Raw genomic sequence first — 119,933 nt, 5'->3', positions numbered from 1 at the left:
GAACGTGCGATATTTTATGTACCCCGCAATGCGTCATGATTTGGTGAAAATATATATAGTTATTTACCAATGAAATTACGCATAGGTAATATGTCCAGTCCTCTCGCTATTAATTCAATCGTTTTTGCAAAATCCAAAAATTTCAAAATATGGTTTAGTTTCTCTCTCTGACCAAAAGCATCCTTTAGCATATTCCTTTATAAGATTTTGGTTTTGTTTTCTGACAACATAAAAAAAGAAGATATGGTATAATTTCCAATGAGACAACTCTCAACAAGAGACAAACATGCCACAGAAATTAACAACTATACCGTCACCGTACGGTCTTCAACAATGAGCAATGCCCATACCGCATAGTCAACTATAAAAACTGTGATTTTAAAAGTATTTAGGAGCCTGCCAATTTTATTCAATTGTAATCATTGACCATAATAAAAGTTTAATTTTATGAATAAATGTGAAATTCTAAAAAGTGATTAAAACGTGAATAGCAGGATGTAAAGGAATATTGTTATGAAATAACAGCCAACCAAACAAAACAAAACAAAAAAAACCAACATCTAGAGGTCAACATATGCTATAAATTAATACATGAATTAATGCGCGAGTGTGTACAGTACATGTAACCTGTATGTCAAGTTTTAAATTGCCGTGCTCAGTCTTTAATTTTAAAAGCCGTAAAAATTATCAACAGTCCGTAATCACTTTTCTTGGAATGTTTCTCACTTAGACCACAAACAAAGAGATGTATTTATGATTCACATGATTTTATTTCCGAAAACAATATTACCAATTTTTAGTTAGCTCTTTACAAGCAATATTCATACATCTGAAAAATGTCGCCGGTAATTTGCAACGATTACGTCAAAAAAGTCTGCCAGCGACGTCGTGCACTTTAGCGCTAACGTTGAGGTTACAAAGGGGGGACGCAATTTTTAGGATAAATCGCGTTTATCATAGAATCCAGCACGGTGACATATATTTTTTATTTTAGATTTGGAGAAAGCATAACAAAATGCAGTTCATGCAGAAAAATAATAAAAATGACATTTTCAGAAACACTTTATTTCTATACTTTTTGGATTAAAAAAATCCCACTTTGAGCATCTGGTTCGCAATGTCAAGCAAAGCTTGAAAATTTGTATAGACATTCGTGTAGGGATTTATTTTTTTCCTTATTGTCACTTATCACAGCTTCAAATTGAACCCGATCTTAATAATTTACAACAAAAATTATTTGCTCCAAAAATTTTATAACGTTGTTTAACTTTTTGGCAAAATTGCACAAATCCCCAATTTTCAGCCTCAATTTTCTCGAAAACGAGCACGGTGACCTATGTTTTATTTTGTGTTTTATTTTATAACTCGCCAAGGCCTACAACATATTTAAAAATTAAGAAAATGACATTTTATCGAGAAACTGTATCGGATGCCCTTAAAGTTAAAAACTTAAAAAAATTAAATTGGACACTTAACTATTCTGGTCCAATATCCAAAATCTAAATACATGGTTAGATTCAGCATATCATAGAACCACAAGAATTCAATTTTAGATGAAATCAAATAATGTTCAATTTTAGACCCTTTAGACCTCAATGTGGACCAATTTGATAACCGGGCCCAAATATTAAAAATCTAAATACATGGTTAGATTCGGCATATTGAAGAACCCCATATATTAAATTTTTGTTGAAATCAAACAAAACAAAAAAGTTAAATTTTGGACACCGATTTGGACAAACTTGAAAACTGGGCCAATAATCAAAAATCTAAGTACATGATTAGATTCAGCATATTAAAGAACCCCAAGAATTCAATTTTTGTTAAAATCAAACTAATTTAATTTTGGACCCTTTGGACCTTAATGTAGACCAATTTGAAAACAGGAACAAAAATTAAGAATCTAAATATACGGTTAGATTTGGCATATCAAAGAACCCCAATAATTCATTTTTTGATGAAATCAAACAAAGTGTAATTTTGGACCCTTTTAGCCCCAATTCCTAAACTCCCAAAATCAATCCCAACCTTCCTTTTGTGGTCATAAACCTTGTGTTAAAATTTCATAGATTTCTATTTACTTATACTAAAGTTATTGTGCAAAAAACAAGAAAAATGCTTATTTGGGACCTTTTTTGGCCCCTAATTCCTAAACTGTTGGGACCAAAACTCCCAAAATCAATCCCAACCTTCCTTTTGTGGTCATAAACCTTATGTTAAAATTTCATAGATTTCTGTTTACTTATACTAAAGTAATTGTGCGAAAACCAAGAAAAATGCTTTTTGGGGCCCTTTTTGGTCCCTAATTCCTAAACTGTTGGGACCAAAACTCCCCAAATCAATCCCAACCTTCCTTTTATGATCATAAACCTTGTGTTGAAATTTCATAGATTTTTATTTACTTATACTAAAGTTATAGTGCGAATACCAAATGTCTTCGGATGACGACGACACCAACGTCATACCAATATACGACCAAAAATTTTTCAATTTTTGCGGTTGTATAAAAAGTAATGAGACCACACTGTCCCTTCAAACATCTTTAAAATAACTTACAAGGCTTTAATGTTGCCCATAAACAGCTCTGATAGAATGATTTTGGCGTACTAAATTATAATCCTGGTACCTTTGATAACTACTTGAACCAAAACAGCCATACTTTATGTAAAATTAAAACAATACACATTATAAACGAAAGAAGTAACAATGAAGCAATTATAAGGAAAAAATCTATAAATAGGAATCTTATTAATGGAGATTCATTTAGTTATCTTTAGGTAACCTAATTGAGCACATTTTATGTGATGTGTCAACTACATCTTATTGGAAAGAGAACTTTTCCTCATAGTGAAGGCCTGTTGATAACACAACATGCACTAAATGTAGCTTGCAGATCTACTGAGATTATCAATAGTCATCAATAGTAGAAAAATGTTATGGCTCTGCACAAGAATACCGCAAAGAGGTTTTGTGGAAGAAAAAAATAGTGCAAGATCTTTTCTCAATATAATGGGTTATTTCCATTTCATTCTATCAATGGAAACATTTTCTATATTTTAATTTTCATTAAATGAAAACTACAAAATAACAGAAGAGACATATATACTATATGTATCTGATAACATATTTCATATGGAGGGAAAAAAGGTGGAGGGGCACTTTATTTCAATAAAAGGCTGTTTTCCCATCATTTCAGCTAACAATACTTTTTATCAATTAAATTTTATTTTTTATACACTATTCACACCAATAGTCATTTATAACTTTTATGCAGTTTATAGAATCTACAACTACAAAAGTAATCTAGAAATGCCAAATGTCAAATTATAAAGTTCATTTGAGTAAATATGCCTTTTTAATAATTGACTCTAGTATAATTACCAGTTAAACAAAGAGTATAATGCTTTGGTCAGCAACTCTTATATCAGAAGAAAAGACCTTATATCAGCTGAGGATCCAGGATTTTGAAGAAAATGAATGGATAATGTGTCCATCCCCTCCCTTGCATATAATATTATAACAGGACAAAAGTCCACAACAGTACAAGGGAAACCTCCCAAATTCGACCTTGATCTGGGTTTCATAACATTTGGTTTAGGAAAACTAAATAAGAGAACAGAAACCAATTTTGGGACATACATATTGACATGGGTAAACCTTAATGCCAAGGGGTACCAAGCCAAACATTAGGCTTTGGACTTGTATACAGTCCATGCATAAAACCATTTATTGACATGCTCCTAAATGATGTTTTATCTTTTAGGTCATATTATTCTAATCATAATCTAAAACCAGTTTATAACAAGTTTAAAAATACATAGCGTTTAGGTTCACTTCGGTTGTCAGAAATTTTTATTAGATTTTTTCATAAATTGAGAAAGGAAATGGGGAATGTGTCAAAGAGTCAACAACCCAACCGAAGAGCAGAAAACAGCCAAAGGACACCAATGGGTCTTGAACACAGCAATAAAATCCTGCACTGAAGTGGGTTCCAGCTGGCCCTAAACATACATGTGAACTAGTTCAGTGAAAGTGGACGTCATACTGAACTCCTAAACCATGTAAATGGACTAGAATTATAAATCATACAAGACTTACAAAGAACCGAGGCTCCAGACCTTAAACATGTGCAAAAAATGGTGGGGTATAAACTATATTGTTTATTTGTCTTAATTTCCAATATACATACAACAGATAGATCTGAACTATTATAGTTCAATGCATTACAACATTCATGGTCCAGGTGTAGCATTTATATGTCAACAGACTTTTGGATTTGTATTTTATCACAATATAATTTGATTGTCCTTAATACTTTAGCCATGGTACACAAAATGCATCAAAATATATCAACTCTTGTTACATGAACTGAGTTTTCAATTTTTAAGGTTAGATGGCTATTTTTTAGCTATTGCTCCAAATATCATGGCATTAAAGAATAATAATTTGAGCAATATCATGGTTATTCATGAAGCCATATTTAATATGGTTAAAATAGCTCTAAAAGTATCATGTCAATAACAATAAACAAAAAAAACAATATAAAATTTCTATATCATATACAACAAACTTAATATAATTATATTTTCTTAGAAAATCAATAACAAATGAGACTGAACTTGATGAGTTATTCAAATATTTACATCAACTTAAAATATAATCTAATTTTTTTCAAACAAATGTTTATATAATTTAACTATATACAAAAAAAAAATAATCAATTCATGATAGCAAATTATACAGTAATGTTACTTGTACATTTTTTTGTATAAAATGTCATGTCAAAAACAAACAAAAAAACATTACAACTGACAACAAATTTGCCGTCTTCAAAACCATCCTGCCCAATGTAAACTATATACGTTTCATATAATTGTTCACAAAATAAAAAAATTCATAAACTTTTGATAAAAAATATGTACAGCATTTCAGATTGTCTTTTATATACACAAATTGAAAGAACCCCAACTGATTTAATATTTGATAGAAAAAACTTGAATAATAATCAATGAAAGTATAAAATGAGGTCAAGGAAGAATAAAGCATGTGCAGCTTACCATCATTGCAAGCATGATTTAATTGTATTCTTGATGTCTTAGTTCTACACCTTTTGTCTCAGGCGAGACAAAAAATCCCATAGGTTGCAACCATTTGCTTACATACATGTTATATTTTAATAGTGCTATTGATAACAGATAGTTAATGGGAGAGAGGAAAGGCTATCTCATGTACCATTAAACAAGATGTTTTAATACCAGCTCTTTTTATAACAAAATGTACAATTTAAATAAAAAAACAAACAAACAAAAAAAGGCCAATACATATATCTATACAAAATTTGTACATTATTATGAAAGGCTTTTTATGTAATAAATATAATACTTAACTGCAATTTGCAAAATTTCAATTAAAGCCATTTTTATATGACGATCCAACATGATGATTTACTAAAACAGTCAGACAAATTCAAATACCTGTCACTTTGTTTGATTTTTTTTTTAGCTCAGATTAAATAAACTTTTGGTTCTATAGCACCTTTTGTAATATTATTCAGAACTATAAATCTACCAATACAGGATTTACAAATGTCCTGTCTACAATGCTCTTAGATGTAACAGTAGATAATCTTGTACATATAAATTTTCACCAAATAAAGAAAAAGGTTTACACTTCTTCCCAACTATAGAATGTATAGGACTTATAATAAGTCTTACACACTTGTAAACCCTTTCTAATAATCCTTTTTAACATGTCTTTTCAGTCATATTTTTTCACTTTTGAATTCCCATTGATTTAATTCATGAATTTCGCTCAGCAATAATGCAAAGTATTTTTTAATGACATATTTGAACACAAAGATGCATTTTTCAAAAAAGATAAAAATACAGCTTACATTTTATTAACTTCTTTATATTAATATTAGAGTTTGTCATATCATTCATGTACAGCACTGTCTAATTTCCTACCAAAAGAACAAAGAAAACTTTCACATTTCCTGCATTGCAAATGTCTATTATTAAAAAAATGATTCAGAGTTCTTTTAGACGTCCAAAGGAATAAATTGATTCAGCTCACATCTTAGATTTATATACAATAATTTATACAACAATTTCTGATTTCCTATCAAAATTTAACGTATTGGTGTATATTAACAAAAATAATTAACATTTAATACTGAAAATCACATATGGAAGGATTCAAATTATATACTTTTATAAAAAAACTCCACAATTATTGCTAAAAGATGAGTGTAAGGTACATGCTTATGAATCTAAAATGGATCTAACCAACTAAATGAATAGTGTTGTAGTAATGAAGTAAAAAGATCAGATACACTTTTAAAAGACTTGATAGAATTCTAAAAGTGATTGCATCTTACCAATATATACAAATTTAGGTATGTACATTTGAATGGAATTTTCTTTTCTAATTTTTTTAAGGAATGAAGTTTCAATACCAATTACACTTTTACAGGACTTTACAAAAACAGATAAATGTTTACCCGTGAATATTACTATCTTAACATCTGACCTTTCTCTACCCAATAACTGGAAATATAGGTAGTAATTGATTGTTCTTTCTCTACAAAAATATGAAATTAATACTGTTATGTTTTCATAGCATTATGTTGAATATATCCATTGTCTAATTTTCTTTCCTCATGAAGTAAACTATTTGACTCACTAAATGAATCGTCTGACGGTGGTAATATATGTCCAGATTGATTATTTTCTGAATCAAAACTAATTTGATTGTCACCACCAAGGCCCATATTGAGAAAGTTTTGTTCCGTGATGTATGCGGGATCACTTGAATTCTCATTTCTATCGGTGTAATTTGAACCTGACACAGAGGATGATAAATTGTCATCATCAGTTACATTTCCATTATTAAAGTCTCCTCCCATGAAATAATCTCCAGAACTGTAACCTCTATTCATCAATTCATTCAAACTGTCTGCTAAAGTTCCTCTAGGATCTTGCTGGACTGGATCCTTGTTCTGATTCCTCATATCCATGTCTCTTAGGTAATTACCATTGTTTGATTCTTGGCTGGGTCCCCTGTTTGAATTCCAAGCACCTGGATTCATTATCTCTTCTTCTTTAAGGTAGCCATTACCATGTGACTCTTCTTGACCGTCTTTCAGATAAGCATCATTAAATTGACTTCCACTATCTAGTCTCATCATTGGCTCATCAAGTAGCTTTGGGTTTTCCATGGAATCAAGTCGACGGTATTCCCCTTTTGGGCCTCCAAAATTATGCTGTCTGGGTAATAACAATCCTTGATTATTCATGGCATCTTCAGATAGATCACCATTGCTTATCATACTTATGTTAGAGTTCTCATCCTTAGCTTCAATCAATGGTGATAATACATTATGTGCTTTACCATTCTCTTTAGAATCCATACGATGATAAGTTCCAATCAAACCATGGAATTCTACTTCTGGGACTCCAATGTTGTCAGTAGCCTGGAGTGACTCTGCGTCAATATATGTCGGATTCGTAATTGGTTGTCCATCATTTCCTGAACTTTGAAGTTCTTGTTGATCAACATATGAAAACGGATTACTTGAAGATGCAGAATCTAACAAACCTTTTTCTGTACCACTGGAATCTATTTCAGAGTCAACATGCCGAGTCCTAATATAACTATCTACATTTTCATCTTCTGAAAACAAAAATATTTTTTTTCTTTTGAAAAAATTATTCCAAATTTGTTACAGTACATAATAATTTATAGCGTTGTAAATTTTAATTTCTTATCTTTTTTCATTAAACAATAAAATTCATACTGATAAGTTTCGCCTGCTTTACTGATCGTGATTGAATTTATGGTAAACGCCTTTGAGAAAATTATTATACAATAAATCAGGAATGTGTCCCCCTGCTTGCATATCATATAAAGTTATAAAGGGATATAACTGCAGAATGGCAACAGTGACACCACCCAAATTTGAACTTGATCTGATTTTTGTGGTAATAGGCATTGTGGATAAGTTTCATAACATTTGGTTGAGGCAAACTAGTTAGAAAATGGAAACGAAAAATTTAGCAATTTTTATGTTTATAAAGAGGCATAACTAAAGAATGGTAAAAGTGACACCACCCAATTTCAAACATGATCTGTATTATGTAGTAATAAGCATTGTGTATTAGTTTAATACTATTTGGTTATTACAAACTAAAGTTAGAGAATGGAAACGAAAAATTCAGCAACTTTCAAATGGTGAAGGGACATAACTCTTGAATTGTTATAGTGACACCACCAAAATTCATACTTGATCTGTGTTTTGTGGTAATAAGCATTGTGTATAAGTTTCATAATATTTGATTGTTTTATACATTTTGAAAATAAATAGAGAGTATATGAAATGATAATTACCCATTATTTTATCTTTTGAATATAAAACTTCAACAGATTTACTTCTCTCATTCACATCCATATACCCATCTTCATCTGTTTTTCCATCAAATAACATCTTCTCATCTGAACTAGATCTGTATGAAGAAAGAGTGTTATTGGATATCTTCTGTGAAGACTGGGATTGTCGGTCACAACTGTTATAATGGTGATTAACATTTGGATAAGAGGCACGGATGGCAGGAGCAGCAATGATGTTTTGTGGGAAGGCTTCCTGTCTAAATGCGTGATCATGTATTGTACCACTGTCTAACGCCATTTTAGAATAATCTGGGTCTTGTGGGAAACTTTTCTTTTGATTGTGCTTGTTCTTGTCCTCTCTACTCTCTTCTGCTACAGGAAAAAGATCAGGTTTGCCGTCTATTTCGGGAGACTGCAGAGCATCAGATGTCAAACTAAATCTACCGCTGTCTTTACTTACTTGTGAAGAATATGGTATAATCTACAATAAAAAAATGTTTCATTAATCTAATCTGCATGAAAAAGATATGACCTACAATCAAACTATAACAGTAGCCTGTTGTTCAATGTAGTTGAACCCTTCCCCCCCCCCCCTTTATATTGAAGTCTTGTAAAAATCTGTGTTTACTTTTTAAAATATATAAGAGAGACTCCCATGTGTTCCAAATATACTTTACTAAAAAAAAAAAAATTATCAATAAAAAAATGTGCTTATCAAATAATAATATCTTGTACCTTGTTATCTTTCAACAGTCTAGAAGTTGAGCTCTGGTCCCCTGATGAGCTTGACAATGAAGTATTGGAAGCTGGGTCAGTCTGTAAGAGAACATAATATCCATGATTACAACGTTCACATCAATTACTCATTTTTACAACAGAATGGCTACAGTGTGTAGGCAAATGTTATATATTCAGTTAGCTTAATTGTTAGCTGAACCGTGAAGACATTCTTAAAGCCTCCACTAGACTAGTTCAACATATAACCAATCTATCTGTCTGTAGGACGAGACTTCTACAAAAGCAGGGTAGTATATACCTAACCTAATAATGACTTCAGGGTTCAGCTAACAAGCATGCTAACCAAAGATTCTACCTGTGGTCCTGTACCTACACACTAAATGCATTTTGCTGTAAACAAAAGACAATTATTTAAGTAAGAATGGGTCTTCAACCCGCTAGATAAAATTATTGGTCCAGTTTTATACATAAATTAACAATTTCTTAAGCAGAAATAAAGAAATATGTATCATTTCATCTTATGGTAACAGTTTTTTTCAAAGGGTTTTCTGTAATGGTTAACAAATAAAAATCCAAATACACTTGAGTTCTCCAAAATAAAATGTTTTAAATAAAAAAATATATTTATTTTTTACATAACAAAGAAAACATATTTTGGCGTTGTATCTTTAAATGAATTTTTTTTCTATTTCAAAAATTTTCATATTTCATATTTTGATTTCTATATGTCTATTCGACTAATGATGTGTATGTAAACAATCATTACAAATTATAAGAATTGTGCACAACCAATAACTGGGAAACAAGTTGAGTGAGCAATTTATCTTATATATTTTTGGAACAGCAGGAATTGGTGAATACCTACCATATTTGCTCCAGTTAGTTTTATTTTTGGAGTGATGATTTCCAATGGCCGTTTCATTTCCCTGATACCATAACATGTTCGCCTACACAAAAGAAATTCATAATCATTTAATGTCAAATAAACTAACCCTGTACGGTGAAATTTCAACTGACTAAATTGTTTTTCTGATTAAGAGTAAATCTTATAATGACAGAAATTGTGATATATTTTGCATTATAGAAGCTGTATTTCTTTTTAAATCTAAACAAGAATGTATCCATAGTACACAGATGCCCCACTCACAATATCATTTTCTATATTCATTGGACAGTGAAATTGGGTAAAAAATGTGGCATTAAAATTAGAAAGATCATATCATAGGGAACATTGAAAACATGTGTACTTCAACTTCATCAAAAACTGAATTGACCAAAAACTTTAACCAAAAACTTTAACTTAAAGTGGAACTGACAGACAGACGTGCAGACCAGAAAACTTAATGGTCATAAATGGGGCATAAAAGTCTGCTGCCCATATTTTCTTAGCCTAGTACAAGCTTTTTTCTTTATAAACACTGAAAAGCAATCATATTTACATACATGTATATTGAATCTAATTGGATAATAATGGTATTTTTGCATGCTTTTTAATTTTTTATATTAATAACGGTATGTTTTTGGTCAAGTTATTGTGTCTTTGACACATTCCCTATTTCCCTCAATTTTATCTAACACACCAACTCTTTGATTCACTCAATAATAGTTAGGTTTACCAATATCTGAATGTATAATGCTGAGGGCAATATTCAAATGGATGAGAGCAGGAATTAAATATGTAGTACCGATGTTAAAAAATAATACAATATATACCTATAAATAAAAACTGCTCCAGCAATGGCAAACATAAATAAGAAAGTTCCCCCAACTGCTATGCCGGTAATTTGTGAAGTTGCTAAATCTAAAAATAAATATAACAGTGATTAGGAATCATCAATAAAGACAAATATATCTGTACACCATAAGGATTAATAATGCAAGGTTTGGTTCAGTTAGTTTGAGAGAAGAAGATTTAGGGGAAAAATTGAAAGACCAACAAAGACGGACACCAAGTAATCGCAAAAAGTAGTCATGGCTTTTGAAAAATGAGACTAATGAATGCAATTTCTGAAAATGCTGCATTCAAACAGTGAATTCAAAATATAAAATGCAATTATCAACTAATGTTAGATTCTCTTGTGATTTTAAAACTCACAGGAAAGTCAATGATTTGCAGCAACTGTGAACAAATACAGAAAAGGTGACTCAGTGATATTCCAACGGACTTTTAGCATCATGGTCCTATTGCTTGAATGTGATGTTATTGATACAATTTTGAGTCTCTTTTTCAATAATCTAATCACCTGCAAATTTTCCAAAACAAATATATATACATATACATGTAACAATTTGAATAGCATGATCAGACAGGGACTATAAACTTCAACTAAATACTTTATCCAAATTGAAACTAAAAACCTTTGTAAGCCATATATAAAATAATATCATAAATACCTGAAAAAACAACAGCTGTAGTTTTGAATCAATGACCTTATACATTGGATAAGGAAGCAAGAGTTATAGCAAAGCGAAAAGTTAGTTCCCTTAATATTACAACTTTTTGCAATTGAATGCATGCAAACTTACCTGTCTATTTAAATGTGAGTTAATGTATAAAAGAAACTTCTGGTCATTGCAAGTCAAGCAGGTCAAATGAAATATGAAATGTGATGAACTCATAAATGTGATGTACAGGAATATACGAAACAGTTCTAATATATGAAACAAACATGATTATGATTGTGAAATAAATGAATAATATATAATCTAGGACATCCCCTCAAAGGTGACTTGTGAATAGAAGTATAGCCACTTGGTATTCTTCTGATCAGCAATAAAACCCTAGATTTTTAATTTGTTCTCGTCATGAACATACATGATATATTTTCAACTGGACCTTTGGCAAGCAACAATAAACATTCTTACAGATTTTCTTATGGATGCAATGTGATAATTTCTATAAAAACAAATGGTATTTCATATACCCTGTTATCGAGGATTCACTAACCACCCAGCTTTCTCCCACCACTTTATGTAGGTGAGACAAAATTTGATGACATACTGGTATTCGTCATTATCCTGTTGACATTCTATTTTATGAAACTTTTCAAAGAAATAAGGGGGATAAGTAACAACTACTGGTTCCTGGTTTCATATACCAGCTTATTTTATACTGACTTTGAAAATAACTATTTACTTTAAATAGCTGTAACAAATTAACCTAATATATCAAACTCAATACCTAGAATCTATTTTCATGAACATTTCAATCAAAGTGTTTAATATGTATTATACTGGACCAGGAATTATTGCTCATGTACACACCTACAGAGAATATCTCCACACATAAAAACTTCTTTTTGGAGAAGACGTTACTAAGTTGAAAAACTTGTGTCTAATCCATTTGTCTCTTTTTGAAACAATAAAATATGTTTAAACTAAAACATAAAAACTAGAATATTTACTATTATTTGTAGGCTGTATATACACCATATCACTGTAATCACTAACTCTTCCATCTCCAGTTATATGCTGAACTCTGACACCATAAGAAGTTCCTGCCTTTAGATTTGGTAATACCAGCTTAGATGGTTCACTTGTTGAAATATCCTTTTCTTTATGAAGATCTATGACATCAAAATATGTAGAAACAATTAAGTCATATATTATTGTACAAATATTTTGCTGCTGTTGGCTTTAATTTACAAATCATAAATGCCATAGATTATATAGTAAAACATAAGCATGAACAACTACTGTCTATAAACCCTACCCTATATATTGGTTGTTTTATTATGTATGTATATTGTGTATGAATTATTTTTATTGCAATCAATATGTGACACTTTAATAAACAAATTATTTATTTATTTATAAAGGATTTTTGTTAAAGTTGTCATATTCCTATTATTTTTTGTCAGAAGGCAAATCTCTAGGTTGTCCAAAAAACTTTAAAAAATTTTGCAATAACTTCTCTTGTCTTTAAATCAAAACTTCAAAGATCACTTTGAATGGGCATTTCTCAATCGTAAAATCAAGACCTTTCCAAAACAACACAAAAATACATGCAAAATAACTGACTTGCAACCCTTATTTTACTTTGAAAAGAATTATTGCGTAGCTTTTACATCAACGACAACGACGACAACGTAATACATGTACCAATATATGACTACACAAATCTTTTGAAGTTGTATTAAATTTTTAAAGAAGTTTGTCTATTATAAAGTTCTTTTTCATATAAGGCCATCACAGTATGGAAACCTACCTGCACAATCCTTGGTATGGCTTGCAGTACACCAAGTGACTCTGTAATAGGCAATGTAAGGGGAATCCCCACACTTTGGATCTGACCAATCAACTGTTATTCCGTTTTCAGGATATGCCAGTACATCAACTTGAGTTGGAGGAGATGGAGCTGAAATAACAATCCAATTAGCTATTAATATTACTATAGTGTTATTAACTGGCTGTTTCTGTATTGGCACTGGTATAGATTCAAGGTTTGCTGTATTGGCCTCGAGACCCTTAGAGTCGAGGGCCAATACAGCTGACCAAGAATCTATACCAGTGCCAATACAGAAACAGTCAGTTCATTACACTTTTATTAAATAACCCAACTTTTTCAATACAGACTTGTTCTGAATGCTGTATTACATACATCAAATGTGAATATAGGGCCAATATTTCCAATACGGACTGGGAATGATGTGATTATAGGGCCAATATTTCCAATACAGACTGGCAATGAATCCTGAATTACATGCACAATATATGTTTGCATGTAATTCAGGATTCATTGCCAGTCCGTATTTGGAAATATTGGACCGGGCCAAAAAGCAATATAGATCAAGTGATTTATATGACCAGGACGACGTCACCAGTATGACACATGCCGTTTTGGTAGTATTAGGGCTGTTTTAATTGTAGTATTTAATAATTCGATTTATGGTTCATTTTAAATTAACCATTTTGTATCATCATTTTTTAATTTTAAATGTCCTCAACATTTACTGGTACTTGGATAATGAAGAGAAAGCATTGTAAAGATAAAACTATCAAATATATTTTTTGGAAAATGATTTTGTTGTATAGTCCCTACAAATAAGTATAAATTTTGTTGAAGTTAGAAATTTTGGATAGCATCACATTTGACTTGAAAAAAAACCCAGTATTTTTTCAATGTCATTTAACTGATTGCAGCAATGATCTATTTCCTTTATGTAATATATGTTTATATTGTTCAATTCATAAGTGAGATTACAATCAAACTATAACCATGGTAATAGTTGTTTCAGTTTTATGTTTTCTGTATTCATTAATTGTTACAGAATTATTCGTTTCCTCTTGGGCCAAATAAAAATATAATTGTGGTGCCAGTTACACTTCCTACTTAACTAAATGAATGAGAGAATGAAATTCATTGTTTCATGGTACTCAATTAATTTGTCCCAGTTGTTTCTTTATATCAAATGATATATTTTTAACAAAGTTTAGCTACTTTAGTTTTTCTCTTTCGTGATTATTTTTTCTGTCTACTTTGCCATTTGTGCATCTGTAGTTATTATTGTAAAAATATTTAACTCAAAATCAAAATGTTTAATATACGCTCTCAATTAACTTGCAGTACCGGAAATGAAAGAAAGTTATTTTCAAAAGTTGTAAAAATATTCGACCTTATCACTTTTTTAAAGAGACAAATTGTTTGGATCTTTGAATTCAGATTATGCAAACGTAGATTTCGAATAGTTTGTTTGAGAACATTTTCTCCATGCCGAAATTTTCGATTGGACCACATGGTATTATTCATGTCAAAGGTGTCAGCTTGGGGTATTCGTATCCATTCAGTTATCATCCATAGGGCAATTAACACCTATTAAATCACTCTAAAGTTCCCCTATTGTCTGACTTGAAAGGATTACAATTACAGGTGATTCAATTTTTAAGATCACAAGCGGTAATTAGATGAAAGTTCAGAATTGAGGACATGGTTTTCTGATATAGACAAGAAAATTAGCATCCGCAAAATAATTATAGCATTGCAGAAATTATTTCAGCATCACGGGAAAAAAATATAGCGTAATGGTGCCGCGACGCTAAAACAGCCTAGGGAGAACAAAGGCCTTCTTTAAAATGAAAAGGGGTGTGTAAAATGTATGTTTTTATGTAATTGTTGTCCTTTATAACACAATCAAGGAGAAATTGAAAATGCACATTTCTGTGTCCTAAACATTCACTTGAACAATGTGGAGGAACATTGTAAATTTTTCTAGGATTTAATTTACAATAAAATCATAGCTTAACATACCTATACTTTTTAAGTAGTAACAATCTTCCCAGGTAAATCCTGAACTTTCTACATCCATGTCTGATGATACACCAAATCTGTATTTCTTATCAAACTGTATGTGTTCAATTGTTAGTGAAGAAGAATTAACTGGAACCCTAATCCATTCAATATCAGTCTGAAATATATGATAAACAATCATACCACATCTCCATATCTTTATAAAACTTAATGCAGAATGTTATGTTTGTTTTAAACATGGTAAATTATGAAAAATACAGTAAACAAGAGGCTGTCACAACGACAGCAAACCGGATTTATTAATATTTATTTGTGTCCTGGCAATATCACAAGAACCATTACTGATGAATGGTGAAAGTGAAAATCGTCAATATCAAATTTGACCTCCATTTTGTCATCAGTATCAACATCTTAAAATTTGAAAAGCTTAGATTGAATGGTTCATGAGTAAATGCAACAACGTGAATGGAAACGCCATTTCACAATCTTTCAAGAACCATAACTCCTGAACGGTAAAAGTCAAAATCGTCATTATTGAACTTGACCTCTAATTTGCCATCAGTAACAACATATAAAAATTTCAAAAGCTTTGGTTGAATGGTTCATGAGAAAATGCACGGACACGACTGGAAACACCATTTTTCAATCTTTCAAGAACCATAACTCCTGAACGGTAAAAGTCAAAATCGTCATTATTGAACTTGACCTCTATTTTGTCATCAGTAACAACATATTAAAATTTGGGAAGCTTTGGTAAAACAGTTCATGCATAAATGCACGAACACGACTGGAAACACCATTTTTCAATCTTTCAAGAACCATAACTCCTGAACAGTAAAAGTCAAAATCGTCATTATTAAACTTGACCTCCATTTTGTCATCAGTAACAACATATTAAAATTTGGGAAGCTTAGGTAGAACAGTTCATGCGTAAATGCACGGACACGACTGGAAACTCCATTTTTCAATCTTTCAAGAACCATAACTCCTGAACGGTAAAAGTCAAAATCGCCATTATTGGACTTGATCTCCATTTTGTCATCAGTAACAACATATTAAAATTTGGAAAGCTTAGGTAGAACAGTTCATGCGTAAATGCAGGGACACGACTGGAAACTCCATTTTTCAATCTTTCAAGAACCATAACTCCTGAACGGTAAAAGTCAAAATCGCCATTATTGAACTTGACCTTCATTTAGTTGTCAGTAACAACATATTAAAATTTTAAAAGCTTTGGTTGAACGGTTCATGAGTTAATGCACGGACAACATTTGATTCCCGCCCGCCCGCCTGACCGACCGCCCGCCCGACCGCTGTACATCCCCAAATCAATAACCGACATTTTTGTCACAAAAATCCGGTTAAAAATTATACCTTCATTCAAGAGAAATTAATACTTAGAATCATCAAGTTCAAAGAAGTTAATTTTTATTTATTTGCAACCTTAAAGTTAAAAAGTTTTAAGCAATAAAAAAGCTATATGTCTTGTCTGTAGTAGTGAAGTAAATAAAAACATGTAGTTTATAAATAACGAGTACAGGACCCTCCACTCAATGGTGCACCCTTAATAAACCTAAAAAGTTGTGGTACAGCATTAAACTTAATTTGTCTACTTAAATCACACTTTCAACATGGACATTTGCATAAAAAGGATCTTACAATGTTTTAAGGTTTATTTAAATCCAAAGAACCATGTAAGAAAAGAAATAATACCAAAAATGGCAAATAAACTAGATCAACATTATTTATTCTAAAGACAGTCCTAAAACTGTTTCTCAGGTTCAACAATGAAAGAAATTTTAATGAAAATTTGATAATACAGGTATGCAGTTGCTGTAAAATCTAAAATTGATTGATTGATTGATTGATGTTTGACACCACTTTCAACACTAATGTGCTATTCCATGCCGGTCAGATTTTATTAACACAGGAAGCCAAAGTCCCTAGCAAAAACGATGCATCTTAGGTAGGAAAACCGACAAACCTAGTCAATAAGAGTCAAGTGCACCCAAAGGAGCAGGGTTAGAACTCACGACCTCAGTGTTGACTGGCTAATGATTAAAGAAGTTGAACTATGTAAAAGCATAAAAATATAGGATATATACCAATACACATAATTAACAGCGCCTGGTGATGTTTTATAGCCTGACCGGTTTCGGTCCGAAAAGGACCTTCATCAGATTCTGCCTCTGATGAAGGTCCTTTTCGGACCGAAACCGGTCAGGCTATAAAACATCACCAGGCGCTGTTAATTATGTGTATTGGTATATATCCTATATTTTTATGCTTTTACATTTTTCTCACTGATACACATAGTTAATATGGCTTCTACTAACGAAAGCTCCATTTGGAGCTAATGTGTTTAGAGACTACTTATGTCAGTACACCTTTCCTATATTGCCTAAAGAAGTTGAACTACTTAGACCATCTACCCTTCGAAACCCCATAAAATCTTTAAAATCATACCCATAAATTATAAAGAATAAATATAAAAACTTACTGTACATTCTGTATTATATTGACAGTAGTATACAGTGTGGTATTTAATTCTCTCATCCTCTCTTGGTGTCCAACTGACACTTACAGTTGTATCGGTAGAAGTATTCTGGGCCTCCACTATAATTCTACTTGGAGATAACAGGCCTGAAATACAAAATTATTTTATCCAAAATGAACAAATAACTATGTACCGTATACTTTTAAAAAACTACTATTTTTTTTCCTTCACTACCGTAATCCATTTTAGCTTTGGTAAAAAAAATAATTGGTATGTCTTGAACAAGAGATATATTCTCTATTATATTATATCATATTGGTTTTATGCCCTTCACAAACAAATGAACTTGTGTAAATCTTAATAAACAGCTGTGCCATGAGTGAATGACATCCCTGTGGGGTATTCATAGAATAAACTTCTCAATGTCACATCACCAATAAGAAAATCAAAGGGAGCTTACGTCAATAGATATAAACAATTCATCATAGTTTCGTGAAAACTACTGAAAGCTTTTTGAGTTATTGTCCCATATTTTACTAAATAAAACCCCATAACTCAGAAACGTTAAATCTAAAATTTATAAAAAAGGAAAAGAGCTAATTTCAATAAATATAAACAATTCACTATAGTTTGATGCAAATTGGTTAAATAATTATAGAGTTAATGTCCAACATGTTGACGACAGACTAAGGACAACGATATACCATAATACGTCCCATAAACGGGCGTATAAAAATGATTTTATTACCTGTATGATGATACAAGAGGGGCCTAAGTGTTTTTCATGTGTCTATCCATTCATCATCTGCATGTCTAGTATCAAGTTTAAGTTTGAGTGCAAGATAGATGAAACATATGGAGGTTTTAGTCAAATACCCCTTTATCTTATTTTATTGCCTGTTTTGTGATGTTCATTTTATAAAATTCAAATTTCAGATCACGCCTCTCCTAGGGTATATCCCAATAAGGGGATAGTTGGCAGGTCTGATCTGGAAGGGTTATATATGAGAATTATATATCAGTTATTAATGAATCTATATATATAAAAAAAAAAATTTCAGATTAAGTGCATACATCTGTTACAAATGGTGAATTCTTGAATTTTTCAGCAGAAACAATTATACTTACTATTTGCTTCAGGTATTGTTATCTCTGATCCTTCAACTGAGTATCCTTCTTCATTCCATGAGAACACTGATACAATCACTCCACGACTACAAGGTAGAGACACTGATGTATATGTTCGTCTGTGAACATGGTAATTATAGTTCGATGTTGTCCAATCAAAAACTTTTACTTTATATCCTAACATCTGACCATTCTGGTATGTTTCTGGCAAATCCTGAAACAAGAACATTAGAAAATTACCGGGGTCACTGTATGACCAAATATTTAACAGATGAAATGAAATATAGAATACAAATCCTTAGAAGAAAAAAAATTGATGTGGAAACTATATACATATAAATTTTTATTCAATTTTTTCATTATTTCTATTTAGCATATACCATTTTTCTTTGGAACTTTTTATCCTGTGGATTCATTTGTTTTTGTGGGTATCAATTTTTAGCCTCTAGATTTTTTTTTATAGTATCATGATCATAATTTTATTTCTGTCTTTTCTTGACATTATACAATGCACCAGAAAACTTGCAACATATAAATAAACAATTATTCACAAAATCTGTAGGTTTTAAAACTAATTGATACAGCCAAGAATAAAAATATTATTGTGTTTAATTTTATTATGGCTTGGTACTTGCTTTTTGTAAACAAATGCATGTTAAAATTTTCATTTAACAATACAATATATGCACTTGACAAAGAGGTCAAATTTGAAGTGACATACTTTTTTTAAATTGCTGAATATGGCATTAAAACAAGGAAATGTGATACCTTTAAGTACTTTTTATGCCTAAAAAATAGATACATTCTACTTCCATATGATTTTTGTTTTCCGTGCAACTAAATCAACTCTTTTATAGATATTTGTCATTTCTGCAAAAATCAATGTAACTTAAAAGTAGGTAAAACATGTATTTGTGAAAGTGCAGGGTTAATTTGAAAATATTCTTTTCATGAAAACATGCAAGTATGACCATATATTGTTAAGCTGTAACCGTTTCGAGTAAAAATTCAATATCAACCGACAAGTTTATCTTTATGATATCACAAACACATAATAACTGACAGTTCTGCAAAATAAACTGTTATCACAGAGATATGTCTCACCCTTTTGTCATTGTGATAATACTTTAACATGTGAGCTATGCAAATATTCAAAGTCACTGAACACTGACTGTAGGTAGATGACATAACAATCTCCATGTAAATGAAATGTGCCAATGCTAATACTACTGCAGACCAAATACCACTGACCTATTATAAGTTGTTCCCTTTTAACATACCTAAACACAAACATTAACTTGTAAACTTTGTAAAAGTTTCAATTCAATGAATCATGGGGAGGGGGTGGGGCTATATAATCTCCATGGAAACGATACTTGCAAATGCAAATATAGTTGCATACCAAATATCATTGACTTAAAATTATCAGTTCATCTTTAGCTGATCTAATCACAAACTAATACATGACCTCATACATGTAAACTAAGCAAAAATTTCAAAGTCAATAGACCATGGCTGAGGAGAGCAGGGTCAAATATTCTCGATGGAAATGAGATGTGCTGATGCTTATACAATTGAATACCAATTAAAATTGGCTTACCACTAATGGTTCTATTTCAACTGACCTAATCATACACTAATACATGTAAACCATGCAATATTTTAAAAGTCAATAGACCATGACTAAGGGGGTACAGACTTATAATCTTGGCCACTTGTATTTGATTTATTTGTATTTTTATCGATCTGATAAGTTAAGAATTTTTCAACTGATTTTTATAGTTCTTTCTTATGTTGTACTGTTACACCACTGTCCCACTGTACCATAAATTCTTTTTTATATCCATGGAAATGAGATATGCCTGCATACCAAATATCATTAACCTACCACTAGTGGTTCCCCATATCCCATGTAATTATCCCGAATAACCTATATTATTGTCCTTAGCTTCGCCTATATCACCCTGCTCAGTCGCTCTGTAATACTTGTATCAAGGCTTCGAAACAAGATAAGGCATTATCAGCGACGTCACTATGTCAGATGAGAAGTTATCAGAGACATCACAATGGGTGAGGAGTTATTATCAAGCTTGCTTTTGACAAGGAAAACTGTCTTATGGAGTGGGAAAAGATCCTTAATAGAACAATAAACAGATAATTGGGTTTTCTTTGTAAAGATATTGTAAAATATCAGCGGCTCGACATATTGTGAAGCTTTTTTACTTGTTCGCAGAGCTCACTCGCCAAAAAGGTTCATATTGTGGCTCGTTGCTAATATTTTCTGAAACAAATGTGTAGAAAATCTGATAATCTATACATATAGGGTGTAAACACTCTTTCTTATTAAATGTATGACATAAGAAAGGTAGGATAATCCTATTTTAGAGATTTAAGCACCTACCTTCCAATACAAAGTCACATTACGATTGTCATTCCTACAGCCCTCAACTGACAAAACATAACTTCCAGGAAAAACTTCTGGTGGTCTGTCAGGGACTATATAAGAAAAAAATATTTTTATTACAGCTAATTTTTTTAACAAAATAGATAAAATAAAATAAAATAAATGGGGAATGTGTACATAGGGACACAGATGATGCCCCAGCTAGCATATGAAAATATAAAGGAACATAACTCAAGAACTGTAAAATTTTAACTTAACTTGAGTTTTGTGGTAATAAGCACTATAAATACATTTCCTAACATATAGTTGAGACAAATGTAAGTAAGAGAAGGGAACACAAAAAATTCATCATTTTTTTCATTTGCAAAGGGGCATAACCCTAGAAAGAAAAATGATGCCTCCAAAATTCATACTTGATCTGTGTCTTGTGGTAATAGGCATTGAGAATAAGTTTCATAACATTTGATTGAAACAAACTAAGGTAAAGAAAAAGAAATGAAAAATTCCACAATTTTTCCTTTGTAAAGGGGCATAACTTTTGAACTGTAAAAGTGACGCTACCAAATTTCAATCACTCTCTGTGTTTTGTGGTAATGAGCATTGTCTATAATTTTCATAACATTTGGTTGAAGCAAACTAAAGTTAGAGAACGGAAAAGGATAAAGGGTAAAAGTGATGCCACCAAAATTCAAACTCAATTTGTGTTTTGTGGTAATGAGTGGTGTGTATAAGTTTCATATCATTTGGTTGAGACTAAAGTTAGAGAACTGAAACAAAATATTCAACAATTTATCCATTTGTAAAGGGGCATAACTCAAGTATGGTACAAGTGATGCCACCAAAATTCTAACTTGACCTGTGATTTGCGGTACCCCAGTAATAAGCATTGTGTATTAGTTTCATAACATTTGGTTCATAGAAAGGAAACCAGTTTTGTACAGACAGACCAGGGTAAAACTTAATGCCCCCTCCGCTGCAGCAGAGGGGGCATAAAAATAAATAAAATGCTTTGCGAGCGCAGCACAGCCTGATACTACCGTAGAGGTCAAACCCTGAACATTTGGTGCAAGTTAGGAAACAATATTAAAGCTCGATACTGTCTGAATTTGGATTGTGATTAAATTTTTTACATAATGTAGGTACTGTGTAATTGTAGATTTCTGGATATTAAGAAGAGTATTTGTATAAAAAAATCTTACCGTCTGTCTCTGTTGTGGTGATGTTGTTCACAGGTTCACTAGGATATCCCATATGCTCTCCTGGACGTGTCACTATTGATATTTGATATTCTGTATTTGGCTTCAGATTACAAACTGTTGTGTTAAATTCTCTTGATACTATTTTCTGCTTTTAAAAACATGATATTTTCATTACAAATTTAACTTGCACATTATTCTATCAATTCTAACTTGTAGTCAGTGAATTAATTCATAGAATGCTTAATTTACAAATTCTTCATGAAATTGGAACAGACATGTCAGGAAGGGTTTAGATTGAGTGAGGAATGGAAACAAATACTATTATTAATACTTTTTAACAAACTTTCTTATTTATACTGATGCAAAACTAAAGGCTCTAAAAAGCCTGAATCAATCACCTAGGCTTATTGAAATCTTCCACAATTAACATTGTGGACTAGATGTGATTGTCGTTGGTTAATGTGGTTCATAAGGGTTTTTCGTTTCTTATTTTTTATATAGATTAGTCTGTTGGTTTTCCTGTTTGAATGGTTTAACACTAGTCATTTTTGGGCTCTTTATAGCTTGCTGTTCTATGTGAGCCAAGGCTCCATGTTGAGAACTGTACTTTGACCCATAATGGTTTACTGTTACAAATTGTGAATTGGATGGAGAGTTGTCTCATTGGCAATCAAACCAAATATAATATCTTATTAAACAGCAATAACTCCAATAAATATTGAATTTGAATATAAAAATTTGCGAATTTGTTTTAACAAAAACTACAGTAAGTGTTTCCCTAAACTAATTTGTTAAATTACCTGAAAAAAAGGTATGCATATTTTCATAACATGCACAACTACAGTGAAAAATGTGATAAATGTCAAACCCATGCTTTTGAGTTTCAATACTCACAAGTTTGTTTCTATCAAATTTAAACATTTCTGAACAAAAACTAAGTTTTTTCCAAAATTTTATCCTTTTTCCCAAATCCATAATATGTATATCTGTGTTGAAGACCAATCGGTGGCCTTGGGCTGTTTTATACTCTTAGGTCGGGTTGTTGTGTCTCGGACACATTTCATGTCCCCATTCTCTTTTATATGTCATATTTACCTCATTATCATTCCACTTTGATTTAATATAGATGATGAATATCTTCACCCTATGTTTTCTGTTGTGTAGCCACTTTAATGAGACACATCTACTTGTAATGGATGAAATCTCAATCATATCAACTGGACTTGGTTTCACTAAAATAAAATATATATAATACTTAGTATAACAACTTTTCATGAAGCAAATGTGTGAGATTTGAACAAAACTATAAAGATTAAAGAGAAAAAAGAAAAAAAAAGGAATATGCCGCCAAATAAGCATGAAAATGAGCGAGATTTGGCAGCCCTGTATCACTACTTGTGAAAATCATTTCAATGCTGTAAATTCATGCAAGATGCAGGTTATGCATTTCAATGAAAGTTAGTCTGGTATACGGGACACCATTTCCAACCTTTTAAACCAAGTCTATTTTTGTTGTTGCTTCTTCCATGCATACAATATCAGAACTTACAGTAAGAATTCTATGACACAACAATGTGTGGGTCTTATACCCTGTGCTATTATGTCCATAGTACACAGATTTCACACTATCATTGTCTATGTTCAATAGACCGTAAAATTTTAATTTGGCATTAAATTTCAAAAGATCTTATCATAGGGAGCATGTTTACTATGTTTCAAGTTGCTTTGACTTCAATTTCTTCAACTTCTTAAAAAAACTCACCTTGACAAAAAAAATTTAACCTGAAGCTGGACAGATGGGATGACAGACAAACAAACAAACAAACAAACGGATGAACAGACACACACACTAGAAAACATAATGCCCCTCTACTATCGTAGGTGGGACATAAAAATGGGACTGAAGGGTAAAGATTGCATTAATTTATCAGTGGGAAGTAAAATTATATATTGCATTGTATAAAGTATTGGTTGTAGTTGATTCAACTATAATTCTGGACAAAGGAACATAACTCCAATTTTTAAAGATGTCTTTAATAATGACATCATTTATATTTTCAAAATAGATATTAGATTCCTGCACCTTGCAAAAGTTATGTAATTTTCTTAACAAGTGTAACATTATTTTGTGACTTGAATATCTGAGCAGAAATTATTAATTTTTTGGAAAAGTTCATGAATAGGAGGTGAAGAATGTTATGATCAATGCACTATATGTTGTGTATCAAAAAGGTATCTTGGAAAATTTAGATATAGAGTCTGACAGTACCATTCATGCAATTTTTACTTAAATTTTTTTTAGAAGTTTTGATAGCATTATTTCAAAATAATTAATCTCACATGTTTGTCTATTTCAGCAATTTCAATAGACATGTTGAAAAAAAAACTTTTTTTTAAACAATTTATTGGTCTGATAATTTCTCAAATATGTTTTATTTATTATTCTTAAAGTTTAAAATAGATTATACAGTGTATTACAATACAAATTTATCAACATATATAACTTATACTTTACATTAAAATGCCAGATTTTGATTTACTAATTCGAGGAAGATCAAATTTTACTCAATCCCATGGCTTAGTTGGAGACAATTTTTTGAATGTCACCCTCTTCTAAAGATCAATCATTGAATTTACATCAACAATTTTAAAGACAATGCTCAAAATCTACAATTTGGCCTCAGAACATTTTCATAGTGTGTCAAAATAAAAGATACATCTTGCTTTAAAGTTGTTGTTTATCAAAAAACTGTAAAGTTATTATGTACATGGACTCAAAGTTCCCAATCTAAAATTTAAAAGATAATAATGGCAGAACATTCGGTATAATGAATTAAATAACACATAGCTGAGAGGGTGATAGAGCAGATTGTTACCTCTTGAGAAAAACATTGTCAACCTTGGCTTTGCTCTATCACCCTCTCATCAATGTGTTATTTATATAATGTCACACAATTGTTTTTAAGAATTTCATATTAAAGTTCTTAATAATAAATGAAGCTGTTTTCCCCCTTGGACACACTTATGTTGTACTGCTACACCACTGTCTCAGGATAAGTGGAGGTTTTGGTGGAAGCAAAATTTTTTAACTTTTCCACATCCTGCATGTGACTGCCCCAAAGAGGGGCAAAAGATACCAGAGGGACGGTCAGCTCAGTGATTTTTGTATGTTGCTGTATATCATATTTGTTTTTCATTTATTGTTTTGTACATACAATAGACCATCGTTGTTGTTTGAATTTTTTTAATTGGTTATTTCAGGGCTTATTTTAACTTTCTTTGCTGTATTGGCTTTGCTCATTGTTGGAGGTCCTACGGTGACCTATACTTGTAAACTACTTTGTAATTTCATTGGTTTCCGGTGGAGTTTAATTGTTTTTTGGCAATCAAACCACATCTTAATTCTTATATACTGTGGATTCATTATTATTTGTTGGATACCAATTTCGTGGGTTTCGTGGGAACAGGTAAACCACAAATTAAAATGTTCAACAAATAACATATTTTAAATAGGGTATGTGTACAGAGATTGGCAAAACCACAAAATCAAATATCAACGAATAAGCAAGTTTTCAGCAATCCACGAAAAATAAATGAATCCACAGTATAAGCATTACTATATACCCCAACCTATTTCAAAGTTCTTAATTCTAAAATCATAAATCCACACAAAAGAGAGATTATTTGGTAATATGTTGTAAAGACAGAATCTCAGTCATAAAGCAGGAAAAGAATCATGAACATTGGTACAAAAATTTGGTTCCTTCTACAATAAATAGACATTTATGGTCATAGCTTCAAATAGTTTTGTACAAGTATTAAATCTGTTTTAAAATTAGTTGCTCCTGGTATCATGGCTAGCAATGCTGCATGTTCCATTATCTGATGGGTAATTTTTAGTTTTGTATTAAAAACAAAGACTGAAGTGAAAAAAACAATTACACATACTTATGACAACAATGAAAAGAAAAAAGAAATCTTGCTTTTTGTCAGGAAAAAAGCTTCATAATTTATAATGATATTAGCAAATTGTTTTTACTACAGAAAGATAAAGATTAGTAGCATTTATTTATATAATATTTGTCAGTAATCAGACAAATGATGACATTTTACCCGATGTAGCTTGTTTAACAGTTATCCAATCTGTCGCCGCAAATACATCACGCATCGTGTTTGTTACATTAACAATAAAGTACAAAGTAGATCTATCAAACGAAATGCCATCTCCTTGAGTTAATGTACAATTCAGTAAATTCATATTAGGACACCATCCGGCATAAGCACTGTAAGATAAAATATATACCCATGAGGATATGTTTTAAAGTAGTTTTAAAGTATGTATAGTTGATTTTCTTTCTAAACCAGTACATATACATGTATTCATAAAATCAATAAAAAAATATATTGTTTGTTACATTATAAAAAGTTGGTAACAGCGAATGTTTTTGAGGTCCAAGAACATAATTTTAAGAAGACTAATCAAAATAAAGAATTTCCATTAACTTTATATTCTTTACAGTTGATTTAGAATTAGTACTACGAAAGCAACAAATTCCTATTATGGCTTATATGCAATTTAATTGCATGAACTGTATGTCCAACTGATAGGAGAAGCAATATTAAGTATTGGTTTTCAGCGATATTAATAGAAAAATTTTCTACTGTTGAACACAATTGCAGCTTTGATAAACCCAATTAGATAATTAGTCTTCAAGCAATAAATATCCTGCCATTAATAACAATATTCCTTACCACTATATTGACCTTAATTTGAAAAATATGTAAAGTTTTCCCGGAACCCAGTGTCTCGCCAACTTTTGCAGTTCTTCACAGCTCAACATAAATGAGGATTTTTTAAAAATATTTTTGAACATTGCAGTTGCTATTGACAGCATATTGGATCACTATGTCTTGCATTTGTAATAAAACCATTAAAATTTGCCTTCATTAACCTTTTATGGTCAAGTTAAAACAGCTACTTAAGAGAAATTTATATATAACAAGCTATTATTTGAACTTGGAATTATTTTTAATTATGGAATTTGCATAATTTCTTGTGTTTTTGAAAGTTTTGATAAATTCCATGTTTATTTGGTATCTTAATGTTTTGAGCAGTGCATAACACTTTCCACACAATGTATTTTGTATAGATAGTGTTGTGCGTGGCACAGTGCATTCTATTGAAAATATACTATCTTATTTGTAATAGAAAGTGTTGTGTGCGGCACAGAGCATTATTATAGAGAATAAACATGGAATTCATTAAAAATTTCAAGCTCAAACCAGATGCTCCGCAGGGCGTAGCTTTATACGACCGCAGAGGTTGAACCCTGAACGGTTGGGGCAAGTATGGACACAACATTCAAGCTGGATTCAGCTCTAAATTTGGATTGTGATTAAATAGTTGACACAGCATAGGTTTCTGACACAGAATGAATGTGTTCTAATGAACTTAAAATTTTTGTTTTCTCTTAGAGCAATTCACTATGCTGTTGAATATTAATCCTCTCAAAAAAATGTTTGAAGAAATTTTCTTTTTTATTTATGAAATTTCAAATGAGAAAAATTGAACCCAATTTTTTTAATCACATCCCCCTTTCCCTTATTCCAAAACTAATCTCAATTAAAATTTCTAATGGAGTTTGCAACAATAACTACTCATTTAAATACATCATACAATATTAAGATGTAAAAAAACTGCTTGTTATCACTGAATGGTAAAGATTATTTTAATTTATCAGTTGGTAGTAAAAAGTGAATATACATTGTATATTGTATATAACAAAGATTTAAGTTGATTCTGGACAAAGAAAGATAACTCCAATTAAAAAAAATTCTTGCTATTGCACAATATTTTGCAATTAGATATTTCTTGCTTACTATTCTGGACAAAGAAAGATAACTCTAATTAAAAAAAAAATTCCTATTTCACAATATTGTGCAATTAGATATTTCTTGCCATTGCGCAATACTGTGCAATTGAAAAGACTTGCTATTGCACAATACTTAATATAATAATTTTGGACCCCGATTTGGACCAACTTGAAAACTGGGCCAATAATCAAGAATCTAAGTACATTTTTAGATTCAGCATATCAAAGAACCTAACTGATTCATTTTTTGTCAACTAAGTTTAGTTTTGGACCCTTTGGACCTTAATGCAGACCAATTTGAAAACGGGACCAAAAGTTAAGAATCTACATACACAGTCATGACAGTTAGATTCGGCATATCAAAGAACCCCAATTATTCAATTTGGATGAAATCAAACAAAGTTTAATTTTGGACCCTTTGGGCCCCTTATTCTGTTGGGACCAAAACTCCCAAAATCAATACCAACCTTCCTTTTATGGTCATAAACCTTGTGTTTAAATTTCATAGATTTCTATTTACTTATACTAACGTTATGGTGCGAAAACCAAGAAAAATGCTTATTTGGGTCCCTTTTTGGCCCCTAATTCCTAAACTGTTGGGACCTAAACTCCCAAAATCAATACCAACCTTCCTTTTGTAGTCATTAACATTGTGTTTGAATTTCATTGATTTCTATTAACTTAAACTAAAGTTATAGTGCGAAAACCAAGAAAATGCTTATTTGGGCCCTTTTTGGCCCCTAATTCCTAAAATGTTGGGACCAAAACTCCCAAAATCAATACCAACCTTCCTTTTGTGGTCATAAACCTTGTGTTAAAATTTCATAGATTTCCATTCACTTTTACTAAAGTTAGAGTGCGAAAACTAAAAGTATTCGGACGACGACGACGACGACGACGCCAACGTGATAGCAATATACAACGAAAATTTTTTCAAATTTTGCGGTCGTATAAAAATTATGCAAATTCCATAATTAATAATAATTCCAAGTTCAAATAATAGCTTGTTATATGACCAAACTTTATTGTTGAGTACTGTATCTAAGAAATGAACTTGAGACATTAAAGACATTAGGAATCAATGAAGCATAAATGATAGGATTTGTTATACTCTCTCTGGAATGCATAAAGTTATATAATTGTATGTCACTATCTGAAAAATCAACTCAAATACAAAAAATATTATATTGATGTAAATAGAATGAATTATGTAAGTCGGATACTACTTTTGAATAAACACTTAAATACCCTCCTCAAAATATCTTAACTCATCTATATGACATAATGTAACCGCATCATTGAAATTTGAACATCAACATTTTACTGTAATTATATGTGAACATGTCAGTGTGACTAGGAAGCATATATACTACTCAAGATGCAACCTTGCACTAGTGATATGATTGTCATTCAACTAGCAAAAAATAGGTTCATATTCTAAAAAATTCCTACTTTCCTTAATCATGAATTTGTTTGGGTGTATTGTCTTCATTTAACTAATAATCACTTAAAATAACATATGTGTATATTTATATATCCTCGATAAACGGTTGTTTCAATGTATGTAGGCTTACACATATGAAATTTGAGGTCTTCTCTTCACATGTTTGTTGGACTAAAGTTGACTGTTACAGAATATGTGGTTATTTGATACATGTATATCTCTTGTACTTAACATAATCCTATCATGCTTGCTACCTCTTTCATTAATAATCATGACTTATCATTGCCAGGAGCATCACAATATAGGAGCAGCTATAGACAAGCAAAAATTGCTTTCCATTTCGGAGTACTTAAATTTACCCTTTTTTGTAGTTGGGACTTTTAGCACAATCTTAAAGTTTTAGTACACTAATTTGTGGACAGTTCTTTTTTAAGTTCTGGTTTTGTCTCATTTTCTTTTAGAAATGCTATTTAATAACCCTGTTGAAATCTTTTAACTAATCATATTGTATACTGTAAACTCAGAAATTATGCGATGGTTGTAATGTTGCAAAATGCAACAGGATTAAACCAACAATTTCAACTCCCATTTTTAATTTTTGAAATTTTTGTAGAAACTAAACATGATTTTTCCCAATATGGCAACAAATAAAATTGCATTTTAGTCTAAAATGTCGCCAACATTGCAATAATAAATGCATACAATAGCTTCTGAATTAACAGTATTATACATTGCATATAAGTATTTATTAAATCTTCAATGCAAATCCCCTAAACTTCACATATATACATATACATATACAAATAAACAAACACAAAACACAGAAAGCTGTAAACTAAAAAGTTTACTGTAGCAGCTAGCTATGCAAATATTTAATTTCATGCAGACAGAATACATTAAGATACCATCTAATTCTAGCATGAACTTCAATAAATGAAAAAGGGTTTGATACTTTCGGCATCAACACCACTTCATCAATTTATATTTTTTCGTGCCACTTTATGTGTTGCAAATTTTGGCAATGCAAAAGGACAAATGATAGCAATTAGCATATTAAACAAAGGACACATTATAGACAAGAATAGAATTCATAACAAAATTCTGTTAAAATTCTGTTTTGGAGATGGTGACTTGTTTGTAGACCTAACTTTACTGAACATTCTTGCTGATTACAATTATCTCCATCTATAATATAAATTGGCCTAGTACATCCAGACAAAAAAAAATGTAAACATTTTACAAAATTTACAAAAAATTGTGAAAATTGACTTTTAAGGGCAATTACTATAGAAGGGGTCAATTGACAATTTTTATCATGTATGAATTATTTGTAGAGCTTACTTTGCTAGACAATTTGGCTGTTTACAATTTATCTCTATTCTATTATGATATTCAAAATGATAACCAAAACCTGCAAAGTTTCCTAAAAAATTACCAATTCAGGGGCAGCAAGTCAAATATTGCATTTAACCCCCATGTTCTATTTTTTAGCCTTTGTGGCTATCTTTGTTGATGGACTTGTCACCAGATACATTTTAAAACAAGATACCATTAGGATGATTTAGACAAAGTTTGGTCTAATTTGGGCCAGTAGTTTCATAGAAGATTTTTGTAAATTACAAAAATTTACAAAAAAAAAATGAAAAATTGTCTTTAAATGGCAACAACTCTTTATAGGGTCAATTGACATTTGGCCAAATAGTTTCAGAGAAGAAGATTTTTGTGAAAATTAACAGACAACAAAAGATACTGATGCCAAGTGATGAGAAAAAGCTCATTTAGACCTTTTGGACTGGGTGTGCTTAAAAGGGGATGATACATGATGAAATACTAAACTGGCTTTTTAATGGCACAATTTTTGAAGCTGTCTAAATGTTGAAATATAAGTAAAGCATCAGGGATTAATCAGATTTTAAATAAATAGCTTAAATTACTCCACCTCTCCAGAATTGATCATATGTGTACCTTATTTTGAATGTGTTTGTGAGGTGGTGAATACTATTGTTTATGTGTATGTAGTAATACTAACAATACTACTATCTATAAATTAAGATGAAACCCATTCTGGAATATTTTAAAACATAACCATATGAACTAAAAAACTGTTATCACAGAGATATGTCTTACTTTTTTTATAATCTAATAATGCAAATGTTGAAATTAAAATAGCACCACTTTAACATCATGTATGTTTTGCAAACATTCAAGGTCAATGAACCATGTCTGAAGGTACATGGCTAAACAATCTCCATGGAAATAAGATGTACAACTGCATACCAAACACCATTGACTTATCATAAGTAGTTCCCTTTATACAAACCTAAACACAATCTAATACATGTAAACTAAGCAAAATTCCAAAGTCAATAAACCATAACTGAGGGGGTGGGGTCAAATAATCTCCATGGTAATGAGATGTGCCAACGCTAATACAACTGCATATAAAATATCATTGAACTACCACGAGTGTTCCCCATAAACCTACCTAATCACAAACAAATACATGAAAACTAAACAAAAGTTTTAAAGTCCAATAGACCATGACTGAGGGAGCAGGGCTAAATAGTCTCCATGGAAATGAGATATGCCTATGCTTATACAACTACATACTGTAAATTTAGAAATTATTGCGATTTTGTCATTTTGGACTAAAATGCTTTTTTATTTTAGGCAATATTGAGAAAATCCTGTTTAATTCATTTAAAAAAAATTCAAAATGTGAGTTTAAATTATTGCAATTATAACTCTGCTGCATTTTTGGCAGTAATAAAAACATCGCAAAAATTTTTGAATTTACAGTACCAATTATCATTAACTTACCACTCCCCATCAACTGACTAATCACAAACTAATACATGAAGACCAAGCAAAAATTTCATAGTCAATAGACCATGATTGAGGGGGCAGGGCCAAATAATCTCCATGGTAATAAGATGTGCCAAAACTAATACAACTGCATACCAAATATCCTTGACTTACCACTAGTGGTACCTTATCACAAACTAATAAAATTGAGAATGGAAATGGGGAATGTGCCAAAGAGACAACAACCCGACCATAGAGCAGACAACAGCAGAAGGTCACCAACAGGTCTTCAATGCAACGAGAAATTCTCGCAGCCAGAGGCGTCCACATTGTTAACGCCGATGTCGCTGTCATCATCTTCATAGACCCCAGAAACAGCATACCTATGTCTAGCTTATTGACTCCATTAGAATGCAAAAGATGCTGTCATGATGTCACTGATTGTCATTACAAATTACCTATACTTTTCAAAAAGAAGTTATTTACAATTTACCTGTCTATTTGTTTGATTTGAAATTTGTCCTCGTGTTACTCAAATTTTGTGTCTGAGTGTAACTAAAGAATAATTTTAAATTGACAAACAGAAAATGAAGGTCAAATGCAAGAGACCAAAATAAAAACAAAAACAATGCAACGTGTATAGACGTAACCAAACAAACATGAACAGTGCAACTAAAACTGCGAAACTAGTAAACTAAGCGTCAAAAACAATCACAAGCACATTCTCTTTCATCACCACATGTATTAAGAGATTAAAAGCTATAGAAAATAAACCAAAACCATAATATTAAAAGATGAACCAATCTCCATAAAATATTCATTTTCATGAAAATTGGAACATTCTAATCTTACTTTTTTTTTTAGGACAATTAAAGATTTACACAACACATGTTTTTTGACACTTACTTTTCCTTGTCTGATCTGAAACAAAATGTAACCTTGGTAACAAAAAATAATCTTGATGTATCATACAAGTATGTAAGCCAAAATTCATCTATTTTCGCAGCATATGTTTCCTTGAGCAATCCCTTAAATCTTGACTAGTGGATCAATAAAATAAACCCCAGAAAGATGGAGAAAACCTCCAAATACACTACTGCAATAAACATGTATAAGCAGTTACAATAGAATCTTCAAGAATTTAGAAATTGAGGTTAAAAAACAAAATATTTGAGCCAGATCAAGTTTAAAAAAAAAAAGAAAAACAATTAAAGGCATAACCCAAATGTATTTTTTTTCTTTCTAATTTATCTATGGATACCCTTTCCCTAAAAATAAACCAAATTGTGGTGTGTGTGAGTAAAATTTAAATTGGTGTCCTATCGCATTTTTTGTTACCATGCCACAATATGAAAATCAACAAAATCATGCAAACAAATGAAATTTAACAATGACTTCAGAATTACCCTTAAAAATGTCCTTGTCTTTGTTGCCATTAAATTTCCTTTTGATCACTATTTGACTTTTATGCTTTGTGTTTGTCACCCAAATTTCAATTTTGAATTTGTTTTTCAGCAATAAAGCAAAACTGATATATCCTATTGGCCATATACATGTGGTTAAAGTTGGTCTTTGTGGACAAGCTGTATATGAGCTACTGATTGTTTTCCTGTAAATTTAATTAACATTGAATCATATAATGGATACACCACATCCTCCTATATTGAGGATATTATCATTTATTCACTTATTTTCAATGTAATATATCTTAATGTGCTCAGAAACAGACCCATACATTCAGTTCAATGTTGTATTCATTTTCTAGTAAAATCAGTTAAGGCCTCTTCATATCCAGGGGTGGATCCAGCTATTTTAAAAAGGGGGGTTCCCAACCCAGGATAAAGGGGGGTTCCAGCTATATGTTCCCATTCAAATGCATTGATCAGCCAAAAAAAGGGGGGGTTCCAATCCCAAGAACCCCGCTGGATCCACCAATGATATCAAATGTAGCCAAAAATCAAAATGCAAATTTCAACAAAAAAGCATAACAAGCCAGTCCAAGTTTGTTAGACCTTGAAGACTACACTTTACAAGAAATAAGATAAGATTGCATAATGAAAACCTATAAATTCAGTGTCAAACTAAAAAATCTATGTAAATTATATTTATGGAGTCTAGAAGGAAATCCTTATTGTTCAAGGGAAAAAATACAGGTAATTTATAGATAAAAAAATGTAATTTCAATTCATTTACATGATGAAGTAACAGAAAATGACCATTTTCATTGCTAATGTTTCCAAATCCAAATCAACATATACTATACATTTAGATATACAGTTCACTTTTTGGCAAACCCTATCTTGTTTAATTTCTTCAAAATATCAAACTTGATATAAGCAAATAAATTTCAGCTGTATTTATACAATAGGTGCAGTTTATAAAAAAAATATCACATTTCATAAAGTAACATGTTATTTCAGAACTTTAAGATTGTTTGGGTGTCAGAATACAAAATTTTCATACATGCAAAGTTTGATGCGACACCCAACTACTTTGATCAAATTGATCACAATTGCTGTTGGAAAGATTTCAATAATTGTGTATATAATTTCAGATCCTAGTTACTATTCTATTGAAGAAACAAAACTTCATTATTGCTATTGAATGAGTTTACACAACTGCAGGTCTTTAGAAAGATAATCTTTTGTCAGAAGATAAAATGAGATTTAACACGTCTATCAATGTCAGTTAGTCACTAAATTTGCATGACAAATATTCTAAATTATGATTTAATGATTATATGAAATCCGGTTCACTGTTTCAAATTTCATGTTTACATTTTATTAAACAGAATTAACAATTGAAAAAAGAAGCACCTAAATGAAGTTAACTGTTGTACCCGGAAGTTCCTTATAAAACAACAATGGAACCAATAAAGGGTAATGAAACTTGTAATTAGATCTATGTCTCCCAAGATTTACCTCTAAATCATAGTTTTGGGGGTATTTCTGTATTCAAACATAAGATTCTATGTTCGGAAGACCTTTAAAAATTAATAAGGTTTTAGATGAAAAAAAAATATTTCACTTAAGATGAATGAGTTAATAGTTGACCCAGAAATATACTTTTATTTCTTACTATAAAGCTTTTAATCTAGCTTCTAAAAATGGTGAATATTTTAGTGGTAACTAGAGAAGTGTAAACAATTAGCAATTTACAAATATTTGTGGAGAGTATAATATCATAAAACTGTGATAAAGCTGTGACAAAAAAAACAATTATGTAAATAAACCTAAATTAATGACAGGATCGAATAGGATGGACAATGTCAATGAAATTCATCCTGAACAAAGTTAGACAATGCACTCATCCTTAGCAACAAGGTCATCACAAATATGACTACACAAATGACTGTATTAACTGTTGACCCAATTGTTATTTCTCAATCTAAAGCATTCTGGGTAATAATTGTTGAACACCATAACATTGTAAACAATTGACAGTCAATGTACAGTGACACATCATCAAACAATGAAAATGTCTATAAATTATTTTCAAACAAGAATGTGTCCACAGTACACGGATGCCCCACTCGCACTATCATTTTCTATGTTTAAAGGACTGTGAAATTGGAATAAATTCTCTAATTTGGCATTAAAATTAGAATGATCTTATCAAAGGGAACATGTATACTAAGTTTCAAGTTGATTGGACTTCTACTTTATCAAAAACTACCTTGACCAAAAACTTTAACCTGAAATTTGCACTATCATTTTCTATGTTCAGTGAACCGTAAAATTGGGGTCAAAACTCTAATTTGGCATTTAAATTAGAAAGATCATATCATAGGGCACATGTATACTAAGTTTCAAGTTGATTGGACTTCAACTTCATCAAAAACTACCTTGACCAAAAACTTTAACCTGAAGCCAAAAACTTTAACCTGAAATTTGCACTATAATTTTCTATGTTCAGTGAACCGTAAAATTGGGGTCAAAACTCTAATTTGGCATTTAAATTAGAAAGATCATATCATAGGGCACATGTATACTAAGTTTCAAGTTGATTGGACTTCAACTTCATCAAAAACTACCTTGACCAAAAACTTTAACCTGAAGCCAAAAACTTTAACCTGAAATTTGCACTATCATTTTCTATGTTCAGTGAACCGTAAAATTGGGGTCAAAACTCTAATTTGGCATTTAAATTAGAAAGATCATATCATAGGGCACATGTATACTAAGTTTCAAGTTGATTGGACTTCAACTTCATCAAAAACTACCTTGACCAAAAACTTTAACCTGAAGCCAAAAACTTTAACCTGAAATTTGCACTATCATTTTCTATGTTCAGTGAACCGTAAAATTGGGGTCAAAACTCTAATTTGGCATTTAAATTAGAAAGATCATATCATAGGGCACATGTATACTAAGTTTCAAGTTGATTGGACTTCAACTTCATCATAAACTACCTCGACCAAAAACTTTAACCTGACATGGGACAGACGGACGAACGGACGAACGAACAGACGAACGAACAGACGGACGAACGGACGCACAGACCAGAAAACATAATGCCCCTACTACTATCGTAGACGGGGCATAAAAAATATTCTACTGGCAATGCTTTAACCCTCTTGCTGCCGAGATTTTTTATGGCTTTGTCGTGCCAAAAGCATCTTGATGTTTCATATCTGTGACTTTGCAAATCTTGTGCCACTCTGTAGAATAGCAATTTCCCGCCGTCCATAATTTTTCCCGTGTCAAGATAACCGTAATTATGAAAAGCGATGTAAAAGAAATTCTATGAAAATCATTGCTATAAGAATGTTATAAATGATGTTCTTAATACAACATCATTTAAACAACTACAACTTTTAACCTTGAAATGTAGTATTTTTTATCTTGCATGTCTTAAAAAAAAGAAAATATTATGATACTCATTGCTTCTAACTTTATAAGCGCTCTTGTTTTATCGTTGTCAAGTGAAATGAATAACTTATGCTAACCACCTCTAAAATTCTAAAATATATTATCCTTTTTTATCCGATTAGCTTAGTAAACCTTGTTATAATTATAGATTATGGTTGATCATCTCAACGAGATTGATTTTCTCGCTTGAACCAGGACGGCGAAACCGAGAAAGGCAATCGAGTTGAGATGACCAATGATAATCTATTTATCGCTATTTTACCTTTGACGATGTTGTCAATTTCATGTCAATTTCATTAGCAAGCCACGTGCCTGCTTAGTTTCTGGCGATAATTTTTAATCTAAAGCGAGTATAATGATATGAAAAATTATCACAAAAAAAGATCAAAGGAAAAATGCACAAAATAGCGATAATTGAAAAATATTGTAAACAAATTATGAAATAATTATATAATCAAAACAACGGCACCTATTGAAAATACAAATAGAAACATTGATTTTACAAACAAGAATAAAAGAAAACTCTGAGCAGCCGATTCTATGAACTTCATCTTGTAGTAAAGTATCAAACGTGTCATTAAAGTTTTCATTCAAAAACTTGTTTCGATAGGTGAGGAAAGAATTTGTGTAAACGTTTTTATCTGAATTCATTTTGTTTATTTTTCTATCATGATTATTTTTATTCTGTTGACAACTGATTGCTCAAAATTGTAGAGAAATGCTTGAAAATACACTTTTAAAAAACAAAAGAAAAAGGAGAGAAAAAAAATCTTTAAAGTTATTGTCTATAGTCTACAAGTGAACCTGAATCAATAATAGTTCCTTTGCATTTTCTATGACGAAGTACAAATTGTGTAAATTGGCCTACACGAAATTTCTTTTCAAATAGGTTGGTTAAAAAATTGTTTTCTTTTCAACGTCCAGTGACAAGTATTTCATGCAATATTAAGAACGTTTGAAATTAAATGTACAATAAATCTGCTGCTCAATGTGTCTACAAAGTAAAAGATCTGTTATGAATGACTGAAAATTGAGATTACCACTAGGAAAGGCTGATATGTACGATAGGAAGAGAAATCATTTGGTCACCTAGTAATTTAACATCCCCATATTCGAATGGAAATAAACATTTCAAAATTTTTATTAGGGCTTCAATGATGAAACAGATATAAAATTTTTGAAATATCGTGTTGCAATGCAAGTTTATAATCTGGCAACATTTATGTACCTTTACAAAAAAAAATCTTAGCATAGAATTCAATTGTTGTATTTGAGCCCTAAAGAAATTTTCCAGTTCTCGTAGATAAAGCATATATTGTGAATATCAATATTTCGCAAAATCAAGTAATAGCAATTTAACGGTTACTTTTTATGATTATTTATTTATAGGAATTCGATTATTATTTGAGATATTTGGATTGAAAATTGTATGAAAAAAAATTTAACAAATTTCTCGAAAGTTTGCAACATTTTACATTAATAAGATGAACTACATAATTAGTATACACATTAAATAAGTTGATATTATAGTATTAACAAGCTTATGATCATGTTTCATTTTATTTACATCTGTTCTAAGTATACAAAACATGCATTTTAATCAGTTTGCTTAATTCCCGCCAAAATCGTCCTTTTGGCGCCGTCTTTTGACGTTGTCAGTGTCCCTGAGTATTGTGACATTACAATGGACCTTTGACGTTTTACACAATCAACAAGATTTGTGTGTGGAAGCCATAAATATCCCTTTGGCAGCAAGAGGGTTAAGTTAAAAAAAAAAATTCAGTTCCATGTTTCACAAAATCAACTACCATTGATTGTAAGTTATGGACAATTCAGTATACTTACAAACTTGTAATAATTTTTGTGAAATCGACTCCAGACTTTCATATAGTTTGTTATATAACAATATTTATTTATTTATTGCCTTAGATAAATGAATTGTAGCCAAATGAAAAAAAATAATCTAGTTTGAACTTGTAATATACATACATTCGCAATGTTGTGTTGATATAATGCAAGTCACGATAGTTCACACCCAAGTCCCAGCTACATTCCATTTTCTCATCCCAGTCATAAATTATACAACTGAAATTTTTAACAGGTTGAGGAAAATCTACAAATAAAATAAACACAATTATATGCAAAATCAAATCACCTTTTTATTCATAGTTAACTAAAACTAAAATATAATACATTACAAACTGATGAAACTAAATAAAAATTTAAAAAAAAAAAAAAAATTATTGGTTGCAAAACTTACCTTACATTATCTTTAATTCTAATGCAATTAGTTTGGTATGATACTTTTCATTTGGTTGTGGGCAAATCTTTTGAAATGCTAGATTCAATGTTCTACCAGTCCGTAAATAAGTTAAGCTAGAATTTTGAATTATGAATTTTTATTGATATGTAATTTCTCAGAAATTAATACAAACAAGAATGTGTCCAAAGTACACGGATGCCCCACTCGCACTATCCTTTTCCATGTTCCATGGACCGTGAAATTGGGTAATTATCTAATTTGGCATTAAAATTAGAAAGATCATATCATAAGCAACAAGTGTACTAAGTTTCAAGTTGATTGGACTTCAGCTTCATCAAAAACTACCTTGACCAAAAACTTTAACCTGAAACTCCCACTTTCATTTTCTATGTTCAGTGGACCGTGAAATTGGGGTCAAAAGTCTAATTTGGCTTAAAAATTAGAAAGATCATCTCATAAGCAACAAGTGTACTAAGTTTCAAGTTGATTGGACTTCAGCTTCATCAAAAACTACCTTGACCAAAAACTTTAACCTGGACGGACGGACGGATGGACGGACGGACGGACGGACGAACCACAGACCAGAAAACATAATGCCCCTCTACTATCGTAGGTGGGGCATAAAAAGTAACATTTTGTGCCTAAAATATTTGTATTTTAACCATTCAGAAGTGTATGAAAAGTATGAATATGTGTATTATTCTTTTACATTGGAGATATAACAATGATGTCACATTGTTTATTTTTTTACATTGGAGGTATAACAATGATGTCACATTGTTTATTTGTCAAAGATGATGTAACAATTACACACAAATTTTAATTTATGGAATTTTAAAGCCAAAATATTTACTAAAATGGAATTTATTTTAACATGAGACATTAGAATGGAGACAGCTGTAATGGAAGGACAAATTTAGTTTAACATACAATAGAGTTATTTCCTAATTTGCTTTTTAATGACATACATAATTTGAGTTCAGGAAATTAGAACTATTTTCATAGTTTAAGAGTTACCATTGTCCTGATTGCGACAAACCATGACAGTTTTAGTATATTTTGTAAAATTGATATGTTTTCCTTGTTTTGTATCAAATTTTAAGTCATCAATATGGGCATACAAAATAACAAATTCATCTTTATGCAATTATGCATATACCTATAAAAAAAAGACTGTTCACTGAATATTGAGTATTAAGAAAATCTATCTCCATTCATTATTTGTTCATTACAGCATAAGGGAACTTTGTGATAAAGGGTGTACTGTTTGTCCACGTTGGAATACCTTACACTTCATGATATTATCTGCATTACAAACAAATATTAAAAAGCAGAAACATCATGGTTTACTGAGCCTCACAAATGATTAAAAATAATGTTGTAACATTTATTAAAAAAAATTGTTTAAATATCACACCAATATAAATGTATTATTTAGGTCTGTTAAGTAGCTTTAGCTTTGATGCAGTTAAAATTTATAAATCAATCCAAGATGTTATTCAGTTACACCCATTTCCATTTTTCAGAGTTACATACCCTGTCAGGGGCAGATAACTGAACTTTCCCTGAAAGACATTTATAATCTGATATTTAGATAAAAGCGTTGTTGATGAAGTTCATAAGTGTTTCTTGTTTCACATTCTTTTATAAAGATTAGAACGTTGGTTTTCCCGTTTGAAAGGTTTTACACTAGCAATTTGTTGGGCCCATTTATAGCTTTCTGTACTGTGTGAGCCAAGGCTCTGTGTTGAAGACTGTACCTCGACCTATAATGGTTTACTTTTATAAATTGTGACTTGGATGGAGAGTTGTGTCATTGGCACTCATACCACATCTTCCTATATCTAATTACTAATTACTAGTAAAATTAAATACAGTCCATTTAAAAATTTAAAAGTAAGTTCTGTTATATTTCCATGTTTAAAATTATTTATTTATCAAAACTTTTATTTTGCAATGTAAAAAAGAATGTTGTCTTCCCCTAACTCTGCCTGGTCTGTTTTGCTCTCCTTGTCAATTTATTTTCTCATTAGACTAAAAAGAGAAGGACTTTCTTTTAAGACAATTATCAATGATTCTGATTGGCTGATAATTTCTTTTGAAAAGTTTCATTTGTCATAGCTTATATCACAAGATAGATAAACATATAATGTCAAACAAAAGATTTCTTACAGTGGTTTAAGAAAAGATTAAACAGCATAAATATGCCTTGTCTAAACTTTGACCAAAGTAAAATATACAGCATTTAAAAGTGTTTTTTGCCTTCCAACAAGTCAATATCTTCTTTGTGTTTTGGGAAACCCAACATTCAATTCTCAATGGCCTTTATTATAATGAAAGCATTAAAAGTAGAATAGGAAATATATCTGATAATATTCAGGAAGCTAATTTACAATAATTTATTTTTGTATGAGTTGAAAAGGTGTTTTCATTACTGTTCAGGTAAAATATCTGGATTGCATGACAATCTTGTGTCATCAATAGTTTGCATGTTGTGTAGACAATTATATTATTCGTTTGTGCGTTTCTATGTGATGAATGTTCTTGCATGTGTTTTTTCTGTATTGTCACATAGCGTTGTCATTTTAGAGATATTTTTTAACATTGTCATAAAGCGGGAGGTTTGGTTAGCAATTAAACCAGGTTTAACCCACCATTTTTTTTAAATGTCCGGTATCCATCAGGAATATGGCAGTTGTAATCAAACAGTTTGTTTCTATGTATGTTGGCGTATGTTTCGTCGCACCTTAGTGTTCCTGATATTCCTTTGTTTTCCTCTTAACGTTGTTGTATGTGTTTCCCTCAGTGTTAGTTTGTAACCCCGATTTGTATTCTATCAACTGATTTATGACTTGAACACCTGTATACTATTGTTGCCTTTATTTAGTATTTAATTCTTGTATATATAATTTATATATACTATTGTTGTCTTTAATATCGTTCCTATACTAGAAAAAAGTATGAAACTTATAGAAAACAATAGTAGATCAAAAATATTAACTGGTACACATTACATAATTTTCAATTGTTAAACAATCAAGTTTTCAAACAACAAATCAATTAAATTTCAATTATCAATATTATGATTATAGATTTGAAGTACTGCCTCTTCAAAATTAAGTAATTAGTACTTGTACTAGAAAACATGTTATATTGTCCTTTCTAACTTAAATCCACAAGTATATTTTCTGTTTACGCATGCATTTAGTTACATGATTATTTTAACACGGATAATCATAAAAAAATGAAAATACAAGTCTTTGTTATTTGGTCTAAAGTGGAATTAAATATTTGTCTCATTAGCAATCATACCACATCTTATTGCCATAAGGACATTATAAGCAGAAATAGAATTTGTATTATTATAATTCTAGGTCCTGAACCATTGATAAACTGATTCAACCCATTTTTTTCAAATGAAATTAAAATGTTGAAGGGAAAAGAAGACATGTTTTATCTTTGTAGTTGATAAAGATCATGAGTGAGTGAACTAATATGTTGCAAGTCTTTGAGAACACAAGTGAACTCAACGTACCAGACTTCCATTAATTGGACCAAATAGCCAATATTAGGTTTTAGCAGACCTATGTATTAGTTTGTCTATATTTCTTCTATGGTTTTACATTAAAAAAAAACACTGTGGCTTTGTTCTTTGTCATTTGTTTAAGATGTAATGGGTCTCATAAGTGTCCAAGCTTTTTAAAGCTGGCATTTGTGTATCTTTTGTTCATCACACAGTCTGTACAATTTGGAAATTAGTATGGCGTTCATTATCACTGAACTAGTATATATTTGTTTAGGGGCCAGTTGAAGGACGCCTCCGGGTGCGGGAATTTCTTGCTACATTGAAGACCTGTTGGTGACCTTCTGCTATTGTTTTTTTCTATGGTCGGGTTGTTGTCTCTTTGGCACATTCCCCATTTCCATTCTCAATTTTATTGTAGAGAAAGAAGTGTCAGAATAAGAATAATGTGTCCAGAAAGGGTGACAATAAATATTTGATAAAAATTTCAAGCTAGCACTTTTTTATTTAACCTTTAATGTTAGTTCGTACACAAAAAAAAAGTGCATGTACCCACGGCTCTATAAACATTATTTTTAAGATTATACATGTAATAAGTCCGCTAGACCTTAATCACCCATCAATTATCATAACAACAATGCATTAACATTCCTGCTAAACATACTCCCACTTGTAATTCAAAACATATTGAATAATGCAAAGTATCAGCAAGCAGGAAGAAAGTGTCTGACAAAATAACAAAATGCCAGTCACACCTTACAATTCATCATTGTGAAGCAGCTGACGAAGTATGAAGTGTCTCTTTTCAGAAGTGCTTAAGAAAAATATGAAAATAATTAACAAGTTCATTTAATATAAATTGAAACAAGAATGTGTACATAGTACATGGATGTCCCACTCTCACTATCATTTTCTATGATCAGTGGACCAAGAAATTGGAGTCAAAACTCTAATTTGGCATTACAATAAGAAAGATCATATCATAGGGAGCATGTGAACTAGGTTTCAAGTTGATTGGACTTCAACTTCAGCACAAACTACCTACACCAAAAACTTTAACCTGAAGCAAGACAGACAGACAAAAGAAAGAATGAATACACAGACGAATGAACCAACATACAGACTGAAAATCTTTATGTTCCTAGGTGGCCGTGTGGGGCATCAAAATTCAAAGTAGTGATAAAATGGTAGAAGGTGTTCAACAGATCCTAAGATAGATCACACATTACAACTTATTATTGCCAATCTGCTCACCAAATTTTGTTTACATGAAGTCACTCTGCTGAGTAGTACATGTACTGGAGAAAAGTGTGACAGAAATATTTGTTAGATGATCAGATTGACAGACAAGGTAAATGCAATTTAGCCCCAACTTAAGAATTGGGGTTTAAAAAGGCTAACTTTTGTTTTCTAGACAAAAGACATATATGTTTGAATAGTTCATAAGTCTTATTTAGTTCAGGCCATTGCAAGACCAGTCTGTGTTAGATTTTGTATATTTGTATGTATCCCCTTCTCCAACAAATTATCAAACATTAAAAAATAAAACAACACCTACATTCAACAGTAAAGGTGTAATTTATTTTTGTCTAAAATAATTTAGTGGATGAAGAGGAGAAGTGGATTGGAGTTCATTCAAAATGTGTGGGAATCCCCCTAGTTGATGATTAAAAAACAGTTTCTGCAGTGGACTACACTTAGTGCATTACATGTTTTAAAACAAGTTAATCCTGTTATATGTTAAAAAAAAATCAAAAGACAAACCTATAAGACAAAACTATTTGTTCCCTCTTTTTCATACAAATATAGCAACCAGTTTATAGAGGAGTTCTTATGGCGGTACATACCAGGGTATATGGTTAATCTATAGAGTTTTCTTTTTACAAGTCCTAACATTGTGCATATGTATGCCTTGTTGGACTCCCCCCCCCCCCCCCCCCAAGTCTAAAAATAATTCCTGGATTTGCATCCAATACTCACATTCAGCTCGTACTGTTGTGGTATCCACTACAGCAACATTGTCCCAGACATTCTCTGTAAAATTAGGATTCCTCAGGTAACACATATAAGGACTATCAAATGTTGTTGTCAGCAATCTACTCAACCTTAGTGAAGTACTGTTTAGGATAGTTGTTTCTGTATCTGGAACATCAATGTCCCTTCCATACGAAAACCATAATTTGGATGAGTTGTCTCCATTTTCAACAGTGTGTGAATCCAATGTACATGTTATATTTAAGTATTCACCAACAAACAAATATGGGTCACTTTGGTCCATTTCTACAATTAAATAAAATGAAGGTAATTAAGGATCTGTTTTGAACAGGAAACCACAACAATTCTGCTAAAGAGAAAATAATAGTTTCCGATTTCGATTTTGGGATATGTTTTAGATCATGTAGATTAGATCTTTGATAAATCATCAAGTTAACACATTCTGCTTGTATTGCGGGTAAAAACATGAAGGGGAAAGTGTCCATGTCCATGGGACAATGATGATGTCCTCACTTACATATATTATAAAAGGACATACCTAAAGAATAGTTAAAGGGAAACTACTAAAATGCTGTGTTGTGAAACTTACCTGCTTACTTTGTTACATAGATCGATATCCCTTATCTCCAAACCTATTTCAAAACTAGGAGTTTTTTATAAATATGGCCATTTCTATTAAATCATAATGACATCACGACCTTAGTTTTGCGCTAAAGTTTCCAAATAGACTTAACTATATGTAATTAATCAAAGTGATGGAAATCACTTATTGAAACATGGGAAGAGCAGTTTGAATAATTTCAAAAATCATATTTAGCAAGATTTACCGGTAGATAGGGTGTGGAAAAAAAGAACATTAATAAAGCTGCATGTTTTACATTTTACATTTTATCTTTAGAAACAAAACAAAATTCTTCATATAAAGTTTATCAATTATCCTGGTAAGACATAGGACCAACAGATAGACTTGAAGCTAAGATCTTATTATTGTGTCAAAATAATAGTTTAAAAAGGTTGGTGTAGGGCATTTTTTAAGTTGAAACATAGGTATACTATTTTCTCCTCTGAGAATTGTTTATTGATTTTGAAAACAATAAATATGATTATATGACATTGAAGATTAAAAGTTGTGAGTGTATTTTAATCAATTTATAATTTAAATATGTTTTTCAACAAAGGACATTGAAAATGTACTTGTTCAACTTATACAAATCAAAAAACTTATTTTATTGAAATTTTGATTCTTTCTTAATTGAACAAATATATTCACTTCTTATATTCAAATGATTAAAATTGTTGCCAGACATTTGATGTGAAATTAAAATTAAAGTCATAAGAAACGAGTGACCGGTGAAAAATAATGCTCTTCCAATTCTTGAACCAATGCATACAAACATTATAAACTTAGTCTTCTGTTCAAGAATTTTTCATTTTTTTCGCATAAATTTCGTATAATCGTCAATTTTTTTTTCAATCGGTCAGTGTTGTTGTGAAAATATGGCAGGTAATTAAAGTCTGTGTTTTGAAGCCGAAGTTTAACGATTGTCACCTGTTTGTCAACAATTAACAAAAAATCAACAAAAAAGCATGGAAATTGAGCACATGTTTAACATGTAAATTCAGACAATAGTTAATTTTAAGGACATCCATGCGTATTGTGATCACCGGATTTTTACGAGATGGGTCACACTGAGGTCACTTTGCATATGGAAAATATGTCAGGGGAATTGCTTCCTGGAAGGAAGCAATTAAAATAAAGTAAACTTCTTCTAAATATGAATAAATTAAAGAATTTTCTTCAGAAAAAAGTTTATGTACATAAGTTTTATAATGAAAACTATCCATTGCACGTTAAAGACACCCATGTAGATTTCGAAAAAGAGTAGGCTAATGTCGCTACAAGGCAGCACTCACACCCGCAAAGTGGAAAGGGATTAATATAAGTTGCAAAACTTGTTTCCCGATCCACTATAAATAAATATGTTTAAACTATCCATTGAGTTATAAAAAAACATATGCATTATTTTTTTTAATTTGAGGTTTCTTATGACTTTAAAATAAAAAGTTTGTTCTAACATGTCTAATTAAAATGAATTAAGAGTTCTAAAATTTTATTAACTGTTTCAAGCCTATCACTGATAAAAAAAAAAAAAAGGAACTAATTTAAATTGTTGATTAATTACAATGATTATTGCAGATTTATCAAGTAATTTATAGGCCTTACTTGAAAACCTTTTATATCATTGTATATATTTATATTTATATTCAGATTTCATTTTTTTTTTTAAAGATCTTGTTAATTCTCAATTAACCATTTATTATATGGATCTATATTTTGTAGATTTAGTAACTAACCTGTGCTTAGCTTCTTGTTGCTTCAATCTTTCCATAATCAATTTTGAAAGTATTGAATTATTCAATTTCAGGGGGCAAATAAGGGTCCTTGGTACTGCTTATTTAAATTTACACAAAAAACACAACATTTGCTATTTCAAAGTTTTTAAATAAATCGGTTTTGTGAAATTTAACTTACCTCCGCAATTGCAGCATCCCCAGCATGCAAAACTGGCCTGTACAAAACCATACAAAAACATACACAGCAAGATAACATACTTCATTACAAGTCCTGAAACAGATATTTCTCATTGCTATCAGAGGTAAATTGAGGTTGTCTAATCTGTTTTAAGACAAAGCAAAAATGTAAGTAAAATCTACCATAAAGTCCTGAAATTATTTCAGGTTAATTTTAAGCTTTAGGTGGTATTTATGATTTTTGAGATGATTCTTATGGATGAAGAATTATTGAACTGTCAATGAATATTATCAAATAAAAATGATGTACAAAAATGTTTGCAGCTATCAAACTTTACAATGATATATAGGTGTTAAGTATGTATAATCAGTCAGCTTTCCAAAAATTATGAAAGTTTCAATCCTTAGTAACTTTAGTCCACCACTGATTACAGAAGTTGACATCAATCCCATGCATATGTCCTATATAACTAAATAATGAATCTTGAAATATGAAAGTGTTATTTTTTTTTATTTTTGAGTCAACTGTTACTTATTCGATTTTCAATTGTATGATTTATTCGATGCATTAGGCATTATTCAGCCCCTATGTTGACTTTCACTTCTGTCATCAGTTATGGACTTGACAAAACTAAAGCTACAAAGGTTGGATATCTAATAAACTTCCAAGTACATGTAGTTCATTAAAATTGACCACTGAGGCTGCGAGTTTAAACAGGGCTTCAGCTTCAGCAAGGTGTGTTTGACTTCAACAATCTTAATTAATTTTACAAGTACAAAGTTATTGGTTGACAAATAATGATAATATGATATTATATTTCTGGATAATTATAATAACTGACAGAAAAATCTCCCTTTAAACCAAACAATTATATCTTATTGGCTTAGGTCTACTCTATTAATCTGTATGTTTGTTTGATTACACACCATAGTCATGCAAATTCAAAGGTATTAATTTTTCAACAGTCGTTTGAATTTTAGTGATGAATAAACAAAAAAATTAATTATATATATATCTAGCGACTTTTTTTCTATTTTTTTTTGTTTATTTATCACTAATATTCAAACGACTGTGATTTTTCTAATCAGAAATCAATTTTTCTGAATGAATGACTGAGTTATGAAAGACATTGCAAGTATCATGTGAAAATAGTTATTAGTTTTTTCAAAATGATTCATCTTCTTATTAGGAATTTATACTAGAAAAAAAAGAATAGATGGCAAGAAAATTCTATAACTTTTTATTAAAACGATAGAAACAAAGAACACATGTTTTTTAACAAGTCAAAATAAGTTAAAATAGTACGCAACATTTTCTAATAAATATTGTTCCATAATATTATGTTTAAGTGGGTCAATATTCACAAAGCGATATATGACAAAAAATATATTATTTCATTTGATATGCATACTTGTAAATAACTTGGACAAGTTGTGTGGACTTACCTTATTTTCGTTTAAAAAATATCACTTTATATTTAATTATAGATAACTTTGGTCAATCTCCATGTTAAATTTACAACTGTTATTGTGAAATACAAAAACATTAAAGCATGCCATTTAGTTCAAACGTGGTATTACACTTCCTCAACTCACAAAAATTAAGGTAAACATTTCGGTTTCGCGGAAATGGCCGGAAATAACATGATAATAAAAGTCAAACCTACCTGGAGAATGTTCCGTGTTTTGCTTATTTAATTTTTAATATTTGTAGTGCTGTTTGTTTTTCACACACTGTTGATTCGTGTACCTTTGACTTATAAGTTGTATTGCTTCTTGATATCCTCAAATTTATCTAAGGCTTTTTATGATATTAATACAAACGCTAAATAAAAATTACCCTTTTTAATCTAATATGATTTAATATACACTTTGCACTGAGATTATGATTATACTGATCTATACTGAACATTCAATTCACTGAAATAAATCCGTTTATTTATGATAAAATCAAGAAGACTTAGCTCATTTTTATCTGTATTGTAAATGCTTTTTTTTTTAATTCAACGTGAAAAGCGATGACATTTATGGTAAACTGGGTCAGATCTTGGAGAGAGCTAGAGAGTGAAAGAGAGAGAGAGAGCGCGCACCTGAGAGCGAGAGAGAGAGAGAGAGAGAGAGAGAGAGTGAGTGTAAGCATGCATGAGAGCCGGATAAACTTGGAGAGAGAATGAGAGCGAGAGACTTTAAGAGGGAGCATGAGGGCGAGAGACTTGGAGAGAGAGAAAGAGAGAGTGATGGTTGTTGACGATTCAAACAAAGAAAGTACTTACGAATAGAGATTATTGACCTCGTTTCTCGACTAACAAAGCAACAGTGACGATGTTGTCTCTTTCATTCCATATCATTAGGAAACGCTATATTTAAAATACACTTTTAATATTATCCCAGTCTTTCCTGTTTCCGTTGTATTGTTATTGTTTAATGAGTGCTGATACTCATATAAATGTTATCTGATGAGAACAAATTCACTTTTGAAATATAAATAAGGAAATTATTGTAGCTGATTATAATTGATATATCAAATTTAAATAACACAAAAATAAACAACGGTGTCTTTTGCATAAAACGATAAGAAAAACCTCAAACATTATTTATGTCTAGAAATTCAATGACAAAGTGTTTACGTAGGCTGCGTATCTAACCTTTTTTTTAATTTCATATAATAACAGAGGATGGCAAGTTATTTCTCGTATTAATAGAAATGAATGTAAATATTTCAAAAGATGATTATAGTCACGATTAGAGTGCCGGACTATTTCAAATAAAACATAATTACATGCATTGTCTTCATTAAAGGTCTACCAATGTAAATATTCGCCTACTCCATTAGATCTCAGAAAAAAAATTTTTTTTTTTTTTTATAAATACGGTCAGATGTGTCACGGAACGGAAAACAATTCATGACTTAGACTAGGGCAAATTAATATATCCAATGGTAAATAATCTAATAAATTAGGCAAAATAGAAAGAAAAAAAACCAGATTTACCAAGGCTTTTCTACCTCAGGGATAGACTACATTTTTGTAATAGCTGTATTTGGCAAAACTTTTGAGGAAGTTTGGTCCTAAATGCTCTTCAACTTCGTTCTTTATTTAGCCTTTTTAACATTTTTTTATTCGAGCGTAACTGATGGGTCTTTTCAGGAACTTCTATACTTAGTATAGAAAATCCCTGGTCTTTTGTAGACGAAACGCGCGTCTAGCGCATATATTAAATTTCAATAATAATAATAAGTTTATTTGCTATAGTCCTATATATATCTTACCAAAAAATTGGCCAATCACAATTATTGATTAGCAGGTTGAAACTTTATTTTAAAACACTTGACCCATAGAATGGAAAAAAAGTAGTACTTTCAGTGTTAACATTTGTCAAAAATTGATGTCCGTCGTCTTTTTTCCCGCCGTTGTTTTTCTATCTTTGCATTTCACTGAGTCGACTCTATGAAACTAACGAGACCTTGACCTAGTACTATATCAACTGCTCTGAAACGAAGAGGCCAATTATTTTGAGAGTGATGAAACCAATTAAGATGCCTTACATATAATTTTCATTTGTTTTGACAGAGTGGCACATAAGTTCCATGCAATTGACCCCTATGCAAAATAACATTTCCCGATTCTTTCGTCTTAAAACGAAATGGGTGATTTTTACTACACTATAAAGTCACAATTGATCTGTGGAAATTCAGGGGCGGATCCAGCCATTTGAATTAGGGGGTTCCCAACCCAGGACAAAGGAAGGGGGAGGGGTCCAACTACATGTCCCCATTAAAATGCATTGATCGTCCAAAAAATGGGGTTCCCCTCCCCCTGGATCCGCGCCTGAAATCTATCCTTTTACAAATTATATCATTTCATCTAATTAGGCAAAATTATAAAAGTGAGCAAGGGGTCGTTGTTGGTTTTAAAATTGAGTCGAATTTTCAAATACGTAATGTTATTCTCAACGATCGTTATAGTGTCTTGTTACGTTCGTGTTATTTTTTCAAGTGAATTGATCACAGGTGCTTGTGTATATGATATATATTTTTTTATTTTTTTTTTGTTATTGATTAAAATATTCAATTTTCTATATTTATACTATAAGATAAGATAAGATAAGATATTTTATTTTCCAATTATAGGCCCCAAAGGGCATAAACATTACAACATCAATAATTTTTTCATAATACAATACAAACAATGAGATAAAAAAAAAAAAAAAGTTAAACGAGAACTATTTAAGTTCTTAAAGAATACGTAGATAAAGAATCTATAGTATGTTTTTTTTTTTAATACTAATGCATTTTATTGCAAGTGTGGTTGATATAGATAACAAACAAGCAGCCCAAAAAGAAAAAAAGAAAAATAGATATCCACATATGTATAGTACACAAAAAGTTGGATCAATTAAATATATAATAATTAGCCAAAAAGAAAGTAGAAATTAAACATGTCCATGACTCATCCTGTGTCAGCAGCAAATAGGAAAGCATTATGGTTTCCTAAAGGCAGCTGACACCAGGGGGCGATACCTTATGGGCCATAGGCATGTAAAATGTGTGTAAATGTCTCTTTCCTACCTGTATCAAAAGCAAACAAGGAAGCATCATAGGTAACTTGAATGCAGTTGATACCAGGGGACGATGCCTCAAGGATATAAGAGAACATTTGAATAAATAATATATCTCAACAATTATTTTTTTTTTTTAATCGGCTAGTATGTTTGTGATATTCAGATGAATATAATTTTCTATGTCCAATCAAATGTATATACACACATAGATTTCCTTTAACTAATCTTCACTAAGGAAGATGTTTGTATATAAAATTACATATTATTTTAAGTAACTCAACATTTTCTACACTAAATAACCAGATAATTTTGCTTTGACTGTTCATATGATTAAAATAAGAATTATATTGTGCAATACTAGCTAACATACAATTTCTATCATCCTCAAATTTGTTACAATCAAATAGAAAATGAGCCTCATCTTCGACAGTATTGGAAGATAAAATTGAGAAAGGAAATGGTGAATATGTCAAAGCGACAACCACCCGACCATAGAGCAAACAACAGCCGAAGGCAACCAATGGGTCTTCAATGTAGCGAGAATTCCCGCACCCGTAGGTGTCCTTCAGCTGGCCCCTAAAATATGCATAATAGTACAGTGATAATGGACGTCATACTAAACTCCGAATTATACACAAGAAACTAAAATTTAAAATCATACAAGACTAACAAAGGCCAGAGGCTCCTGACTTGGGACAGGCGCAAAATTGCGGCGGGGTTAAACATGTTTATGAGATCTCAACCCTCCCCCTATACCTCTAGCCAATGTAGAAAAGTAAAAGAATAACAATACGCACATTAAAATTCAGTTCAAGAGAAGTCCGAGTCTGATGTCAAAAGATGTAACAAAAGAAAATAAATAAAATGACAATAATACATAAATAACAACAGACTACTAGCAGTTAACTGACATGCCAGCTCCAGACCTCAATTAAACTGATTGAAAGATTATGTCTTCATCATATGAATATCAGGTACAATCCCTCCCGTTAGGGGTTTAGTATCATACTATCATAAAATATATGAGAAGAACATAACCCATGTCATGCCAACAACTGTTTTTTTTAGAAGTAAATGTGTTTAGTTCCGATGCAAAGACCCTATCAGTGAATCAATGTTAAAGCCAAAATATGCAATCTTTAATGACCTGACAACAGTATCGTAACTATATCCCCTTTTAATAAGTCTATTTAAAGGTTTTGTTAGTTTCTGAGGAGAATACTGACATTTTTGTGCTTTATAAAGAATATTTCCATAAAATTTTGGATGTGAAATACCTGAACGTATAAGATGTCTGCATGTTGAGTTATATTTACGAATTATTTCCTTATACCGGTGATAAAATTTAGTAAATGTTTTGACCAGTTTGTGATATCGAAAACCCTGGTGTAATAATTTTTCAGTAATACATAAATTTCTCTCGCTAAAATCTAATACATTGTTACATACACGAGCGAATCGTACAAGTTGAGATATATAAACACCATAAGATGGTGACAAGGGAACGTCACCATCTAAAAATGGATAATTAACAATAGGAAATGAAAAATCATCTCTTTTATCATAAATTTTTGTATTAAGCTTCCCGTTTATGATATAGATATCAAGATCGAGGAAAGGGCAGTGGTCATTGTTATCATTAGCTTTATTTAAAGTAAGTTCTACAGGATAAATTTCTTTAGTATACATACTGAAGTCGTCATTATTTAGAGCCAATATATCATCCAAATATCTAAAAGTATTGTTAAATTTTTGTATCAAATGTTGTTTTGATGGGTCTTTGCTAATTTTAGTCATAAATTGTAACTCATAACAATACAAAAACAGGTCCGCAATAAGTGGTGCACAGTTAGTCCCCATTGGAATTCCAATAACTTGACGATATACGGAATCTCCAAAGCGAACAAAAATGTTATCAAGTAAAAATTCAAGTGCATAAATAGTATCAAAGCATGTCCAATTGACATAGTTCTTTTGTTTATTGCTACTAAAAAATGATCTAAAAGAGTTTGAACATATGTACTCGCATTCCGACTTTTTAAATGCCCAGTTAATTAGGGATGTGAATTTTTTCTTAATAAGAATATGAGGCAAAGTGGTATATAGGGTAGAAAAATCAAAACTTTGAACAGATTCAAAATCACCAATATATGCATGCAATTTATCAAGTACTTCCAACGAGTTTTTGACACTCCAAAAGTAATTAATTCCACTATTTTCAAAGGCCTTATTTGAACAATTTATTATCAGGTTTTTTATTGTACCAAGTGTACTAGTAAGTAAAACAGACAATTTAGTAGTTGAACAATGGCTGGAAGATGAAATAAATCTATATTTGTAAGGTTTTTTGTGCAGCTTCGGAAGCCAGTACATAGTTGGGACTTTCATTGTGTTTGGTTCTGCTTGTAAAGAAGTAGCTAAAAGTTTATGTTTGTTACAGATGTCGTTTTCTGAAAATGAAGTCAGTTGGAATGTTGGTGAATTCGTGATTTCCTTTTGCAGAACCTCTATATAAAATTTACGTCAAACAATAATGATATTATTAGCAGCTTTATCAGCCGGGACAAAAACAAATTCCTTGGCTAGTTCTGTTAGTTTATTTTTGATACGCGAAATAGGGTTTTTATAGTTTTTGTTGAGGGTAAAATGTTCTTTAAAATGTTGTATTCGAATATCAACTATCTTCATTACTGAATTAATAAAAGAGTCCAAAGATTTTTTGTCAGCTTTTTCCCGTTTTACCCATTTCAAACAGTAGGCGCGGAGTGAGTCGTTGATGATATTACGACACTCATTCCAGTTAATAGTTGACGGGGGACGATATTTAGGTCCTTTACTGAGGAATGATTTTAACTCTCGGTCGCGAACGATGTTAAGGTCTCCTGTTATAACATGGGAAATTGGTCCATAGGTGTATTCTGAATTACTGCAATTACACGACATAGGTGTATTTTCAGTGATATTTACATCTTTACACAATTGGCTATAATTAAACACATATTTTCGGGTAGATTTCTTGTAAATATAACAAATGAGAGGGAGTTCAGTATTATCAAAATATCCAGGAATTTGGTCTTTAACAGAATGGTCGTTAAAAATACCGGCAATATTTACAAAATCAAAACCTTTATTGACATACTTTATTTTAATAAAATGTTTTTTATGATCTTCAGGTCGATCAATTTTTGGAAACAGTTTAGAATAACAATATGCCATTATAATTTGGACAATTTCATACTTAGGACTGTAATATGAAATTGTGTTGCAATCCTCTAAAATTTTATTTAATTTATTTATAGGTAAAGAACAAAGCTTGGTTAACAGATAATGTCTGCCGTTGTTTTTTGAAATGGAAATTAGGTCCGAAATATTTGTATGGTTGGTCCGAAATTTTCTTTGATTGCGATTTTTTCTGCGTCCATGAGAACGATTTTTACGAACAGTTTTAGAAACTATATCCAAAATGTTAACAGAATCGGTTCTTGATATATTGCCAATTCCCATGATATTATCATTAAGACCGAGAGGGTAGACTGTCTGTAATTTTTTAATCCAATTTAATTCATTTATTTTTCGTGATCGTACAAACTTGGAATGAGATTCACCAGGCTGCTTATTTACTACTTCTAAAGGTTGAACTGTTAAATATTTAATAGGATGACTGTGCTTCTTAAGATGTTGATAAATGATACTTTTGAATTTATTGGGTCTTTTAAAACGATACAGGTGTTCTTGCGTGCGTTTAGATAAATATCGCCCAGTTTCACCTACGTACTGAATACCGCATCCCGGTTTGTTTCATGTGAGTAAATAAATAATACTGTTTGTTTTTCAAGTAATATCAGTTTCAAAATTTAGAGAAAATGTGCGACCATTAAATGTGGACCTTACTGTATTGTTGGTGGAAAGACGGGGACACGTAAGTCATTTTTTGGCATGACACTTATCGATAGAAGGGTAACCACGATTTTTATTGTTAAAAACGTTAGCTATAGTAGTATTTTTAGATAAGCGATTCTGAAGATTGAGACGTGTAGATACCCTTTGAACGAGTTTAGTATTTAATATTTTTCCATTTCTAAGCTTCATATTTGTTTTTTGGTATGTAGATTTATTACAAAGGAGCAAAGACTGGCGTCCAGAATATGAACCATCACACAGTAGATTAAATTGTGTAAAAATGATAAAACTGTTCGGCTCAAGACGTCAAATGCTTATTGTCATAAGTTACCCGACAAATTTAAAAAAGAAAGGGTATATCAAGGTAGCGACTGACGTCTGACTAAATAGATGAATGGGGCTGAATATTAAAATACTACTTTTTGATAGATATTCCTAAAGTAATGAACATAGAGAAGTTCTCGCTCGGACACACACTCCATAATCTAGTATAATATAAGAGCATAAACCTTAAGCACGGGGAGGCACTCTACTGTCTCCACACGGCACTAAAGACAAACTCTGTAAAAAATAAAATTGAGAAAGGAAATGGTGAATATGTCAAAGCGACAACCACCCGACCATAGAGCAAACAACAGCCGAAGGCAACCAATGGGTCTTCAATGTAGCGAGAATTCCCGCACCCGTAGGTGTCCTTCAGCTGGCCCCTAAAATATGCATAATAGTACAGTGATAATGGACGTCATACTAAACTCCGAATTATACACAAGAAACTAAAATTTAAAATCATACAAGACTAACAAAGGCCAGAGGCTCCTGACTTGGGACAGGCGCAAAATTGCGGCGGGGTTAAACATGTTTATGAGATCTCAACCCTCCCCCTATACCTCTAGCCAATGTAGAAAAGTAAAAGAATAACAATACGCACATTAAAATTCAGTTCAAGAGAAGTCCGAGTCTGATGTCAAAAGATGTAACAAAAGAAAATAAATAAAATGACAATAATACATAAATAACAACAGACTACTAGCAGTTAACTGACATGCCAGCTCCAGACCTCAATTAAACTGATTGAAAGATTATGTCTTCATCATATGAATATCAGGTACAATCCCTCCCGTTAGGGGTTTAGTATCATACTATCATAAAATATATGAGAAGAACATAACCCATGTCATGCCAACAACTGTTTTTTTTAGAAGTAAATGTGTTTAGTTCCGATGCAAAGACCCTATCAGTGAATCAATGTTAAAGCCAAAATATGCAATCTTTAATGACCTGACAACAGTATCGTAACTATATCCCCTTTTAATAAGTCTATTTAAAGGTTTTGTTAGTTTCTGAGGAGAATACTGACATTTTTGTGCTTTATAAAGAATATTTCCATAAAATTTTGGATGTGAAATACCTGAACGTATAAGATGTCTGCATGTTGAGTTATATTTACGAATTATTTCCTTATACCGGTGATAAAATTTAGTAAATGTTTTGACCAGTTTGTGATATCGAAAACCCTGGTGTAATAATTTTTCAGTAATACATAAATTTCTCTCGCTAAAATCTAATACATTGTTACATACACGAGCGAATCGTACAAGTTGAGATATATAAACACCATAAGATGGTGACAAGGGAACGTCACCATCTAAAAATGGATAATTAACAATAGGAAATGAAAAATCATCTCTTTTATCATAAATTTTTGTATTAAGCTTCCCGTTTATGATATAGATATCAAGATCGAGGAAAGGGCAGTGGTCATTGTTATCATTAGCTTTATTTAAAGTAAGTTCTACAGGATAAATTTCTTTAGTATACATACTGAAGTCGTCATTATTTAGAGCCAATATATCATCCAAATATCTAAAAGTATTGTTAAATTTTTGTATCAAATGTTGTTTTGATGGGTCTTTGCTAATTTTAGTCATAAATTGTAACTCATAACAATACAAAAACAGGTCCGCAATAAGTGGTGCACAGTTAGTCCCCATTGGAATTCCAATAACTTGACGATATACGGAATCTCCAAAGCGAACAAAAATGTTATCAAGAACATTTATTACATATTCTGTTAATTCGGGGAATACCCTGATATCTACCTAATTCTATTTGTAATCTATGAGAAGATACACGTAATTTAGTAAAACTTCTTCTAAGTTCAAAATTCTTGATCAATGTTAGATATTTTTCAAAACCAAAATTTGTTTTATATAAAAGGTAGGTTTTCAGTTTACTGTCTGAAAATTTATCTATTTGTTTTTTCCAACAGCTAATAAACAATATTGATAGCTTGGTTTGTATATATTTCTTAAATTTGTATAAGGATTCACAAAATGGAGCATTTATGGCATTTGTATAGTCAATACCAAGTATTTTAAAAATAACATTTATTGAACCATACCATGATGTTATATTCATGTGATGTAGTGTCTTTGATTGTGTATATGCTTCTTTTAATAGAGGAAAATTATTACCTAAATTCTCTAATCTATACCAGTACAATAACATTCCTTTTATAATATTAAAATATATTGGAAATCTTCCAAGTTCAGATAACACTGCAGCATTTGTTGTTTTCTTGTGTACCCCAAGTATAAATTTACAAAATTTTATATGAAGTTTCTCACAGGGTAAACCTGAATACAATTTTTCAAAAGATATATCTTCCTTCTTACATTTAGAGGAAAGAGAATTAAACATCCCCCATATTTCGCTACCATATAATAAAATAGGTTTTACAGTGTGGTCAAAAACATGAATACTTGTTTTTACATCAGGATTAAGTGATAAAAGATCTTTCCTTAATTTGAAATGAGCTTTCAGGGATTTTTTGTATAGTTCATTTTGAGCATAACTGAATGAACCAGATGAGCTTAAATATAAACCTAGGTATTTGTATTTTGAAACACATTCCAGATTTATATTCTGAAATGTGAATATCTGTTTTACATGTCTGCCTGCCTTGTTGAAAATCAGCACCTTTGTCTTATTAGTATTCACATTGAGACACCAATCTTTGCAAAATTTATCAAGCATTCCCAGCTTTTCTCGTAGTCCTTCAGCTGATGTAGATAATAAAACAATATCATCAGCATACATTAAACAATGTAGATCTTTGTCATTGACATTAACTGGGTCTCTAGTATCTGACAAATATCTGGGCAAATCATTTATGAATATCTTGAATAAATTCGGACTGAGGTTGTCACCTTGTTTGACTCCAATATCTAATGGGAAAAAATCATTATCTATCACTACTGCTCATTTCTCACTTAGTTTTGAGTGATTTTAACGACTCAGAGACAAACCCCAATTTTACTATCCATACAACTCGGAGACAAACCCCAATTTTACTATCCATACGACTCAGAGACAAATCTACATTTTAGCTATCCATATTAACCCCAATTTTACTTTCCATAGTGACACTAATTTTAATATCCATAGTAACCCCAATTTTACTATCCAAAGTAACCCCATTTTTACTATTCATAGTAACCCCAATTTTACTAATATATACAAGACAGAGAGACGATGAACATATCCCTAGAACTTATTTATTTGAACATGTGAAATCAATCCATTATAGTACCCATACAGACCAGGCGGATACCCAGTTGAAATAGAACAAAAGTACGAAGCTCTTTGTTAGATAAGGCGATGAATGCTTACTGTAATGTTTACTATAGAAACATTTTTTTTAAAGTTAATAGAAACAAATAAAACGACAATTTTCTTCTCAATTACAAGGTGTTTTATTTTGAAAACACCATTTGCAAAAGCTTTTAATTTATCTATTACATAGTAATGCAGAACAATTAGATATCAAGTCGACGACATGGGTATCTATCAAGTTGGATGTAGAAAATGTATAACCTCCGATTTTTTTTTACCACGGACGGAGAACATATCAATCTATTAGTTCAGTAATTTTCGCATCTTCGCTAGCCAAGGGTAACGATTCACTCCCGCTCTCTCCATTGTGGAGAGAGCGGGAGTGGATCGTAACCCTTGGCTAGCGAAGATGATTAAACTGACGTCGATTAGAGAACAATAAAAAAAAACGTTGATTGGAGAGACATAAAATTGGCCGTCGATTTGGAGTGTTATTTTATTGCGACGTCGATAAGGGACTGGATTTATTGTAATTTGGATATATGTTTTAATATGTTATAAATCAAATATGAGAATTTGAATGAAATCGGTGAACATGAATTTGACAGCTAGCTAGTGCCCCTTTAACTTTTATTTAATGTAAAATGTAACAAAAAAGGACAACTTTGGAAATAAGGTGTATGACTTTCATTGACAATCCTATTAGGTTAGGTATCAACATTTTTTTTTTTAATTTTATGATTTTTTTATATGAAAAAGAAGATGTGGTATGATTGCCAATGAGATAACTCTCCACAAGAGACCAAATGACACAGAAATTAACAACTATAGGTCAATGTACGGCCTTCAATAATGAAAAAAGCCCATACCACATAGTAAGCTATAAAAGGCCCCGGTTCATATGTCTGCTATCGTTTTTATATACTTTGGTAATGGTTGCTGGTGATACTTAATCAAATTATTAAAAATCAATGTATCTGGCCTCTACTTATCTTTTATTTTCTTACCCTGTTGGTGCTATTTATAATTTGGATTTGATTTCACTTGAAAAATTAAGAGCCTATTTTGTAAATCAAAAATTCAAAATCTTTTTTCAATTAAAATCCGCATGTGTTTATCTTATGTAACAAAAAGTTTAGTATCTATACTATTAAACGAGAAAACCTCATTTTGTGTGTCGCTTCTCTTCCTTCCACAATAAATCAATCATCATGTCTGTGTCCTATAGGTAATATGCATAGTCGCATTTGTCATTCATTCTTACGATAATTCAGATTGAGTTATTTTGGGAGAAAAACGACATAAAAGGAGTCCGGATATGATTCCATCATCGGACTGAATTTTTGTCATAGATAAAACTTCCGGTTTGAAACATGCACAAATACAACCAATCGTATGATAGATAACAAAAATGAAAAATAAATAAGCCAATCAGAGCGTTCTCCATATCATGGTGTTTAGATCGCAAGGCCCACAACTATTATACCTCCTTATAGAGGACAATTATTTTTCGCGTTTATCTACATGTAAACTACGATTATACTACTTTAATATATAGAGACTCTCTGTATTCTGTCAGGGACTTTCTATGTTAGTATAGAAAGTCCTGATTCTGTCTACTGTTTTCTTTGAAATGTTTACTATTTAAGGGGTCATACCACTTGCATAAATAAGTAAAACATGCTCAACTTCATCTAAAACTACCTCGACCAAAAACTTTAACCTGAAGCGGGACAGACGGACGGACGGACGACCGAACGAACGAACGCACGGATGCACAGACTAGAAAACACAATGTCCATAAATGGGGCATACAAATTTATTGTTGAAAGGGAAAATAGTGATTTAGCAAAAATGAAAGTAAGGTAGAGATTAGAGGAAGGCAGGACCTTTTTGGGGGCGTCGGGATCGGGTGTTTTTTAGCTCCTGATTTTGTTCACAAGCTCTATATGCCCGCGATTTCGCGGGTGTGTTCTAGTGTCTTTAAAATGATAAAAATGTCCAAGAAACCGAAATGTATCTATTACTTGTAGCTGTTGCAAATTGTTTATAACATAGACGATCGAGTAGATGATGGTATGAATAATTAAAAAGACAAAGAACCACCCCTTCCTCAAACTAAAAGACAAACAAAGAAAAGAAAAAAAACAGAACCTGAATAGGATTATAATACAAAGATCGACAACCACTCACCAAATTTTTGAAATCGTACATGAACATTTTACAATATGTGACGCCGGGTGAAAACTAGTTATTTTTAACGACCGTTTTTTGAGAAGAAAAAAACATAAAAAATCCATATTAACTAGAGATTATTTGTAATGTCTTGGTGTAAATCATATATTAAATACTTCATTAATATATAACATCATACTATGATGTTATTATAAATGAAGTATGATACAGAGTGTAGAAATATTCGATTAGTGTACATGATTTGCCAACTGAAATAAGAGTAAATGAAACTTGCATATTACCATATTTGGATCCTAATTAAATGCTCCGCAGGGCACAGCTTGATACGACCGCAGAGGTCGAACTCTGAACAGTTGGGGCAAGTATGGACACAACATTCAAGCTTGATACAGCTCTGAATTTGGATTGTGATTGAATATTTTACACATCATAAGTTTCTGACACAGAATGAACGTGGTCTAATTGTACTTAAAAAAATCAAAATTAACTATTATAGTCCAATATCAAAAATCTAAATACACGGTTAGATTCAGCATATCAAAGAATTCCAAGAATTCAAACAAAGTTTAATTTTGGACCTTTTTGACCTCAATGGGGGACCGATTTGACAACAGGGCCCACAAATTCAAAATCTAAATAGTACATGGTTAGATTTAGCATATAAAAAAACATATATTCATTTTTCTTTTGAAATCAAACAAAAAAGTTTAATTTTGGACCCAAATTTAGACCAACTTGAAAACTGGGCCCATAATCAAAAATATAAACACAAGTTTAGATTTAGCATATCAAAGAACCTCAATAATTAAATTTTTGATAAAATCAAACAAATTGGACTCTTTGGACCTCATGTGGACCAATTTAAAAACAAATACACAGTTAGATTCAGCATTTTAAAGAACACCAAGAAATTGGTTAAGAAATAAGCTATTTATACAAAGTATTAGAAAAAAAATGTGTTTGGCCCCTTTTTTACCTATAATTCCTTAACAGTTTGGACCATAACCCCAAACATTAATCCCAACATTTCTTTTTTGGTATGTAACCTTGTGGTACAATTTCAGAAAGATCCATACACTTGCACAAGTCTGGAAACCACATAAATGCTTATTTGGACCCCTTTTTAGGCCACTAATTCTTAAACTGTTGGGACCATAACCCCTAAAATCAATACCAACCTTTCTTTTGTGTTTAAATTTCATAGAGATCCATTCACTTAACCTAAAGTTATTATCCGGAAACCAAGTGTCTTCGGGCGACGCTGACGACGACGACGACGACAACGTGATACCGATATACGAACGCAAAATATTTTTGCGGTCGTATACAATAAGTGTTAGGCAATATTAGTTCATAACAACAGTTTGTTGAATTCAATCTAAAGCAGTCACTTCATTGGCAAATTTCGTGTGACCTACCGAATTCGACTATTTACCAGATTTGTAATAACATAAGCAACACGACGGGTGCCATGTGTGGAGCAGGATATGCTTACCCTTCCAGAGCACCTGAGATCACCCCAAGTTTTTGGTAGGGTTCGTGTTGCTTAGTCTTTAGTTTTCTATGTTGTGTTTTGTGTACTTTTTTTGTATGTTTGTCTTTTTCTTTTTTAGCCATGATAGCATTGTTAGTTTATTTTTGATCTATGAGTTTGATTGTTCCTTTTGTGTCTTTCGCCCCTCCTTTACTTCTTGTCAGATTTGTTCTAATTGCTTTAATTTCAGAGATATAAACCAAAAACTTCAGTTTACCCCTATGTTTTATTTTTAGCCATGACGGCCACGTTGGCAGACAGGCGCGGTCGTCGGACACATTTTTTTTAACTACTGTAGTATATACTACGGTACCCAATGATGATTGTGGCCAAATATGGTCAAATTTGGCACGGTAGTTTAAGAGGCAAGATTTTTGTAAACGTTAACGGACGACGACGGACGACGGTCGCCAACTGATGAGAAAAGCTCACTTGGCCCTTTAGACAAGGTGAGCTAAAATAAAAAGAAGATTAAACAATAATAAAATATAACATTATCATCTATATTAAAGGAGATGTTGAATGAATGCCAATAAGACAGCTATCCAACGTAGTCCAAATGACTTAGATTAAAATAAGTATAGGTCACCGTATGGCCTTCAACAATAAGCAAAGATCATACCGTATACTTAGCTTTCCTTTTACACCCTGACATGACAAAACTTGAACTTGAACAAACAAACAAACAAACAAAACCAACATAATCTATGACAAAACAATAAACGAAACATCTATTTTCGCCGAAGAAAGGATATATAATCATCGCAAAAGACAGAGTGCACTTTATCATTAATTTTGGTATGAAAATGCCATGAAAGCTCATGGGTCAAGGTACATAGTAAAAGTACTGTCGTACAGTTTGCTCTTATGACTGAAGGACTGATGACGAGACGATGATGGCTGCTAAACGTCCATTGGCATATTAAAATGCATCTTCATGACGATGTTTATGTCATATGCATATTTGCCCTGCTTTGTGGCGTATTACTTCTTTCATGCTATAAACGCAGTTTCTGAACGACAAGCTGATCCGGATATTTAACGTGCTAGCTCACAAGGTATTAATCCACAGGAAGACATAACACCTTACCTGGACTCATTAATCTGGCTCCGAGCCAACCAGTCTGCTCTTCAATTGACTCCTTAATTTCAATTCTAAAGTCTTTGGTTTGACCCAGTCGGCTTCGAACCTACGACCTCCCGAACTCGAGGCGAACACGCTACCACGAAACCACCGAGGCGGTTCAAAGTCGCATGATTTGTGCATAGGTTTCTTGACGATGAAATAAATTATACTAACACGATCAATAATCCCCCCTCACATAAAAGATGTCGGAGTGTTGTTGCAATTGTTGTTTTATATGAATTGATTTTATAATTGTATACAAAAAGATCTTTTGCATCGTTTCTACCAAAACTATATCACAAAAATACATTAAAAAAGTGACACAAATCTTAAAATATAAGACTTGTACTTATAATTCAAGTATATATGTATATACGTTTCCATAGCATACATAATTTACAGATTTCCGTCTGCCGGAAACAAGTCAATATTGATGTTTCTCAAACAGTCCAGTGAAAAACAAACCTACAGGAGAAATACTTTCACGAGAATAGAAAAACAATAAATGTAAAACTAAAAAAAATATACAATATCATTATGAAATATAAAAGGAAATGAAATAGTATATGCGACTGTCATACAAGTGAGAGATTCAGCTCGCTATAGCATCATCGAGTCAAGTTTAGATTAATCCACCATGTTCTACATAATTGCTTAAAAACTCAATTTCGAATAATTACATTAGATGCATGGTTCATTATGAAAGTCCCAACGTTATTGTGACTGACTTACAGCAATCTCTCATCCTTCTGAAATTAAGATTCATTACACAATGTAACATTCATGATGACACGAGGTTCCACAATAAAGTGCACTTGTAGGCAAATTAAAGAAAATTTTGATAGAAATCGTGAATTCATGATCATAGCTAAATTATGTAATTATTATAAGTATTGAGTGTTTCTTTTTTTAATTTCATAGGGTTGTAAAAACTTTGACCGTGCGGCACATTTTTAGAATGAAGCGGCGAACGAAATGTACTTCGGCAACGTTTTTACACCCCAATAAATTTACAAAAAAAAGCATTCAATCAGTCTGAAATAAAATTGGACTCCCATTAAATAGGAGAGTAGAATATACTGGGGTGCTAATGCACAACTTATAGAGAATAACAGACACAAGTTTGAAACCTCTACCATCCATACACCCTTGTATGTTTTGTATATATATATAATTATATAGATCTATGCCACGTTTTTTGTCACTTAAGGGACTTGTCATTTTTTATCTGGGAGGGGGGGGGGGGCTGGTAAAAATACAGGGGGGGGGGGTCAAGTTTTTTCTGTATGTGAAAAAGGGGGTTCAAATTTTTTATAAATCCAAAGTGTGTGGGGGGATCAATATTTTTTACACATGGAAATATTAAAGTATTATTACTATGACACATTCCCCATTTCCATTCTCAATTTCATTTCACATACTCAGTCAAGAGACAAAATATCAACGGAAGAACACCATAACAATCAAATCGAAATATATTTTTAACACCATTCATATACAATTAAGTAAGACATCACAATACTTTGGTGATGTAGGAAGCTGCATATGTGCTTCATAATCCCAATAATTCAGTCGTTATACATGTATTTCACTCACTCACTTTGATCACTAAATTAAAAAGCATTACTGCCAAATTTTGTTTTAATCAGCTTATAGTTTGAGATAAATTAAGTAGAAATTAAAACGAAATCTACAGTGATTTGTGCAAAATTTTGTCCAAAAATACAAATCACGCTATATCATGAAAAAATATAGTGTAAAGTAATAAATTCTGCAATAAATGATTAAATATTCATCTAATCTGCATACAATCAGTTGAATATTAATACAAAAGATGATTCTGAGATGATGAAAACAATAAATGCATCTTTTTGTTTTCAAAACAAGATCCCTTTGGGTCCATTTATACCTCTAACTCCCTCAACATTTGTATTTTTTAGGCTAGTAAATCAAAATTTTGAGGTTACTATCATACATAATATTCATATTGTTCAAGCTGAAAGCATGAACTATTCATATAACATTAAGTGACCCAATTGAGCTTTCAATATGGTCTTACATGTGTACATAAAATTTAAGATTAAGCAGTGTTCAAGAGAGGAACATATAACATTCAAAATAACCAACCCCAGCTCCCAGGTAAAAAAATGATAAGTCCCATACAGAATCTGAATACGGATAATTTACGAAATCGGCTTCTGGCAAGACATCATAGTTTCCAAACGAAAATAAAAGTCATCAACTAATTACTATTAATGAATTTAGACATTTATTAACTCCTGTACCTGGCTGGTGTTTTTGTAAGATCTGTTTTCATTGTACAGTGTTAGTTAAAATCGATACCAGATCATATCATAGTACTACCAGGAGGTTGAAACTACCTTTATATTTCAAGGAAACATTTCCGGATAATGACCGGTTTCAATCCAGTGGTTATAATAAATTTCCCACGTCAACATCTCACATGATTTAGATGAGCTCCATTTTGATCATCATCTCGGCAATATTTTGTGAAGCTGGATGACATTGGCTGGTAGTTGACTAACATCAGATAGCCAATGGCGTTAAAGAAAGTGAAAGGAACCCTTGAAAGGGTGTTAGACAAAAATTTGCAGGATTTGGTTCGAGGAATCCGCAATCATAAAGAAAATGAGGTGGGCCGGGAAATAAATCAATATCAATTTGATGCTTGAAATCAAAGTTTGTTTACACATAAGGGGCGTTTTTAACTGCATATAATACTGAACGTTAATAATGTCGATGTTTAGCTAAATAAAATTACCAAGATTTGTTTTCTGTTACTATCCCATAAGCTTTATCGGTGTTTATGGCTCAATATTTCACAACTAGGCACAGTTGATACCCAAGTACTGTTGTGTCTGTTACTGTTTAGTCTTCCTTGCTCAACTTCCAAAGAATATTCAGTAATTTATGTATAAAATTACCTTTCTGTAGAATCATTGTTTACTGTTCAATTGAACTGATACCAAAAGCACAGGAATGCACATACAAAAATGTGAGGGATATACATTTATGTCAATGAGATGTAGCAATCAAAGGATAATAATACAGAGAAAAAAACTCAGAAACAAAGTCTAAATGTAAAATCCATTCACCTGCTGGTATGAGGAAAGTGCTACTGAACAATATGCCAAAGGATAACAATAACAATGGAATTTGTATGCTTGCTTTATTTGTCATGCTTGTGACCTGCAAATCCATGTATGTGTTGTATATATATTATTATGTTATTTAAAGATTTCTCCCATTCCAACACAAGTTCTTGCAACAGGAAGTTTTTCATGGCCATACATGTACATGAATTAAACACACAAACCATCCTGCCATTTGAGCGCCTTTCAGGATAAAATTAAGCTATTATTTGACACCACAAGTGGCTTATTATCTCCCTTATTTCATGAATATAGTACAATGATATCATATGTAATTTTGGAATCAGTCAGTGTAAGATAAGCTTTCATCTGATGCAGTCTGAGACCAGAATTATTCATTTACAAGATGAAACTATTTTTTCCCCCAATTCTCTCATCAAAATTAAATTCCAGATACATGTAGTGGAATTTGGCCAGTATTTATTTCTACTGTTATAGTCTTTTTCATATATATATATATATATATGTAAATATATCTATATAAATTTTTGTACATTTTGTTGTATGTGCATGTGAGTGCTACATTTACGTTTCAATACAAGAAATTGTGGATTCATTAACTAATCTGGTAATTCATAGGTGAACCAAGAATGTTCTATACTGTTGGATCTAACTTTGACAAAAACACAAAAATCAAATATTTAAAAATATTCAATTGTTTCATAATCCATATACATGTAAAATAGCATCCACAATATTAGATAATTCAAAGAGCCCTAAAACATTGATTTTTTTGTTTTATAATTTCAGGCAAAGTACATAGCTGAGTGCATTGATGAAATTAAACAGGAATTGAAACAAGAAAATATTGCTGTCAAGGCAAATGCTGTCAGCAAGCTATCATATGTAAGATACATGGCACGGATGAACATATATGTAGTGGGACATTTTGTCATCATTAATCCACTTATCTGTAATCCTTATTCCTTTGGGCTAGCTTTCAGACTCCATCTATAACTTCACCCTACTGTCAAAGATTGCATAGATGCTTAATTGGTTTAGATGCTACCAACAGTTAAAGCGATCATGGCCACTGTTAACGTTCTCCCCAGGCCATTTTAGCGTCGCAGCACCGAAAACTACGCATTAACAGACTATTTGTTAGATAACTTTGTTAAAAATAGATATCATTTTGATAAAAAGAAACAACTGTGACTAATTCATTGAGTACCATGAACCAATATATTTCATAGACATGATAAAGAAATAGTTTTTGAATTTAAATTTATTGCTATTTGAAGGATACTTTCTCTTCCCTTTTTTTCTTTTGATAAGAACCAGTTTTTTCTTAGATATTTAGTGTAATTGTATCTATACAGGTTGCACTATAATAACCCAATCATTCATTTAGTTGGGTAGGTAGGGTAACTTGAACCGCACATATATTTTTATTTGGCTCAAGAGTTGAAAAATAATTGAGTAACTATAAATGAATATAGAAAACATAAACTGAAAATACTGTCATCATGGTTATAGTTTAATTGTATTCTCAGTAAAGATATCAACAATATAAACACACAGAATAGGATGGAATAGAATATTTTATTCACCAAATGAGAGCCTATAGCATACAAACAATATAATGCATTTTGTAATAAACAATAACATATATAACATAAAGGAAATAGAGAATCACCACGATGCAATAGATGACATTGAAAAAAATACAGTTTTTTTTTTTTTACGTCAAATGTTATGCTATCCAAAATTTCTGGGGAGAACACTGATGGCCAGAAAATACTTTTTTCGATTTGTCCTTTTTTCTTATTTATTGTAGGACAATATATATACACACTGTACAAGAGATTAATATTTGGATTTATAAATGAGAGAGTCACTGATTACATTTATTTGGAAAACAGTAATTTTAACTGTTGGTAACTTTATTACAGCCATTGTAATTGTTAGTAATAAAACCTTTCTCTCTGCCATGGCCATTTACATTTATGATCTTTTCATTATTTGGTTATAACGAAAGGTAACAATTCATTTTTCAACAGAGCAAAACTTTGTTTCAACAAAAATATTAAAATTGGTTTGCAAAAATTACCAATTTTCTTAATTTATGATAAATGTTCATTTCTGAATTCTTAGTGATGTTTTAATAGAAAACTAATAGTTGAACTTGTTTTAATTACAGCTACAAATGATTGGTTATGACATCAGCTGGGGAGCGTTTAACATCATAGAAGTGATGAGTTCTGGCAAATTTACTTTTAAGGTAACTAGAGGCTTAGTTATGCTTTTAACAATTTTAAGTAATAAAAAAAACTAGATTCTTTCTTAAAACACAAAAGATGGCCTCTGAATGAGTGGTCTCATTTGTTCAGAATCTGTTATCACTGAGATTGTTAGTTTATATCCAATTCATTACTGGTGTGTTTGACATCAATATTCATTAACTTTTAGGACACCTGTTTTCCATCTGAAAGTCTTGGATCTCTATTCCTCCACCAATAAAAAGTGGCTGCCACAATATAGCCAAGATTGCTTAGTGTTGTTAAACACTAATCAATTGATCAAAAACAAACCATTAATCTCTTGCATATACATTTCAAACACTGAGAAAATGATGCTCACCATTTACTGCTTATTTCAGTGGGTCTTACTCACCATTTACTGCTTATATCAATGGGTCATACTCACCATTCACTGCTTTTATCAATGGGTCATACTCACCATTCACTGCTTATATCAATGGATCATACTCACCATTTACTGCTTATATCAATGGGTCGTACTTCACCATTTACTGCTTATATCAATGGGTCGTACTTCACCATTTACTGCTTATATCAATGGGTTGTACTCACCATTTACTGCTTATATCAATGGGTCATACTCACCATTCACTGCTTATATCAATGGGTCATACTCACCATTTACTGCTTATATCAATGGGTCATGCTCACCATTTACTGCTTATATCAATGGATCATACTCACCATTTACTGCTTATATCAATGGGTCGTACTTCACCATTTACTGCTTATATCAATGGATCATACTCACCATTTACTGCTTATATCAATGGTTCGTACTTCACCATTTACTGCTTATATCAATGGGTCATACTCACCATTTACTGCTTATATCAATGGGTCATGCTCACCATTTACTGCTTATATCAATGGATCATACTCACCATTTACTGCTTATATCAATGGGTCGTACTTCACCATTTACTGCTTATATCAATGGGTCGTACTCACCATTTACTGCTTATATCAATGGGTCGTACTCACCATTTACTGCTTATATCAATGGGTTGTACTCACCATTTACTGCTTATATCAATGGGTCATACTCACCATTCACTGCTTATATCAATGGGTCATACTCACCATTTACTGCTTATATCAATGGGTCATTCTCACCATTCACTTCGTATTTCAATGGGTCATACTCACCATTCACTTCATATGCTCACCATTTACTGCTTATATCAATGGGTCATACTCACCATTCACTTCATATTTCAATGGGTCATACTTACATTCTATCAATCTTTTATTATATATAAAAAAAATGTTTGAATTTTTATTACAGAGAATTGGTTACTTATCAGCATCACAAAGTTTTCATGATGGTACAGACGTTCTCATGCTGACAACTAATATGATTAGGAAGGTGTGTATTAAAACAGATTAGCTAATCATGTACATGTAGTGATATATTGTTGTATAATAAAAACAGCTTAAAGTCATCCAAAATTTGATAATTTTTTCATATAAAAAATGGTTTATAAGAAATGGTTACTGTGGTTTCGTTATTATTTGAAGGATACCAATTTTTCGTGGGTACAGGTGAATCACAAATTTAAATGTTCAACGAATGAAAACATTTATATAGGCTTTTTTTAATGCATACTTAACAAAACCACAAAATCAAATATCCAAGGAAATGCAAATTTTCCTCAATCCACAAAAAATAGTACACACGAAAATAAATGAATCTACAGTATTGAAATGGCCAGTGCAGCAATAATTATATATAAATGTATGTATGTCTTCATTACAGGACCTTAATAGTCAGAATATGTATGATGCAGGAGTAGCCCTTTCTGGTCTGTCATGTTTTGTCACACAGGACCTAGCCAGGGATCTTGCAAATGATATCATGACATTGGTAAGTCTGTAAATAATTAGACAAACAAGACAAATTAAAATTCTTGGTTCATTTTCACCTAAATTGGATATTTAAATGTTCCATCTCTTGCAATTTCCGTTCCTGAATTATTCCTATTCTGTGTGGGTCACATTTATGATTCAGCATGCTTGGAATATGATTTATTACTATTGACTTTTTCTCAATCTTTCTAATCATTTCTAACAATGGGGTATGGGCTTTGCTCATTGATGAAGACCCTTCAATGACCTATAGCTGTTAACTTCTATGTCATTTGGTCTCTGGTTGAGAGTTGTCTCATTGGTAATCACATCTTTTTTTTTTTTTTTTTTTTTTTTTTTTTTTTTTTTTTTTTATCTAATAACACTTTTTAAGTTGGAACATCTAAAGATGATATTTGGTCAGAGTAACACCTTTGGGATGTTACAGAACAACAGAGTTTCTACCTTAACATTTTGGATTTTGGATAAATCTTGTCATGCATTTTTACAAAATATATATTTTGAGTAATGGAATATGAAGATTTTCTTCTTCTTTCTAGATGACATCAACTAGACCTTACTTGAGGAAGAAGTCTGTATTAATCATGTATAAAGTGTTCCTACAGTTTCCAGAAGCCCTCAGACCAGCATTTCCAAGACTGAAAGAAAAGTTGGAGGATCCGGATCCAGGTACTGATTAGTTCCAAAAATATTTAGACAAACATATATTGTGTTTTATCAGAGAAAAGATGCAATGTAATAGGAGAAAAAAGCGGTAGAAAACTTTAGGTTAATTTTTGCTTTACTCAATTATACATACTGTAAACTTTTTTTATTTCATAATAGTACATATTTGAACATACACAATGTTGTTTTATGGTTCATTTGTTTATGAGTAGTATATGGATACACAATGAGACAGCAACCCAACAATACATAAGAAATAAGGAAAGACATCATTATGCCAATTTATATAAGTTATCGTGCATCACATTGATAGCTAAATGTACAGTGTAGTTGTAAGCTCACTTAAAATTTCTTTTTGTCAAAACTCTGGATATGAGATTTTTGCACCATCATTTGTTATTTGTGAGGAGAGAGTCATTGGTGGCCTTGAGATTTTTTCTACTCTAAATCAGGTTGTGAGGAGAGAATCATTGGTGGCCTTGAGATTTTTTCTACTCTAAATCAGGTTGTGAGGAGAGAATCATTGGTGGCCTTGAGATTTTTTCTACTCTAAATCAGGTTGTGAGGAGAGAGTCATTGGTGGCCTTGAGATTTTTTCTACTCTAAATCAGGTTGTGAGGAGAGAGTCATTGGTGGCCTTGAGATTTTTTCTACTCTAAATCAGTTTGTGAGGAGAGAGTCATTGGTGGCCTTGAGATTTTTTCTACTCTAAATCAGTTTGTGAGGAGAGAGTCATTGGTGGCCTTGAGATTTTTTCTACTCTAAATCAGGTTGTGAGGAGAGAGTCATTGGTGGCCTTGAGATTTTTTCTACTCTAAATCAGGTTGTGAGGAGAGAGTCATTGGTGGCCTTGAGATTTTTTCTACTCTAAATCAGTTTGTGAGGAGAGAGTCATTGGTGGCCTTGAGATTTTTCTACTCTAAATCAGGTTGTGAGGAGAGAGTCATTGGTGGCCTTGAGATTTTTTCTACTCTAAATCAGTTTGTGAGGAGAGAGTCATTGGTGGCCTTGAGATTTTTTCTACTCTAAATCAGGTTGTGAGGAGAGAGTCATTGGTGGCCTTGAGATTTTTTCTACTCTAAATCAGTTTGTGAGGAGAGAGTCATTGGTGGCCTTGAGATTTTTTCTACTTTAAATCAGGTTGTGAGGAGAGAGTCATTGGTGGCCTTGAGATTTTTTCTACTCTAAATCAGTTTGTGAGGAGAGAGTCATTGGTGGCCTTGAGATTTTTTCTACTCTAAATCAGTTTGTGAGGAGAGAGTCATTGGTGGCCTTGAGATTTTTTCTACTCTAAATCAGGTTGTGAGGAGAGAGTCATTTGTGGCCTTGAGATTTTTTCTACTCTAAATCAGTTTGTGAGGAGAGAGTCATTGGTGGCCTTGAGATTTTTTCTACTCTAAATCAGGTTGTGAGGAGAGAGTCATTGGTGGCCTTGAGATTTTTTCTACTCTAAATCAGTTTGTGAGGAGAGAGTCATTGGTGGCCTTGAGATTTTTTCTACTCTAAATCAGTTTGTGAGGAGAGAGTCATTGGTGGCCTTGAGATTTTTTCTACTCTAAATCAGGTTGTTTGACACATTCTACATGTCCATTCGCAATTCTAGGAATATAAATAATTTAAACTATTTGTAAAATTATTAACACTTTTTTTTAATTTCCAGGTGTACAGTCAGCAGCTGTGAATGTAATCTGTGAACTTGCAAGAAAGAATCCTAAAAATTACCTGTCATTAGCACCGCTATTCTTCAAACTAATGACAAGCTCTACAAACAACTGGGTTCTTATCAAAATCATTAAACTGGTAGGTACATTTTAAACAAATAGACAATGATAATTTCGTGAAAATTTAAGCATACACACACACACCACACATATATATATATATTTCCATATCAGCATTATTATTAGGATAATGAAATACTTTTAAGATCAGACTTTCCTGAACTAACATAAATAATCAAGCTATATAAATTATGCACAGCCAATAAAAATTTGACTTATAAGTCATTATTATTACATAATTGTACACATTTATATTGTTCTTATATTCACAATATTTGAGTGATATTTGCCATAATTTGGAGAGATAAAATCCCTTAAAAATCTGCATTGACAATATTGATAGAAATATGAAATTATTTAAATGCAGAAATTGATGCCTGCAGACATGGTATGACTTAAATAGCAGACAAAGTAAAAAAGCATGATTCTAGTATTTGATCCTTTGTTTTCTGTTTACAGTTTAGTGCATTAACACCATTGGAACCTAGACTGGGTAAAAAACTGATTGAACCATTAACCAACCTAATACACAGGTATGTACGGAAATTAAAAAAAAAAAACTACATGTTGGTTTATCAAATTTTGTTTCTATGTTTGTTAAGTACTGAGTAAAAACCATGTTGCCTGAAAGTCAGATCATATATAGTTTTTATACGACCGCAAAATTTGAAAAAATTTTCGTCGTATATTGCTATCACGTTGGCGTCGTCGTCTGCATCGTCGTCGTCCGAATACTTTTAGTTTTCGCACTCTAACTTTAGTAAAAGTGAATGGAAATCTATGAAATTTTGACACAAGGTTTATGACCACAAAAGAACGGTTGGGATTGATTTTGGGAGTTTTGGTTTCAACAGTTTAGGAATTAGGGGCCAAAAAAGGGCCCAAATAAGCATTATTCTTGGTTTTCGCACAATAACTTTAGTTTAAGTAAATAGAAATCAATGAAATTTAAACACAATGTTAATGACTACAAAAGGAAGGTTGGTATTGATTTTGGGAGTTTAGGTCCCAACAGTTTAGGAATTAGGGGCCAAAAAGGGACCCAAATAAGCATTTTTCTTGGTTTTCGCACCATAACGTTAGTATAAGTAAATAGAAATCTATGAAATTTAAACACAAGGTTTATGACCATAAAAGGAAGGTTGGTATTGATTTTGGGAGTTTTGGTCCCAACAGAATAAGGGGCCCAAAGGGTCCAAAATTAAACTTTGTTTGATTTCATCAAAATTGAATAATTGGGGTTCTTTGATATGCCGAATCTAACTGTCATGACTGTGTATGTAGATTCTTAACTTTTGGTCCCGTTTTCAAATTGGTCTACATTAAGGTCCAAAGGGTCCAAAATTAAACTTAGTTTGATTTTGACAAAAAATGAATCAGTTAGGTTCTTTGATATGCTGAATCTAAAAATGTACTTAGATTCTTGATTATTGGCCCAGTTTTCAAGTTGGTCCAAATCGGGGTCCAAAATTAAACTTTGTTTGATTTCATCAAAAATTGAATAAATGGGGTTGTTTGATATACCAAATCTAACTGTGAATGTAGATTCTTCATTTTTGGTCCTGTTTTCAAATTGGTCTACACTAAAGTCCAAAGGGTCCAAAATTAAACTTAGTCTGATTTTAACAAAAATTGAAATCTTGGGGTTCTTTGATATGCTGAATCCAAAAATGTACTTAGATTTTTTATTATGGGTCCAGTTTTCAAGTTGGTCCAAATCAGGATCTAAAATTATTATATTAAGTATTGTGCAATAGCAAGTCTTTTCAATTGCACAGTATTGCACAATGGCAAGAAATATCTAATTGCACAATATTGTGAAATAGCGAAAAAAAATTAATTAGAGTTATCTTTCTTTGTCCAGAATAGTAAGCAAGAAATATCTAATTGCAAAATATTGTGCAATAGCAAGATTTTTTTTTAATTGGAGTTATCTTTCTTTGTCCAGAATCAACTTAAATCTTTGTTATATACAATATACAATGTATATTCACTTTTTACTACCAACTGATAAATTAAAATAATCTTTACTATTCAGTGATAACAAGCAGTTTTTTTACATCTTAATATTTTATGATGTATTTAAATGAGTAGTTATTGTTGCAAACTCCATTAGAAATTTTAATTGAGATTAGTTTTGGAATAAGGGAAAGGGGGATGTGATTAAAAAAATTGGGTTCAATTTTTCTCATTTGAAATTTCATAAATAAAAAAGAAAATTTTTCGAACATTTTTTTGAGAGGATTAATATTCAACAGCATAGTGAATTGCTCTAAGAGAAAACAAAAATTTTAAGTTCATTAGAACACATTCATTCTGTGTCAGAAACCTATGCTGTGTCAGCTATTTAATCACAATCCAAATTTAGAGCTGAATCCAGCTTGAATGTTGTGTTTATACTTGCCCCAACCGTTCAGGGTTCAACCTCTGTGGTCGTATAAAGCTACGCCCTGCGGAGCATCTGGTTTATCTATTGTAGAGAGTTCAAAGTCATACTTCTTGATAATGGGACATTATTTATGTCTGTAGAAAACTATACGTGACTTGCGTTGAATAGATTCACACTTGGTGTCTAGGACCTGGTTACACAGACATAGTTTAAATGATTGACACTTGGTGTCTAGGACCTGGTTACACAGACATAGTTTAAATGATTGACACTTGGTGTCTAGGACCTGGTTACACAGACATAGTTTAAATGATTGACACTTGGTGTCTAGGACCTGGTTACACAGACATAGTTTAAATGATTGACACTTGGTGTCTAGGACCTGGTTACACAGACATAGTTTAAATGATTGACACTTGGTGTCTAGGACCTGGTTACACAGACATAGTTTAAATGATTGACACTTGGTGTCTAGGACCTGGTTACACAGACATAGTTTAAATGATTGACACTTGGTGTCTAGGACCTGGTTACACAGACATAGTTTAAATGATTGACACTTGGTGTCTAGGACCTGGTTACCCAGACATAGTTTAAATGATTGACACTTGGTGTCTAGGACCTGGTTACACAGACATAGTTTAAATGATTCCCTACAAAACTTCATCTGAATTCGATATAAATAATATGTTTAAGGTTATATATTATACATTTCAGTACTTCCGCCATGTCTCTCCTGTATGAATGCATCAACACAGTGATAGCAGGTATGCTTCTTTTGGTGTTGTCAATTTATTAGAAAACCTTTTTATAGCATGTTTTATTTTATGTTGTAACTTAAATAGAATGAGAGACTATTAGAATAATAATTTGTTTACATTGATATACTTGCATAGGAGAAACTATATATTACTTTTTTCAAACTGAATTTGTACTATGAATGTATGAAGAATATATATGTAGGATTCAGAGGTGCAATGGGGATGCTGAAGTGTGATGGTCTACGAGGAAGTGTGATGGGCTGTAGGCTGATGTGCGATGGTCTATTTAACGTATGATTGTTAGTTTAAAATCTACAGATGTGCAATTATCACCAGAAGTAGATTTTTTAATAGTTTGTATAAATAAATTTATATTCATGCATTTTTTATGGGCCATGGCTGTCTTTGGTTCAGTTGCATACAAAATAAGAGATCGTTCTCTGTGATTTTCTGCATGTGGAAATAATTCTGCATTAGCATTTTATCTATACGTCGTTTCTCTCATGAGTTCTCCATTTATCGTAATAGTATAAGGAAGAGAGTCTGTCTGTGTATCTTTAGAGAATTTCATGCTCAATTGTATGTAAAACAATAAACCTTTTGTAGATTTTGAAAAAAAAATGCTGCAGAAGATTAAATTTCCCCTATATTTCAATTTTACCATTCCCTGTAGTTTTAAAGTTTATAAGCCCCTTGTCAAGATAAAACCTGGAAAACTGCTTCTAAGATATTAATGGACATCTAAATCAACATGAAAAGCACAGCAAATGTAGTTTGTGTAGACCTTCGCACTTCAGTGTGACAACCATCGACTTTGGCGTAGCTGTCAACATGATAATGACACCATCGCACTTCAGCGTGATTTAAAACTCACGTCAGCATCAAACCATCGCACCTCCACGTGACCATCACAGTTTGGAGTACCATCGCAGTTCAGAGTCCTGCATATATATTTATCATGTGAAATGTCTTTAAATAGTTTGAAATATTGTTACAACTATTCATATTGATATTTAGGCTTAAGATGTGTCAACAGTCTTGTCATAAATGTTATATATATACATGTAATGTTTGCCACTGGACATTAAACCAACAAGAATCAATCAGTCATGTTATAGTCAGTGAATCCAGAGTTTGTTTTTTAAATATTCTTTATAGAATCAATCAGTCATGTTATAGTCAGTGAATCCAGAGTTTGTTTTTTAAATATTCTTTATAGTTGCACACATTTGTTTTGTTGTAACATGTTATTGTGTGTCTGCAGTGATTTAATTTCCAACTTCTGCACCTTTTCCTATTAGAACTTAAAAACAGTTTATCTTTCTTGTAGAAGTTATGCTTTTTATCTTTTTTTACGATAAAATTGTTTGAAAAGTCAATTAAATTTTATTTATTTTGAAAAGTTAATTAAATTTTATTTATTTAATGTGATTTTGAAAATTAAATGCTTTTATTAGTATAAGATGTATTTCAAAAATAAACATATTTTTAATATTTCGGTTAACTGTGTGATGTACAGTATCACATATACATGTATTTGAAAAGAACAAAATTAGATTAAAGAACATAATTTTGATAAATATGTAAATGACTTTATAAATTGTTAAACAGTATAACAAATTGTGGCTTGGATGGAGAGTTGCCTCATTGGCACTCATACCAAATCTTCTGTTACATAGAAATTAATGAATAATATTAAAAACATGCTTTTGATAGATATGCAAATGACTTTGTAAAGTGTTGATTTTTAGCCATAATGATGATCACTGCTGACACATTTTTCTCTTACTTACAGTACTCATTTCTATATCTTCAGGCATCCCAAACCACACTGCCTCCATACAGGTACTTGTTATTTAATTCTTATATTGCTTGCTTTGTTCATTTGTTGGGGGTTTTCAGGTAAAAAAACGTTTTTAAATCTCTCAATGCAGTTAGTGCTTATTTCACTGCAGCAATAGATAGCTATGGTAAAACAATGAATCTACAACATAGAAAATGTATGTAAGCTTTTAATTTGCCTCCTGAAAAGTGATCATAACGTTAGTTTATATTTAATTGTCCAGAAAAGCTCTGTTTAGTACCACTACAGTTATATCAGCATATTTTAAATTCTTTCTTATTCAAGGAGTTGGGTAAATTTAATAAAGGTAAAAAAATATTATCATTTTGGGACTTTTGATATTGACCTCTAAAAAATGTACAAATGTAAAAAAAAAAAATGCAAACAAACATTTGACATTGATTAAAGTCTTAAATTGTTTTCAGGCATGAAATATATTTACCATTGTGATCTATACAGAATAGACCTGCTGCAGTGAAAATGCCTATACTCTCTTTAAAGCTTGGTTTCTTTATTACAGCTAATTGCATTGAGTGTGTAGGTAAAGGTAATATCTTTGGTTATCTTGCTTGCTAGCTGAACCGTGAAGTCATTATAAGGTAAGGTATACTACCCTTTTTGCGATGTAGTCTGGTCCTACAGACAGATAGATTGGTTATCTGTCAGACTAGTCTACTCTTAAAGGAGGATAGTTTACCTAACCTAAGAATGACTTCAAGGTTCAGCTAGCAAGCAAGCTAACCAAAGATATTACCTTTACCTACACACTCAATGCAATCGGCTGTAAGTATCTTAAGGTAATTTGGGTATTATATATATATCACATTATATTTTATTTTTTAATTGTTTAATTTATATTTATTTGAAACCAATAAGAAAATAACTTAAGATCATTCATTTTGGTGGATTTCTTTAACTTTATATGAGATAAGAATGAGGGGAAACAAGCAAAGTTATTCTGTTAAATTAAAGTTGGTTCATATTCAACTGAGGTACAAGATAAATTGATTGATATATAGATTCAACTTTGAATAAGTTGGATACAACCCACCAAATGGGGATAGTTCCCCAAATGAGTAACTATCCCTCTAATAAGTAATAATTTTCTCGTAGTAAATCAAATTTATTTTTAATTCAAATTTTATGCTTGAATTGGCACATATGATGTAATTAGACTTTTACTAATTATTTAAAAGTTATAAGCCAATGAAATCCACTGGTAACCTTTTTATACGACCGCAAAATTTGAAAAATTTTTCGTCGTATATTGCTATCACGTCGGCGTCGTCGTCGTCGTCGTCGTCGTCGTCGTCGTCCAGCGTCCGAATACTTTTAGTTTTCGCACTCTAACTTTAGTAAAAGTGAATGGAAATCTATGAAATTTTAACACAAGGTTTATGACCACAAAAGGAAGGTTGGTATTGATTTTGGGAGTTTTGGTCCCAACATTTTAGGAATTAGGGGCCAAAAAGGGCCCAAATAAGCATTTTCTTGGTTTTCGCACTATAATTTTAGTTTAAGTGAATAGAAATCTATGAAATTTTGACACAAGGTTTATGACCACAAAAGGAAGGTTGGGATTGATTTTGGGGGTTTTGGTTCCAACAGTTTAGGAATTAAGGGCCAAAAAAGGGCCCAAATAAGCATTATTCTTGGTTTTCGCACAATAACTTTAGTATAAGTAAATAGAAATCAATGAAATTTTAGCACAAGGTTTATGACCACAAAAGGAAGGTTGGGATTGATTTTTGAAGTTGAGGTCACAACAGTTTATGAATTAGGGGCCAAAAAGGGGCCCTATTAAGCATTATTTTTGGTTTTTGCACCATAACTTTAGTATAAGTAAATAGAAATCTATGAAATTTAAACACAAGGTTTATGACCATAAAAGGAAGGTTGGGTTTGATTTTAGGAGTTTTGGTCCTAACAGTTTAGGAATAAGGGGCCCAAAGGGTCCAAAATTGAACTTTGTGTGATTTCATCAAAAATTGAATAATTGGGGTTCTTTGATATGCCGAATCTAACTATGTATGTAGATTCTTAATTTTTGGTCCCGTTTTCAAATTGGTCTACATTAAGGTCCAAAGGGTCCAAAATTAAACTTAGTTTGATTTTAACAAAAATTGAATCCTTGGGGTTCTTTGATATGCTGAATTTAAAAATGTACTTAGATTTTTAATTATTGGCCTAGTTTTCAAGTTGGTCCAAATGGGGGTCCAAAATTAAACTTTGTTTGATTTCTTCAAAAATTGAATAAATGGGTTCTTTGATATGCCAAATCTAACTGTGTATGTAGATTCTTAATTTTTGGTCCAGTTTTCAAATTGGTCTACATTAAGGTCCAAAGGGTCCAAATTAAACTAAGTTTGATTTTAACAAAAATTAAATTCTTGGGCTTATTTGATATGCTTTATCTAAATATGTACTTTGATTTTTGATTATCGGCCTAGTTTTCAAGTTGGTCCAAATCAGGATTCCATATCAAGTATTGTGCAATAGCAAGAAATTTTCAATTGCACAGTATTGCACAATAGCAAGAAATATCTAATTGCACAATATTGTGCAATAGCAATTAATTTTCAATTGGAGTTATCTTTCTTTGTATAGAATAGTAGTTGATAATATATGTTGGAAATTTGCCAGACATGACTATGATGTCATTTTCTATTTTTATTTGCCAATAACTTTATGTAAATAACTTCATTGGAAATTTGCCAATATAAAATGTTGCTGATGAAGCTTTTTTTCCTTATCTTATCTAAAATGTTTTAGATAATGTATGTTGGAAATTTGCCAGACATGACTATGATGTCATTTTCTATTTTTATTTGCCAATAACTTTATGTAAATAACTTCATTGGAAATTTGCCAATATAAAATGTTGCTGATGAAGTTTTTTTTATTGTTTTATACAATAAACAATGTATATTCACTTTTACTACCAACCAATCTTTACCATTCAGTGATAACAAGCACTTTATTTTACATTTTAATATTTTATGATGTATTTAAAAGAGTAGTTATTGTTGCAAACTCCATTAGAAATTTGAATTGATATCAGTTTTGGAAAAAGGGAAACGGGGATGTGAAAAAAGGGGGGGGGTTAAATTTTTCTCATTTCAGATTTCATAAATAAAAAGAAAATTTCTTCAAACATTTTTTTGAGAGGATTAATATTCAACAGCATAGTGAATTGCTCAAAGGCAAAAAAAAACTTTTTAGACCACATTCATTCTGTGTCAGAAACCTATGCTGTGTCAACTATTTAATTTTAGATTTAAATAAGAAGAAATCTTTAATTGATTTGTAAAATCTTGACATTTGTTTTGTGTAAAAAAAACCATGTAATGTCAAAAATTTGATCACAATCCAAATTCAGAGCTGTATCACGCTTGAATGTTTTGTCCATACTTGCCCCAACTGTTCAGGGTTCGACCTCTGCGGTCGTATAAAGCTGCGCCCTGCGGAGCACCTGGTTCAAGACTACTAACTCTTTCATGTCTTTTAAAACTTTAAATAACAGTAGGACTCCATTTTATAAAAGACTAACCCAAATTATTTTATATTCAAAGGAAAATCAAGTTATTACTCAACAGAGGGATTGTTAATCATTTCAGGAATTGATCCCCCATTTGGTGGACTGTCCCAACCTGTTGAATTCCTTTATAAAATATGGAAATTGATCACTAATCACAATATTCCACTGATTTACTGTAGCAAAGTTTATTCCAAACCATTTTACAATCTCACTGATTTTATGTGAAAAGTTTTATAATGGAACTTGCATGTTGGAAGGATTGGTAATTTTTTTATTTGCAAAGTGGTTATTATGGTTACAAAGGAACATCCCAATGGAATATATGATGACATCACAATTGTTTGTTTTGCAGCATATAATGTTAAAAAATATGTTATTGTCAGAATTATTTTCTTTTGTAAGATATAAAGTCACTGTTGTCTTTGTGATCAAATTCAATATTCCAAAATTAATTAATCCTAATGGTCTATTTTGATTACAATGGAAATTAATATGATTATGGAATTTTATGGTCTATCTTCACATAAAATATATTAAGAACGACCTGCTACCTCCATTACTGTAACTACTTTATACAATAAAAAATATGAGCATTTCCCCAGATATAATTGATTATTATAAATTTGATGTCATGATAGAGCTATAATCTAGAAGACAATAACTCCTATCCTTTTTTTACAGCTATGTGTCCAGAAATTACGGATATTGATTGAAGATTCTGATCAGAATTGTAAGTGCCACTACTATAGAATGTAATCGTCAGCTTATTCTTTTATCTTCAGTGCCACTTCTGCAGAATGTAATCATCAGCTTATTCTTTTATCTTCTTTTATTTAGGTACACACTTAAAGTCTAAGCTATCTGTTTTAAAGACAATAATATTCTGATTAAAAGATAGAAAAACTACAGTACTGAAAATAAAGAAGTACCTTGTCCTCTCTTGTTCTGCTATTCTTGTCGTTACAAAATGATCTATCTGAAAGATGATACATGTTCTTGTAAATTGACGTTAAAACTATAGAAAATTGATATTACTAGTTTAAGACTATTATTTTAATTTGTTAATTAGATGTGTACAATGAATGGAAATTTCCTTCATTATGTAAATTTAATCTGCATAAGCAGTGCTACAATGTTTAATCTACAGTGTTTTGACATGCAACATGTTTAATTTTTTTTTAGGCATATATGTAAAGTTATTATAGAAAAATGTAATAACAATATATCAGTTCAAGTCAAAGAATGGTGACATCATATTTCTAGTTTTGTTCCTTGTTATAATTATATTACAGAAACATAGAAAAGTAATTCAATGTATACAATACAATTAGAGCTAATCTCCTAATACATGTAGAGTAAGACTTAGGTTAACTTGCTTGCTTTGTTTGCAAATTTTACAATTGTAATTGGAATTATATTCAATTCAATCAAATTAAAATATGAATCTATACAGGTTTGAGCTGTCTGTCTGTATTGTCTGCAGATGTAAATCTTAATTTCAAAGCTTTAGCTAAAATTTATACAAACAAAGCCAGCAAGCCAACTAAAGTCTTACCCTCAAAGCATTAGGAAATTATGTCGAAGAAAATTATTTTGTTTTTATTGTACATTTGTACTACAATCAAACTTTTGTTTCATTCCAGTGAAATATTTGGGTCTCCTGGCTATGTCCCGGATATTACAATCCCATCCTAAGAGTGTCCAGTGTCATAAAGATCTCATCCTACAGTGTTTAGATGACAAGGATGAATCGATACGATTACGAGCTCTAGATTTGTTATATGGAATGGTGCGTAATTTTATTAAGTTGGTGTGCATAAATATTCATGAATGGAAATCCATCATACAAAAAATTGCTTCCTTTTGTTTAGTTCATAATTCTTTTATAATTTATTCAGGTATACTTGATACAAAAAATAAGTAAAATCAATACACATTTGGATCTAATTTTGATGGACATTATTATTTGTCACTGAATATATTCACTCTGTATATAATGTAATGATATTTAAACTTTAGAACTTTCTACTACAAGCGTTGAATAAATATGGGAGAAAAATAGTTCAGAACAAAAATATCAAGTTTTAACATGAATAAGTAGATGGCTGATAAAGAGTCAAAAGGGGTTGATAATTTGTTTGTCCATCCCAAAACTAGAGATTTTGTTTTATCTTACAAAACTTTTCCACTCATCTTATGTTTAAGGTGGTGCCTAACACTACAGGGAGATAACTGTGTAAAATCAGCTAAACGTTTTAATTACATTGTTTTGTTAAGGGAATATCAAGCTTCTCAATGATCAAAATAAGTGTTTGTCAAACTGCTATATAACCAGTGTAATTTTTCTGATAAAACGGTTGGTTCAAATTTTTTGAAATTTTTATATTTTTGTAAAAGGGTCAAAGTTAATACTTTGTCAAAATTTTAAGATAATTAAACGAGCCAGATTAATTTTAGTTAAAGTGTTGGGTACCACCTTAAATATTATTTTTCAATATTTAAATGAGTTTTGATAAGGTTAAATAGTTTGCTACAGAGCACTTATCTTGTTAGTTCTACCTGAAATTCATCTGATGGTTTTGGTTTCAATACCTGAATGTTTTTAAAATAAATGTTTAAAAAATTTGAATAGAATTGACCACTTGCAATAAATTAGATATCACTTGTTTGGTTTTAGATGTAAAACTAGGAAATGAAAGTTTATAATACAGTAGATATACATGTATGTCATGTTACATAAATAGTTTATAATACAGTAGATATACATGTATGTCATGTTACATAAATAATAGATTTTTAGAATAAACTTGTTCTATATATATAATATTTATTATACACAGGTTTCAAAGAAAAATTTAATGGAAATTGTAAAGAAACTGATGGTACATATGGATAAGGCTGAAGGGACACATTACAGAGATGAATTACTAGCTAAAATTATAGAAATCTGTAGTCAGTCTAATTACCAGTATGTCACAAACTTTGAATGGTAAGTTCTGTTAGAGTCCCATGGAAACAAATTAACACTTGATGAAATGAAGAAAAAAAATATGAAAATCTAAGACATTGTCCCATCTTCTTAAAAGATGCAGCCATGGCCATTTTATTCAGATTAAATAAAAGGCATTCTATTAAAACTAATATTTATGCCAGAAATTTATTTCTTTTTATTATATCCTTAGTTATCAAAAAAAAAAAACTCCGAAAAGCTGCTATATTGGATTGTAAAAGTTATATATTACCAAACCATTTTGTAGATTTTTTAAATCATTGCTCTCAGTGTTCTATTATATATTTAGGTATGTAAGTGTTCTGGTGGAGTTAACAAGGATGGAAGGAACTCGTCATGGTCGACTGATTGCCTCACAGATGCAGGATGTTGCCATTCGTGTCCAAGCAATTAGATCATTTGCTGTCAGTCAGATGGTGAGATATATTTTCATGCCCTCTCTGAGATAAAGGGGGTATAAAGTATTTTCCTTGTTCATCCTTATGTCTGCCTGTCAGTATGTCCCAAAATTAGTTTCCGTTCTCTAACTTAAGTTTGCTTCAACTAAATGTCATAAACCTTATACACAACGCTTATTTAAAGTTGGTATTGAATGAATTTAAGGTCAGTTATGCAGTTGAATTAGTTATGTCCAACAAAAGTATATAAAAAAGAAAGAAGTATCATATAGACCTTTCGTAATAAACTTTTATCTATATTCATTACAGGCAGTGCTGTTAGAAAATTCTCATGTATTATCAGCTAACTCCCAAAGAAATGGAATATGTGAAGTTCTGTATGCTGCTGCATGGATCTGTGGAGAATTTGCTGAGTAAGTTGATAATAGAATCAATATAAAGAAAAATATGGTTTCAAAATGCTGTAAATGTAGTTAAGTCTATAGAGTCAGAGTTTTCATTACAATTGCTTATTGGTAGAATATCTTTGCCTTTATTCATAGAATTAAGTTTTCTATTTGAAAATTATTCAGACAGCTGGTAACTTTGAAGTTTCATGTGAATTGTTGAAATTGAAATAAAAAACTCAAAGAACGATATCATCAGATTTGAATGACATTCTAATCATATAGTTATAGATTATCATAGGAAATTATCAGTCAGTAAGATCAAAGGAAACGTGAAAAATAGCGATAATTACATTTTTCTCAATTATAAGTTTACTATTCATCCTTAAAACAAATTTATCATGATCAAATATATTCATTATTCAACTACGGATACTATGTATTTATACAATAATGAATTTAACTATAATAATGGTTTCTTTACAGACATTTAAAGAACCCCAAAGAAACATTAGAATTTATGCTGCGACCAAAGATCACCTCCCTTCCTGGTCATATACAAAGTGTTTATGTACAAAACATCCCTAAGTTGTACGCTAGAATAGTGAAGGAAGCTGAGGATGAGGATGATAATGACACTGTGAAGGAAGTCACACAAATGATGTTAGAGAAATTACCTATGTTTGTACAAAGTTCAGATTTAGAGGTTCAAGAAAGGGTAAGGAACATAGTCTGTATCATTGTACTTTGGTTTTTGATGGATATTTGTCTCATTGTAAACCATACCATATCTCCTTATATTTATATAGATTCAGATTAAGGATTATAAAGACAGTAACTTAAAGGGAAAAAGTCAACTCACATTGTTACTCTGTGTTGATACAGTTTTAGTAATATATGCTGTTTTCACATTTCTTACCTGATCTTAGAAAAGTTAGTTTTTTGACTGAATGATGTATGTGACCAAATGATGTACGCATTACAATACTGTAAACCAACTTATTTTCGCGAGCGATTTATTTTTGAGAATTTCACGAGAAGAAAAATAAGGCGAATATAAATCGTCGCGAAAATGAAAATCTTCAATCTTTCCTTATTAAACTACATCATATAAATTTAAAATTAGCGAAATTAAATGCCACGAAGTGACCTAGAAATGATAAAACGCGAAATAAAGTATCTGCGAAAATAAGTTGGTTTACAGTACTTGAGTTTAGAGACATCCAATGTTTTCTGATAATAAGGAGAAACAATAAACCTCTTTTGCAGTGATATGGATATAGTCTTAGTTGTGTCTAGTCAAACCTCTATATATGAGGGTCACCTTCAGAATTGAGATTCAAAGCTAGGTAACCTTTAAAGCAGGATTGAATGTATTAATTTGTTTAGTGAATAAGTATCTATAATACTAAAATTACGAGGTCCAATTTGTCAGCTGTCATCGGGTAAAAACGACAAATCAAAGAATTCAACTCTATATATGACTAATATAGGACAATGGTGTAGATTAAAAATTACACCACTCCAGACCCTTTTGTTTTCCACATAATTAATATTGCCAATAATTAACAAGTTCCAGGTCTAATCCGATACCGATACCAATAGTATATTCACCTGTTAGCTATTACCTTATCTGTACGTTCCGCATTTGACAGGCACACCCCCAAACGTTGTATTTAGGATTTTGCTATATACACGGGTCATAATCAAAGGGCTGACACTACTAAATTCAATCATTGTCAAATTGTTCCCTATTGTAGCTTTATTCAGCAATCAGCAAGACTTTCTAAGATAACTAATATAGGACAATGCTGTTGATTAAAAAATACCCCATTCCTGGATAGCCTGGATCTTTTGTTCTCCAAATAATTAATATTTCCAATAATTGATAAGTTCAAGAAAGATTAGAAAGCAGAGAAAACTGTGTATCTTATAATCGACATGACTTTATCAGATGACAATACCAATTACTAAAATAAGGCTTAGGCATAGTTTTATACTTTAATTCCGTCACGGACCCGCGATATCACGGGTGTGTACTTGTATAACTATAAAATCTTACAACCATAGAAATTTTGATTTATTAATGTAAAAATTAATGAATAAATAAAGCTCCCTATGGTTTGATTTTGAATGAATGTTTTAAATCATGTATATTTGTAGGCTTGTTGTATACTACAGTTAGTAAAATATGTAGTAAAATTAATGGACAAAGATACCAGAGTTGGAGAAGAAGTGGTGGCCTTATTTTCTGGAGCATTAAACCCAGTAGCAGAAAGGGCACAAAAGAAAGTGCCAGTACCAGAAGGGTAGGTTCAATGTGTATTGAAATTAATAGTGTTATATAGCATTTAAAATGTACGGTGACCTATAGTTGTTAATGTCTGTGTCATTTTGGTCTTTTGTGGATAGTTGTCTCATTGGCAATCATACCACATCTTCTTTTTTATATTACTTATGTAAATATTAATTTAATTCATGATTGCAAACAGCACAATGGCTAGTTAGGAGATAACCGTATTGTATTTAAGCTGTGACAGCTGATGATTTGATGGTCGTAAATTAAGTTTACTTACTACGCATTACAATATTGTTATCTCCATTCTAATCAAATCGACAGAAAACAACATCAAATCATACATTTAAAATCGGGCATAAGTCGTCTGTGATGTGGAGTACATTTTCATAGCATTCATTGTGAATTGATACGATGAAAACTGTTGACATTATTCAATAAAAAAAACCTTACAAATATGTTGCATTAAAATAGTGTTTTTCCTCAACATTAATGGTTATCACAGCTGTAGAGTATGAAATTGAAATATAAGTATTTGCAGATTTTTAATAGTAAGGATTAACATATAACATTTTAAAACAGCTACCATTCAGGAATAACTAAATAAGATCAGCCAGTGCACATCAAATTTCTTTTTCTGAAAATTTTTATGACATGGAACCTCAGTTATTATTTTATTTGACTTCAAACTTTCTACAATTCTTATGCAATAAATCTATTTTGTAACTACTTCCATATTTAGAATTTAATCTATCAAAATCATAATTAAATGTTCTTATTTATTTAGGTTAGATTTAGATAAATGGATCAACCGTCCTCCTGCAGAAAGTTCCGATGATGAACCAGTTAGAGCATCCATATTTACCTTCAACCATGAAGATCACAGGTAAAACATCATTTTTGACAACACAATTTGAGTTGATTTTTTTTAGAACTTTTTTGTGGAAATTTCATTAGTTTTAGCTCATTTAGTATGCAGTCTTGAACTTTTTTAATCATTTCTCTAACAGTTCAATTCATTGTTAAAAGCAAAAGTAAATAACACCTTCTGAGCACTTTGCAAATATACTGAACAAATCTAAAACAGCAAACAAGGAAAATTTTCTGAAAGTGTTTCGATATATTTCGAGGGAAAATGTTTGAAAAAGATACTGAACATGCAACTATTTATTTTAGTCTGTTTGTGGGTTCCGAAAGGATGGCTATTTAGGTTAATATAGTGTAAATCAGAGTGTCTTAAAAAAATCTTTCTTTTTTTCAGAGGTGAATACACTAGTTACCACAATGATAAGAAGACATACGTAGAACCAACAGATGAAGAATTAGAAGTGGTAATTATTTTTTATTTGTTCTTTTATTAGCTGCTAACATATTTTATTGTTTGTCGTTATGGGGTTCATATATTTTGAAAATAGTTCAAATTCCCACCACCCTTTAACTATATATATCCATTTCCATTCTCTAATTTAATTGTATTTGTCCAATACAAAACATTAATTTTAGTCCACTAAAAGATAAAGAAATTTCAGGAGTTCCATTTTTCATCAGTGGGTCTAAATGGTACAACCCTAAGTGATAAATATGATAATTGCATACATTTAAAACTGTTTCATTGCATAAAATTCTAACACACACCTTGTCTTTTTTTCTGGTCTTGTGACAAATATTTTCCTCACACTTTTCTCTGAAACTACTGAAGTACCACGACCCCACATTTAGTGAGCAGCTTTGCAGCGATGAGTTTTAAGCTTTATAGATCTGTTAGGTACCTACTTTCTCTTTGCAGATACTTTAAATATTTCCATGTGTTGAATAAATTTAATATATCATCAGTCAATTGATAGTGTTTGTTTCATTTTAGCGAAGAGAACAAAGAAAAGTTGAACAGATGCATAATCCACATTACTTAAAAGTAGACAGTAAACAAAAGGTAGGAAAAACTATATTGATGTATAATTTACTTTCAAAACATTGTAATAAACACTTGTTTTTGTCACAAATTATATTTTCATCACAAATCAATTCATGAGTTATTTGGTTGGTGTCAGATGACATTGAAATTCATGGGTCAGATGATTGATGTGACAATGTAACAAAATTGTTGACAATAACAATATAATAGAAGGGTTTTTTTTGGTACAAAATGTACATACTTATCAGTAAACAAATTTTTTTTTCATTTTCGTACCCTTCTTGATAGAGTTGAGGTTAAAAAAAAAATCATCACATTCATCCGTTTGTCTGTTGCAATAAGTTTCCAGATGATAAGTAGAGCACTGCTTTTGGAAATTTATTGGTATTAAATATTTTGGACCACTAAAGACAGGTTAAGTTCCCCCTTTTTTTTTTTACTATTCACCGTAACGGTATTTGGTTGTTGAAAAAGAAAAAAAAATCGGTTTCCAGAAAATAAAACTGGGTTCAAATTGATTTATGGAAATTTTGTATTTTAATCGTATTTTAGTTTTTGGGATAGTTCACTATATTTACTCTGACTGAATGATAAAGATTTGAAAACATTTTATTTCAGAGGTCTGATAGTGGTAATTCAGAAGACATTCCATTATCACAGATTGATTTATCTGTGCCCTTACATGTACCAGGTAAAGTCTATATATATATATATACATTATAAGGGCTCTTGTAAAAAAATACACATGCATCCTGGACAATATTCTGACTGGAAAGGCAATTTCATGAAAATGATTGTGTGTGTCTGATTGTACTAGCCAAATTTGTATCTTTAGCTGTCAAAAAATATTTTAAAAGCATTCTGCTTATCAATGTATTGTCAGAAAGTATTCAATAATTATATCAGATAATCTGAAGAAATTGAAATTTATTACCTTTTAGAATCACATGCTTTAGTACCTGTTTATGAAGAAGATGGCAATTTATTAAAAATTAGATACTGTCCAATGAATTTAAATTCTTAGAAATTTTAAGTAACACTCTGGTTAGACTAGACAGTTGAAAATGTAATGTTATCTATACTATTAAACTAGAAGACCTCATTTTGTGTGTCGCTTCTCTTCCTTCCACAATAAATTAATCATTCCGCTACTGTGTCCTATAGGTACCATTCATAGTCACTGTCATCCATTCTTATGACTATTCAGTTTGGGTTAATATTTTGGGAGAAAAACATAAATAAAGGTGTCTGAAAATTGTTCTGTCATCAGACTGACTTTTAAGTCAGACATGACTACCGGTTTAAACATTGAGATCCAATCGTATGTTAGTTAACAAAAATGAAAAGTAAATAAGCCAATCAGAGCGTTGTCCATATCGTGGTTTTTAGATCGTAAGAACCACTACTATTATACCTTGGTTTTAACTTGCACATAATTTTCATAAGTACTCCGATGGAGACAAAATAATTATTTTCTCGTTTATCTGCATGTATACTATGATTAATATACTACTATAATATATAGAGATATAATATAGCAGTGATCGCCATGGAGAAGAAACTTACAATCAATATATAGTTAATAGAAAATTAAATCACTTTAATATTTATAATATAGATACGTATGTTTAAAGAATACAGATACGCGAAAATAATGGAATATAACAGAAAACAAAATAATAACGGACTTGGAAAAAAAGAGAGGTCTTAAAAATATTGTCCTGTCTCCATGGACATATATGACTCCAGACATAAAATCTTTTACAAAATTTCATCCTATGATTATAGTTATCATACTTTCAACCAAGCTTTAAATGCCTGCCATTTCGCTTTTAAGTCTAACAGGACTTTCGGTTTTAAACTTAATATAAATTTCATAAGAGTACTCAGATACAGGACAATAATTATCGCGTTGATAGAGACTCTCTATATAATATAGCAGTGATCCCCTGGGAGAAGAAACTTAAAATTCACAGTTAATAGCAAATACACTGTATTTAAAGTATACATTTGTATGTATGTTCATAGTATACAGAAACATGAAAATGGTGGAATTTAACAGAAAGAAATTAATAACAGACCTTGGAAACAAGGGAGCAGGGTTAAACTGTTTCCAAGTACATATGAATGTTGATACCTTTTTTTCTGAAATTCTCCAGACATGAAATCTTTTACTGAAATTCTCCGGACATGAAATCTTTTACTGAAATTCTACAGAAACAAAATCTTTCACAAAAATTCTCCCTACAACAGTTTACATAATTTCAACCAAGCTCTAAATGCCAACGATTTCGCTGGTGTGTTCTAGTATACTTAAACCCAACTAATTTTCATGTGTGATTAAGTTTCCCAAACTTTATTATATTTGTTAGGTCTTTCATCATCAGATAAATATCTACAACTTGACAGCTCATCTAAACCCTCAAAGAAAGATAAAAAGTCCCGACGTAAGAAGAAGAAACATCAACAAGACGAATCTGATGATGACATACAACCTGCTCATGAAGTCAGTACTGTTGTGGATATGCCTGAGGTAAGAAATTCTTCTAAAAAAACCTGATTGATTCCTCTTTGTTTGCCACTGATACTTCAACAATGGGTCAAACCTGTACTGAATGTTATGCTGTGACAACAGTTTAATTGTTGGAAAGTTTGAAAATTCATTAAAATAAACTTATTTAGTTTTGTTAAGTAGTTTTAAATTGACATTTTGCCCCTGCCTCTTCAATAATAAATGAAACCAATACTGTAAAGTAAGCTATCAAAGGGCTGGGTATGACAAAATGTAGATCAAATTAAATCAATTAAAAAAAACAAGAAAAACTGAAGGCCTTACTTATACTACAACAATGTTTGTTAAAAAAAGAAATATGGTAGACAGGACTGACAGGTACCAAGGACAACTGTATAACAGGTTCCAGTCTTGTGATGAAAGCAGGAAGTATATGAAGGGCTAAACATGACTGAGCAGTCAACACGCCTGTTAAACTGGGGCAGTGTAGTAACAGCACAACAAACTACAAAATCAGTTACTGTGGATTCATTTATTTTCGTGGGTACCAATTTTCGTGGATTAAGAAAAACTTGCATATTAGTGGATATTTAATTTTGTGGTTTTGCTGAATTCTGCATACAAACCTATAGAAAAATTATCATTCGTTGAATATTTAATTTCGTGGTTTGACTGTGCCCACGAAATCCACGAAAATTGGTATCCAACGAATAATAATGAATCCACAGTAATCAGTTAAAAAGTGATTGACTCATCAGACATGAACTAAGCACAAACACAACTAAAAAAAAGACAACAGTCACTACTACCAATCTAAGGGTACCCAAAGTTAATGAAAGTAGTTCAAAGTCAAATTTCTATTTTGATATCCAAGGCTAAGATGCTAATCAAATTTATTATACAATTGTTCAGAAGGTTCCATTGCTGATTATAATACTTAGTTAATTTTTAATGCTTTTTATACGACCGCAAAATTTGAAAAATTTTTCGTCGTATATTGCTATCACGTTGGCGTCTGCGTCGTCGTCGTCGTCGTCCGGCGTCCGATTACTTTTAGTTTTCGCACTCTAACTTTAGTAAAAGTGAATGGAAATCTATGAAATTTTAACACAAGGTTTATGACCACAAAAGGAAGGTTGGTATTGATTTTGGGAGTTTTGGTCCCAATATTTTAGGAATTAGGGGCCAAAAAGGGCCCAAATAAGCATTTTCTTGGTTTTCGCACTATAACTTTAGTTTAAGTTAATAGAAATCTATGAAATTTTGACACAAGGTTTATGACCACAAAAGAACGGTTGGGATTGATTTTGGGAGTTTAGGTTTCAACAGTTTAGGAATTAGGGGCCAAAAAAGGGCCCAAATAAGCATTATTCTTGGTTTTCGCACAATGACTTTAGTTTAAGTAAATAGAAATCAATGAAATTTAAACACAATGTTAATGACTACAAAAGGAAGGTTGGTATTGATTTTGGGAGTTTAGGTCCCAACAGTTTAGGAATTAGGGGCCAAAAAGGGACCCAAATAAGCATTTTTCTTGGTTTTCGCACCATAACGTTAGTATAAGTAAATAGAAATCTATGAAATTTAAACACAAGGTTTATGACCATAAAAGGAAGGTTGGTATTGATTTTGGGAGTTTTGGTCCCAACAGAATAAGGGGCCCAAAGGGTCCAAAATTAAACTTTGTTTGATTTCATCAAAATTGAATAATTGGGGTTCTTTGATATGCCGAATCTAACTGTCATGACTGTGTATGTAGATTCTTAACTTTTGGTCCCGTTTTCAAATTGGTCTACATTAAGGTCCAAAGGGTCCAAAATTAAACTTAGTTTGATTTTGACAAAAAATGAATCAGTTAGGTTCTTTGATATGCTGAATCTAAAAATGTACTTAGATTCTTGATTATTGGCCCAGTTTTCAAGTTGGTCCAAATCGGGGTCCAAAATTAAACTTTGTTTGATTTCATCAAAAATTGAATAAATGGGGTTCTTTGATATACCAAATCTAACTGTGTATGTAGATACTTCATTTTTGGTCATTTTTATGATGTATTTAAATGAGTAGTTATTGTTGCAAACTCCATTAGAAATTTTAATTGAGATTAGTTTTGGAATAAGGGAAAGGGGGATGTGATTAAAAAAATTGGGTTCAATTTTTCTCATTTGAAATTTCATAAATAAAAAAGAAAATTTCTTCAAACATTTTTATGCCTCACCTACGATAGTAGAGGGGCATTATGTTTCTGGTCTGTGCGTCCGTCCGTCTGTCTGTCCCGCTTCAGGTTAAAGTTTTTGGTCAAGGTAGTTTTTGATGAAGTTTAAGTCCAATCGACTTCAAACTTAGTACACATGTCCCCAATGATATGATCTTTCTAATTTTAATGCCAAATTAGAGTTTTTACCCCAATTTCACGGTCCACTGAACATGGAAAATGATAGTGCGAGTGGGGCATTCGTGTACTGAGGACACATTCTTGTTTTGAGAGGATTAATATTCAACAGCATAGTGAATTGCTCTAAGAGAAAACAAAAATTTTAAGTTCATTAGAACACATTCATTCTGTGTCAGAAACCTATGCTGTGTCAACTATTTAATTGCTCCTGTTTTCAAATTGGTCTACATTAAGGTCCAAAAGGTCCAAAATTAAACTTAGTTTGATTTAAACAAAAATTGAATTCTTTTCGTTCTTTGATATGCTCTTAGATTTTTGATTATGGGCCCAGTAATCAAATGGTCAACATTGAGGTATAAAGGGTCTAAAATTGGACATAATTTGATTTCATCAAAAATTGAATTCTTGGGGTTCTATGATATATGCTGAATCTAACCATGTATTTAGATTTTGGATATATATTGGACAATAATAGGTAAATGTCCAATTTAAAATTTTTAAGTTTTCAAGTTTAAGTTTTTAAACCACATTCATTCTGTGTTAGAAACCTATGTTGTGTCAACTATTTAATCACAATCCAAATTCAGAGCTTAAATGTTGTGTTCATACTTGCCAACTGTTCAGGGGTCGACCTCTGCGGTCGTATAAAGCTGCGCCCTGCGGAGGATCTGGTTCAAACCTGTTACTGTTAGGTGTAAACAAATATATATTTTATAAAAGATAAAGATAATAAAATTAGGATTTAACTGACATTTTCCTATGTATTTTTTTAGGGCACAGTAGATTCTGACAAGGATGATGACAGACCAAACGATCAATTTAAAAAATTAGACATGGATTTGGATATGTAAGTAATCTTATCTTGTAACCAGCTGATTTATTTGTATCATGTAGCAGATTATACCATCTCATGGGTGGCATACTGGATTCACATTGTCAAAAGATCTGTCTGTCATTTAGTTGTGGCATACTGGATTCACTTCTTCAAAGGTCTGTCTGTCATTAAGTTTGATTTTTTTTTTGTCAATAACTTTATTTATATATTACTCAATTATTGGATATTTTGTCAGGATTTCTTTAATATTGAGTTGTACTTTGTAAGCAATATTATGATCTATTGGGCAGTCATTCATGTTTTACTATAATTTGTATTTTTATATTGTTTATTTTGATTATACATGTATTATTATATCAATTGAGCATATAATTCAGCTTCTTTATTAAGGAGTGATTTAATATCTGGTCAGATATGCATCTGATGGTCTTCTATTCCTGTTTAATTATACTTTTCGTAACATATATATATTTATCAGTTTGTGTATTTTGGAGTGATATGATCATAAATCCTGAAATAAGAAAGATGGACGTTGTGATAGATGATAGGGAGACCAAAAAAAAAAACAGACTAAAAAATGGGAAAGTCTTGAAATTTGTATTTTACTTAAGATTTTAGGGAAATCAGTGGCAACAATGGCTGAAATGTAGATGTAAAACTGTTAGACAAAAACCATACCTTAGTATTATACCTTCCAAATGAAGGATGAATATATTCCAAAAAATGTCACAAAACATGAAAACTGATATTAATAGATGAATGTATTTCTTGGTTTTACATATACAAATGATCTTTATCAATATATTATATAATAATTATTGTCCAACAAATTATTTACTTTGTCAGGCCATTAAGAGATGATGAGATAATAAAAGCACCAACACACAGAGTTGTACTTGATAACCAGACTGATCACTTAGATGAAGAGAAACCAAAGAAAAAACATAGGAAAGACAGAGAGGAAAGAAGAAAACATAGAAAAGAAGGCAAGGAAAAGGTAAGCAGGCATAAAACAGAAACACATTCTGATTTCTGTTGTAGAAATATTCATCAAGCATACTTTCCCTTCTAAATCTAATATTTATTCAATAGTTACATCTTTCTTCCTTTGCCTTTAATGCTTACTGACATGGAATGAATTAGTGTATAAGCAAACTGGAGTCTTGATTTTTAAATCTTTATGATAACAGCAATAAATGAAAGTATCTTCAGCTTTATGCAGAAATTTTTCCTGACACATTAGAAAATGGATATTTTAAAGATTGAAAGAATAAAGAGTATTCATTATTCATTATTTGTTATTTGTTATTCATTATCAACTGAGTCAGTGGGTTTGAAGAATTGCAGTATATTGTTTTTAATTTTACAGACATCAAAGAAGAAAGAGAAGAAAAAGAAAGAAGAATCAAGTCTTCTTATTGCTGAAGAAAATGAGAACTCTCCTGAAATGGCGGTTGTAGCAAATGGCCCTAGCGACCCAGCAGCTGCAGAATCACCAGAACATCAGAAAGAAAAATCTGATAAGGTAAGAACAAGATTTTCGGCACTGTCTTTACACCATTTGCAAGTAAAAGTGTGATGGGACTGATAAATGGCTGACCCGTGTTAAGAGGGACTTGGAAGTCATATCTCTTGAACGTTAAAGACATCCTTGTATTTACATCTCTTTATAAAGAGCAGGCTAATAATATGCCGCTACAAGGCAGCACTCACACCCGAAAATTGGAAAGAGATTAATGTAAGTTGCAATAACTTGTTTCCAAATCCACTATAAATAAATAGGTTTAAACTAAGATTGTAGCTGATGAGATCTCTCCTTAAATTGATTATTAACAGCAGAAGTCATGCTAACTACTGCCAGTGTTTAAGTACGTCACTTATTTTGTTAAGCAATAAGTTTTTTTGAAAAATAAAAAAAGGCATGAATAATGCTCCTAAGGTTCTTTAACTACTGATAGACACCTTTTGGGAATTTTATATAAATTGCAGATCATTTGTAGTCTTGGTTAATTTTTTTTATAATCCAAGTAATTAAGAACTTTCTATTGTTGAAGAATAATATGCTCTATGTACTTTTTTAATTCTCGTTTCATTTTTTTGCTGTCTAACCGACATCTCCCTATATTTATCCTTATGATAAAGGTACACCTATATTTATGCTTATGATAAAGGTACACCAATGTTTATCCTTATGATAAAGGTACACCAATGCTGAATATGATACATAGCATAACACCTGTTTCTGAGAAATAATTATTTATGCTCATTTGAAAATAGTTCGAAAGACAAAAGTACACAAATTTAAATGAAGATAAAACATAAAAATGAAATAATTTTTTAACAGAACAAGAAAAGCCTAATGAAACTTTCAAACTAAGTAAAAGTAAGAAGGGATGAGAATAGTGGTAAAAATAGAAATTGTACGGTACTATATATTCAGAAGTTTTTGTATGCACTTTTTATTGCTATAGTTAAATGATTGATGTGAGATTAAAGATTAATGATAACAATTAAGGAGATGTGCCAAGAAAGTAATGCTGTCAAAAATTTCAGTGTTATGAAACATACCCAGTCGCAACATTTCCAATAACAATGAAATTTCCAAAAGTTCTGAATTTACAGTAGAATTGAATCAGAAATTGTTTGCCACAAAATTTGTTGTAGAATATAATAAAAAAAAATAGTTTAGTATACAAGACTTCTGTTCAGTGCTGTTTAACAAAGATGATTATCTTTCAGACTGATGATCTTGATTTTTGGTTGTCTAAAAATGATACTCCCAGCGCTTCCAAATCAGAGAAAACAATGGAGAATGATGTTAGACCTACACCTGTCATAACTGTAGCAAGTGATGACGAACAGGAAACTAAAGTAAGTTTTTGTAAGAAAAATTTATCTATAGTAAATAACATAAAGTTTTCCTAAAATGATAATATTATTTAATGTTTAAGCTGAAATTTAATTGTTTAACCGAATAATGCTGTATGTTAAATTTGTTTATTTGTAAAAAACTGAAATTAATGCTTTGATCAATTCAATTTTGTGATAATTTAATGAATGTTTCAGAAGCCAAAAAAGAAGAAAGAAAAGAAGGTTAAAAAGGAGAAAAAAGAGAAAAGAGATAAGAAGAAATTGTTGAGGGCTGATTATGAAGTAGCCGAGGGTATAACTACTCCATCAAAAGAACAAGTTTCTCCATCACAGATGGACACTCCTATAAATGTGCAATTTCCTGTAAGTTTTTTGTTGTTGCAGAATTTTAAATTTATTGGTTCATCATCACATGACATAACAAACTGGTGAAAAAGGAAGTTCAATTATAAAGGCATTTGTGTACAGTAATAATGTTTAGATATAACAAACTGTGCATGATATAGACGAACTGTAGTACAATTGAAATAAGCTAGCCTATATTACACAATAGCCACTATTCTTATCTGTAATTGAGCAATTCTCTGTTCAAAGATGAGGAGGTGTAGTGTGACTGTAAATGAGACAACAATCCACAAGAGGCTAAATGATAGTTATTAGTAACTCTATCTCATTGTATTGCCTTCAACAATGAGCAAAACCTGCACCCATAAGCTATTATAGGCACAGACATGACAAAATGTCTAAAAAACACCAATGACCTGGTTAACATATTGCCTAGTCTAAATTTATAGATATATTAATTAGAAATTAGAAATAGGAATATTTTTATCAGTAACATGTTGCAAAGATTGAAATGTTGTTTAACATTTTTGTTTTTAATCTTTAGCATGTATTTCTATTTGTAGCCGATGTCAACATATCAGACACTTGGAGAAAACAAGTCTTTAAAACTTGTAAGTAAACTTTATTTCTTGGTTGTATTGTTATTTTCTTGTTTTATAAAAATTACTACTAGAACAGCCATTTGAAAAAAAATCATTCCTTCTGTATGATACAGAGAGGTTTTTTTTTGGAGAAAAATGAATTACAATTTATCAAATTATGAATGGAAAAAGAAAATATGCATATATTTTAATATTACAATATCATGTCATAGAACAAGGAAATATGTTTTAGCAATTGTTATGAAAAAAAAGATCAGCCTTTATAAGTCAAAAATTTATTGATTGGTGGGCAACAAAAATGCTGGCTAGAAGAATGGATAAAGTTTCATGTGTTGATTGGATTCTTAGAATTGTATCAAAACAAATTTAGTACATCATTGTCCTTAAGTAAATAACAGGTTTAAAGAAATATCTTAAACAGTCCTTTATATTTTTTTGGTTTGAAATTTTAGTGTTTGATAACAATTTTGATTATTATTTTTTTATGTCATTAAATGTAATTTTGTATTTATAGACATATGAAATCCGAGGGAGTCATCAGCGTCATGACCAAGTGGTTGTCTCTGTTGTGTTCACAAATCTGACGTCCAATCAGATTAAAGATTTGGAATTAAATGTTTTAGATAGTCTAAATGCTAAATTAATAAGAGGGGTAAGTAATTGATATATTTAAATGCAGAATTTACAGGCTGATTTGTTGTTTTAAGTGATGTATTAACATATTAAGGGCTTTAAGGATTATTCCATTGAAATGTATGTAAGAGGGTAGAAAGGAACTTTCAAAATATCCCTACAACCAAGAACCATATTTTGGATAATTTTGCATAATGTAAAAGGACCCATGACCCACATTCAATAATTAAACTTGCCTGCCTGCCCTCCCACATACATTTTAATGGAATAGCCCTAATACAAAATCTGAACTTTATAGTATAATATAGAGCTTAGCACTATTTTTAATACTGAGTCATTTGACCAGCGATGTAAGCATTTTAAGTTAAATTTTCTCAGCAGTTCCTATCACAATTATCAGCTGAATATTTCCATCAAATCTATAGCCAATCTATCAACTGAAAAGTATACAAATACACTACTGTGGATTCATTTATTTTCGTGGGTACCAACTTTCGGGGGTTGAGAATAACTTGCATTTTCGTGGAAATTTAATTCTTGGTTTTCCAAAAGTCTGAATATAATTATAAAGCAAATTTGTTATTTATTAACCATTTGTATTTGTAACCACGAAATCCACAATAATTGGTATCCAACAAATAAATTAATTAATAGTATCAGATGGAGAAAACAAATTTAGTATGGAAAAAATACCTTAGAAAAAAAAAATTTTCTGATTTTAGATTGGCTGTTCTCATCGAGATCCAGTAAAGGTCCCGTTTGTTTTACTGCCTAATAGCCAGAACGAGGGACAGTTTGCCTTCTCGGTTGATAGTATTAATATACCTCAAAAACTCAAAGGCACATTAACTTATATGGAGAAGGTGAGTCATTCAATAATTATATTTCTTGCTAAGACATTTGACTTATTTATAATATTCTCTTACACATATCATTTATTCAAAGCAGTTTCATTCATAAATTTTGGTCGGGTTGTAGTCTCTTTGACACATTCCCCATTTCCATTCTCAATTTTATAAATAAATGGAAATAAAGTTATGTAGATATAAGAAGATGCGGTATGCGTGCCAATGAGACAACTTTCCATCCAAGTCATAATTTGTAAAAGTTACCCATTATAGATCAAAGTACTGTCTAAATGTGTAATCTTAGAATGTGTATTCGCAAAATGAACTTTTCAAATGTATAAATTGCAGATTCAATTACAATTAAGAAATTTCTCCTGCTCATTAGAGTAAATAGTAGGAATGATGTCAAGATGTTTATTGCTAAGTTAGTGGATTTTGTGGTGTTTATATTGCTTTAAGAAATGCAATTAGTATTATGGAAATCCTATTTTATAACTTATTTATTTAGATTATTAATGTAACATATAACATGTATGACATTACACAATTCATATCATTCTTTTAATATTTTCTTTCCTTTCAGACTGATGATGGGTCTACACATGAAAAATTAGATTTTAAAATTAACTTTAGATGCAGTGATTTCCTAATAAGTACTCCATGCAAAAGGTATGAAATAAAGTTATAACAAATGAGTAGAAAAAATATATATTAACATAGCTATGTTTAATCCTTTAAACCTGACATATATATTAACACAAAAAAAAAACAGTTTAGGATCTAAAGGTTTTTTGCATAATTTCATTCGTTGTACCTCAATTTGAAAATACTCATTTCATGTTAAGATCCTTGAAATAAAAATAATGTCAGTTCATTGGTTTAAATTTTCATTTTTATGAATATGAGCCAATCAAAACATTTTGTGTACAATATTGAAAATATTTGCTTTTATCATTCTCATTTTGTTGAATGTGTGTATTACTTTTCACAATGTCCTTTTGTTGAAAGTTAAACATTTTTTTTATGAATTCTGGTGTTTTCAAAAAATATTTTTAAAGATTTAATTAATAGAAGTAAAAATTAATGCTTAAATGAAGTAATATTTTGATCTTTTATTACAGTTCTGAGTTTGCATCATTACTGGGAAGTGGTGACTTGAATGAAAAATCATCAATAAGTTTAACCCCATCAGATCAAGAGTTTCCTTTAATTCTAGCCAAAATATGTTTTCATCTTCATTTTAGAGGTAAGAGTATATTGTATTTGAAAAATTGGAGACATACTTTCTACAAATCTTAATAAGATATGAAAGAATAACATGATGTTTTAAGATTTGAGTATTTGTAAAAGATCTTACATTAAAGCAGTATAATGTAAAATATAGACTTGTAAAATATATAAATTGGATATTTTTTTATGTCTATGAAGATTAAGTGATTTATCACTTTAAGAAAGTTGCAGAAAAGTTTATTTTAGTTACATCATCTAATGAATACTCTACTATATAAAGTGCCCATCAATATATCATAGATTTCAACAGTAAAACCACAATATTGTAGTACTATTCTATTTTGACAGTTGTGGAACAAGTTCCAGACAGTGCTTCGTTATACAGTAAATCAATACGTGATCATCCTGTTTGTTTATTAGTTAAAATGGTAAGACAATTTATACATTTCGCTCAACTTTGTATTGTTAGTAAAATACTAAGGCTGTCTACCTTCCTAGGAATAGATTACCTTAGGTGTATTTGGCAAAACTTTTAGGAATTTTTGGTCATCAATGCTCTTCAATTTCGTACTTGTTTGGCCTTTTTAACTTTTTTGGTTGTGAGTGTCACTAATTAATCTTTTGTAGACAAAACTTGTGTCTGGCACAAATACAAAATTTCAATTCTTGTATCTGTGATGAGTTTATTTATGGAAATGAATAACAGAAAATTTGGATTAAAACCGATGAGACAGTAATCCAACAACACAAATTCAGCAAAACCAACATATTGCTTTTACCAATTTATAAGCATACTATTCATCAGTTATATTTGTTCAAACGAAAGAAACAAATATTAAAGCAATACATATTTAATAAGAAACTCACTATTATAAAAAAAACAAAGGATAGAAGGTATCCTTCCATGACACAGAATCAGTACAGAATAGTAAATAATGTATAGTTATATATAAGCTGTGTCGGATAGAAATCGACCTTATGTAAATAATATCAATACATCTGGTAAATTATTTTCGGGTGTAAAATCTTTATGAATTTATATGCAAAGTCTGTACATATTAGAAAATTGAGTTGCTATACAATAAAAGTTCAAAATAAACCAACAGGTATCTTTTATTTCGTATTATAATGTTCCAAAATCAAAGAGTTTTATACGTGTAGATGTATACGTGTACTTGAATAAGGTCGATTTCTATGCGACGTAGCTCACATGTTCATATCCAATACATCATTTACATATTGGAATCTGAACGACAAAGTATTAAAAGTTCTCTTGTTGCTAGAAATCTTTGGACTTGCAACCGGTTATACTCTAATGTATGCATACCATGACCATTAAAAAAATTATACCCTCTTTATGGCAAGCCTAGGTTGCTTGCCCTATTTAATGCATCTATAAAAAACATTTTGAAATCTTTGCCTCATGCCAAGATTTACTTTCCTTTTGTACTTCACAATATCTTCCTGTACATACATGAAATATTTGCCACTGAATGTTAAGCAACTTATAATCAATCAATCACTTTCCATTGAGGCTTAACAAAAAAGTTGCAATATTTGATGAAAACAGATATCAATAAATACAAACATGATATTATAAAGCAATAAAACTTTCTTTTCTCTATTTCAGGTAAAAAATGACATTAAAGTTGATGGTAAAGGAACAGATTCTGATATAGTGTCCAATATATTACAAGATATAAAGTCTGTTCTACTGTAGCCTTTGGTATATCACCTAATTCTTTGATTCTGTTTATTTATGACCTTACTTTTGACTTTAATCATTGTGAAAAGATTCGTTTTTTGTCAGCATTAGCAACTTTTTTTGTCAGTTACGACTTTGTGAAAGGAATCAAAGTTGTTAGAAAATACGACATTATTGCTATTGTAATGGATTCATAGCAAGTGGCTATTTCAGAAAAGTTTGCTTTTGCTTGCTTATTTGATGTCGCTTCAAGCACATATGTGGCCCAAAGATGAAAGTTTAAGTTAAGTTTCTTCAACCTGAAAACTAGGTCTAAACTAATAGGAAATCTTGATTTTTAAAGTATGCTTTATGTAGTATGCTTCTTCTAAAACTGAAATATTTTCTATTGAGACTCAAGTACAAAAGGTACATATGTTTTTGAATGTGTATTTGAAGAAATTGTTATAGTGTAATTGTTTAATTTTATTCAAAATATTTCTCTAAGTGGTTATTCTCTTTTCAAGATGCATTTCTTCATTACAAACTTTTATTACAATGAAAAGACAGTAATAAACAGTATCAGTTAAAGATAGCTGTTATTTTTTCTAAAAAACATATTCTATATTTGACACTTCTTAAAAAATTAAATGACACATTTTAAACATAAATGATTATTGGCAGAAGTTAATTAGATAATAATTTTGACAAGATAGAATATACAGTATAAAATGACTACGGTAATTTTATTGGTTTCTTTTCAGTCTAGTCACTGTCTCATAGTTTAGACAATTTACAACCAATCAAAAAGTTCTCCTGATTCTATTAAGATTGTAAAACAAAATTGCAACTTTTGGCTTCTGTTAGTGTCAAATAATTCTAAATATGTATTCACCAATCATCTCAATATATTAATCTTATCTAAAAAGAAATAAAAAAGTAAATCTTTATGTAGTACCCCACTCCCACCCTCATACAAAAAAGCAAATCTTTATGTAGTACCCCCCTCCCACCCTCATACATGGTTGTTTACCTTCTGTACTAAAATTGTGTCTTCATATCTTATTCACCAACTTTCACTTTTGAGATTACCTTTCATTATATAAACAATGTATCACTTTTGATGAGATTGACATTTTGTGAAATTCTATCTTGTATATCTATATTTACTTAATGTGATGCTCTTATTTAAACAAATTAATATGTCCTGAATAAATGATCATAATTTACTTAAAACTTTTTTCAATGCAAATACTATTTTATTGTACTATAATTGTTTCCCTTCTATTACATGTAGGACATTTGAGATGTAATTGATAGATACACTAAATATTTATAAAGCCAAGTATAAAAGTTATAACAAATCTTATTCTCAGAGATCAGCAGTTCAATGCAAGAACGACTGTGTGTTTACATTTTTATTCAAATTTCTATTTTTAAAAACAAGGGAAATAACTCTATATCTTAGTTTTGAGTTTAAATGCAATGTGATCCAAATTTTTAACATCATAATTAAGCTATTTTATTTTTCTTTGGTCTGAAAGTTTTTGAGATATTGATAGTCATAAAACAATTTATAAACTAAGAAGGCATGAATGTAAATGAATTGCATGATATATAAAATAGTAATAATCATTTTATGTGGATGGCCAATATGTGCAATTTGCATTATTTGCAGTTACAAATTTATATTAGTTGAATACATAAAATAAGAAAGTAGCCGTTATGCACAGAACAAATTCTTTGCAGTAATAAAGTTATTGTAATTGTGATTCAGAGACAAGTCCCTAGTACCTTTTCCATACATTTTCTTAGTAGTTTATGTTATTAATAAAGTGTCCAGAAATCAAATTGTGTACATAGTAAAGGAGGAAATGTTATACAAGGTCAACAATTGAAAATTAAAATATGTGTTTATTTTGTTTTTCTGATTTAAAAAAGTGCACAATAGCAGTGTCTCATGTGGCTGCTCTTGTATGCTAAAAGTCTGGCTTATTTTTGAAGTATATGATGCAGTATTTTTAAAGAATGACTGTTGCAGCAACTAATTTATTACTTTATAAAGTGCTACAATTTGATTATGCTTTAAAGTCTCTATTTGTTAAAATAGTTTTATTTTAAACTGTTTGATATACAATTTAATGTATTGCTTTAAAATGTACTAGATCTACTAATGTGAACTTTGAGACCACCATAGTTTGTTTATACATGTAATACCTCATGGAAAACCCATCACAATTGACATTTTTTCCCTTACATCGGTACCCAAATTTTCAAAAACTTCCAGTTATGTAATGAGCTCAAAGGTCAAAATCAGTGTAGTTGTAGAGGGTTGAAATATGTTCTAGTCTTGTAAGTTATGGTATGAACTTTGTTTATAGGATATATTAGATAATTCTGAGAGGGGACCAAGAGTTGACCAGCATAGTAACACATCTGTTTATACTAATTACCAGGCACAAGCTTTTTGGTTATCCTTCATTTGTAATTGAACATTAGTTTAAACATATTTATTTATAGTGGATCGGGAAACAAATTGAACATTAGACATTTGTCTCTTTGACACATTCCCTATTTCCGTTCTTAATTGTATTCCTTAAACTAAAGTAGTTCTATCAATGAGAATATTTTATAAATGAAAAGTAATATTATTATTTTCATAAAATAAGTATTTCTGAAACATTTCACTTTGAAGTAAAATTAAAACAAGTTACAGACACGATATTCACAAAGAACATGTTTGGAAAGTATTGAATAACCATTTGTTTGTTTTCCTGAAGCCCAACAGACATACAGTGGTAGTAATCAATTCACAATTACTCACCACTACAACTTTTAACAATCACTTATCTTTTGCAAGGTAACACACTAAAGCTGCTGAGTTGTAGTATTAGTGGAGGGAATTAGAGATAATTTCGGTATTTGTTGAAATGATTAGGTTTGTCTGATGTTATATGTATTTTTTCTTTGATGTCAGTCTAGATGAAAAGTAATTTGACCAAATTCTTATAGTGCTTCATGTTTATGTCATTATTACAGTTTTGTTGTTATTTATTTATATTGTTTTGTTGTCCATGCACACTGCATGTATATAATATAACAAATCATCACAAAATGTGAATAAAAATGTGATATGTTTATTTTAAAAAGAGTATGTCAAATAATTTGTAAATAAGAAATAAATTCATTTTACAGGATACATATGTTTTTTTAATTGCACAGATGCAGCCAAACAAGCTATACCTTTCATCTTTATCTTAGCAGGTTGTCCTGAGGGTGACCTTTAATACAGATTTGACTGTAAATGAATTAAAGTAAAGATCAGCCATTGTAAAGGAATGAATGTTGAATTGTTGAAATGTTGAAGTCAAATAAACTTGTCTCTTTCCAACAAACAAAATGTAGTCTTGCATCTTGTGACTTGTAGAATAATCTTCATTCAAGTATAAGTAAAGGAAATGTGGGGGATATATGTCAAAAAGACAGCAATCAGATTGGTACCCCGAGAAAACATTGTCAACCGCGGCGAAGCCAAAATTGACAATGCTTTTTCTAGGGGTACCAAACTCTCTATCACCCTCTCAGCTATATGTCATTTAATTTATTATACTGAATGTCCTATCATCATTGCCATTTACAGATGAATTTTATTTAAAAGTATTTTTATGACGTCGCACACTTAACAACTTTACAGGTATTATAAAAATCAACAGAAGTGAAGCAAGATGTTTTATTTATTTATTTTGACAGTCAAAAATAGAATCTGAGCGAAAATGTAGAATTAAAGCATTGTCTTTAATAATTCGATGTAAATTCAATTCATTGTCCTTTAAATTATTAATTTTTGATTGGTCTAGAAGAGAGGGTGACATTAAAAAAAAATTGTCACCCGCTCAGCCATGTGATAGAGTAAATTAACACCCTCGTATTAGCCAATCAAAATATGGCATTTTAACATGAAGTATAATAAAATGTATTAAGACATCAGCATACTGGCTTCAATAATCTTTCACCACCAGGCTTAGAAAAAGGTTGTGACATGATCAACCATCTACACCAAATTAAAAAAAACAACAGGAAATTGAGGGTTCACAATCTTAATAGCTAGGTTTTTATTGTTGTTTTTTTCAGTCATTAGGATTATAGGATAATGTTGACTGCTGTATTATTGACATTTTTGTCGAGCCTGCAACTTTTGTTGCAGACAGCTTGACATAGGGATAGTGATCCGGCGGCGGCGGCGTTAGCTAACTTCTTAAAAGGTTTATATTTTGGACGGTGAAAGACCTGGATGCTTCATACTTTGTATATAGATGCCTCATGTTACGAAGTTCCGTCAGTCACATGTCCAATGTCCTTGACCTCATTTTCATGGTTCAGTGACCACTTGAAAAAAAGTTCAGAATTTTTGTAATGTTAAATTCTCTCTTATTATAAGTAATAGGATAACTATATTTGGTATGTGCGTACCTTGCAAGGTCCTCGTGCCCGTCAGACAGTTTTCACTTGACCTCGACCTCATTTCATGGATCAGTGAACAAGGTTAAGTTTTGGTGGTCAAGTCCATATCTCAGATACTATAAGCAATAGGGCTAGTATATTTGGTGTATAGAAGGACTGGAAGGTGTACATGTCCAACTGGCAGGTGTCATCTGACCTTGACCTCATTTTCATGGTTCAGTGGTTATAGTTAAGTTTTTATGTTTTGGTCTGTTTTTCTCATACTTTATGCAATAGGTCTACTATATTTGTTGTATGGAATGATTGTAAGGTGTACATGTCTAGGGGGCATATGTCACCTGACCTTGACCTCATTTTCATGGTTCAGTGGTCAAAGTTAAGTTTATAAGTTTTGATCTTTTTATCTAATATTATATGCCAAAGGTCAACTATATTTGGTGTATGGAAATATATTATAATCTATATGTCAGTCCCGCAGGTTTTATTTGACCATGACCTCAATTGCACGGTTCATTGCTCAGGCTTAAGTTTTTGTGTTTTGGTCTATTTTTCTTAAACTATAAGTAGTAGGTCAACTATATTTGTTGTATGGAAGCTTTGTTAGCTGTACATGTCTGCCTGGCATGGTTCATCTGACCTTGACCTCATTTTCATGGTTCATTGGTCTTTGTTTAGCTATCTTGGTTTATGTGACAGTTGTAAAAAAGCTTTATACTTAGGACTATCAACATAATATCAATGATTAGTAAAGAAGGCGAGACATTTCAGTGTGTGCACTCTTGTTTACCTATTATGACTATTTGTTTTGTTCTCGCATTGTTATCAATATAATTGAATTTGATGCCACTGTCATACAAGTGAAAGGTTTAGCTATAAAACCAGGTTTAATCCATCATTTTCTATATAAGAAAAAGTCAGGAAGTTTCCTTTTTGATTTTTTCTCGGAGTTCAGTATTTTTGTGATTTTACTTTTTCTTAACCTGAAACTGTACTGCCCATAAATAAAACAAAAACAAACTATCTCTATGACCTTTGTTAAAAACACTGCATCATCTGATAAAGGTGTATCTGAAACAAAAGATTTAATTTTTTTTATTAAAGCATCAAAGTTATTGGTTGTTTACTCGACTTGCTTTAGCTAAATCATCACATTGAATAGGATAAAAGATTTTGTGATAGAAAAATATTAAATAGAAAATATGTTCATCATAAGCTATTATTTTTGTTAGCATCATGTGGTTTTATCACTTACAAAAAATAGTCAGTCCAAATTTCATTGATTAAAGGGAACTAAAAAAGTCTGACCAACAAACACCACCACTGACCACAAGCTAATAATAAACCCTTTATAGCCAGCTGTTCGATGTTAGCCAAGAACTCTTGTTGAAGGCCGTACTTTGACTTATTATGGTTTACTTTTACAAATTGTAACTAGTATGGATATTTGTCTCATTGGCACTGATAACAATCTTCTTATATCAATATCTTGTTCATTCTTTTTAATTTTGTTTAGTAAAATTCCATTTACAACAATATTATCATGTTATGTATAATGATATAATTATCACAATATTGCCGTATTGAAAGCTGTCCTGGTATTCCAGGAATTTGAATTATTACAAATTACAACTTCAACCCTCTCACTCTCAGTTTTTTTTATATATTTAAAACATCAAGCTTATGTCTCACATGATACGATGAATCTGTATGTATATACACGCAAAACATAGTAACATATGTCTACATCATCATAAAAAAAATCCCTGCACCTAACTAGATATCCATTTTAACACAGATTCGGATATACTATTTTTCAAATTTGGATTTCACAAGATGAATAATCATGTACATCTTATAATGATTCAATGCACTGATGATAGTTGAACTTCTAAATATAATCTTAGAATCTAATATCATGAAATTTAAAAATTATCGTTGACCATGATAATGTATCTATGTACAAAAGCCAGACAAAACCTGTACATCTTTCAGCCATTCTACTGACCGAATATAATTTGACAAATTGCTTATAGTGTCTCAAAAATGAACATAATCATGGAACCTTAACGTTGACCATAAAAATAAGGTCAATAAAAAATAAGGAGATAGGGTATATTTATAAATGAGAAAACTGTCGATTAAAGTTGAAATGACACAAATGTAAACAACTTAACCTTCAACAAATAAGCAAAACCCACCGTAAAGTTAGTTCCAAAAGACACATAAGATGGAAAATGTGAATCAATTAAGAAGAAATCAACGGTCTGATTTGTATACTAAAAAAACAAGAAACAAAAACAATTATGACAGTCAGCAACCAACGGCAACTACTGGAGGCAGGGTCCATGGGAAAGTCATATTAAGAATGTTGCTGGAATGAACATGTTGTTGAGCCCTCAATCCCAGTACAGTTGATAATGGCTTCACTTATCAGATCGGCACAAAGCGCAAATACAATGGACACAACTACAGACATAAGAGTACTCTGTGATTACGGTAATTTGAGGTTTAGAAATGAGATAAAATACACATACATTACAACAAAATTTAATGTTGCTTTATTGTTGATTATTATATTGAAATGAATTAAAGGACAAAATAATGAAATGAAGTGTTTTAGAAACTTTAAACTTATTTATTGTTGTAGCTGTATGGTAAATATTATGTTGTATAAGAACTTCATGACTTTGAACAGTGACCCTGAAACTTTTGGTATTTAGCCTTGAAGTTGAACGCCTTTGATAAAACAAAAGCCATATGGAAATTCAAACGATTTTCTCTTGCACTAATACGACCTTCATTCTAGCCCACTACATGATATAAATCATAAAGGAACAATTTGAGTGTCATCAAACAGGTTGAAGGTAGGCATTAGTGCACATGTTCCTTATTAGTTGATCAAGGTAGTTTTTAGTCAAGGTAGTTTTTGATGTCCAAGTCTGGAGCTGGCATGTCAGTTAACTGCTAGTAGTCTGTTGTTATTTATGTATTATTGTCATTTTGTTTATTTTCTTTGGTTACATCTTCTGACATCAGACTCGGACTTGTCTTGAACTGAATTTTAATGTGCGTATTGTTATGCGTTTACTTTTCTACATCGGTTAGAGGTATAGGGGGAGGGTTGAGATCTCACAAACATGTTTAACCCCGCCGCATTTTTGCGCCTGTCCCAAGTCAGGAGCGTCTGGCCTTTGTTAGTCTTGTATTATTTTAATTTTAGTTTCTTGTGTACAATTTGGAAATTAGTATGGCGTTCATTATCACTGGACTAGTATATATTTGTTTAGGGGCCAGCTGAAGGACGCCTCCGGGTGCGGAAATTTCTCGCTACATTGAAGACCTGTTGGTGACCCTCTGCTGTTGTTTTTTATTTGGTCGGGTTGTTGTCTCTTTGACACATTCCCCATTTCCATTCTCAATTTTATTGACTTTCTTAATTCAATGTTTTGAAGCAATTCTTAGAAACTCAAACGAAAAACAAATACCTAGAAAAATTCATTACCCAATCAATCTTATATCTTACAATTTCACCTCTTTTGGAACCAGTCTCAACCAAAATGATATCCTTATTGTAATGAAGAATACATCTGCGGGGCAACACAAACAAATACATAATAAACAACATAAACAAATACATAATAAACAACATAAACAAATACATAAAAAACAACATAAACAAATACATAATAAACAACACAAACAAATAACAAACTGTATGCGAATATTTAAAAGAAATTAATTCAAAAATGGGAAAGCGATGGGTGAGATTGTTTGGTTTGATATATGCCTTTTTGTGCTTCTTTGTTAAATATTTGTTTGTTTTTGTTGTGATTAAGATGCTTGTGGTACTTGTACGTCCTGTCATTACTGTTTGTGATATTCTCGTATTCTTGTCCTTCGTTTTTGCTGATGTGTTTTGTCTGTATGCCTTTTGGTGTTACTTCGATGCATGTAGCGTGGCTCTGTGCTTATACATCCAGTTATTGTGCTATTGTAAAACTTGTTTGTTTCTTGTCTTTCATTTTTTGCTTTGTGCTTTGTGTATATGCCTTTTTATGATTCATCGTTACATATGTGACTAGGCTCTGTACTTTCAGAGTGTTATTGTACTATGGCAAATTTGTGTATTCTAGTCTTTAATTTTTGCTAACTAGCTTAGTCTATATGCCGTTTTGTGCTTCTTTGTTACACATTAAATGCCTGTACCATGTCAGGAATATGACAGTTGTTATCTATTCGTTTGGTGTGTCTGAGCTTTTGATTTTGCCATTTGATTAGGGACTTTCCTATTTGAATTTTCCTCGGAGTTCATTATTTTTATGATTTTACTTTTTTTTGTATCCTGCAAATAACTAACTATTGTATAAATGACAGGTATACAAATACATATATTTATAATTGTACTTGTACAAGTTAATCTGTTTCCTTTGTTGATTAACCAGTTATGTTGACATTGCTTTGTACGATGTTTTCGGTGTCCTCATCGCGGTCCTTGTTTACCTCAAAACCCTTCCGTTATAATTGTTCATGTAACATCATGTGTCCTATCATAGTTAGTCTTACTGTTATCTTTATTTTGGATCATTCTATCTTGTTATGTACCTGTAAGCCGCACTAGAACTTCAAATGAAAAATGAAATATGTCATTTTCCACCCCCCCCCCCCCCCCCCCCCAAAACAAATCACAAGACAACAAATTTAAAAACAAAACAATGCAATGGTTAAATTGCACGACAAAAACAACATATGTCTAAATTTAAGTCTGTGAAATAGCTTTGTAAGTGGTACGGTAGTTTTTGCTTTCCGGTAACTTTGTTCAATAGTTGCCATAGTTAATATTGAGTATATATATTCATGTGAGCTTTACAGTGTCTTTATTGGATTCGAGCTTCACTGATGAGTCTTTTGTAGACAAAACGCGCGTCTGGCGTATATACTAAATTTAGTCCTGGTATCTATGATGAGTTTATTTACAACCACTGGGTCGATGCCACTGCCGGTTGAGATTTATTTCCCCGAGGGTATCACAAGCCCAGTAGTCAGCACTTTTTGTGCTGACATGAATTGTTATTGATATGGTTATATTTATAAATTTACTGTTTACAAATTTTTGAATTTAAAAAAAAAAAGGGCTTTTCTACCCCAGGCATAGTTTACCTTAGCTGTATTTGACAAAACTTTTTAGAATTTTGGTCCTCAATGCTCTTCAACTTAGTACTTTATTTGGCCTTTTTAACTTTTTTGGATTCGAGCGTCACTGATGAGTCTTTTGTAGACGAAACACGCGTCTGGGGTATATACTAAATTTAGTCCTGGTATCTATGATGAGTTTATTTATATTCGAAGAGGGAACTTAAATATTACCAGCGACCTCTCGTCGTGGTATACACTATTTGTGTGCTTTGCGTTTCCGTCAATCAATCAATCAATCAATCAATCAATCAATCAATCAATCAATCAATCAATCAATCAATCAATCAATCAATATATCAATCCATTAATTAATTCATTCATTTTATAATTCACAGATGAAACTCCCGTTGATTCTTGCCTTGTGCATCACTGGTTTACTAGCTGGAGATGTCAAACAAAGGAGATCGACAACCACTGATCACATCAGCAGTGGCCTTAATGCAGCCAAGGACATTGCATCAGTCATTTCAAATTCGACTGCATTTGCGACTAGCTTAGTAAAGATAGCAGATAAAGTAGCACCTTTCCTAGGAGCTGTTGCTCCTTTTTTATCATTTGTTTTTAGTTTTATTCCTAAAGGACCATCAGCAGAATTACTGGCTATTCGTAAACTACATAAAGATGTCGACACTCGATTCGACCAATTAGACCGAAAGTTTTCTGATGTTAAACAACTTATACAATGGAGCAGCGTTAAAGTCCAGTTTTCCAGCATTGAACAAAAAATTAATGCAGTTTATCGTAAATATACAGAAATGTATCAGGCACCAACCAATGCCCTTACTGGAGAGAAAAAGTTATTCATTAGCAACTATGATAGCGACTTTCAAAATAGTGGCATTAAACTTTATGATGGAGTAATGAACGTAGGACATGTCTTTGGCGAAGGATTGCTAGTACCTTGCATGACATATACACACTATGATCGCCAAAAATGCTCGGAATTCAGTTCAGGAATACTCAATTTGTTGTTGAAGTCTGCCGAACTTGAGCTTGCATACCTTCAACTAAAAGGTTTATCGGCTAACGTAGATTATCACGCAAAACAATGGAAAACTCGGATTGATCAGGTTAGATCTGCGATGAGCCATGCCGATAGAACTATAGCTTCTAAATATCACGACCAGTCAAACGCTGAAATAGACAGATATGCACTTGACCATCCAGGGGATAAAATGAACAATCATGACTGGGCTAACAACATGTACATTTCTCTTTCCAAAAAATACTATTGGAGGGACTGGATGGTTATTGCTTACAAAGACGTTTTTGGAGATGACAAACATTGGAATAAGGTATGCGGTGGATATGGAAAATTTAGGCACCATGGCCGAAACATTCTTATAGCAAGCGTTGATAAAAGTAAACACCATTTAGATAATACTAAAGCTCATGCTGTTGTAAACGCGGTAACCGATCATACCTCAAGCAAAGGGCATTGTCGACCACACTGCGGAACCATTTACCACAGAATAGATACTCATACAGCGTATGATACCTTCCCAGCAGAAGTTAAAGATCACTGTAACCCGTATGTGGCGTCAGGAGTTATCTGGAATGACGCTCAGCCAACGTATAAAGCTGCTGCAAACCGCCTTGTTCTAAGGAATGATAAGTTCAATCATATTCACGTTTTTGGATAGAAACAAAACCGCTTCAACGAAATGTTGCTACTGAAATCATAATAAATTACCTACAATTTAGATATATTTTCAAGATAGATTTAATAAAAAATGAAAAATATAAACTTTAGTTAGTTTTTAAACTGAAAATAATATTAAATCCAATCTGAAACGTTTGAACTTGAATAAATCTATTCATGCTGATGTATTCCTATCGTATCTCAGACATACCAATTGCATCAAATCCACATCTGCTCAGATGCTAAGTTTGAGTTCAATTGAGATTAGTTCAATCTATTGTTTGAGATTACCGATAGTGTATTACATTAATTCCTACACAAACATACAAAACAAAAACATAAAGACAAGGCACATATCTTTTGTTGTTTATCTCATTTTTTTTTGGGAAATATTCTCAAGTTATAAAGCACAAAAATGTCAGGATTCACCTCAGAAGCTAACAAAACCTTTAAAAAGACTTATTAAGAATTAAGGGATATAATTACGATACTGTTGCCAGGTCATTAAAGATTGCATATTTTGGCTTTAATATTGATTCACTTATACGGTCTTTGCATCGGAACTAAACCAAACCAGTTGTTGGCATGACACGGGTTATGTTCTTTTCATATATGTTATGATGGTATGATACTAGACCCCTAACGGGAAGATTGTGTTGATATTCATATGATGAAGACATAATCTTTCAATCAGTTTGAAGTCTGGAGCTGGCATGTCAGTTAACTGCTAGTAGTCTGTTGTTATTTATGTATTATTGTCATTTTGTTTATGGGTCATTTTCAAAAAATGTCGAATTTTCAGTACACCCATGCTAAAAGTTTTATTTCTAATGGAAATTTCAGTTGTAATGGTTTAAATGAAAGCTTGTCGGATTTGTGATTCAGAACATTAATAATAAACAAACCTTACATCTATTTTGATAAGATTAAACTGCATTTAAGGCCGATTTTGGGGGTATTTGTGTGCGTACATTGTCAGAAAAACACATTTCAAATGATTTTTTTCCGATTTTCTGATCGCCTTGATATCTGCAAAAGAGACTTTTTAAGAACGTTAATTCTAACGAAAAATCGTAGATTCTTTATCATTGTATGTAACAGATTATCTACAAACTAAATTCAATCAGCGTACAGGAGGTTCATGTCTATCCTGTTACCGCTACTTAAATCAGTCGTTAAATTATTCTCCCTATGAATATTGAATCAGTCAGTGTTGATTTCAAAAATGCAAAGTAATCTTTACATTTAAAACGCCTCGTTTCTTGAACGACAGTGTAGAGAAAAGAAATTTCAAGACATTTAGTGAAAAAAATAGAGCGTACTTTTTTTCATGTCTATGCTGTTACCGACCATTTTGATTAATTACACTAACAGTATGGTTGTAAAAAGTGCAATAACGTGTTGGAAACCAAATTCACAATAGAAAACCATAATCACTTCACCAAAGGGAGTAGTTATTTCACAACAGCAATCAAAAACGAAGAAATTTGTCTATCCTGTTATGTCTATCCTGTTACTATGGTTGCTATGGTTACAGTAACAGGATAGACAATTATAGACAAACACGTCGTTAATTTTTTTATCTTAACATGTAGGTGGAAAACGAATGAAATATTTCATTGTTTGAACTCATCTTAAGGTTATAACGTCTTAATCTTCCCAATTAAGCATTTGCAGGTGCAATACTGATATCGGTAACAGGATAGACAAAAAGGTAACAGGATAGACTTTTATATAGTGATATATCAGAAACGTACGTTCCTGTTACCAACGAAATAAAGAGAAAAGTAAATTAACTTATGAGGGATGTACTTGATGCTGGGTTTATTCGAAAGGGTGGAAAAAGGCCGAACAATATAAATTGCTATCTTAGACTTGCATTACTGGTGGTAATTTTTACAACCTTTGAAAACCAATTTTTAGAGCCATTTTTCAGTACAACCTAGAAAATTGGCAAATAATCTATTATTTTACAGAATGAATATATATAGAAGTTTATTCTCTTGAAAACCATCTAATTGGTAACGTTAAACAAGCTTAACATTTTATCTAAACCTTTTCTTAATAACCCAAAATTTCTTTTGAAAATGGTAACAGGATAGACAAAATATTGTACCACCGATCAAAAAATGTTTCAAGATATTCTTGTATGACATCATTAAGATTGCATCTTTTAATATGTTGTTCTTAAAGTACTGCTTGTTTTGATTTGCTTATGTAGAGGGTTGTTTGAATAAGTAACTTTTAATAAAAAAAAAATTTGAAAATGACCCTTATATCTTCTGACATCAGATTCGGACTTCTCTTGAACTGAATTTTAATGTGCGTATTGTTATGCGTTTACTTTTCTACATTGGCTAGAGGTATAGGGGAGGGTTGAGATCTCATAAACATGTTTAACCCCGCCACATTTATGCGCCTGTCCCAAGTCAGGAGCCTTTAGCCTTTGTTAGTCTTGTATTATTTTACAATTTAGTTCTTGTGTACAATTTGGAGTTTATTATGGCGTTAATTATCACTGAACTAGTATATATATTTGTTTAGGGGCCAGCTGAAGGACGCCTCCGGGTGCGGGAATTTCTCGCTGCATTGAAGAACTGTTATATATAGTGACCTTCTGCTGTTGTCTGTTCTATGGTCGGGTTGTTGTCTCTTTGACACACTCCCCATTTCCATTCTCAATTTTAAATATGTAGATTTGGGTGTAACTCATAGATTTACATCATATGCTAAATAAAAAGCAATCTGCGAGACTATAAGCGAGATAAAAAAAAAAAAAAAAAAAAAAAACAACAGATATGCTACATAGCAGCTTCGTACTTTAACGTTAACAGGAATTTTTATGATGATAATCATGTAACATTTTAATAGTGAAAATATGTCTATACAAAAAAGGATGTGGTATGATTGCCATGCAAGGAGATAACTCTTCCCAAGAGTCAAAGTGGCATCGACATTTATAGCTATAGATCATTGTATGGCCATCTGATGAGTAATAAACTGCATAAATATTTTGATAAGCAGAGGGTAGGTTTTTCTCTGACTGTTAATGATTTTATTTTACTAAATGCATCAGTAATTGTGTACTGATTGATACTCGAGTTACAGATACATGCTTTTTTATAAGTTGTTGTTGTCTGTGAGGTATTATGTTTTATCTTACCTCCTATACATTTCTAGGAATGTGATTGGTTAAAAGCGCCCTCGTGGAGACTGTGTGTATTTCATATTAGGTTAGTAGGGAGGCGGGGCTTATTTCATACACGGTTAGAAGTGGTGTTACGTCCCTTTAGATACCATAATGACATTACGCACGATATTGCGTCCCAATTGGTAACGTCAAAATTTTACGTTTTACGTCGGTAATCGAATACACTTTGTTCGTTTTGTTTGTAATCATTTTTGATCGATATGGATACTTCAAAGTCTTGAATATGTATGAAATATTTCCTACTGGTAGTTACTCAAGTAAAAATAAACAATACAAAATAGGTATTTGGTTGAGAAAATAGTGCCTATAGTATATTATATAATGTGTTGGTCACCCGTTTAAATTTAAGAAGA

The 119,933-nt window shown here is 31.3% G+C and overlaps 3 protein-coding genes across 16 annotated transcripts; 2 read left to right on the top strand and 1 right to left on the bottom strand.

Annotated features, from left to right (window-relative positions):
- Positions 1-5,519: 5,519 nt before the first annotated feature.
- On the bottom strand, positions 5,520-50,308 carry LOC139525372 (uncharacterized). 11 transcript variants are annotated; one of them, XM_071320719.1, is made up of 18 exons: positions 50,181-50,308; positions 47,909-48,001; positions 45,361-45,660; positions 39,584-39,707; positions 26,715-26,884; positions 23,697-23,833; positions 22,602-22,749; positions 21,400-21,494; positions 18,999-19,212; positions 17,874-18,016; positions 15,374-15,530; positions 13,334-13,483; positions 12,531-12,692; positions 10,840-10,927; positions 9,992-10,073; positions 9,124-9,204; positions 8,389-8,869; positions 5,520-7,674 (listed from the first exon to the last, which is right to left on the bottom strand). In XM_071320719.1, exons 2-18 carry the CDS (start codon positions 47,991-47,993, stop codon positions 6,608-6,610), a joined length of 3,684 nt encoding a protein of 1,227 aa, XP_071176820.1. In that variant the 5' UTR covers positions 47,994-48,001; positions 50,181-50,308; the 3' UTR covers positions 5,520-6,607. The 11 variants fall into 11 exon arrangements, with proteins under 11 accessions (XP_071176820.1, XP_071176786.1, XP_071176803.1 ...); XM_071320685.1 differs by having other exon boundaries at positions 39,569-39,707; positions 50,181-50,298; XM_071320702.1 differs by having other exon boundaries at positions 22,602-22,746; positions 39,569-39,707; positions 50,181-50,298.
- Positions 50,309-67,257: 16,949 nt separating this feature from the next.
- On the top strand, positions 67,258-106,095 carry LOC139526291 (AP-3 complex subunit delta-1-like). 4 transcript variants are annotated; one of them, XM_071321437.1, is made up of 34 exons: positions 67,258-67,492; positions 68,762-68,857; positions 70,152-70,232; positions 71,561-71,641; positions 72,032-72,139; positions 72,681-72,810; positions 74,468-74,607; positions 75,048-75,121; positions 77,695-77,744; positions 79,555-79,583; positions 83,801-83,849; positions 84,763-84,908; positions 85,960-86,108; positions 86,419-86,545; positions 86,837-86,940; positions 87,400-87,631; positions 89,077-89,222; positions 89,997-90,095; positions 90,471-90,540; positions 91,071-91,139; positions 91,740-91,812; positions 93,494-93,654; positions 96,799-96,872; positions 97,707-97,857; positions 98,230-98,385; positions 99,600-99,731; positions 99,927-100,094; positions 100,640-100,687; positions 101,193-101,330; positions 102,034-102,174; positions 102,743-102,828; positions 103,281-103,405; positions 103,738-103,817; positions 105,020-106,095. In XM_071321437.1, the coding sequence occupies exons 1-34, from the start codon at positions 67,397-67,399 to the stop codon at positions 105,107-105,109; spliced, it is 3,699 nt and encodes a 1,232-aa protein (XP_071177538.1). In that variant the 5' UTR covers positions 67,258-67,396; the 3' UTR covers positions 105,110-106,095. The 4 variants fall into 4 exon arrangements, with proteins under 4 accessions (XP_071177538.1, XP_071177544.1, XP_071177530.1 ...); XM_071321443.1 differs by having other exon boundaries at positions 67,279-67,492; positions 93,509-93,654; XM_071321429.1 differs by having other exon boundaries at positions 67,279-67,492; positions 79,534-79,583; positions 93,509-93,654.
- A 6,197-nt stretch (positions 106,096-112,292) lies between these two features.
- Positions 112,293-116,474, top strand: LOC139525369 (uncharacterized). The gene is made up of 2 exons (XM_071320630.1): positions 112,293-112,398; positions 115,063-116,474. Exon 2 carries the CDS (start codon positions 115,063-115,065, stop codon positions 116,368-116,370), a length of 1,308 nt encoding a protein of 435 aa, XP_071176731.1. The 5' UTR covers positions 112,293-112,398; the 3' UTR covers positions 116,371-116,474.
- The last annotated feature ends 3,459 nt before the right edge of the window (positions 116,475-119,933 follow it).

This window comes from Mytilus edulis, chromosome 1, assembly GCF_963676685.1.
Source record: "Mytilus edulis chromosome 1, xbMytEdul2.2, whole genome shotgun sequence".
Taxonomy (NCBI): domain Eukaryota; kingdom Metazoa; phylum Mollusca; class Bivalvia; order Mytilida; family Mytilidae; genus Mytilus; species Mytilus edulis.
This window is presented reverse-complemented; position numbering and strand designations above follow the sequence as displayed.

Coding starts and splice junctions, on each gene's coding strand:
- LOC139526291 (XM_071321423.1), top strand. CDS start 67,397: ATGGCGTTAAAGAAAGTGAAAGGAACCCTTGAAAGGGTGTTAGACAAA. Junction 91,140..91,739: donor AAGTAGACAGTAAACAAAAG/GTAGGAAAAACT, acceptor ATTTTATTTCAG/AGGTCTGATAGTGGTAATTC. Junction 103,818..105,019: donor TTTGTTTATTAGTTAAAATG/GTAAGACAATTT, acceptor TCTCTATTTCAG/GTAAAAAATGACATTAAAGT.
- LOC139525372 (XM_071320655.1), bottom strand. CDS start 47,993: ATGAAGTATGTTATCTTGCTGTGTATGTTTTTGTATGGTTTTGTACAG. Junction 22,750..23,696: donor CAAAGTGGAATGATAATGAG/GTAAATATGACA, acceptor TGTTTTTAAAAG/CAGAAAATAGTATCAAGAGA. Junction 8,870..9,123: donor GACTGTTGAAAGATAACAAG/GTACAAGATATT, acceptor TTTTTATTGTAG/ATTATACCATATTCTTCACA.
- LOC139525369 (XM_071320630.1), top strand. CDS start 115,063: ATGAAACTCCCGTTGATTCTTGCCTTGTGCATCACTGGTTTACTAGCT.